Below are 133,757 nucleotides of genomic sequence, written 5' to 3'. Positions count from 1 at the left end.
ATGAGACGCAGTCTATAAATATTTTTCCACTGCTCAAAAAATAAATAAATAATAAATATTTTTCCATATTCAAAATAATTTGATATTCTCTTGGTCCAGAGAATATTCTTATACATGCTACAAATGTTCATTACTTCGTAACAATTTGTTAACAACTCCAGAATTAATAATATCTGTAACCTTAGTAATAACACTAGCGGGGTGACCCGCGTAGATTGCGCGGCTAGAATTGTATAATGAAATGATTTTTTTATGTTTTTGTTTTACCATAGATCCATTTTGTATGCAATTTCGATGTATTTTATTTGGAAATGTTCAATGATTTTTGAAATATTTGATTTGTTATATTATTTATATATCAAAATATATAGTTCGGAATACTTTGATGGTTTTTAATTCATAACACAATATATTGTAGATTAGTTAGTCACTACATATTTTAGTGAAAGAGTTTTGTTTTATTAACATCATGTGCAATACAAAGTGTTGATCTTCTACAGGTAATGTAGTTTTTTTCAATTATTTCAGATATTTGAATTTTTTTTATTTTAGACATCGACTATAGACGTTTAGCCTTTTCTTATCCTTAGTGATTTTTTGTCTGGATAATGCAGTAAGAACTGATATCTATTAGGCCCGTCATCCATTGGCCTATGTGACTTCTTCGATTCTTTTTTTACGTTTTCCATGAAATCTCCCTTATTTTGTTATGTTTGTTTCTCTCGCAACGAAACACCAGCCGGTAGCCAATCTACCATGGATGGTCCCAAATCCACGGCCGCACATCGGATACCTAAAGTCGAACATCTCTCGCTACTGGCCAACGGATGTTGACGCGGGCATGGATCCGGCAACAGTGCATCTGTGGATGTATGGAAGATGAATGTGCCTGCTAGACATGTTTTTCCATCTGATACACATATCATTTACGCCACAATCTTTTCATTTCTATTTCTTTTTTCAAAATCTATCCCTTTTCAGCATCACATCATTTGCTGAACATCTCATGTTGTGGTTGTGGCATGGCAGGATGCCACGATAGCAGGAGTAGTTAGTTCCGGTTTGACTTTTTTGCTGGAGTCTTAAGGTCTCGAACATATGATAAATTTGTAGTTTCCGATTTTCCTTTTTTCTTCGTGGTTGATTTATGGATCATCACACTTTGATTGGATTGCTTTTATTAAGTTATGGCAAATCTGGACTCTAAAACTTTTGCAAAATCATTTTGGACATTGTACATTCATATTATTCATGAATACTTTATTGGCAATGAGAGCGACCCTAAGAAACACATATTATTACTCTAATATATATTTTATTCAATGATGAGAATTGAGACTTTGTCGGTTTTAACACAACCACTTTGTGCAGTAATATTCTTTCTAAATTATATCTGCATCATGTGTTATGCACCCCGTCTACTTGTCTTGTAGTTCTTTTCCAATTAGGAGTTAGATCTATACAACATCGCAAAGGGCTTTATTATCTCCTAATTAATCTTAGCCGTACGACAACACTTTGGATCAATCTACGTCGTAAAATTTATGTTACTTTAATTAGATATTAGATAATTTGTTTAGTGTGCAAAAGTGAAATAAATCTATAATTATAGTTAAAATCATATATGGCATAATTGTTCCCGTACTGATTTGTTGACTCAAAGAACAAAGAATTATTTTCCATGATAAAAAAAATTGATGGGCATCTAAAAAAATACTCCGTTATGTCACGTACTCACGTCAGGCATTCAGGCCACGCCTGGTGCCCCGCTCCACAAGGAACGTCGCCACATGACACCTCGTTGCATCGTGCAACAACGCTCCGACGCCTGGCTCCGCATCTTCTTACCGCTCTTCACCGCTTCGTGGTCTCACGCTTCATCGTATTTGGGCAGTACGTACCATGTCGTTATTTCTCAGTGACAACATGTAATTGGACTGGGGGTAAAGCCGTCTTGAGCACTTCGTGAAGCCAAGCCAGAATGCCATAAGTTTGTATAAGTTTGTTGATCAGGTCTTACCGGTCCAGTATAATGTAAGTGTAACATTTTTTTCTATGTAAAAAGAGTTTGTGATGGCAATAAGAATCCACGACTATTAATTACTAAATACTTGTGATAACATATAAATCACATCTCAGCATAGAAATTCTTCTTTAAAAGTGGACATATATCACACATATAAATCTGAATAATTAAAGAACCATTATGATCTCTTCACATCATTGTACAAAATGTTACAATTAGTGTAAGTCAAACGAGAAACTAGTACAACACTAGAGAGGAGGTAATACAAATTGGAAAGAATCGAGAGAGAGAGAGATGTAAAAGAAAGGGTTAAGCAACAAATGGGAACTAATCCAAATTCCAAGCACAGGGAGAAAGCGCGAGCTTATTCACAAGTCGTCGAGAACTTGCAATGGATCGATCTGATCGCAAGCAGCCCATGATCTCTATCTTGTGTTAACGACGCGACAGCTCCTCCTGATCTCGCCGTTGGCTCTGCTCTTGACCTCGATGGCACCCATCTTCACCATGGCTGCCTTGAACTTCTCCTCCCACTGGCCCGTGTCCCCGGCGTTGGCGCGCACTGCCGCGCTTGTGTCCGTCGCCGTCAAGAGCGCGGCGTCTGACTCGAAGAGCACCTGGCGGCTGAGCACGTTCTTGTAGTACTGGTTGTCCAGCTGGTCGGGGGTCCTCAAGTCTTGTGAGACCGTGTTGTCGCTGCCGGTGTTGGAACTGCATTGACTCTGCAGGGAGCTTTTGAGCCCAGGTTCCATGTCGGAAGTGCTGGTGAGGCGGCTGGAGAAGGACGAGCAGTGGGAGACTCCGATGGTGTGTGCGCCGGAGAGGGTGACCATCTCGTCGGCGGTGAGCCCCTTGGAGGCAAAATTGGCCTTGAGGTCGTTCACGGTGGCGAATGGCGGCGGCAGGTTCGGGAGCGTCTCGCTGGCCAAGGACACGTTCCCGTCGAAGCGGCCGGCAGGCATGTCGAAGTCGACCTTCCTGCCGCTGAGGAAGAAGGTGGCGTCGCGGCTGGCGAAGGCCAGGATGTCGGCGCATGAGACGACATTGCCGCATGCCTCCAGGATCTTGGCGCTGGCCGCGTCGATCACCTCGAACCCTCGCAAGGTCAGGTTTGGGACGCCGAGCTTCTCCGGCGGGTTGTTGGGATCGGTCTGGTCAAGCAGCACGGAGGCATCGCAACCCTGCAGGTAACGTTCAACCGTCGATCAACGGTATATATGGTGATATTTGTTTGCATGCATATGCATGAAAATGCATTAGCAAGATAAATCTTACCCGGATGAAGCAGTCATGGAAGAAGAGACGGATGAGCCCGGCCATGGTGCCGGCGCTAGCCGCACTGACAGCATTTCTGACAATGGCTTCTGCTTGGAGACATATATTGTTGTAGTGGCCGACGGTGAGTCCCTGTGGAGGCAGTGGGCTCGGGGTCGGCAGCGGGGGGCTAGGCGTGGATGGTGGAGGAGGCGGAGGGCTAGGTGTTGGCGGCGGTGGGCTCGGTGTGCTTATCGGGGAGGGCGGCGGAGGGCTAGGTGTGGGTGGCGGTGGGCTCGGTGTGCTTATTGGGGCGGGAGGTGGAAGGCTGGGTGTGGGAGGCGGTGGGCTCGGTGTGCTTATCGGGGCGGGCGGCGGGGGGCTAGGTGTGGGTGGCGGTGGGCTGGGTGTGCTTACCGGGGCGGGCGGCGGAGGGCTCGGGGTCGGCGGAGGTGGGCCCGGTGTGCTTATCGGGGCGGGAGGCGGAGGGCTAGGTGTGGGCGGCGGTGGGCTGGTGGTGCTTATTGGGGCGGGAGGCGGAGGGCTGGGTGTGCTTATTGGGGCGGGTGGCGGAGGGCTGGGTGTGCTTATCGGGACGGGAGGCGGAGGGCTCGGTGTGGGCGGCAGTGAGCTCGGTGTGCTTATAGGGACGGGTGGGGGTGGGTTGGACGTGCTTACCGGGGCTGGTGGAGGTGGACTTGGTGTGCTTATCGGGGCGGGCGGCGGAGGGCTTGCTGTGGGCGAAGGAGGGCTGTGTGTGCTTATCGGGGCAGGCGGTGGAGGGCTGAGTGTGGGCGGAGGTGGGCTGGGTGTGCTTATCGGTGCGGGTGGCGGTGGACTCGATGGGCTTATCGGGGCAGGAGGCGGAGGGCTTGGTGTGGTTATTGGGACAGGGGGCGGAGGACTGGGTGTGCTTATGGGAGCAGGTGGCGGTGAGCTGGGTGTGCTTATCGGAGCGGGCGGTGGGGGAGAGCTTGGCGGCGGAGGTCTCATCGGCGCCCTTGGACCAGGTGGTGGATGGCAAGGTGCCTTGGGCCCCTGGGCAGGAGGCGGAAGATTGGGCCTCCCCGGGGCGGGCGGCATCGGGTTGGGATACCCGTACCCTGCTTGGCAAGGCCGCGCCACGCAGCCCATTAACGCGACCAGCAACACGGCCAGCGCGACCAACAGCTTGGCCATCGTCGCTAGCTCTCAGCTGTAATTCCTGGTCACTCGATCGAGCTAGGCAGTTAGCTAGCTTAATTTGGTGATGAGAAGACGCTGCTTATCTGCTCCCGTATTTATAGCTTAGCTTTAGCTCCAGTTAAGACAGGAGAGGTTGACGGAGTACAGGACAGCCGTGTCTGAGCTGAGACCCGGATTGAAGATTAAGAATGGTAGCTTAGCTGGCGAGGGATTAACGACGATGTTTCCGGGGGAATAATTCTCCGAGCAGAAGCAGAATGTCGTAGCGTCGAGGAGCCAACTTGGGAGCTCTAGCTCGAACATGCGTGGTGGTGATCAAGGTCAAACGCACATGCAGTACTACTTGGGAGCGCTACAGCTCAAGCAGTTGACATTCTTCTGAACTACCATTAGAGAAAAACCAGATAACATGCATTAATCCTTGTCTGTGTCTGTGTCTGTGTTGAACAGCTAACTAGATAGCTAGCTGCTGCTCCGTTAAACCGGGCCGGACAGAGGACGTACGATGAGATGAGACCACTGATAATTTGGCATGCATGCATGCGTGTGTAGCCAACTGGCTGCAAGGGTAATTATTGAACATGGATGATTGCTGTTGAGGGTCGTTGGATCGATCCGGTGGAGGAACCTATGACTCTGTTGTTTGTTAAGACAGTAGGATGCCAAGGTCTTGACTGGACTACACATCGCCGGCTGGAAGCTATAGGCGAGAAAAGAAAAGCATGGATCTGAGCCATGCATTTTTTTTAGGAAACACACAACCGAAGCAAGCACTCACACGCACGTACATCCCACCCTACGAGCATCTTCGAGAGACTAGGCCACCGGCATAAATTTAGAAAATGCGATCACCCGTTGTCGTCGCACGGTGCTCTGACACTGGGGGCGTGCGGCCACGGCCCCCTTTTAGGTGCAGTAGGGGCGTCTGGGCAGAGCCCCGGCAATCACCGGCACGGCCGATAGGGCCCTGTGGGACCGGCGAGATGGAGTACTAGTGGTGCGCGCTAATCCAAGAACAAACACACGCACGTTTTTTACACAGGTTCGGATCACCCGGAGGTGTAAAACCCTACGTCCTGTTTGTCTGAACTGGTATTAGTTTGGAATTGAGTGTTTACAAATTGTCCGGGCAAGTTCCCGGGCTTCCTCTCAGTGTCTAGGTACCCCTTACCACGCTCTGCCAATGCTGGAAGCTATGAGCCCGTCCCCAGGTGCCAACTAATCTTCCGCCTAGCCCTTGAAAAAACCGACCTGCCCTGACCGTTGGCATGGGTCCTCCTTTCATACTCAAGGGGATGCCACAGGTGCCACGGTGCATGGCTACAAGTGTCCAACAGGGAGGCACTCAACTCCCCCCGGTGAGCTGGTGGCGTGCATGGGTGCCACCTCCGCTGCTAGGGGCATAAAACCCTAGGGTAGGATTGGACAACCACTGTTCCTTTGATCGGACGGGTAACTACCCGTCGGTCGGCTTGTTTACTGAGCCGTGCGCCTTACTCCTTGCCTTGGTGGGACCGCGCGTCCCACGCCCGCCACGCGCCCGCGTGGCGCTGTCCTCTGGGCCCCATGCCCGAGGCGGGGGCACGCGCCCGGGAACCCCCAGTCCCAGCAAGTCGACCCCGGGAAGCACCCGGGCCCAACACACCCGGGAACCAGGCGGGAATATTCCCCGAAGCCCCGCTAGCCCCTTCCGGGCCGGTAGCTTGCCGGGGAGCTCATAGACGCTCCCCGGGATGAGACATTTCCGGGAACTCGGAAACGGGGCCCACGCATCGCGCAGCGGTGGTACCCCAGGTGTCACTGGTGCGACAGTAGCCCCCGGGCGTGGGCCGGCATCACCTGTTCCCGGAAGGGTCTCCCCTGGTCGGTTGCCGGGCTACGCCCTTAACCGATGCGTGGGCCCCGATCAGTCGCGGGCCCTCGTCCCTTCGCTGCCCCGTGTACGGCGCCGTTACAAGCGGAGGAGTGGACGCACGATCTCCGCCCTAACCCCGCCCCCCTAAATAGGATAGTTAAGGCCACTCCGCGCATTACTCCTAGTGATTAGGAGTTATACCCGCGCACCCGTAGGGTACGGAACCGGCCAGGCGTCATAAAGCCACCACTGCTGCCAAAAAGGGAACAACACTCTGCCTCTTGGTCTCCATCCTCTTCCGCATCTCGCATCCCTGCGCTCCTGCTAGCTTCCGCCCTCGCTTTCCATGGCGCCCCCCACCACCAGGAAGGGGAAGGAGGTCCAAACCTCGAAGAAGGCCGCGACGAGCAAGACCGAAGCGGCAATCAAAGCGGCCGCCGCCAAGGACCAGAAAAGGCGGGAGATGCGCGCCACAGTCGCCTTCTTCCGCCCCGGCTATAACGGCGAGGCGCTGGGGAAGCTCCGGCATGCCGTCGCCTCCAGCTTCAACGAGCACGGGGAGACACAGATCTTCTCGGCGGGCGCCGAGCACCAGGACAACGATTTCCGGGTGTTCGCGCGCTTCCTCCTCCGCGGCATGGTGCCGCCCTTCTCTCTGTTCCTTCACGCACTGATGGAGTCTTATCAGTTGCGGGTGGCGCAGCTCCACCCCACCTCGCTGTTCCTCCTCGCCACCTTCCAGTTCCTTTGCGAGGCGTTCGTGGGGGTGATGCCGTCGGTGGGGCTCTTCTGCCACTACTTCTACCCGCGCATTGACAACGCAAAGGCGATGTCGTCAGGGGTGGTCTTCCGCGCCCACGATCAGATGAAGTCCGAGTTCATCGTCCGGTCGGGGAAGAAGATTGAAAAAGAGTGGTGGGGCGACTGGTGCTGGGTCCGAGTGGAGGACCCCCCAGGAGTTCATCCAGTCGCCGACGGAGTTGTCGGTACCCCAAAACGGCTGGCAGGACAGGTACCACCGCGACGCCGACCTTTCCCCCATCGTGGAGAAGATCAAGGCGCTGCGGCTGGCGGGGCTCACCGATGTGGACGTGGCACGTACCTTCGTCCATCGGCGTATTGCCCCGCTGCAGCTACGTTCCCGGCCCGCGTCGATGTACACAGGTTCCGGGGACAGGACACGCCTCCAGGCGGACGGCATGGACTTGGAGACCCTCAGGACATGGGTGAGGGGGATCTCCGGCGATATCTTCCAATCGACGGAGTTCCCGTCGGGGGTTTCCTCTCTCCACGCCGACGTCAAGGCGCTCAGCGACATCGTTGGCGCCTTCCCACCCTGCAACGAGTGGGGGTTGATGGACGACACCCCCACCCGGGTCCCGCACGCTCCCCCGCAAGCACCCCGCGAGAAGCAGGCGCTCGAGGAGAGCGGGGGCGGATCCGATCCCAGCTAGCCCTCCTTCCAGTCGCTGGACGATGAGGTGGGCCAGGCGGCTGCGTCCCCGGAGGTCGTCGCCGTGGAGGACGACGACAAGGAAAGCAGCGACAGCGCGGCCTTGATCGTGAGAAGATCGAGGGCATTTGCAGCGGCCGCGGCTACCTCCTCGACGGCAACGTCCGCCCCAGCAGCGGCCACCAACCTCGCGGCGGCGGCGGCTTCAGGGGCGCCCGTCGGCACCTCGACGGCATACGCAGCAACAGGGGCCGCGGGTGCCTCGGCGGCGGCCTCTGTCTTGGTGGCAGCCGCCGGCACCGTGGCGGGAGCCGGTCCCGGGGTGCTCGCCGGTACCACGGCAGCGCTAGCGCCTGCAGGGGTCACCGGCAACCGCCTTCGCCCCGGAAGCAGGGGCCTCCGCGAGTTTGGCTCCCGGCGCCGCGGCGGTCTCGCCGACGACACCCGGAGCTCTCCTGGTCACGACGACTCCGCGGGCGCCCACGGCGTCACCTGCTCGGGGGATCTTCCGGGGTTTCGCGCTCCGGCGTAACCCCCCGAAGTCCTCCTCGCCGGTGGGTGCCAGCAAGAGGGCGAGGAGCGATTCCCCGCCCGGTACACCCAGCAAGAGGACGCGCGCCGACACCAGCGGTGCCGCCGACCCCACCGCCGCAGGGGCCGGCAGCGACACGGGCGTGTCCCTTGGCGACCCAGCCCCAATGGAGGCAGGGCCGGTAGCCGGTATGTCCTCGTTATTCCTCTACAATTGCAATTTTTGTTAGCCGAATTTATGAACATACCTTTTTTCTGTAGTGAGTGGCAGCTCGCCCGCGGCAAGCCTCTTGGACACTCCCGCCGGCGCAGGCGAGGCAGGGGAGGCTCCCCTGGCAAGCCCGACGGCTGCGCAAGGTAACTACCGTGGTCACCCTTGTCCGTCTTCAATAGCGCCATCACTCGCCGATCTTCATGCTTTTCGTTGTTGCAGGCACAAGTGCGCCCATGCCCGGAACGGGCGCGGCCGTGGTCGATCTTGACCCGGTCGTCGAGGCCATGGGGACGGAGGTGGAGCCGGAACCGGCTCGCACATCCAGTCCCGCTGTGGCGGACTCAGCGGCAGTAGTGGGCACCGCCGCCGCCGTGACGGCTGCGCCCGGCGACACGCCCGTAGGCGCGGGCGCGGCCGGCGCAAGCTCACCTGCCGCCCAGCAGGGGGCAACCCCCGCCAGGAGTAGGGAAGCTTCCCCAGCCCCGGAGTCCCTGGGCGTAGGCGCAGGGGAAGTTGTTGAGGAAGGACAGCAAAACCCCTGGGAGCAGGCTGGCGACCCCGAGCACAGCTCCGCTTTAGCAGCAGGGGCTTCACCGTCCTCGACGGCCCTCCCCGGTACTGACCTCAGCACCCTCGCCGGGGTCGCTTGGAACCCCCTTACCTGGGATCCAAGCATCTTCGAGCGGGGGCACCGGTTCCTGGACGCCGTCAGGGACCAGTAATTGGCTTTCGTCACCTCCTTCAATGAGGTGAGGGAGCACCACACCGCCGCCAAGAACTAGCTCGGCGAGGTGCGGGAGGCCGTGGAGAGAGAGCGGCGAGAACTCTCCCGGCTGTGCGAGGAGACGCGCCTCGCCGAAGAGGAGGCACGGTTGGCCCGACAAGCCCTGGAGGCCGCCTGGGAGCCGATGGTCTCGGAGGCCGAGATCCACCAGTAGCTGGAGGCTCAGCGCGTGCAGCTTCAGGGGAAGCTGGACACGATGGCGGCCACCCTCGAGGTGGCTCGGAAGGAGCACGCCGAGGTGCTCGCGACGACCCAGTCCCGTCTGGACGAGAAAAGCGTCCTGATCGCCAACTACCGCGGTGAAATCCAAGGCCTCCACGTCATGCTGGAGGTGCAAGTCGAGGCCACCGAGGACGCGGCGAGAGCGGCGGCTCACCACGAGGCCGAACTCAATTCTGCCAAGGACAGAGCGGCCAGGCTTGAGACCGAGCTAGCCGCCGTCCGGGAGGAGCTTGCCAAGGCCGGCAACGAGATCGCGGCGAAGACCGCGGAGCTCGCGGCGATGGAGGGCAACGTCCGCAAGGCTAAAAAGGCCGCGCATGACGCTCGACTCCATCACGGTACGCTGATCGGACAGCGGCAGATCGAGACGGAGAAGCTGTTGAAGATCGCCCAGTCGTTGCGCGACCTGCTGCCCAAGTTTGAGTTACAGGCAGCAGAAATGGACGGGACAGACGTCACGACGCTGATCCCCTTCTTCTCCGACCTGGTGGAGAAGCTTGGGGCGCTCGACGTCTGGATCGCCCGGTACGGCGCCAACGAAGTCGCCAACTGAGCCCAGGAGGTTGCCGGGACAATCCTCCCGCGGATTCATCTCCGGGACCCGGAGTTTCCCTTCGAGTCCCTGCTGGACGCTTGGTCCGACAGCGAGGACGAGCCCACGCACACCCAAGCAGTGCGCTAGTTCGTCGACAAGGTCGTCTAGCGGATGCAGATGAAGCCGGAGCCTGATGTCCCCGCCAACCCCCCGGCCGAAGACGGCGACAACTAGTTGCCGCAGCCTCCAGCCGAGCTCGTTGCTCCCAATGTAGCTCCTCTAATTCGCTTTCCTGCAAGTATGGCGCTTAGCGCCGTTTGAACAATCATCTTTTGATTAGTCCATGTAATCATTCAGCACTCGGTCAATCAAGTTTTTTAATTTGCTCAATTTTTGTTCCTTGTTTCCGGGCTGCCTCGCGAGGCAGTTCCCTTAGCCTTTGCGTGTCGTGCCTTGTGTTGCCGGGGACTCGCACGTCCCACCCTTGACCAGACCAGCGACCCGGGACGGACCCGCAGTGCCGACCTGGGGTCAAGCGGTAGTCGGCGAGCCACTCCACTTGCGGGGTAACTACTCCAAGTCATGCCCTCCCGGGACAGACCCGGAAGCCACACGGGGAGCGTACTCCCCCCGCAAGCGTCCTCCTCACACCCCGGCCACGCGCGGGTTCCGGGGCCACACTTGGCGAAGCAGCGTCCAATTCTTAACCAATTAAGTTTTTTCGACATGTTCATTGTTCCCGGTGCTGTCTAGCGGGGTGGCCCTTTTAGCCTTTGCGTGTTTCGCCTTGTGTTGCGGGGGACTCGCGCACGCCTCACCCTTGACCAGACCAGGGACCCGGGACAGGCCCGTGGTGCCGACCTGGGGCCAAGCGGTAGCGGGGAGCTACTCTACTTGCGGGGTAACTACTCCAAGCCGTGCCCCTCCGGGACGGACCCGCGAAGCCACACGGGGTCCCCCGCAAGCATCCCTTTAACACTCCGGCTACGCGCAGGATCAGGGGCTACACCCACCGAGACAGTGCTCAATTTCGTTCAGTTCTTAGTGAATTCAGCGTTCATGTTCAGACACTTAGCTTTTCTGTTCGGTCCAATGCCTCGTGATGCTTGGCGGTAAAGTACAGCTGGGGCACTGCCTTGGTAGGAGCCCACCTTGGGTACCTGTTCAAGGGAAAACGGTTTCTGAGGGGTGCGGCAGGAGCGCGAGGGCAGGATCGCCGCCAGTGGCAACCGCCGCCGCCGACGCTACCACCACGCTCACGCGGTAACCCTCGCCTTCAGGGACGAACCCTGGCTTAGGAGGACTCCACCCCGGGAGCAGCCGTAAGGCGGCTATAACGTCCTCGCCGCCAGCTGCGCCCCACCACGAACGGCGGGCACGGGTGGCGAGGAAGTTATAGCCTCCCGGCGACAGCCCCCGCAACTGGGGAGACCTGGTTTTTTCTGGGGAGCTCGTCCCAAGGGATGTGACAGCTCTTGTTGCCCGGGAGCAGAACTGCTCAAGGGCCGTGGCAGGGACGCGGTGATGGGCCAGAACGGGCGGCGAGCGCCGGCACCGGCGCCTTCACAGCGTCCTCGCAACGACCCGCGCCCGAAAAAGGCTCTCTAAAGGGAAATGCGGTCGGGTCTCTATGATAGTGCACCCGTCAGCACAAGGCATGGATGGCAAGCACTACCATAGAGTCTCCGCAGCAGCCCCTGCTCCTTGCAGAGGTGTCCTATGGAGGGGCGCGGCAGGGGCACTGCAGCAATGCACCCTGTCAGCGCCGAGCGTTGATGGGATGCACCACCATAGTGCCTCTGCGGCGACCCTCGCCCAGGAGCCACCCATTCGAGGGGCGGGCTCGATGGGGTGATGTGGCAGGGGCGCGATGGCCGCGCACCCGTCAACGCTAAGCGCTGATGGGATGCACCCCCATCGCGCCTCCATGGCACCACCCGTCTTAACAGCCCCGGACTCGGCTTCGCTCTGAGCCGTTCCATGGTTGGGGCGCGCCTTTATAGGCGCGGGAGGGGGGTTTGCCACCGCGCGCGACGAGCCTGCGCAGCACCCGTGGCACCCCTTCCTTGAAACGCGATACAATCTCCGCCGTCATGCACACCGGGCAACTGTGGCACATGTGGCGGCGCCCTTCCGAGTCAAAAGCCTCGGAGTGCGGTGAGCCTCTTGTGCTGCGGTCATCCCGAAACAAGGCACCGATGGACGGTGGGACCCTTGGGCAGCCCACGGGCACCACAGTGCACAAGATTCCATCCTTTCCCACAGGTTAGATTCTTACCAGGCTTGGGGTGCTGCAAAAAAATTTAGAATTTACGAAATTATACAAAGCAACACAAAGAAAACTCCTCCTGCCTCCCAGCCCCCGGGCACAAAGGGGTCGATACCAAACTTGGATGTGAGCATTTTCTTTTCCAGGCGCAATGACTGCGCGGTGCACGTTGCGGGGAGTCCGGCAACGGCACGTCCAGTGATGCGTGTTGCGGGGAGCCCGGCAACTGCATGTCCAGTGATGCGCGTTGCGGGAAGCCCGGCAACGGCATGCCCCGCAACGGCACGTCCAGTGATGCACGTTGCGGGGAGCCCGGCAACTGCATGTCTAATGATGCCCGTTGCGGGAAGCCCGGCAACTGCATGCCCCGTGCCGGAACGATCCGGCAACGGGTTTATCTTCTCGAGGCCTCCAACAGCCCCCTGCTCACAACCAAGTATGGAAAGACGCCTTTGTGCACTTAAAGCAGGAGACTGAAGAGGGAAAAACATGCGAATAAACAAGGCAAATTCAAAGCTCAGGGGCGAGACACTTATCTTTATTCACAATAACTAGTGGTTTACACACGGGGGCTGCCCGGCTACACTAGTTCGAGAGGTATGCATCGGCGGCATCACCTGAGGGCCGGGCTCCGCCGCTTCATGGGTAGAACTTGCGCAAGTGCTCTATATTCCAAGTATTGGGCACCGGCAAGCCGTCTTCGGTTTCGAGGCGGACAGCCCCCGGCCTGGTCACCTGCACTACCCAGAAGGGGCCCTCCCATTTCGGAGTCAACTTGTTCCCGGCCTTCGCTCCTTGTATCCGGCGCAGGACAAGGTCTCCGTTCTCGAGCCCCCGGGGACGGACTCGCCTGTCGTGATAACGACGGAGTCCCTGCTGGTAGCGCGCGGCTCGCACAGCAACCTGGCATCAAAGCTCTTCGATGAAGTTTAGATCGTCGACCCTTTGCTCGTGTTGGCTGGTGTCGCCGTACGCGCGTACTCGGGGAGATCCGTGCTTGAGCTCGAGGGGCAGCACCGCTTCTGCCCCGTAGACAAGTGCGAAACGAGTTTTGCCCGTTGCCCGACTAGGTGTGGTCCGGATGGACCACAGCACGGGCTGGAGTTCTTCGACCCAGTGTTTCCCGTGGCCTTTGAGCTTGTGAAAGGTTCTCGTCTTGAGCCCCAGCAGCACCTCTGCGTTGGCTCGCTCCGCCTGTCCGTTACTCCTCGGGCGAGCAACGGACGCGAAGCGCAGCTTAGTGCCCATGTCTTCGCAGTAGGCTTGGAACGCCGCGCTCGTGAATTGCGTGCCGTTGTCGGTGATAATGCTGTTAGGCACACCAAACCGGCACACAATGCTTCTGAAGAACTTGATGGCCGCCTGGGCGGTCACCTTCCGTACTGGCTCCACCCCCGCTGCTGTAGGGGTTCCTTCGGTCGCCGGAGGGGCGTCTCCGGCAGCCGGCTGGGGGGCGACTGAAGGAGCCACTTGCTTCTGGCAGAACACCCCCGCTGGAGGCTTCCGGCGCTCTGCTGCCATCTTGGCCAGCTCGTCAGCAGCGAAGTTATCCTTCCGCTTGACGTGTTCGAAGCGCAAACCTTTGAACTTTCGTTCTAGCTTGCGGACCTCCCCCACGTACGATGCCATTTGAGGGCAGTCGTAGTCCTTGTTCACCTGGTTGATCACGAGCTAGGAATCGCCGCGAACAACCAGGCGCTTAATGTCGAGGGCGACCGCTGCCCGCAACCCGGCAAGCAGGCCCTCGTACTCCACCGTGTTGTTGGTGGAGTTAGCAAAGTCGAGTTGAATAGCGAACCTCAACTGGTCCCTGTTGGTGACTCGATGTCGACCCCAGCGCCTGCCCCCTGAAGACTGAACGCACCGTCGAAGTAGAGGACCCAGTGGTCCTCGTCCAGCTTTCCGAGCAGCTGGTCTCCGGCTCACTTTCTTCCATGCCCATGGACGTCCAATCCACGACGAAGTCCGCCAGGGCCGTGCTCTTAATGCTTTTGGAGTTGACGAAGTGGAGGTCGAACTACGACAACTCCATCCTCCATTCGGCCACCCTCCCGGTGACTTCACGGTTGGTGAGGGCTCGCTCAAGGCAGAACCCGGACACCACCGTGACGCGGTGCGCCTGAAAGTAGTGGCGCAGCTTGCGGGATGCAAGGAGGATCCCCAGAAGGAGCTTCTGTACTTGCGGGTACCTTGTCCGCGCGTCACGCAGCACCGTACTAACGAAGTACACCGGGTGCTGCATCAACCGCTTCCACGGTGCCGAGGTTGCCAACTCGGGGGCGGTCCCTGGGTCTGAGGCGGTTGCCGGGGGCCGCTCAGCCCCCTACCCCGCAGCCCCAATCCCTGGGATGTCTTCCTCCCTCTCGGCAACCAGCACCGAGCTGACCATCTGGTCAGTCGCCGCTAGGTAGAGTAGCAGCGGCTCGCCCAGCTTGGGGGCGACGAGGATGGGAGGCGACCTTAGGTACTGCTTGAGTTCCTGGAACGCTACCTCAGCCTCGGGAGTCTAGTCGACTGGACCCTTCTTCTTCATTACCCTGAAGAAAGGCAGGGCACGCTCGCCCAGCCTGGAGATGAAACGCCCCAGCGCGTTGAGGCGCTGGACATCTTTCACCTTGCGAGGGGGCCTCCATCTTCTCGATGGCTTCGATCTTGGTCGGGTTGGCCTGTATCCCCCTGTGTGAAACCAAGAAGCCCAGAAGCTGCCCGGAGTTGACACCGAAGGTGCACTTATCGGGGTTCAGCTTGAACTTGATCCTGCGGAGGTTGTCGAACGTCTCCCGCAGGTCATCAACCAGCGAGTCCCCACGCTTCGATTTGATGACGATGTCGTCCATGTAGGCCTCCGCGTTGCGGCCTAGCTGGGGCCCCAAACATTCGCGCAAGGCGCGCTGGAATGTGGAGCCCGCATTCTTCAACCCGAAAGGCATGCATGTATAGCAATAACAGCCAACCGGGATGATAAACGTTGTCTTTTCCTCATCCTCGACCGCCATCTTGATTTGATGGTAGCTGGAGAAAGCATCCAGAAAACTCAGCAAGTCACAACCAGCGGTAGAATCAACTATCTGATTGATACGGGGTACAGGGAAGGGATCCTTGGGGCATGCGTGATTAAAATCGATAAAATCTACACACATGCGAAGCTTATTCCCTGCTTTAGGCACTACTACAGGGTTAGCCAACCAAGTGGGGTACAGAACTTCCCTGATTGCCCCGGCAGCCTTAAGCTTATCCACCTCTTGCTTGATGAAATCTTTACGCTCTTGTGCTTGCCGCCGGATCTTCTGCTTGACGAGGTGCGCATCCGGGCGCACCGCCAGCCGATGCTCAATCACCTCCCTGGGGACTCCGGGAAGATCCGACGGTTCCCAAGCGAACACGTCGGCATTGTCCCGGAGGAAGGTGACGAGGGCGCTTTCCTATTCGGCAGTAAGGTTCGCACCAACGGTAACGGTGCGCCCCTTGCTGCCGGCTTGAAGGGGCAGTTTCTTCACCTTGTCAGCCTCCTCCCGGACCCCTGCCCCTTGCCGGGGCGCGAGCTCGAGCCTGCGCCTCCCCCGGCGAGCTCTCGCAGGGTAGCGCGGACCTTCTTCGTTGCCGGGGCATCGCCCGACGAGCTGTCGTCCCCGACGGTATCCTCGTCGCCGGCGTCAGCTGCAGCAGCGGCCCGGACGACCTCGCCAATGCACCAAGCCGCGTCCTTGAGGTCACACCGGATGGAGAGGACCCATAGACGGACGGCATCTTCATCACGCCATAGGCGCAATGCGTGGCCGCCATAAACCTGATCAGCGCTAGCCGACCAAGGATCCCGTTGTAGGGCAACGAGGTATGCGCCACGTCGAACACTATGTGCTCGGTCCTAAACGCTTCCCGGGACCCGAAGGTGACCGGCAGCGTGATGCGTCCCAGCGAGCGCACGATCCCGGGGTTCACTCCCCGGAACGGGTCGGTAGACTTCAACTGCTCCACCGGCAGCTGGAGCTTTTCCACCAGCCTGGCGGACAAGAGGTTAAGCCCCGCTCCGTTGTCCACCAGCACCTTGGTCACCGTCATATTGCTAATGATCGGCGAGACGACGAAGGGTATTACCCCGAACCCAACTGTCGCGCTGGGTGATCATCGGCGCTGAAGGTGATCGGCACGTGCGACCACCTCAGTGGTTGTTGCGGCTCCGCATCCGGCAACAGCTTGCACACGTCGCGGGTGAGGCGCTTCACCGTGGCGTGGGATGGGAGAGCGTAAGCTCCCCCATGGATGCAGGCGACGCCACGCGGCTCCTAGAAGCCCGGCTCGTCGCCGGCGGTACAGTCGGACTCGTGCTGCTCCTCAGCGCGCGCCCTGTCGCGTCCCCGGGGTGGGCGTTCCCGCCCAGCGCGGGGCTGACCGCGCCCCCCTTGGGGTTCATCCCTGCCGGCACCACCGCCGGCCGGCCTCGGCCCCGCTCTAGGGTCGTTCGGGCAATCTCTTGAGAGATGCCCGATGTCGCCACGGTTGAAGCAGGCGCCAGCGGCGCGGTGCTGCTCCCACCGCTGCTTGATCCCCTGCAGAACACGGCAGTTCTGCGCGTCGTCGGTGGAGTTGCTGTGGATGAGGCAACGGGGCGCGTCGCCCTGCTTCCCGCTAGACTCTCCACCCGGCGAGGCCTTCTTCGCGGGCCTCGTGGCAGGGGGCCCCGAGTCCGCAGCGAGGACTTGCTTCGCGCTGCGTTTGCGAGAACCCTTCTTCTGCGAGCCCTCGCCAGGGCTCGCGGCAGCCTTAGCTGCCAGCTCGGGCGCTAGGCGCACTTCCTCGGCCATGGCGCATTTGTGCGCCAGGGAGTACAAGTCCTGCGTCGTTCGGATCCGATGCGTGCTCAGCTTCTCGCGCATCTTGGGATCGCGGACGTCGATGGCGAAGGTGTTGATGATGGCGGCCACCTCCGCCTCCGGAATGGAATAGGAGAGGTTGGAGAAGCGGTTGACGAAGGCCCGCAACGTCTCTCTCGGTTTTTGCACGATAGTGTGCAGCTCCGCCATGGTTCCCGGGCGCTTATAGCCGCCCTGGAACGCGCTCACAAACTGTTCGCGCAGGTCTACCCAAGTGGTGATAGACCCGGCGGGCAGGTTGAGCAACCAGGTCCACGCTGATCCTTTCAGGACCATCGAGAACCAGTTCGCCCTGACCTTGTCGTCGGCGCCGATGGCATGCATGCCCAACGTGTAGGTCAGGAGGAAATCCTTGGGGTTGGCGGTCCAGTCGTACGTACCAAGCGCGGGCGCTCGGAACTTACGGGGCCACGTCACCCGCCGCAGCTCGCGTCTGAACGCGGTGCAGCCGTCCTCGGGGCCTAGGGGAGCGTCTTCCAGCTCCTGTGGGCACTGGCGCTCTACCTCGCGCCTGTGCCGGCGCTCCAAGCGCTAGCGCAAATCCTCCTGCTGGCGGGCATTCAAGATGCCACGTGAATTGCCCCCCGGAACGGTGGGTGACGAGTTTGAGGACCCCTCCGGGCCCCCGTCTCCTTGGCCTCCCTGAGGAGGGGGAGGGTTCTCCCCCCGCCGTGAGGCGGGCGGCGCGTCTCCGTGCACTGGGTTCTGCCCGTGGCCGGAGCCTACCGGGGCACCCTCGCCTTGCGGCTGCTGGGCGGCTAGGGTGAGAAGCGCCTCCAGCTCCTCGCCCCACGTCTCGTGCGCCGGCGTGCCCTGCTGCGGCTCGTACCGCACCACGACGCGTGCGGCGATGATGGCTTCCACCGGGGTTCGTGCGGGGGGCGGTCGGTTTCCCGAGCGACTGCTTCCCGCTCTGGCCCCGGACGCCTCCGGGTGCGCGGGGTGCGAACTACCAGGGGTTGCCCGCGACACGGTGTGGCCCTGGTGCCGCTGCCGCGGAGCATCCTCGGCCCGCGACTCAACTCGCTGACCAGTGCGGGCAGCACCATGCCCGCTCGCGTGACTGGCCCCGACACTGGGGGCAGCCGGTCCCCTCGGCCGATTGTCAGCAGACGGCCGAGGAGGCGGTGGAGGCAGCTGCGTTTGCTGCACCCTTGAGGGCTCGAGGTTCTCCTGAGCCCCCGACTCGGGTCGCACGTCGTGCGACCGCGTGTGTGCCGCTGGGGCTTCATGCGAGTCTATCCGTGGATCGCCAGCCCGCTTGGGGGGCATGGCGGTTGGTTCCCTCGGTGAAGAAAGCGAGGCCGACGTCGATGCTAACACCATTGCCGGCGGTTACCGAGAAGCTCTACTCTCGCGCCCCCTACCTGGCGCGCCAGATGTCGTCGCACGGTGCTCCAACACCGGGGGCGTGCGGCCACGGCCCCCTTTTAGGTTCAGTAGGGGCGTCTGGGCAGAGCCCCGGCGATCACCGGCACGGCCGATAGGGCCCTTGGGGACCGGTGAGATGGAGTACTAGTGGTGCACGCTAATCCAAGAACAAACACATGCACGTTTTTTACCCAGGTTCGGGCCACCTGGAGGTGTAAAACCCTACGTCCTGCTTGTCTGAGCTGGTATTAGTTTGGAATTGAGTGTTTACAAATTGCCCGGGCAAGTTCCCAGGCTTCCTCTCATTGTCTAGGTACCCCTTACCACCCTCTGCCAATGCTGGAATCTATGAGCCCGTCCCCTGGTGCCAACTAATCTTCCGCCTAGCCCTTGAAAAAACCGACCTGCCCTGACCGTTGGCATGGGTCCTCCTTTCATACTCAAGGGGATGCCACAGGTGTCACGGTGCATGGGCTACAAGTGTCCAACGGTTAGGCACTCAACTCCCCTCAGTGAGCTGGTGGCGTGCATGGGTGCCACCTCCGCTGCTAGGGGCCTAAAACCCTAGGGTAGGATTGGACAACCACTATTCCTTTGATCGGACGGGTAACTACCCGTCGGTCGGCTCGTTTACTGAGCCGTGCGCCTTACTCCTTACCTTGGTGGGACCGCACGTCCCACGCCCGCCACGCGCCCGCGTGACGCTTTTCTCTGGGCCCCACGCCCGAGGCGGGGGCACACGTCCGGGAACCCCCAGTCCCAGCAAGTCGACCCCGGGAAGAACCCGGGCCCAACGCACCCGAGAACCCCCTTCTGGGAAGCAACTTCCCGGGAGGTGCCCAGGCGGGAATATTCCGCGAAGTCCCGCTAGCCCCTTCCGGGCTGGTAGCTTGCCGGGGAGCTCATAGACGCTCCCTGGGATGAGACCTTCCCGGGAACTCGGGAACGGGACCCACGCGTCGCGCAGCGGTGGTACCCCGGGTGCCACTAGTGCGACACCCGTGCGACTGGTTCCACCACAAGGAACCAACCACCTGAGCTGGACTCAATTCGCGAGCCATGCATATATTTTTGATCCAATGATCCTACGAATAGTTTGCAAGTTTGTACTCGACGGTGGTTTCATTTTCACTGGATAAGTCATCATATTTTAAATAAAAAGATTTAAAAAAGAGAATATTCAAACATCAATATTGTGGGGCACTTAATCTCGAAGTTATGACTTTACAAAAATTTACTAATGCAAACAATACATGTACAGAAGTACAAGGAGGAGGCACAGTTTTGCTTCCATGTTAGGCCCAAGCTGGTTGGCCAACGTTACGAAGAAGGAAGAAACAAAAAGGAGCCAAAGCGATTTTGGGCCGCAATTCGTGGGCTGTAGGTGCATGAGAATGGAGTCGACGGGGAGTTTGAGATTTCTCACACGCAACGCGGGAAAAATACTCTGAACGAACAATCGTGCCGCGAACGAGGAATTGATGTCTCTGGAGGAGTAATATTTTTTGGAGAAGCCAGCTGAGAACTGAACGTGGCCACGTGGGGGGAGCACAATCCAATAGTGTTGAACCGTGGAAATGGAAGACAGTATAGGATAAATAAGGGCATGCTAGGAACTACTAGCTGCTAGGACATGTACAGCCACATCTGAAGTGGCCATGTTAATCGCAATCAACAGTAGCTGTGTCATCTTATATATCCTGATATGTGGCATGCAAAGTCTAACTATTGTTGTGGAGGACGTCGACAGATTAATTAGGAGGCCAATTGCAAGATTAATTAGACCTTAATTTGACCATGTATAGAGGCCGCGTTTGGAAATCGAGGGTGTCTGATTGATGTCAAACATTGTGGGGGTGTATAATGCCAAGCTTGCAAGACCGCCCGTTTACCAAGTAATTGTAGTTTTGATGCTTAAGTGAGACAAAAAAAAATATGGATGTGGCTATATCAAGTTGCCTCATTTTTAAACAAAATGGTTAAATATAAGTTGAAGAATCAGAACCATTGGATTAATATATGGATCTCATTTTATTTTATTTTTCATCATCCGTTTAGAATATTAAAGCACAAATCATATCCATCAGCTAAGAAATCAATTTATCTCTACCTAAACATCAGGCAACTTAGATATAGCAAAACCGAAAAAATATTCATACCGCGTAGAATGGGAACGTGCTTAAACAAGAAGTAGCACAAGAAGTAGCACGGAACTCTCGTTAATAGATGGAAGTACAACCATAACTTCATTATACAAATGTAACCCGATAATAAAGCAAGATAGTTTAGTGAAATTAAATAATTAAACAACAATGAACGGAAATTCCAAAATAGCGTACACACAGCAAAATCTCGGTAAGGTCACAGGTGTTGATGTTGAGTGGATTAATAAGATGATGTATGCATGCATGATCATTGGATCAGTAGTTGACGGACCCGCACACCTTCCTGATCTCGGCATCATTGCCTTTGCTCTTCACCCCGATGTTTCCCATCTTCACCATGGCTTCCTGGAACTTTTCCTCCCACTTCCCAGAGGGCTCGGCGTATTCTTTCACTGCGCCCTCTGTGTCTGACGACGACAAGAGTGCGGCGTCTGATTCGAATAACACTTTCTTGTCGAGCACGTTCTGGTAGTACTGCCTGTCTAGATCATCCGGGGTCTTGAAGTCCTGATTTACCGTGTTCGTTGGCTGGTTGTTGCATTTAGCCCTCAGCTCAGATGCGTAATTGGGGTCCATATCCGAGGGGTTAGAGGCGTTGATGCGGCTGCCGAAGGATGAGCAGTGGGAGATCCCGATGGTGTGGGCACCAGAGAGGACAACCATCTCGTCGGTGTTGAGCCCCTTCTCTAGGAACATAGCCTTGAGGGTGGCGACATCGGCGAAGGGAGGGGGCAGGTTGGGGAGGGTGTCGCTGGCAAGGGACCGTTTCCCGTCGTAGCGGCCAGCGGGCATTTCGAAGTGCTTTACCTTCCCGAGGAGGACGGTGGCATCACGCGCAGCGAAGGCCAGGATATCGGCGCACGACACGACCTCCCTGCACTCCTCACCGAGAGCGTCTTTGGCCTTGTCGATCACTTCGAAGCCACGCAGGCTATTGATGTTGGGGATGCCGAGCATCTCCGGTTGTGGGTTGTCCTTGGTCGCCTTGAGGAGGACCGATGCGTCGCAGCCCTGGACTCCAAAGTAAATAAATCTGTCGTGTCAAATTGCAAGCTAGTACATTCTAGATCAACCCATCGAGATAGTAAGATTTATTTTTTTGACTGCAACAGAGACACATATGTATATGTAAATGTAAGTACCTCGACAAAACAGTCGTGGAAGAAGAGGCGGATGAGCCCTGCACCGATGCCGGGGTACCGGTCCACCTCCTCTTTCACGACGCGCCTCACGGTTTTCTCCACTCCGCGGCACTTGGTATCTTTGTAATAGTCGAAGGCGAGCCCTAAGCCTAAGGCAGGAATGGTCTTCTTCTCTCTAGGGGTCATCGGGTAGGGAAACCCATGGCTCGCTTCGCATATGGTTGCCACGCAACCAAGCAACGCTACCACCACAGCCAAGGCCACAAGCTTCTGCTTGTCACTACCCATGGTTGCTTGCTGTGAAGCTCAAGAGAAGAGAGGAGATAAGAAGGAAGGATGATGGGTGAAGGAAACTTGGTGTGGCGTGGCTCCATTTATATAGCTCCTCCAGGGATGACATTGAGAACGTTTCATGCATGCACGTTTGCATGCCCTGTCTCCCTTGGTTTCTAATTCAACCGACGGCACATGGCTTGGGCGAGCAAAATCTCACGGTTGACATTGGCGTGTGCTCATAATTTCCTCCGTTAATGTGGGCATTGGGTCGGGTGTCTGATTGGTTTTGATCAATTGGGGTTTTCATATTGGTATCGTGTGCCGCATGGAGGTGGAATGGGTGTGTGTGTTTTCCGGGAATATGCTTCTTTTTAGAGAGAGAGAGAGAGAGAGAGGATTCCGGGGATTTGCTGTTAGGCACAACATACAGAACGATGCGGTGCGGAGGTCTATCGCTAACCTGGGCCTTAGGATGTGTGGCTTTGGGCCAGGTCGTTGGCCCATCAGTTAATTTTAGAACTGGATCGTCTACAGGGCGGGCCATGTGAAAAGTGGAGTCTGGGCCAGAAGTGAAGCCTGGACTGCCCTAATGGTCACAAGATGAACGTGGTTTTTTCTGTCTAGCGGAGGTCTCTCAGGATTATTTTCCTGCATCAATTGATACACGGACAAAAATATTGTTAATTAATGCGTGTCATATAGAGAAAAAAACCATTTGAAACGGGTTTCTCTCTTTTCCGAAGAAAAAAAATCGTCCAACCAGGATGAGAAGATATTGTGAGCTACCTTTTCATACAAGTAGATGGTTCAGAATGCCTTTCCGGCCGGTGATGTTCAAGACATACCGTACTGGCCTACTGGGTATAGTATACAGATCAGCTCACTACAGATGATTCAAAACCACCGTACAGTATGTGATAATTAGGGGTATCACGTGCGGGGACTACTAACAGAAATACGTAACGCATTACGTACGTATATATCGATTTCCCTTTCCGGAAACACTATCTGTGATAATTCACTAGAAAAATCGTAGACGGGTCAAGTAGCTATATATCTTAGCTGTTCAAGCTGTTAAATACACATAGAATATATGTCAACTGCTTGAGCTGTTACAATCGCACGGGGATTGTGCTTCCCACGTCGAGTTCTCAGTTGTCACGGCGCTCTCTTTTTTAAACTCCATCGCCTAACATCAAATTAATTTCCTTATCGTCTAAGCTAGCTGGAACATCTCTGCAAAAGCTCCTTAATTAATTCATTCGTTCCTAGATAAATTAAAAATGAACCACGCATTCAAGTTGGAGGATATCAAATCCTATCTAGCTAGCATTTCTTTTCTGAGAATCAATATCAAAACCACCCGACGCCCACATGATGGGAGAAAAATGTCAAACCCCTTGTCGATCGAGCTGGGAGATTGTGTTCGCCATGTTCTCGCTCTAGCTCGCCGGTTGAATTACAAAAGGGAATAATGCATGTATGCATATATGTTTCTCAGAAGCTGGTTATCTTAACTAAGCTTAGCTAGATATAAATAGAGCTGCACAGGACCAAGTTTTCTTCACTCACTCACCATCAGCTGCTTCTCTCGAGCTTAGTACTAGCAACAACCAGCCATGGGAAGTGAGAAGCAGCAAATTGCTGGCCTTGCTGTGGTGGTAGCAATAGCATTGCTTGGTTGCGCTTGCGATGCGAGCCCCCTGTTTCACTACCCGATGGTGCCCAGGCAAAGCCCGGCTCCTGGCTATTCACCGCTCTCCGAGGACTACTACAAGGGCAAGTGCTACGACCACGACGTGGAACTTATCGTCAAAGACGTTGTGTACAAGGCGTTGAGCGAGCCTTACGGCCGCGGCATCGGCGCCGGCCTCATCCGCCTCTTCTTCCACGACTGCTTTGTCCAGGTATATATGATAATACTTCATCCATGCAAATGTATGTTGCTATCGTTACATAATGATCATTTTTTTTAGAGTAAAAGGGGTCAGGCCCCCGATTTCATTAACGAAATCAGATATGTTCCTAGGAGTTCAGTTACATGATGATCATTCATTTACTTTCCATTTAGGGTTGCGATGCGTCGGTGCTGTTGGACCCGACACCAACCAACCCGGAGCCCGAGAAGCATGGAATCCCCAACCGCAACAGCCTGCGCGGCTTCGAGGTGATCGATGCCATCAAGAAGGCGGTCAATGAAAAGTGTGGCAACATCGTCTCGTGCGCCGACATCCTGGCCTTCGCTGCGCGCGATGCCACCGTCTTTCTAAGCAAAGAAAGGGTGGGCTACTTCAAGATGCCCGCCGGCCGTTACGACGGAAAAGTATCCCTCGCTAGCGAGACCATCCCCAACCTGCCCCCGCCTTTCGCCAACCTCGAAACTCTCAAGGCCATGTTCAAGACCAAGGGGCTCGAGACCGATGAGATGGTAACCCTCTCCGGTGCCCACAGCATCGGGATCTCCCGCTGCTCGTCCTTCAGCGACCGAATCAACGCCTCTAGCCCCTCGGACATGGAGCCCGGGTTAGCCAATGAGCTGAGAGCTAAATGCAACAACCAGCCTAGTGTCACGGTGGATCAGGATTCTGTGACTCCTGTGGACCTGGACAGACAGTACTACAAGAACGTCCTCAACAAGAAAGTGTTGTTCCAGTCAGACGCCGTGCTCTCATCGGGGGAGACCGTGGGCCAGGTGTGGCTCAATGCCAATTGGCCGGGCCTGTGGGAATCTAGGTTCAAGGCAGCCATGGTGAAGATGGGCAAGATCGAGGTGAAGACCAAGGACAATGGGGAGATCAGAAAGCAGTGCAGGTCCATCAACTAGTAGTGCTGATCCAATGACCGCAACAATGCCAGAAAGATCTGAATAAGCTCGTGCTTTTTTGCCTTCTGCTATTTTGGAATTTCAATTAATCGTTGTTGAATTATTACTGTACGTACTATTTCTTTTCCACGTACTAAGGTTTTTGTTCAGTCTTGAATTACATTTGATTGATTGTACCAAAACAGTTATTGGTGTACGTACTTCATATCAATTAATTAATGAGATGATATTTTTTGTTTGTTTAATATACTACTCGACGAACATGTTTTGGTTACACTTGGTGTACATCCACAAAGATAATATAGAGTATTGAGTATTGACTCTCCATGGTACCTTTTTTTTTAAAACTAGACTCTCCATGGTACTTAGATATGTATAACTCATACGGCGAGTTGTGTTTTAAAACTAGGAAGAGTTCCCTCGATAGCTAGAGATGGACCATCCAACCGTTGCGTAAATGGGAAATACGGGCTAACTCAGAATACACATGCTAGGGCCCAACCGTGACGATCGGGAGGCCACTGAACCGTCGAGGATACCATGACAAGTATTTAAAAACGGAGTGAGTACTAATTAATTGAGCCTAGAACATTATTCTAAACTACTCTCTCTGTTTCTCAAATTAAGGCATTTTTTTACCAAGCGTTTGATCAAAGATTACTCCATCAACGTGTGACTTATACGATATAAATCATAATCATAAACAAATACCTTTGAATACGAATCTAATGATATCAATTTTATTTCACAAAATATATATATTAATAGACTAAATCTTGATCAAAAGTTCGGTCAAAAAAAAACAATATACGTTCTAATTTAAGGAACGGATGGAGTACCATGTACCCTCTCATGAAGTAGAAGGGTAGAGGCCGTCGGCAGATGTTGCATTGCAACCGTGCCGACCAGCACAAATGTATTACTCTCTCCGTTCCATAATTCTTGTCGAAATATTACATCTATTTTGAGCAAATTTGAGACAAAAATTATACAGCAGAGGGAGTAGAAAATTATCTGTTCAGGCTCAGCAATACATATACTCCCTCAGCCCAAAATATGTGACTTAGATTTGTATATATTCTTATTCCACATCACTTATTTTGAGACGGAAAGAGTACACGGATGCCAACCGGTGGTTGATCAGCCATTGCACTCACGCGCGCGGCCGGGATTGTGCTTCCTAATGTTTTAGTTTCCCATTTTATATTTGGTTCAATAAGTTATATTTTTTGATGAAATCTAAATAGAGCGCCAATTTTTCACCAAAGAAGCACCGGCAACATAGTTTTTTCTTTGAAACATTTTTTTTTGCAACATCTTCATGGCAAGGCCGAGGGACAAGCATCATGGACAAATCCGCCTCTCCCCAAGCTTTGATTCAACCCGAGCCAGTGTGAGTCGTTAGGGACTTTGTCCTCACGGGCCTTTCGTTATCCACGGGCTTGGCCCAGTCGAGGCGGAATTAAGCCACCCAAGTTGGATCACGGAAATTCCCTCTCTCAAAAACAAAAGTTGGATCACGGAACCGGCGGCAGATCTCTCTTCTCCGGGCGCCCCTGTTCTCCCTCCTCGGTTTTCCTCTCAATCCCCTTGTTTCTTGCCGCCCTCCTCTCTACCAAAACCATCAAATCCTATGTGTACGCCTCCTTCCTCAGTTCGTGGGCTAACCTGTTATGAACGCGACAAGCAAGAACGAAAAACGAAAAAGAAATTACAGCACAAGAACACACAGATTTAACGTGGAAAACCCTTTCAAACAACGAGAGGGAAAAACCACGGACGCCAGCCAGCGAAACTTCACTATATGAGAATGTTTACAACGCCAGGGAGATTTCACGAACTCAACTCGTGTGAACTCTACCCAAAACGACGGCATACAAGGGGTATTTATAACAGGAGCATTAGGGCAAGTCAGATCCGTAACGGTCACACCGGAAGTTTAGGTTGGAGGCCGGAAGTTCCGCATATTCTTGAATATCCAGAAGTTCCGCAATTTCCCGAAAAATAAAGAGAGCAACCGGAGCTTCGGCCGAAAGTTGGGCCGGAAGTTCCGGCGCCTGAAATGGCCAGAAGTTCGGCCGGAACTTCCGGCTACTGGGATTTGGATCACAAGCCAACAAACTCCACCTTGAGACAAATTCCTTCTTATAGCAAATTCCTCCGTGTAGCATAAACAACAACAACTCCTGAAACAACAAAGAAAACACTTTCGGCGCCAACAGCCACTAGGGGCTAAACAGTTATACCAATTAAGCTTGAGCATAGCTCAAACTTAGCAATAGGAACATGCTTTGTCATCATATCAGCATGATTATCATGAGTGTTGATCTTGCATACCTTTAATTTATTTTGTGCAACAACGTCGCGAACAAAATGATACTTGACATTAATGTGCTTGGTTCTCTCATGGAGCATCTGATCCTTAGTAAGGTAAATATCACTTTGACTGTCACAAAACAGGTTAATGCAAGAAACATCTTGACAAAGCTCAGCATATAAACCCTTCAACCAAACAGATTATTTACAAGCTTCAGCAATAGCCATATATTCTGTTTCGGTTATAGATTGAGCAACAACTAGTTGCGGTATTACCTTCCAACTCACAGCACATCCACCTACCGTGAACACATAACCTGTGAGGGATCTCCTCTTATCCAAGTCGGCAGCAAAATCTGAATCCACATAGCCAGCGAGTCCCTCATCAGTCTTGCCAAACTTCAAGCAAGCATTTGATGTGCCACGGAGGTACCTGAAAATCCACTGAACAGCTTTCCAATGTTCGTTACCGAGATTAGGCATGTAATGACTGACCAAACTCATAACATATGATAAATCAGGACGTGAACAAACTATGGTATACATCAAGGAACCAACAGCACTAGAATAGGAAACTCGTGACATATACTCAATATCTTCATCAGAAGTAGGACATTGCAACGCTGACAACTTGAAATGAAAAGCAATAGGAGTACTAACACACTTTGCATCATGCATATTAAAACGGTGAAGTACTTTCTCAATGTAACTTTGCTGACTAAGAAATAGCAATCTAGATTTTCTATCCCTTTTAATTTCCATACTTAGGATTTTCTTAGCAGCACCAAGATTCTTCATCTCAAATTCACTACTTAGTTGTGTCTTCAAAGTAGTGATTACTTTTATGCTCTTGGCAGCAATTAACATATCATCAACATATAACAGCAAGTATATAGGTGATCCATCAACAAATTTAATGTAGACACAACTGTCATATTGAGATCTACTAAAGCCACGTGAGATCATAAATGAATCAAACCTTTTATACCACTGTCTAGGAGATTGCTTCAAACCATAAAGGGACTTTTTCAACTTACACACAAACTCCTTTTTACCAGGAACTATGAACCCTTCATGTTGGTCCATGTATATTTCTTCCTCAACCTCTCCATGCAAAAATGCAGTCTTCACATCTAACTGCTCAAACTCAAGATTATGCATAGCAACAATACCAAAGAAAGTACGGATGGAACTATGCTTTACCACTGGAAAGAACACATCATTATAATCAATACCTGGTATTTGACTGAAACATTTTGCCACTAACCTTGCCTTAAACCTCATAGGCTCATTAGGAGACAGACCCTCCTTTCTTTTGAAAATCCATTTGCAGCGAACGACCTTCTTCTGTTTAGGCAAGGGCACAATATCCCATTGCCATTCTTCTCAAGAGATTGCATCTCCTCTTACATGGCAGACAACCACTTCACACGGTCGCCGGAAACAACAACTTCATTATATGTGGCCGGTTCACTATCATGCTCCACATGTTCTGCACAACTCAAAGCATAATAAACAAGATCACACTCTTCAATTAAATGTGGGCGAGGACCTTTATTTCTCTTCGGACGGTCAGCTACAATAGACCGTGTGGGTTGCTGCAAAACAGGTGGTGAGGGTGGAACAATATCATCATTATTATCATTATTGTTCCCATCATCATTACCATGATCAACCTGAGCATCATCGTTGTCAACAATTTCATCAACGTGCTCCACCTGCACTTTAAGTCTCTCCTCTTCAATGCGAGAGGCATCAGTGGACAAAGTATCATGATACATAACTTTTTCATTAAATACAACATTTCTGCTCAGCAAAATCTTTTTAGTTTCAGGATTCCACAACCTGAAAACTTTAAATCCAGAACCATAGCCAAGAAAAATGCACTTAACAACTCTAGGCTCTAGTTTTCCATTATCAACGTGAGCATAAGCGGTGCAACAAAAAATTCTCAACTGTGAATAATCAGCAGGTTTACCAGACCATACCTCAATGGGAGTTTCTTGTCAAGTGGAATAGAAGGTGACCTGTTTATGAGGTAGCATGCGGTGGAAGCTGCCTCAGCTCAAAAACACCTGCCCAAACCTGCATTGGACAGCATGCAACGGGCCCTCGAGATGATGGTTCTATCATGCGTTTAGCCACGCCATTTTGCTGTGGAGTACGGGCAACCGTGTAGTGCCTAACCACACCATCATTGCTGCAAAACTCCTCAAACTCATCAGAAATAAATTCACCGCCATTATTAGGACGCAAAATTTTCACCTTCCTTTCAATTTGTTTTTCTACCATAGCTTTCCACTTCTTGAATGCACCAAAAACATCAGATGTTTCAGAAAATAAGGCCAAACTTTTCTTGAATAATCATCAATAATGGTAAGCATGTAATTAGCATCACCAATAGAAGTCTTACGGGAGGGTCCCCAAACATCAACATGCACATAATCTAATATGCCTTTGGTGGTATGAACGGAAGAAATGAACTTAACCCTTTTGTGCTTACCATAAACGCAGTGCTCACAAAACTCAAGCTTACTCAAGTTGCAGCCATCGATGAGCTCTCTCTTGACCAACTCTGCCATCCCATGTTCACTCATATGCCCAAGATGCATATGCCACAGATTCGTTTTTGCACAATCATCAGAATAATTAGGTGTAACGGCAGCAGCAAAACCAGGCAAAGTGCTACCTCTAAGAACATATAATTTGGCAGAATTCATATCACCTATCATGTGAATGAGAGAACCTCTAGATACCTTCAGAAGTCTACATCCACCGGTACCCATCACAGTCCATGGTACTAAGTGAGATCAAATTTTTTGTCATACTTGGTATGTGCTTCACCTCTTTAAACGTGCGTGTCATGCCATCATGGGTCTTGATCTGAACGGACCCAATGCCAACAATATGACAAGGATTGTCATTGCCCACACGCACAAAATCTCCAGTCTGCACAGACTCATAAGAAATGAACCAATCCTTGTTACAACAAATATGAAAGGTACATGTTGTATCAAGAATCCATTCATCATCACGGGAAGCACAAGCAGCAAGAACAGCGAGGCAATCACCCTCAGAGCTGTCGGTAGAAACGACAGCGGCTTTACCAGTACCATCGGACTTATCTTTCGGTTTGTAGGTACCGTTCCTTTTCTCCTTGTTCTGCAGTTTATAACAATCTGCAATGACATGATTATTTTTCTTACAATACTTGCAGAACTTATCTTTTCCACGGCACTTTGAATGAGCTTTTCTGTCCCGGCTCTTATCTCGGTTGCCATAGTTGTTGTTCCTCTGCTCGGTCCTGCCACGAACTTGCAGAGCTTCTGCCTTTGACGACGACCCATCGGTTTGCACCATAGATTTCATCTTTTCTTTCTGTCTAAGTGCTTCTAAAACCTCATTAAGGGTTAGAGAGTCATGACTATAAAGAATTGAATCGCGGAAATTTGTATAGGAACTAGGCAACGAGCATAAGAGTAAGATGGTTAAATCCTCATCAGCATACTTAACCTCCAAAGCTTGCAAGTCAGAAACTATCTCTCAAAAAACAGTTATATGAGATATTACCGATCCACCCTCTTGCAGCTTATGGGTGAACAACTTCATCTTTACATGCATCTTATTGGTTAGATCTTTAGACATGCAGATCGATTCCAGTTTCAGCCACAGGGCTGTTGCGGATTTCTCCTCCAACACTTCCTGCAAAATATTATTGGATAGATGAAGTTGAATCAATGACAAAGCCTTATGATCTTTGCGTTTCTCTTCGGCAGTCCACTCCTTTTCATCCTTCTTGCCGAAAGAATCAAGCGCTTCATCCAGATTTGAAGTTTGGGTGAGAATCGCCCGCATCTTCACTTGCCACAACGAGAATCGTGTGGTGTAGTTCAGCTACGGCAGATCGAACTTCAAGGTAGACATGTCGTAAACCTTAGGCGGAACCTGGGGCTCTGATACCACTTGTTATGAACGCGACAAGTAAGAACGAAGAACAAACAAGAAATCATAGCACAAGGACACAAGAATTTAACGTGGAAAACCCTCTCAAACAACGAGAGGGAAAAACCATGGGCGCCAGCCAGCGAAACCTCACTATATGGCAGTGTTTACAACGCCAGGGAGATTTCACGAACTCAACTCGTGTGAACTCTACCCAAAACGGCGGCATACAAGGGGTATTTATAGCAGGAGCATTAGGGCAAGTCAGATCCGTAACGGTCACACCGGAAGTTCCGCATATTCTTGAATATCCGAAAGCTTCGCAGTAAGTTCCGCAATTTTCCGAAAAATAACAGAGAGCAACCGGAGGTTCAGCCGGAAGTTGGACCAGAAGTTCCGACGCCTGGAATGGCTGGAAGTTCGGCCGGAACTTCCGGCCACTGGGATTTGGATCACAAGCCAACAAAACCCAGTGTATAGCTCCATGACCGACGACGAGTTAAAGGCGTTGATTGATTCGGCACGGAAGTACTTACTCCCTCCAATCCATATTAATTCTCAAAATATTACATGTATCTAAACGTCTTTTTTTAGGCATATATACATCCATATTTGGAAAAACTTGAAACAAATAATATGTATCGGAGGGAATATTAGATTATGGGAACATATCAAAGACGGGTCAGCAGTTTGCCCAGCCCACATATGGGATGTCAAGTGGGTTCATCCGCTCTTGCAAGTTGCAAATGCAATCACGCGCGATCCTGCTTCCCAATGTTTAAGTTTCCCACTTGTCTCCCCAACGTCAACGCAGCGCACGCTGCACAATACAGTACGAGATCTGTTCCAACTTAAATTAACTCTAGATCTACGCCCATCGATCGGAAGCAAATATCAGAAACTATATCTCGGAAGCAACTAGACATACCTTAACTTTATTAATCAACCGGTACGATCGCCATGTTGATCTGTCGATTGAATTAAGATTTAATCAAGGGATCGATCGAGAGGGAAGATGCAGGCGTGCATGTTCTCAAGGCCATCTTGGAGGTGCTACTATATATGAACACCAAGCTCTAGCTAGTTCCCTTAATTCACCCATCGATATATATATCCTCCCATCCATTTCTCAGCCGCCATGGCTGTGGTGGTGGTTGTAGCGTTAATGCTTGGTTCCATGGCGGCACGCACATGCGAAGCCAGCATCAGGTTCCCCTACCCGTTCCTGCCGGAATGGCTCAACCCTCCTCCCTCTCCTCCTGCCCCGGTGCTCAGATACGACTATTACAAGGATACCGAGTGCTCCGGTGTGGAGGACACCGTGAGGCGCGTCGTGGCGGAGGCGGAGGAGAGGCAGCCCGGCATCGGCGCTGGGCTCATCCGCCTCTTCTTCCATGACTGCTTCGTCGAGGTACTCATTTACATACTCCATCCGTTTCATTTTAACAAACTTTACATATAGCGTAGGTAAGTTTTCGTCGAGGTACTCATTTACATATACCCCATCCATTTAATATGTATTTTACATGGCATGACAACTATACAATTTCGAAAAGAATTCTTAAAATGGATTCAATGGAATAATTTTTGTAGCACATAAATTATATTACCGGTCTAATTAATGGTCAAACTTGAACCTCAAAACATGTGCCATCCCCTTTCCTGAAAGTAGACGGAGGGAATATACTCTTTTTCTTTTTTGCGAATATGAAGGGAGTATAGTATTGATTACGATTTGACACGATGAATTTATTCATTTGTTGATTCAGGGCTGTGATGCATCGGTCCTCCTTAGACCGACGAAGGCCAACCCGCAGCCGGAGATGCTCGGCGTCCCCAACGTCAACAGCCTCCACGGCTTCAATGTGATCGACGATGCCAAGAAGGCACTCAGGGAGAAGTGCGAGGGGGTCGTCTCATGCGCCGACATCTTGGCATTCGCAGCCCGCGATGCCACGGTCCTCCTCGGGAAGGTGAAGCACTTCGAAATGCCATCCGGCCGCTACGATGGGAGGGTGTCCAATGCTAGCTACACTCTCTACAACCTGCCGCCGCCTTTCGCTGACCTCCGCCTGCTCAAGGACATGTTCAAACTCAAAGGGTTCAACACCGACGAGATGGTCACCCTCTCCGGGGCCCATAGCATCGGGGTCTCCCGCTGCTCATCCTTCTGTGACCGAAGCGATAACGCCTCCTCGAACATGAACCCCTGGTTAGCCAGCAAGCTGAGGAGCCAGTGCACCTGCAACACCAGCAGCCTTAACGCCATGGTTAACCAGGACAATGTGACCCCCAGAGTCTTGGACAACCAATACTATTGGAATGTGATCAACAAGAAAGTGTTGTTCAAATCAGACGCCGCGCTCCTGTCGTCCTGGGAGACTGCGGCGGAGGTGCTCGTCAACGCCCTATACCCTAATAAGTGGGAGGAGAAGTTTGCAGCGGCGATGGTTAAGATGGGCAGCATCGACGTGAAGAGCAAGGACGACGGAGAGATTAGGAAGGTGTGCGGGTTCGTCAACTATAGCACTCCTGATCGGGAAGGAGATGTTCGGGTCGCGGATCAGTAAGAGAGGGTGCAGGACACAGAAGGATGGGGCCGAAGGAGTAAAATTTTCCATGGGCGAGGAGACGAAGTTTGGAATGCGAGAGAAGAGGAGCTTAATTTCCATGGCGTGGTGGTTCTCGGCATCAATTCCATGGCGAGAGTGCCTGCCGGGTATACGAGACTCTGCATTTTTCCATTGGGAAATGTGTTTGCTCTCGCCACTTGAGCCATTAGAAATTGTTGCTCCTTCAAAAAAACAATCTTTGACACGGTTCACATACCTATCTTGACATCAAGTAAGCACAAGTGCACTGCACCTAAAAAGAAACGATATGGTGGAGTGCTAGAGAGATTTTTTTTGATACTGTACAATTTCTCCGTTCGGCCATACTTGACCGTTTTTGTAACTGGTCTCCAACAAACCATTTTTGGCCGTTGCGTTTGACATGAATGTATGAGAAAATCTGTAAATTACTACTGTACAAGATAGTATGTACTTTCGGTTACATTCACCTGTCCAACTTCAATATTTTGTAACTGTATATGTCTGTACCTATTTCAACGTCAACAAATACCCTGAATCCCGGGCATCAGAATTCAGAAAGCGAAATCACTATGCAAATGCAACGAATAGAATAGATAAATTAATGTGGTACACAATCACAAAAGACCATCACACCCACACGTACTAGCAGCGAGCAGCTAGTTGATGATCCAGCATTTCTTCCTGATCTCCCCATCCTCGACGCCGGTCTTGGCCCCGACGGCGCCCATCCTGACCATGGCCGCCGCGAACCGCCGCTCCCAGAGCCCGCTCACCCGCGCGTTCTCCACTACCATCCCCGTCGTGCCCTCCGACGCCATGAGCGCCGCGTCAGAGCCGAACAGCACCTCCCTTCGCACCACGTTCTCGTAGTACTTCGCGTCGAGCACGTCAGGGGTCCTGAAATCCTCCATCACCATGGACTCCCCGCTCGCGCCACACTGCATCCAGAGAGACCTCGCGAGCTCGGGATCCATGGCGGACGGCTCGGCGAGGCGGGCGGAGAAGGAGGAGCAGCGGGCGCGGCCGACGGAGTGCGCGCCGGAGAGCGCGACCATGTCGCCCACGCCGAGCCCCTTGGCGCCGAACCTGGCCACGAGCTGGGCCAGGGTCGAGGAAGGGGAAGGAAGGTTGGGGACGGTCTCGGATGCCAGGGACACGCGCCCGTCGCGGCGGCCGGCCGGCATGGCGAAGTCGAGGAGGGACGCGCCGCCGCCGCCGGTGCCGAGAAAGAAGGCGGCGTCGCGGGCGGCGAAGGCGAGCGTGTCGGCGCAGGAGACGACGCCCGGGCACGCGAGCTCGAGCGCCGATTTGGCCGCGTCGATGGCCTCGAAGCCCCTGAGCGTCAGGTTCGGCGCGCCCTGCCGCTCCGTCGGCTCGCCGGTGCCCGTCGTGTTGAGCAGAACCGAAGCGTCGCATCCCTGTGATTAATTAGTCAGAAACGCAATCTAAGATTTGGCTTGAGCTGCGCATTGAATTCGTTTAGTTTTGAATGATGATACTCTGTTAGTATGAGATTATTTACCCGGACGAAGCAGTCGTGGAAGAAGAGGCGGATCAGGCCGGCGCCGGTGCCCAGGTTCTTGTCCGTGGCGGCCTTCACGGCCTGCCTGACGATCTCTTCCGCGTTGGGGCAGGAATACTTGTAGTGGCCCACGGTAAGGCCTGGAGAAGGAGGGGTTGGGCTTGGGCTTGGGCTGGGAGGATTAATGGGTGGGGCTGAGAAAGGAGGGTACACGGCTGCTGGGGCAGGGCTAGGGCTAGGAGGATAAGACCGTTGTGGACTTGAGGCAGGGCTGGGTGACCTAGCAGCAGGGACCGGGCTCTGTGGGCTTGGACTGGGTGGGTAAGCGATTTTGCTTGGGCTTGGGCTGGGTTCATAAGCAGGTGTGCTTGAACTCGGTGGGTATACGGGTTGGGCTTGGATGGGTGATCTTGGGCTTGGCACGATCGAAATTGACGGAGGAGAAATGGGTGGGCTTGTGGTTGGTGGATAAGCGGGTGCGCTTGGGCTCGGCCTGCTTGGACCAGTGCTAGTAGGAGGATAAGCAAGCAGGCTCGGGCTTGGGCTCACGTTCGGAGGATTCATGGGCAGGCCTGGGTTCGCACTTGGAGGATGTGTCATCCTGTCTGAGCTCACCGGGCTTGGGCTTGGGCTTGGAGGGTAAGCAGGCGCACCTTGGCTGAACGCAGAACCGATCAGCATTAATGCAAGCAAGCTAGTAAGCACGGCGAGCTTAACCATCTTATAATCTGCTAGCTTTGGCTTTGTGAGTATTTGCTAATATTTACAGCTCCTTAAGTTCCTTCCTTCCTTGGACCAAATATGGAGCGTGTCGTGTTATATAGCCCCCGGAACGAGGGATGTACGCGGAATGTCCCCGTGATGCCAGGGCCTCAGCATGTTTGGACGCACCTGAAGTCAAAGACTGGAACATGCATTGGCAGAGGCATAAGCTATGAAGCTAGCTAGCTGATAATCTTGCTCCGCTAAACTGGCCGGCACGCAATGATCGGTGATTATGAGAGAAATAAAAGTAGAGGGGATTATAATTAAGGATCAATTGTTCTGTTTTGCATATTGATCGATGGAGGTCGGTGACGGTGAGTAAATTAACATGTGAAGTGCGGCTGAGTTTTCTAATTGTTGCTCTTCTTGTTGAGATGATGATGTGGAAGTCTCGCAGCAGCTCCAATTGTCCTAGTGCTGATGTTGGTTTTGTGTTATGGGAGCCAGTTATTGCTGCGTTTAGCTTAGTTTATTAAATTTACCCGCCAAAAAGAAGAAGCTTAGTTTATTAGATCAATTAGCTCGTGGTGATGCTTAACTTGGTTTATTAGCTTCTGTTCTCTGTTTCTTGCCCCTGTTTGTTTCTTCTTGTACTACCACTCGTCGTCGCTCGTCTACAGATCAGAGTCTTGATTGTGACATCAGAGACACGAAGGAAATTCGAAGGGCCAATGGCCGATCTTTATTAAGACAGGAAGAAAAGATACATCAACAGAGTACACGACAGCAGCAGTGCAATGATCAGGCAAGGACTGTCGATCAACACCAAAAGAACCAACTCCAGCCACAGATAGCTACAGCAGCAGCGTAAGCTATAGCAGCAGCACAGGCTTCAAACAGAAAAAGAAGAAAGCAGCCCCTCAGCTCAGCTAACTTAACAACAGAGGACATAAAAATAACCACTCAGCTAGCTTAACAACACGGAACATAGCTCAAAAGACACGAAGGAAATGAAGAAAAGTTTTTAGAAAATAAAAATGAAACGGAGGATCAGAGCCTTGATGCTGCAGTGCTGGTTTGATGCGGGAAACAAATGAGCTCCAAGAACAATAGCCCCAGGTTTGCTGATTCCTACGATCGACCAATGGCCGATTCAGCATCAAACATACATCACCTCTGCGGCACACAGCAAATGTCATGTGGGCCCCACCTGAGAGAGACCCCGCTGTAGTGATGCAATGCTACGGGTTTTTTTTAAGATGAAATGCAGTACGTTTTCACAGTGGTCACTGCTCATCTGCGTTCGGCCGCGTCAAATCGGCCCAAGACATTCTCCAACAAGGTCAGCCCAATACGGCTGTAACCTGGTCAGCGACCCACCCGAAGAGGGCCTCGTAATATGTGAGACTGTGACGTGATTGAGGAAGAGAGGATGAATGAGGGCCGCGGCAGATATTAAGCCTAATATCTTTCCCAACGAAAAAACAGTCTAAATAAATAAGGACGTCACTGGCGTGCGTACATTCGCGCGATTGTCAAGCTGCGCATACGGGTTTCTGGTAGGCTGGCAGCCAACTAGCTCAGATAGCCCAATGCATACATGTATGTTCATAAGAAACGGAAATTTAAAAATGTTTAACTCCCAAACCATTTACTCGATTTACGTTTCGTCTTCACGGTTAGCTTTGTCTCGACGAGATCTTCAAAATGAGATCTCATCTTAATATGTTTTGAAAACTTTTCTTTACAACTTTAAAGTTACCAACATGTAATATGTGAAGTTCCCACCTTGTTAAATAGCAAGTTACCACGTGGAAACTTCATTCAAATAGGACGGTAACGTTGTTAAAATTGCCACCCAATAACATATGAAGTTACCATCTTGTAATATATGACGTTGCCACCCCGGTAGTAACAAGTTACCACGTGGAATCTTCATTCAAAATAGGATGCTGATTTGTTATTAAAATTGCCACCCGGTAATATACGAAGTTGCCATCTTGTAATATATGAAGTTGCCACCTTGTTAGGTAACAAGTTACCACGTGGATCTTTGTTAAAAAATAAGATGGTGACTTGTTATTAAAATTGTCATCCAATAATATATGAAGTGACCGTCTTGTTAGTAACAAATTATCATGGTTGTTTCTTTCAATTAGGTTGATAACTTGTGCATTACCGTCTGGTAACTAAAGAGTCCGGACTTTTTTGTGGAAACATATTCGAGTAGGATCTAGTTTTAAAGCACCCGTTGATACAAACCTAACGGCGAAGACGGATTGTGAATCGAACACGCGGCTTGAATTATAAAACATTTTGAATCTTAAGAATCTACCAGTACAAAATGCTACAATCATTTTGTGCATGCATGTTTTAAAAAAAACTTGGTGGATGCATGCGAGTATGCTCTGCACGTCTTCATGAGTCTTGCATGCATGCATACTCGCTCATAATGCATGCATCCGGTGACAGAGCGTTCAACAAGCGTCGTGCGCAGGTTACAATTCCTGAATAAACAAACAGTCCCACGAGTGTAATCGCAAAGAAAAGAAAAAAGAAAGCAATACGTGGCGCTGATAAATGCCCGAATTAGATGGCAATTTTTATTGTGCTCCACACATATGGACCTCTCTCTTCTCCAATTTGATATCTAATTAATTTGTGGTGGCATTTCTCCGGCTCTCCTAAGGATATTCCTTCCGTGGAGTCTAGATACATACGAATATAAACAAATTCGACACACTTATTTCCGGAAAAATGTTTCCGTCTGGAATTCTATCACTAGCTGTTCAATGGACAGTACCCCCAGTCTCGGCACACGTTCTGACTGTGAACTATCAAGGAAAGTCTCTTCCACGGCCGCTGCCTCTCGTCGGATTGCTGCTGGAGGACGCGCTAATTTTTGTCGTCCGCTCAGTTTGAGCAACGAGTATAATAAACTCTAAACCAACAGTGAGTACAGTCGACCGAGATGCAGACAGCCGCTGAAACTGAAACGGAAGGAAACTCGAAACGAAGGAGGCGTTCCGGCCATTTGGAGCCATCTCCTTGGCGACAGGGAAAAGCCTTCACGATCAGTCGATCGAGCTCGACGTCAATGGCGCCCTCTACGTACATAACATACTCATATACGTGCATACAGCTCGCAAATATAGTCATACATTAGATGAGTATATCGAAATTCGAACTGGAGGTCTACCTATAAATTGGGTACGTTTTAATTCCCTCACCAAGAACAGTACTCCATCAATCTCACTCACTAAGATATAGTCATATAGGAGTAGTATATCTATCAGGATTCAGGAGCCATGGCTGCAGGCTTCAAGCTCGCGATTCTGGCCGTCGCATGCGCCCTGCTGTTAGCTACTCCCGCATGTCATTGCCGCCCCTCCGAGCTCCGTGTCGGGTACTACGAGGACACGTGCCCGGAGGCGGAGTCCCTCGTGCGGTCCGCCGTGACCGACGCCGTCACCGGGAACGACGACGGCATCGGCATCGGCGCGGGGCTCATCCGGCTCCTCTTCCACGACTGCTTCGTGCAAGGCTGCGACGCCTCCGTGCTCCTCGACCCGACGACATCCAACCCGGCTCCGGAGAAGCTCGGCGCCCCGAACGCCCACAGCCTCCGCGGCTTCGAGGCCATCGACACCGCCAAAGCCGCCCTCGAGCTCGCCTGCCCCGGCGTCGTCTCCTGCGCCGACGTTCTCGCCTTCGCCGCCCGCGACGCCTCCTACATCCTGAGCGTCGGGAACTACAACGAGCCCATCGAGTTCGCGATGCCGGGAGGAAGGCTCGACGGCCGCCGGTCCATGGCCGAAGACACGCTGCACGGATCCCTGCCGTCGGCGTCCGCTAACGTCACGGAACTCGTGGACGCGTTCCAGACAAAGGGGCTCGGCGTTGAGGACTTGGTGGTCCTCTCCGGCGCGCACTCGGTGGGCCAGGCCCGATGCTCCTTCTTCTCCGACGCCGGCGGCGGCGTTGGCATCGACCCGGCGTTCGCGAGGTCGGTGCGGCGGCGGTGCAGCACCCCGGAGCAAGCCCCGGCCCCGTCACCGGCGGCGGCGGCGGCGGGCGAGAACGACGAGGAGAGGATGATGAGCCTGGACGCGGTGACCCCGGGGGCGCTGGACGGGCAGTACTACCGGAACGTGGTGAGGCGGAGGGTGGTGCTGGGCTCCGACGCGGCGCTGATGGCGTCACCGGAGACGGCGCGGATTGTGCGCGCGAGCGTCGGGAGGAATGGGAGGTGGGAGAAGAAGTTCGGGGAGGCCATGGTGAGGATGGCGGCCATCGGCGTCAAGACTAAGCTGGGCGCCGCCGGGCGCCGTGGGCGCGGCGAGGTCAGGACTAACTGCAGGGTCGTCAACTAGCCTGCCCGGAGACCAGAATCATAAATGACACTGACTGGATGCGTCGTTCGTTCGTTCGTTAATTCGTTTCTTTCCTTGTTTCCTGGAGTACTTTTCTTTTTTTTGAGGGGGTTTCCTGGAAGTAGCCGGGCCTGTTGTTTCCACCGTATCTTGGGCCGGATATCGATGGTGGATTCGATCTGCTCCGCTAAGCTCAATGGGGCCACATATACTACAGTACCTCGTTTCTGTGTTAGCTTTCAGATCTCCGAATCCAAACTTTTGACAAGGAAAAAAAAAATTGAACTACGAGTATCAAATCAGGTATTCCGTTTGTATCTTTAAATCATGTTGGAACGCTAGATCGTTGGTGGAATCTAAAATCATAGTACTACAACGTTCTCTTTAAATCGGCATTTCTAAGTCCGCAACAATACACGGGTATCATGCTAACAACGGCACGCTATCATCGGTTAAAAAAAAAGCATTTGAGAGCGCTCGTTCGTTGGCGTGCGACAATTCCCGCGTGCAATCCGTGCTAAGCTTGTTAAATTACATTATGTTATCCCAGTTGCTTGCCTTCAAATTAATTCAACCATCCATATTTTTCTAATATTGTCGTGGTAATGTCACGGCAGATGCCGTAGGATGGTTTAACTTGGAGCCGATGGACGAAGTAGGAACCGGAGGAGGGAGGACGTGAAGGAAAACACGCACAAATCACACAAGCATTGGACGAAGTAGGAACCGGAAGAGAGAGAACGTGAAGGGAAACACGCACAAATCACACAAGCATAGATCCGTGTATGCTTGTGTGATTTGTGCGTGTTTCCCTTCACGTCCTCCCTCCTCCGGTTCCTATTTCGTCCATCGGCCCCAAGTTAAGTCATCATATGGCATCTGCCGTGATACCACCACGACAAATATCAACACATTTTTAAACAACTCACCAGCAAAACCGACACGACCAGAGTGATACGGTTGGCGTATTGCGCACATGTTTAACACACAACCTAACTACTCGAGGTCTCTAGCTAATTAATCCTTCCCATCACAAGGCAACGGCAACCGCAAAGCAAAGGAGAATATGAGAGAGAGACCAATCCAAAGCGTAGGGCTTTATTCGCCCTGTCAAGGGAACGCAGATACAACCATAGTTTACTTCGTGAGTTGCGAAAAGTGAGAGGAAAAATGGTTAATCTAAGCTTAAAGAGGTTAAAGGAGTCGATTTGAGTCCATGTATATACAGGCCCGCCAGATAGATACAGGCCAGCTAGCATGTGCATGCGAATGCGGCTCTAGTATTGAACTCCCCTGTTGCTCATTAGCCACCCTGTCATGGATAAAGCTGAGTATGACAGTGATTACTGGTATTGGTCTAATTTATGCGTAAAGAAATGATTTTGTAAGAGAATGCATGGCAAGCGTTGTCCATAATTATGCCAAAGGCATCAAATTAGTGTTTTTCTTTTGCGGAGATCGTAATTAGTGTTTGGTAATGCCACTGAGGGTATGTACACTCGATGACTGTATAGTAATGATCCTTAATACTACTCCTTCAAAATAAGATTCAAATTGTCATATAAAAATCTTAGAAAAAAGAAGTATGAGTCGAACTCAGATCTGGAATTATTCCTTTGTACGCACTCCGTCTCATATTAAGTGACTTTCTATTACATGTATTTAGACGCTTTTTAGGTATAGATACATCCATATTTAGGCAAATTTGAATCACTTCATGTGGGATGGAGGGAGTATTAAACATACTCTAGACTCTTTTTTTCTTTTTCTTTTTTTTTGTGAGGAACTCTAGACTCTACATTTGGAATTATCCATCTGTAATTCAGATATGCAAGAACGCAAAAACCATGCACGGGATGACGGGACCATAGCTCTATTGGTGGAAGAAAGAAGAAGAGGAAGAATAAAATAACCTCGTCAATTTATTTCAAGGAAAAATCGTGCCAAACATTAGTACATCTGCACATGCAGAGATATGATGGCACAAACGGCGTGCCGGTATAGCCGACAATGCCAGTTCCGACTTCAGACAAATCAGACTATGATCAGACACCCCCGTCTTACCCAACAACCACGGACTCGAAGTACACTGAAGCCTCCCCGTCACTCACTCACTATAAATACGATCCACACGCATGATCAGCAGTTCACAGCCCACAATCCACAAGCCACCTCGATCTCGAGCTTTATCTCTGAGAAGATCGCTCGACAGTTCTACAACCATGGCAGCCAATAAGCTCGCCATCCTCATCTCCTTGGCCCTGCTCTCATCCTTGGCCGCTTTCCATTGCCATGCCCTCCAGGTGGGCTACTACCGGGACACATGCCCGAACGCCGAGACCCTAGTCCGCGCCCACATCAAGAAAGCCCTCCGCTCCGACCCCGGCAACGGCGCGGGGCTCATCCGGATGCTCTTCCACGACTGCTTCGTCAACGGCTGCGACGCCTCGGTCCTCCTCGACCCGACCCAAACAAACCCGCGGCCGGAGAAGCTCGGCGCGCCCAACAACCCGAGCCTCCGGGGCTACGAGGCCATCGACGCGGCCAAATCCGCCCTCGAGCTCGCCTGCCCCGGCGTCGTCTCCTGCGCCGACGTCGTCGCATTCGCCGCCCGCGACGCCTCCTACCTCCTCAGCCACGGCCGGGTCTCCTTCCTCGTCCCCGCCGGCCGCCTCGACGGCCGCGTCTCCCGGGAGAACGACACGCAGTTCTTGCCGGGCCCTTCGTCCAACCTGACGACGCTCGTGGGGAGCTTCGCGGCCATGGGGATGTCGGTGGAGGACCTCGTGGTGCTGTCCGGGGCGCACTCCATCGGGCGGTCCCACTGCTCGTCCTTCGTCCAGGACCGCCTCAACGCTTCTTCTTCTTCTTCTCCGGCGCCGGCGGCAGACATGAGCGCGCCGCTCGCGAGCTTCCTCAGGCGGCGGTGCCCGGCGTCCGTCCCGGTGGCCGGGGTGAAGGACCCGACGGTGGCGCAGGACGTGGTGACGAGGGACGTGCTGGACAACCAGTTCTACCGGAACGTGCTGGCGAGGCGCGTGCTGTTCGCGTCGGACGCGGCGCTGCTGGAGGAAGTGGACGCGGGGAGGATGGTGCGCGCCAACGCCAGGTTCCCGGCGTCGTGGGAGAGGAAGTTCGCCAGGGCCATGGTCAAGATGGCCGCCATTGGCGTCAAGGGCCCCCAAGGGGATGGCCGAGGCGAGGTCAGGAGGAACTGCCGCCTCGTCAACTAGCTACTGCGGATGTGCGATCAATTTGATTGATTTCGTTTTTGATCGATCCCACCACTTCGGGCCGATTGATCTTTTTTTCGTTTCTTTCTCCCGTGCGTGCATTCCCTTGCTCCTGTGTTGCTTTCTTTCTTGCAGGGAATTGATGATCGATGCTTTGTTTGTTGATTGAGTTTTTTTTTTAATGTTGCTCTTTGTGATCTGGCTAGCTTTCCTCAAGGAATTGCTCTTTGCTAGTAGGATCTGATTTGCATGTCAGATAATTTTGGCATTACAATATAGAGTCATGTACTGAGCAGCATGCCTCGCGTGTAAATTTGATTGTTGCTGAATTGGAAAATAGCTAATTCGTACGTCCTCGTGAACCTGACTGGATAGCGAACTGAGCTTAATTCAAGTGGTTGGTTTTTTTGGTAGACCAGCCCACTTAGGTTCAAGTCTCCGACTTAACATGGGTGATGGCATTTTTCTGGATTTATTTCAGAATCTAACCAGCATTGTGCTTTCAGTGAGAGTGATGTACCTATCAACTACGAGGCGCTGTGGTGACTTCGTCAATCTCAAGATGATGTGCCGGATCAATTTCTCGAAGGTGCTCCTAGGGATAGGGTGTGCGTGCTTGCGTGTGTTCATAAGGGTGAGTGTGCGTGCGTAATTGTGAGCGTTTGCGTCTGTACTGTGTTTCCTAAAAAAAACCTGACTTAGTTCAATTTTTTTTTGATTTGAAGCTGAGGGTTAATATAGAAACGAAATATGTACGGGGTCTTGTTTCGTGAAAGGTAGTAGCAGATGTGGCCCAATTGAGCTTAACAGGCCAGAATCCAGTACCGATCTCGGGCCAAGGAGACGGCGAAATTAACAGGCCCAAAAACGAACGACGCATTCAGCCCTTACGATTTCTTTCATCCCTGATCTCTCGGCTTGTTCTCAAACAAAAAAAAAAGGTCTCTCGGCTAGCTGACGACCCTGCTACAGCTGGTCCTGACATCGCCGCGGCCATCGGCGTCGACGGCCTCGAATCCGTGGAGGCTGTGGACGTTGGGGATGCCGTTCTTCTCCGGGAACCTGTCTGCGTCTCGATCGACTGTCAGTGTTGTTTTATTTCTTACTGCTGACCGTAGTAAAACACCCGGACCATACGGCGTAGCAGTCTAAGGTTTTTCCATGTGCCAAACTCTTAACAAAAGGTTTGATGTTTTTGTGTGTGGCTTGAGACGGATTATACTTCTAGTTGCAGACGATGTACCCGCCGATAAGGAGACCCCAACTGTGATTTTGTCAATCTCAATAGAAGTCAAGGCCTTGAGGGATGCACACGTCCTCACACACTAAAAGTAGAAGGGATGTACTGCCCTGTTTCAGTAACCAAAGTAACAACAACGGGATCCCAAATACAGCATCAGGAGATTTAATGTGGAAAGGCTGGAGTTTGCATCAGAAATGCAAATAGCCATTGACCAATACATTGCCATAAGAAGACACAGACCCAAGAATGGAAAAGAAACTCCGAATCCATCAAATTTTATTGGAATCAAGTTTTCAGGCATGTTTAGGACATGTAAATGGCATACAAGCCTCATTTGACCACAGGAAGGTAGTACACTCTAAGCATCCTGTTTTTTCTCCCTTAAATACACCCTTTGGAGCAAGATCTGACCAATAAGCACCAATGATCACACAAATTTTATTCAGCCCGCTTCCAACTTTACATCTTCGAGGTCAAACCGCTGACCTGCAAGCAAGAGGCCGATGAAACAGGTATAGAGTTACAGTTCGCTCTTTGAAAATGAAACGGGGACGGAGGACTCAGTGAAACCCACCTTTGGAATATTGTTATTTTCCTAGTTCGAGCAAGCAAGAGCTTCGAGGAGGGAAGCAACGAAATGCATCTGGACCTCCTCATCGATCGTTGAGAAGAGAGGAACATGTACAAATAGAGATTTGACGCTGTGTTGCTCTGCAAACCTGAGAGAGTGGTAATAGACATAGTTGCATACGAATCGACCAGCGTCATCGGATGGGATCACATCGTAGCCTCCTTTCCGGAGTGACTTGCTTAATTCTTTCACTGGCAGTGTAGTCTGTGTTGACCATGAAAAGTTCATAAAATTGCTTGATTAATGTCATGATGAGCACACCACGGCTGGTGTTTCTAGCTATATCTCAACAAGCACCAATCATATATGACAACATTTTGAATATCTGACTTTTACCTCTCTTGTCCGTGAGATGCTTCCATCAGATGGCACTATCTGGACTCTCTGCATGGGAACAATTAAAGCTGATAAAATGAAATGCAACAAAATCATCTACTTATAGGTGGGGTCGTGGAGATAATGAAATGTATGCAATTGGACAACAAAGCAACCTGAGGTTTCCACCCTAGCTCATCTGGACAACGGAAAGTGGCTTCATTAACAGCTTGATTCTCAAGAGCAAACCTTGTTGCACCACTATTGACTCCGAAGTGGACCTGAAAAATACTCCACACGAAAAATTGTTTTCAGTGACAATAAGACATACCAGAACCATTCTTTTCTTTTCAGAGTGGAAACATCACAACCACAAGACTGTGGGTGTTCGTCAATTTGACAACAGTTCATAATTTGCAAACAGGAATATATGATAAAATGGATTCAGATACAGTTTCCTATTCTCCTTTTCAGGAGCTTATGTTTCATTCTCAAATCCTGAATGCTGTAAGTTTAGTTGACCATGTAACTACACTATCAAATAGGAGAGGGTACAAAATTGAACCTCCAGTTATATGCAATCCTGAATACTCAAGGAGGAGAGTTCAGTAATATTCCATTTTCTTCTAAAAAAAGGAAAGAAAGTACAAATACCTGCACCAACGAACTCCGACAGAATCTAGCTCTAACTGGCAATGCATGAACAAGCTTTTCATTTGAACTAATTAGCTTTAATGATAAAAATTGGGTGCGTGTGTCTTCCGGACAGGAGGATAAGAACACATCGAACAATACAAATGCCGACATATCTTAGCTGAACATTAAGAGGAATGAACGATGAATAATCTATCATGATCCAAGAAACAAATCCATAAGGCAAGAGTTTTTTACTTATTTACAAAATGTCAAGAGAATAAGTGAGCACTGACCAAAATTATTTGCCCCGGAGATGACGGCCCGTTCTCTCTATCTGCGATGGCAGATTCTAAAACTTTATATAGTGAGCCCAGTGCCCCCTGCCCCGCAGTTTCGAGAACTTTGCAGCTTCCAAGTACAAGATTCTTCGGCAACCCTTTCTCTTCCATGAATGATTTAAGATTGCTCACAATTTTCTCAGTTGGGTTCTCCGCAACTCCATGGAACTTCTTAAATCCAGTAACGTGGACAGTCACAATTGAAGGTCCTTCTGATCCCATTTACCCTTCTGAGAAACACCAAACAACAAAACATCTTATTAAATCCAAGGAACCAACAAATGTACAAATATTAGAAAGGTACACACTTTAGCAGACAGACACAAAGCAGTTGTGTCAATACCATCAGTGCCATCCAGCTTACAAAATCTCAAACATGGGGCGGAATCTATTGCAGGCAGTTCCAACTGCCCCCAGAAAATGTACTCACGCATAAAACATGCAAGGAAGTTAAGATGTTCCCAGGAGAGCAACAAAGTGCAGTAACAGTAAAAATACAGGTATCCTAGATAGAAAACAACAATGAGATGAGCAAATTTTACTAGCACGGTCCCCTAGATAGAAAACACTCAACGCCACAAGCTTGGCAAATGATAAAGCAATCATTGTTCTCAGTAGTAATACTATTTTATTGAGAAGCGAACATTCAACAAACAACAGCATCTCACAGAAATAAAAAAGTAAGTAGAACTAGGACCTAGCTCTTGATCGAAGTGATGAGATGGGAACCTTATCCAGATTCCAAAGCAACTCCAAACGAGCACAAGAACAAGCAAGCCTGACCACAGGAACAAGAGCACATATCTTCAAAACAGCGTAGGTCCCAGACAGAGGAAACCAACGAGGCAGCAGCCAGCCGCCCCTCTATCCAACTCCCCAACACTAAATACATACTCCGTATACATCGGAATTAAAGGCCACACGGAACAAATTAACATCGGCTAAGAAATACTCCTCCGCTGTCCTTCTGCAATCGCATGGAAGGGGAAAATTAATCGCGCAAGCGCAATCAAGAATATGCTGAGACCATATGCGGCCGGGGATAAACACACACGCATGGATGGACGGACGGAACAAGATCAAAAAAGGCAATTCTTTTCTGATGCAAACTATGTTCTTACTACTACTCCGTACTTATAATTTAGTCAACTCTAGGAGCAGCAAGCACAGAGATAAACGTCGAAATCAGCTGCGGGGCAGGAGCTCGGACAACCACACAAACGCACGGGATACAAGCCAGAAACCAACCCCCCGGAATTCCCCAGACGCCAATCGAACAGAAGCCAGACCACCAATTGCAAGTTTGCAACTAGCACCAGAACAAATCCACGAGCAACGGCGGAACCAATCAAGAAAATCCACCACCTTTGGACGCCCCCCAGCCCGATCACCCAAAGGCCAACCAAATCCTCCCCCCTCTCTCCGCAAACCTACCGACCCACAAAAGCAAAATCCACCCGAATTTCGCCCTGCCTAAGAGGAGTACAAGACAGAAAGAGAGAGAGATGAAATAAAAGGGAGCGGGGCTGGGGCGGGGGGACTTATGTATCGACCACACCGGCCGGACCGGGAAAATCACGAGCCGAGAGCAGGGCGGGGATTGATTCTCACCCTGCGAGTTGGAGAAAGAGAGAGACAGGCGCGACGCGAGAGGATCAATCAATCAACCAGTCAGTCGGCCTTGGATTCGAGGAGGAGCCCGATCTTTGGCTGGAGAGAGGGGGAGGGGGTGAGAAGGAAGGAAGGAGAGGGAGAGTCGTCTTCCGTGGTCCTTTTAAAGCGCATCGCGCACCCTGGCCCCTGAGATATGTAGAGGAGGAAGAACACTCGAAGTGCTGCTGCTGCTGCTGCGCTTCAGGGTGGGCGGGGTGGGGCCGGGGCAGGCGTGGTGGGTCCCTTATTGCAGTGACCGTTGGTGGGGCCAGGCTGGTTGGGAACGGGCCCACTTAGTCGGCCTGTCTCCCTCCTCCTCTTTCCCGTGGTCTCGGTGCAGTGGGTTTGCTTCCTGGAGATGCCGCTTGCTGTGACGTGGCCCAAACCGCTGGTTTTGGTTTCTTTTCCGTTGAACTTTCCAGACAAATTTTTCCCGCAAAAAGAAAAAAAGAACTTTCGAGACAAAAATTCCCTTAAAAAAAAAAACTTTCTGGCAGTGGTAGTAGCCCCGACGCTTACGCTGTGATTTGATGTTATTTGCAAGGTTTTTCCTACTAGTTGTGTTGGGAACGTGCCGTCTGTGTTCTGCTCCTCGCCTGCCGTGTGTCAAATATCCGTACCGAGTGATGACATGCCCGGGTTTCATTTTCCATGAGAGTGCAACAGGGCGTCTGCTCTTGAAAAAAAAGAAGCATATTTTCTTCTTTGATTCCAAAAAAAAAATCCCCTTTCTCCAGATGTGTATACAAAGTTCCGTGATCCCCATTTGAAAATCTCCCGGTACCCCAAGACAAATAGCAGAAAATTTATCGACTTTTGTGTTGGTCAATAGCTTTAGAACCCATAAGTTCAGCGCCCAACTTAACTTAGCCTTGCCATATTTGACGCCAAATCAAACCGTACTGGTAGTCCAGGACGCCCGAAACATACCACTATAGCAATCTGCTGCTCTGTTTTCATTAGGAATATTGTTTAGTACTCCCTTCGATTTTAAATTCTTGTCTCAAATTTGTTCAAATATAAATGTCTCTATTCTTAAAAAACGTTTAGATACATGTAATATTTCGACAACAATTTAAAATACAACGATCAGTTCATCGCCCCTGGAACGGAAAGATGGATACGGATCCAGATCAGGCACGGCAAGGTACGCCAGCCCAGCCAGGGGCTCGGACAGCCGACGTCATTGGGTGGTGACTCACGCCTCATGCATGAGGCTTTCCCTACTCAATGATTTGCTCCAGTCTTGTTGCAGTAACACGCTTGATCGAGAAGGAATTGACCGATGGGGGGATATTAATTAGGGGCTGAGATTGAACCAGGAGTCGGAAGCTGATCGAGCTAAACCAGCAGGCTTGGTCTAGACATTGGCTTGGTATATTTTCTAATCAGAACAGGATCAACCACGGAAAACGGACCTTACATAATGATTATAATAAGCTGGATCGAAGACATGTCAATTGACAACTCGTGGTAACACGCATCTAGAATGCTAATGGGACAAAGTAATGGACTACTCCTACTACTGTTTTAAAGTTGGAATTTTCGCTTAGTACTATACCCTGACCAGATAAGATCGAATAGCCGCGTGATAACACGATCGACGATCAAACGATCGATCAGAAAAGTCATGTCTAGGACCCTTAACTAGTTAAGAATCACTGTAGAGATCGATCACTGTTATGCTACAGTTTTAGCACGTCCTGCAATATCGAATGGAAATGGATGTGCTCACATGGCTAGAGATCCTTGTTGTGAACTTATGATTAACTAGTCGGCTGGGCTCAATATGGAGGGCCTCACGTTTTTTTGGCCACCTGCAGGTCGAATGAATCTCGACCGTTCGTCCATGCATGCATCCTCCAAAACTCCACATGCAGTGATGCAGAAAGAAAGCAAAACAAGTGACATCGTCCTTGTTTCAACCATCGTCTCCTGGTGGTTTTCAGGACCTCATGCAAGTCCCGCCGCTTTTATGGTCAAGGTGTCAACAGTACTCTCTGGTCCTAAATTTTTAACTTAAATTTGTCAAAATATGAATGTATCTATTTTAAAAATCGTTTAAATACATGTAATATTTTGACAACAATTTATGATGGGAGACAGTAATAAACTGCACTTCCGGCAAGCGGAGTGCCGGGCCCTAGAATTCACCCCACCTAACGGGGGATTAATTTAATACTACAAGTAACAAGTGGAGTAAAACACACCATATATAGGGCCGGACACGGCGCTAGAATAACTAACACTTCTCAATGTCCCCTTCTTCCCAATCCACATCACAGATGCCAAGTGACTACTAATTCATAATCGCAAAAAGGCAAAGCAGCTTGTAGGACGACGGACGCGCTGCTCGCTTGTTCTATTCTTTGCACCCGAATCAAGCAAAGCAAAGACAATAGGGAGATGATAATACTACAATATACATATATATTTCTTTCCGTTTTTAAATTCTTATTGTTGTTTTCGTTGTTAAACAACAACAAGAATTTAGAAACGGAGAAATTATTATATCGTAACTTTTATTGATGGGTCGATCTGGATTCCCATCTTTGAAGGATCCAACTCGATGGACCGGTCAGGGCTGAAGGCTGGATTTATAATCATCTGATGGAGCCATCAGACATATACTTGCAACAAATCTTGGTTGGAAGCGCCGCGCCGAAGGGAGATCGAAGAGAGAGACCACATCAGCAGCATCATATTCATATGAATGCTTTTGTTCCGGCGTCGCTGTCTTATCCGATCGAGTATCGGTGCAGACAGCGTCGTCGTCGTCGTCAGCACTGACTCATCATCAGAAGAACTAAATTCAGTTGGCATCTGGATCCTTCTGTTGGTCTTCTTGTCGAGCAGAAACAGGGAGCAACTAGCTTCTTCTAAAAATGTAAAACGAGCGACAAACAATGATGTGATGCTCATTTCGTATCAGCTGTCAGATAAAATTTGGGAGCGAATAAATCCGTAATTGAAGTAGAAATCAACGATGATCACCTATACTCCGCAGAAGAAATTTCTCTCTCTTTTTTTCGGATTTGCTAAACCTCAGTCGACTGAGAAAATAATTTCTCAGTCGACGTACGAGCCAGCGGTGCGATCGATGGATCAAAGCACAGCTACGTGCCTAGTTGGCTTCCAGCGGGCTGTGCAGCGTATAACTGGGCCTTGTGCATGGATGTGGTGGTGGGCTGGCTCTAGTAGTTTTTTTTTTCTGTTCAGGTTTGTGGACTTTTTTTCAGTTTTGTGTCTAAGCTTTATTTTAATAATTATTTAATCCTTCCGATCCTAAATTGTTGTCGAAATATTATATATATCTAGACGCTTTTTAAGAATAGATACATCCATATTTGGGCAAATTTGAGTCATGAATTTAGGATCCGTGTGAGTACATATTTATGCATTGGGTACCTACACAATATGAACCATAAACTCACATGCACGACAATTGCGCATTTGAAGGCTAAATTGCATATGAAATTATAATTTCTAAGTCGATGCCCGTTGGATCTACTTCGCAATTCGTGCAAATTGTGTGGTGTTTGTTTTGTTTTTTCGAGCCGGGGGATTGGGTCGTAGTTGGGTTTCATATAGGTCCATGGTGGGGGCTCGGGTTATGGGCTTTTTGTCATGAGAGGCCCATTTTAGGAGACGCCCACGAACGGCTCTGTTTTTTCTATTTTAGAAATGCGTAATGGATGGTTTCAGCCTAAAAATAAATTCCACTGCAATTTTTAAGATTGCACACAAAATTTCACGTGCAATTTTTTAATTTTTTAAATTTCACGTCCAAATTTTAAAATTCGACATGCAATTTTTAAATTTCACCGCAATTTTTAAATTGCACGTGAAGTTAGATGTCAACTTTTTAAAGTTGCACATTCAAATTAAGTATGTATAGCATGAAACTGATGTTAATTTGTGCTTTTTATAAGACCAAGGCCCAAATACTAGCTTATACTCTCATAAAGCCCATAAACAGGCCAACCCACACAGAAGCCCACTGCACACGCCCACTAGTCATGCACGTCGGTACAACCGTACAAGGATCGATCGATCGATGGGGAAGACGGGATTGCTTACGGACTCGTCGACTGAGAAATTTTCTCAGTCGACTGACCCGTAGCCGCTCCCTTTTTTTTGAGAGGAAGAAGAAATTTCTCTTTGAGAAAGTGTGGCAGCCGGGAGAGCCCAGCAAGGCAGTCCGTGGGAGAAGAAAGGCCGTGGGGAGTAGAGAGCCCGAGTCCATGGAAGCAAAATTTGGCCCAAATAACACATTCCGCCTGGTTCAGCCCATCCGGCCCACGAGTCCACGCCGCTGTCTCGTGAGCGGCGCGTGGCCCCATATCCCGCGATATTTGCCACGGCAGAGCCACCATCTCTTCTCCCCCCACCATTCCCTCGGAAGTCGGAAGTCGTGCGCCGAAACCCTAGCCCCCGTTCCACCGCCCCCGTCGTCGGCCGTCGCCAATCCCCTTCCCCGTTCGTCCCTCTCCTATAACAACGATCCTTCTCTTCGTTATCGTGTCCCTCGTTGAATCATCTCGGGCTTTTCGTTTAATCTGCAGGTTTGCGCGTGCTTGTTACTCGAGAGAAAGCCTCTGCGTCTGCGTCTGCGGCGGCGGCGAAGCGGAATCGACGACCATGGCCACCCGTATGCTTACCACGCCCCTTCATCCTCGTTTTATTAAAGCTCTGGAAATGGCGTTTGTAGTTATTGAATCCTATCGGGTTTTGTTTTTATTATTGTCTGGATTGATTGGTTGGTTGCGATGGCGGTTTGAGTGCGCGTTTGTAGCTCGACCCTTTTGCTGTAGTATCAGTCCTGTGGCTGGAATGGATGATGAGGATAGTTGTTGTTTAGGCAGCATATTGGTAGAGAAGGTATATTATTTAGGCTGGTTCTTCGAAAAACGATAGTTGAATGTTTGGTCCATTTTACTCCCTCCATTTCACAAAGGTTGGCGTATTTTGTTTCGTTAAGACAAGGCTTTGACCAATGATAACTCTATTAATATGTGTTTTTACATACATGAAATTTATATCAATAGATTCGTCTTTAAAAGTTCTTTCTAATAATCATGATTTTGTATCATATATGTTACATATTAATAGTGTAATTCTTGGTCAAAGCTTTGTCTTAACGAAACAAAATACGCCAACCTTTGTGAAATGGAGGGAGTAGTATTTATAAAATTTAAGGATGAATATTTGGTTAGCATTAGTTAGAGGTTTGAGAAGAGCAGCTGTTGGTTATACACACTCAAGTGCAAGATTGCTGCTGCTAACTGTGAAGTCTGTATCACAACCGATTCTTATAACCTGGAATTGTGATGTTTAAGAATCGTGTGGCACTCCTCTCACGATATCATCATACCTGAGATAAGGCATGCCTGTGTTTGTGTGTTATCATAGAAGTTAGTATTTAGTATGAACTGGTGTGCTGTTTGTGGAAACTCTTACTCCTTGTAAGCCTTTGGATTTTGATCTTGTTCTCCTGCTGCGTATGTTCTATAGGTATTCAGTTTGAGAACAACTGTGAAGTTGGTGTTTTCTCCAAGCTGACAAATGCCTACTGTCTGGTTGCTATTGGAGGATCAGAGAACTTCTACAGGTGATGCATGTTTCATCTAGTTTTAGCTGTTGGCTTGTCAAACTTTTGTTGAAGGAGATGAGTGCCTCTAAATGTTTCTTTTGAATATTTTGCAGTACATTTGAGTCTGAGCTTGCAGATGTCATTCCCGTGGTTAAGACCTCTATCGGCGGTACTAGAATAATTGGTCGGCTGTGTGTTGGTTAGTATTTGAACTTCTGTTCATTATTTTGAGCTATCGGTCCACTTGCCTGTAAATAACTTACCCGCCTTAATGATCCTAGGAAACAAGAATGGACTTCTCTTGCCACATACTACCACTGACCAAGGTAATTTATTTCAGTACCTCGCTCTGTGCTGTAATTGTTTGCACTATTCTGTTTTCATTACTTCATTCACATGTACTCTCATGGCACGCTTTGAGAGTAGTATTTAAATTCCGTAGCTGTCCAGATTTTGTTTTTGTGTATATATATATTTGTTTCCACTTCTTATATCCTTAGCTGCATTCATTTCCCTCAGTTTCACAATACAGCGCAAACCATTTTCATTTGGGACTGGGTATGTAGGACATTAGGACTAGTAAAGTTCACTTTTTCTACCAGCACTTTGCTTCAAGATCATTTTAACACCTCGAGATTTGTTGGAATAACTGGGATTAATCTGGAAGTTACTTAAAGATATGTTGTCTATGGATGCATGATTTCTTTTGGCAGTTATGCTGTCAATTCTTAGATATCTTGCATCTAGGGAGGCATGATTTGTTTGGGCCGGTGATACTACGATTTTCCCCATGCTTATGTGTTTCCTGGCGTCTGAATTGTTATAGAGCTTCAGCATCTGAGGAACTGCTTGCCTGATCAAGTGGTTGTTCAACGTATCGATGAAAGGCTGTCTGCCCTTGGCAATTGCATATCCTGCAATGACCATGTTGCGCTTACACACCCAGACCTTGACAAGGTATGCAGGCGTGATTCTAGTGATGTTTCCTGATCTCATTCTGTTCTCTGTTACCTCAGAACAAAGTATCTATGTTCAATCCTCTAGGCAACTGAGGAGCTTATTGCTGATGTCCTTGGGGTTGAGGTCTTCCGTCAGACGATTGCTGGAAATATCCTTGTTGGGAGCTACTGTACATTCTCCAACAGGGGTGGACTGGTATTGTGTTAACTGCATTACCATTCTATCTGTTATAATTTTTTGCAGCATCAGTCAACTTTTGACTGTATAATGCATTGGTGGAACAGGTTCATCCTCATACATCCATTGAAGATCTTGATGAGCTCTCCACACTCCTCCAAGTCCCTCTTGTTGCTGGAACCGTGAACCGAGGCAGCGAGGTCATTGCTGCAGGCATGACAGTGAATGACTGGACTGCCTTCTGTGGCTCAGACACTACGGCCACTGAACTCTCAGTCATTGAGAGTGTGTTCAAGCTAAGGGAAGGCCAGCCCACAGCGATTGTCGATGACATGAGGAAGTCGCTGATCGATAGTTACGTCTAAAGATCCAAGGTCATGCAGTGTGGTTCTTGAGTATCAACTCTAAACTGTACTTCTGACAGACAGTAGGAAAACCTGCTCTCCTGAGTTGTTACTTCTGGTGGTGTATCCTATAGTGTTCTGGATTAAAAACCTATGCTTTGTTCTGGTAAAAGCTCACGCTGTTGGAATTGATAGCTCGTGCTCTTTGTGATAATTTGAACCTGCAGCTTCAGTATGTGGATTTCAAGCTGCATATGGTCGCATAGATATTTAGTTCTGGATTCTGTTGAAGTAGGTTTCTAGTTTAAAAAATTATTTCAAAATACATGGCGTATTTTCCATCAAGACTATGTTTATTCCACTAATGGTTTGTGTGATAACAGTTTGTCACACTAAGTTTTTTATACTAATACAGTATATAATTGTTGGTCGACTGCCAAAACGTCAGGCTATATTTCTTCTTCAGTTCTGTACAATACCTCACGGTTCTGGATTCTGTTGAAGTAGGTTGCCTGTTAAAAAATTTATTTCAAAATATATGGCGTATTTTCATGAAGACTAGGTTTATTGCATTAATGATTTATGTGATGCAGCTTATGTCACATAAGTTTTCATACAGATATAGTAATTCCTTTTCAACTGCCAAAACGTCTTATAACATGGACAGAGGCAATATTTCCTTTTCAGTTCTGTACAATACCTTGCCATCATATTTTTACAGTGCAAAATGTGATCAATTCAGTCCCAGGAAAAACACTAGAATCACTTCAAAACAAGGTCACCAAAGACGTGCATCAAAAGGTCACCATCAAATTACATGCTCCCCAAATTATCAGATCATAGCTTTATTGCTCACAGTTGTCAACGTACATAAACGGGCAAAGAAAATGCTCTAATCCAGAGTAATAGTCAATCACACAATTAAAAAGAGATCTTGATGATGTATCAGTTCGGCATTTCGCTGTGGGATGGTCAAACTCTACCAGGTAAGGTTGGTAAGTTGCTTCCCCTGGCATTCCGAGATGCAGTTCATGGCTAGTTCTCTTAGCTGTTCTTGCACGGTCTCCATGGGAAGGGAACCGTCAACAACCTTCGCGAAAAAAAGAGTGTACCATAAGTCATCTGGGTTAACTTAACTACTTAAGAGCTGGTTGCAAAAGAACTATGTGATGCGGTTACTGTCAAATTCCTTTAAACTTAAATCTCGTTGAGTTTATATCATACCCAACATGGAACAGTGTTGCTAACAAATCAGGCAAAGCAATAAATCTCAGCAAATTTTCCCACAAATAAGTTACCTTCCATGTTGAATCACGGAGTGAATGGTAATGCTCAGCAACTCTTTTTTGGAACTCAACTCTTTCATATCTCTCACCCCCGTAGCCTCCTCTTTCGGCCGCTTTCTGAAATAGTAAATCCACATTTACAACTAAGGAATTCCAGTAACCAAAGTGGACCCTTTAACTGAATGGTAACCTAGTGATAAATTTAGACATTTGGTCACAGAACAACTTAGCATGTCGTAGTTGGGTGGGCAAAGAAATTAGCTGAAGAACAGTTTTTCATGTTTTGTGCTGGCAGAATGGCATAGAATTGAAGTAGACTAGTTTTTTGTGTTCTGCCGGAGCAATAGAGGAACACCTTACGAGCATCAGCATCATTGAGTTTATTTACATATGGTTATTTGATTGGATAGTGGCCCCATGGTGACCATCACCACTACAGTACATAGAAACTGAAACAACCAAAATGAAAGCTTGAGATATGCATTACAAACTATGAAATGATCCAGAAATTGATGTTTTGAATGCCATTAGCAGAATGAGCACCAGCAGAATACCTCTGGTTGTACATCCAGGTATATTACAAGATCTGGAGCTAGCAAGCCAACTTCTGGAGCCTGCAAAAGGACAGAGAGATGGTACTTGTTAAAATTTTACGCATTGGAAAGCACATGCCTTGTAATAATACATCGCCCGGGTGGTATCTGGCTCACCTTGCACCACTCAATCTCAAGTCCTTTAGCAGCTGAAAATGCAAGCCCTGAATAGGAATAGCGGTCCACGACAAGAGTAGTTCCACCAAGTAGTTTGCTTTCCATCAAATTTCTGCATATGACAACCCAACAAACAGCTACATATTCAGAACCCGGTGCACATATGAATCATTGCACATTTTGTACATACTGGAGGATCACATAGTGTATTACCCAATAATTCACCCCCACCTGAACCACTATCATATTCCATATGTACTTGCATTGACATTATGCAAAAAGATCAAGGGACCGATAGATTCTTATTTCTCAATCGACAATCACTGACCCTTGATTCTCCATCGAACGAAACTAGATACTTCCAAAATAAAAGCCGAAAACAAGTGCAAGTTCTAAGTCTGATGATGTGCAACTTGGTCAATTCAGAGAAAACAATTTTATCAGTCCACTTAAGAATAGCAAAGTCCGGAAGAACAAACCTTTTCTCCCAGCGATTCGCGCTGAAGAGCAAATGGATGGTCCGGTCATCGAGCTGCGACTCGTTTGCGAGGTAGGCGGAGATCATCTTCCCGACGCTGGTCTCTCTGTCGGGGAACCGCCAGGCTTCAGCCAGGCAACCTTTCCCTTGCAGGAAGGACAGCAGCCGAGCGCATTGCGACGTCTTGCCGCTCCTGTCCAGCCCTTCCAGGACTATGAGGGCGCCGCGGCCGCCGCCGTTCTCCATCCTCGCGCCCTGGAACGCGGTCCTACGCTGCGGGAACAAGCCGACGCCACGAGGAGCCGCCGCCGCCGCGGTGCTGGAACCCCTGCGAGGAAGATGGAACGCCCGGTTAGCTCAACGTTGTACGCGGATTTCTGGGTAAGGAGAGCGTCGGGGTTTGCGGCCTTGCCTGATCCAAGGAACTGCTCTTCCGGCGAGCCGAGCCAGCGCAGTCATGCACAGGTGAGTGTTCCTACGGCGCCGCCCTCTCTCAGTGCTCTTTCCTCCCCTCCACGCTCTGTTCTTACCTGGGCCGGCGAATGGCGGCAGTGGCGGCGGCGCCGACGGCGAGAGGAAGGGGGGGCGAGACGAAGGGCAGCTTCGGCGCAGAGACTCCAGTCTTCTCGATGTCTTATGGGCTGGGCCTGCCGACCAGATTCTCTTTGGCCTTGGGCCCGGTCCATCCGGCCCATTCGCTCGCCTCTTTCGTCCAGGGCTTAAGCTTAGGGGAGCCATCGCAGGCTAGGGTTTAACCGAGCTGCTGCTGCTGCGTGACCATCCACGAAGAAGCATATTTTTGGTTTGGCCATGGCGACCCAGGCGCGTGAGCTCCCTTCCAAGCAAGAGCTGCCCCGTGATGACTACGTGGACGACGAGGAGGAGGAAGAGGAGGAGGGGGAGGAGACGTGGGACGACTGGGAGTCGGATGGCGATGACGCGGCCGAGGGCGGCGGCGGCGTCCTCTGCCTGTTCTGCAGCTCGCGGTTCGACTCCGAGAGCTCCCTCTTCGCGCACTGTGGCGCCGAGCACCGGTTCGATTTCCACAAGGTCGTGAGGGAGCTCGGGCTTGATTTCTACGGGTGCATCAAGCTCATAAATTTTGTTCGGTCCAAGGTCCGTTCCTTTCCTTTTCTCCTTGCTTCCATTTCATGGCCGCTTTAAGCTTCTCAGGTCAATTGGTATGCAACAGAATGCTCACAGCATGGAGTCAATTGATGTACTCCCTCCGTCCAACAAAGGATGTCTCAATTTTGACTAAATTTGAATGCATCTATACACTAAGTCATGTCTAGATACATCCAAATTTTGACAAACTTGAGACATCTTTTGTTGGACGGAGGGAGTACTAATCTTTCTTTGGTCGTAAGAAGCTAAGTTTGTTGCTAACAGAATTCAATGCAATTGAAGTCACCGCTCGCTTAGGCACTAATTGTCGTTTACGGTCGATTTGGATTGCAATTTTATTGAATCATATGCTTGGTCTCATGAACCTTATGATTGATTTGTAGGTTGCGGAGAATAAGTGTTGGAGCTGTGGCCAAACTTTCGCTTGCAACAGCGAACTATGCGGCCACTTGCATGTAGCTGAGACTTCTCAACTTGAGGGGAACGTTCCATGGGCGGAGGATTCGTACCTGAAACCTTTCATGGAAGACGACTCGCTTTTGCATAGTTTGTCTATCTTTGATGATGACGATGAGGAGAAGGATTGTGGAATGCCAATGGGAAAAGGAGAGTTTTCAGCGGGCAATGGGAGGTTAGCTGAACCACAGGACAACTCCCTGAACACAATTATAGACGATTGTTCTGACATCAGTGCTAGATTTGAGAAATCAGTTAGTACCGAAAGTCTTGATGGAGATAGCAATGTGTCTCTTTCTGAGGAACAGAGTGATAGGCAGCTAAAGATTACACGCGCTAGTGTTACTGCCAAGGAAATTAAAAGTGTGGATGATAGCTACTTTGGGTCTTATAGTTCATTTGGCATTCATAGAGAGATGCTTGGCGACAAAGTATGCAACTCTTGACATATGTGGCCAATGATTCCCTGTATTAGTCTGATTTCATATGAGCTTATATGATCCACAATATCATCTAATTCTGTTATCTTGGCCAACCATTCAGGTAAGAACAGACGCTTACAGGGATGCCCTTTTGGGCAATCGTAGCCTCATGGATGGAGCAACAGTACTGGATGTTGGTTGCGGTACAGGAATTCTAAGGTATGCAATGTAGAATGTTAAATGCTTTTGCGCTGACGGATTACTCTGTCTTACCATGAGGCTCGATGCTAGTAGTCTCAGGTCCAGGACACATAAATAGATTGTATTAGCACTACCTAGAAAAATAAGACGTGTTCAGTAGCTTGATAGGGGGAGTACTGGCATGGTTCTCTGTTAGGTAGGTTGATCATTGATGCAAACCTGACCTTGTTAAAATGCCTCTCGTAATATGATATTTGATTGGAGCGTATTGATCGTATCATTGAAGTGCAAGGCTGGTCCATAGAATTGATATTCTTAACACATAGTGCCTGGGCAATCCCTCTTGGACTGTCGCTGATGGATGCTTCTCATAGTCTTTTTGCAGCGAAGGCTGGTGCATCCAAAGTTATTGCTGTTGATGGCAGTGCAAAGATGTGTTCCGTAGCTACCCAAGTATGCCTTTTTCTCAATCATAATGCCAAAGTACTTGCTTCTGTTTTACCATTTTTTCTTTCTCACAGTTCCAGCACAAATGCAGGTTGCAAAGAGTAATGGTCTATTATATGATGAAAATGCGTGTATGGAACAAAAGCGTAGTCCTCAAGTGATAAGTGTTGTGCATACCAAAGCTGAAGAGCTGAACAATAAAATAATAATTCCACCCAATGGCTTTGATGTGTTAGTGAGTGAGTGGATGGGATACTGCCTGTTGTTTGAATCCATGCTCAGTTCAGTTATATATGCACGTGATCATTTCCTCAAACCTGGTGGTGCTATTCTCCCAGATACGGCAACAATTGTAAGTTTGTAGATATGCTTGTATGTGTTGTTTATCTGTTGCTACATTTGCTAACTTGTTTCCTCTGATTCATAGCTTGGTGCTGGTTTTGGGAGAGGTGGAACTAGCTTGCCATTCTGGGAAAATGTTTATGGCTTTGACATGTCATGTATTGGCAAAGAAGTAACAGCAAGTTCAGCTCGATTCCCTGTAGTTGATATACTGGCTTCTCAGGATGTCGTGACAGATACTGCTGTACTCCATGTAAGTCCTAGGAACTCTGCACATGTGGGTTATTTCACGTAGGCAGTGGCATCCTCACCTTTTCTGAAGTTGTGTAATGTTTATACTACGGATATAGATTTGATAGTTCACTATCCAAGTGTAACCTCCGTAGAATATGGATATAAACTCTAAATTGATACTCCCTCCGTCCCATATTAAGTGTCGAAATATTACATGTATCTAGACGCATTTTAGGCATAGATACATCCATATTTGGATAAATTTGAGACGCTTAATATGGGACGGAGGGAGTAGTTCAATACACAAGGTAATCAGTGGCGGAGGACGAACTAAATTTTTGGTGTGGCGAAATTGGTAGCATGGGAGTGATAATGGGCACAATGGTAAAAGTAACAGATACATTGAAGCATAGACGCAATATTTTTTTTAAATAAAAGGCAGTCGATTCCCATTCGATTAGAAGAACATAGAGTATTTACGAGCGTACAAAAACAGAAATCAAGGCATAGGCGACAAAGACAGCCCCACTGGAAAATTTAATTGACACGGCAAGAACTATAATCTATGCGCGGACATATTTTGATAGAAACATATTTTGCTAAGTAAAGCCCAAACAAAAAATCCCCACCAATTTATCAAATAAGTTCATGCAAAGAACAATAACAACAACTTGTCACATATGGATGCACTATAGTGCCATCTAAATTATAAAATTTCTAAGACCAGCTTAATCTAGTGCTTGACTACGTCGTGGACTTGTAGTGCGGCGCCGCGCGAGGAATGGTCGCAGTTGTCCGTGGGCCGCGGGGAGAGTGGGGACACAAGGGGTGGCCATACGGGATATTTATTCGGCGATGCACTGATGCCGGTTGCTTTGCCGATCAGAGGGTTTGAGGAGGAAGACGAGAATTTACAGACGGCAACAATATTCGTTGAATCGATGGTATAATTACCAGGCCTTTTTTATGGCCACAAACTGAAAAAAGAAAAGGCCCACCGTCCACCTAAGGTCCAAACACCACCATCTTCTACAGTACCTCCTTTTCCAATTCTCATCCACAAAACAGAAATTAGAAGGGATCCTAATCTAATGACGCATGAAAGCAAGGTATGGCAGGTGCCACACCTTGCCATACTGGGCGCTACGCCCCTGAAGGTAATACATTGTATTCTCAGAAGAACAAATGCACCAAGGAATCCTGATAAAAAATGCACTGAAGATTTACAATGTTCCCATCCCTTGTGTTGAGATGTCCTCACCAACACAGGTATTTGTAATCTGACATCTTGGTTTAATACTCTGTGCAGTCCTTTGATCTGGCAACTATGAAGCAAAGCGACATGGATTTCACCGCAAGCTTGGAGCTGAAGCTGAGTTCAAGTGGTGCAGCTGTACCAGGAGTAACCTGGTGCCATGGCATCGTCTTATGGTTCGACACGGGCTTCACCAACAGATTCTGCAAGGACAAGCCCGTCGTCCTCTCGACCTCTCCTTTCTCCACTCCAACTCACTGGTCGCAAACAATCTTCACCTTTGAAGAGCCCATCGCGATGACAAGTGAGGGATCAGTCGTTGGCTCATCGGCATCTGTTGGCACAGCGGGGTGCCCAGCTGTGGCGATCAGATGCCGCGTCAGCATTGTGAGGGCCTCACAGCATCGCAGCATAGACATATCGATTGAGACCACAGGGATCAGCTCAGAAGGCCGTAAGCGCAGCTGGACGGTTCAGACCTTCAACCTTTGATGTGAGCGATGGCACGCCTTCAGGATGAAATTTCATCTTTCCCTTTTTTCTACCATCGAGCTATTTTGTTGGCCACAGCAAGTTTTGCCATGATCGAGTTCTGGAGTTGTATTTGCTGAAAGGCGAGCACCTGTAGTTCCGTTGAAGACAAAAGCGAACTGAGTGTAGATTTTGTAGTGGACATATTCCAGATACATCTTCGTATCAATTAATTGAACCAGATGAGGTTGGGTATGGGGTTTCACTGATGTAACATGAAGGCAATTCTTTCGCTGCAGCTGATTAGTGCTATCATTGTTGCTTCGTGAAATCGAAGATTGACATACAGATGTACTGTAACTTTTGTAATGAGGTTTGAGAATTTCATGATGAGATACAGATGTACTGTGACAAGTTCTTTTCATGACGAGTATACTCGAAGTCTGTAACACTAATGAAACAAACAGGGTAGGTGTGTACCATAAAAAAACAAACAGGGGAGGTGTGCTGGGCCCTTTCGTTGACGCCGCCAAGTGGGACCTTAATTTTTGTCTTGATCGCCTTTCACAAATAGCCCAGTACTGAACGCGGCCCATCTCGGTCCACCGAATCTCGATGTGGACGGACGGCCCGTCATCGGCAGGAGAGCGTTTGCCAAGCGGAGAGCAGCGAGCGAGCGAGCCTACCTCATCTCACCACCGTGCGGAGAGAGACCACCTGAGGGCGGACGGCGAGCCGGAGAGAGGCGGCGAAGCAGGGGGCCGGGGTCCGAATAGAGAGGAGAAGATGGCGTTCACCATGCGCGCGGTGAAGGTGCCGCCGAACTCGGCGTCGATGGAGGAGGCGCGGCACCGCGTGTTCGACTTCTTCAGGCAGGCGTGCCGCTCCATCCCCTCCGTCATGGAGATCTACAACCTCGACGACGTCGTCACCGCCTCCGAGCTACGCTCCGCCATCTCCAAGCAGATCCGCAAGAACCAGGGCGTCTCAGACCCCAAGGTGCCCTTCCCCCCTACCCAATCGATCCGCCTCTCGCGAATAGATTGGATGGCGCAAAATTTGCCTTCTTCTCCGATCCGGTTCCGCTGTCCGGTCCTCCCAAGGGGCAACTTGCTGTGAAATACGATACGCGTTTTTTCTTTTCGGGTTAGGAATGGGCGAATCGCTGATGCATCATCGGTAGGAAAATTGTTGGATTGGTAGCTTTTTTTAGTTTACCTCTAATCTGCAGGATTGCTCGTCTAGAAACCTAGAGGTACTAAAACTGGTGCTACGTTGTGTCTTGGGTTGTTTAGAAGGGTAGAGAACATTGCGTGGTCAATGATGTCCATCTATTTAGCAAGATACTGTTCTAAGAAGTAGCATTTTTAGAGATGCAGTTAGTTTCCACTTTGACTAAGTTTTAGTCTATCTTCTTTGTCAAACTCAGTTTGGACTTCCACAGTAATCCACCATTGAGATTCAAGCTTAACTTGCAACCCACAATATTTATGGTATGCTTTGAAGCAAAGTGTGGATATCTTAGTTCAAATAAGATTTACGCACATCAATCATGACTATGTCCTATGCTCGTTGATTCTGTGAGAGATAGATATGCAATCTTCAACATTCGTCTGTCTGTTGTATGTCTTCATGATTTATTCCTCCTGATGAATCAATCACTAATAACTTCGAGGCCAAAAAGAATTGGCTTAAAGTGGCATGCTTGAGAATATGGAGGCAACTGCAAACTGACCAGATAGTTTCCGCAACAAAAATATTTTTTATTTTTAAGGTCCTACACAAAGCATAACCAGTTTTACACAATCAAGTTATCTGTGGGCCAAGTGTTATAATTTCAAGATAAGAGTTAATCACTCAATTGGAGTGTTCTCTTTCTTCCTTTCAGTAGAAGCTGTCTATACTAGCCCATTTGCATGAATAATAATGCAACCTTCACCAAATCAGTTTTGTTTTGTGCCAAAGTGTTGCCAGCTGCATTATTTAATTATATCGTCAGATGTAACTAATGTTTCTCTATAAAATTTCCTAATATTTAGCTTAATATGAAACTAGATTTTGTTTGGGACTGCTGATCTTGACTAGTCTGATTGAGCAAGAATGCTCAAGTTTGCCCCCCTGCAGTTGTACGATCCAGAGCAATTCCTATTTTCCAATCTGTACACCCATTTTATTTTGTTTGTTTTGTGGATTTGCCTCTTGGTGCTATTAGTTATGCTAACTTTAAGGGGGATTACAGTCGACATGATTAGGTGGTTATTTACGTGAAGCTTACGCGGTACATTCTAAATTAAGTTCCTGTTAGTGAAAAAACATTTAGATTCAGTATTCTTTCATTTTTCTTCTTTTAATCCCGGATCAAATCAGCTTGAGAGATCTAGTGGGAAGGATCGCAAAAGGCTGTATTTAATGTATTCAATCCACCTATTTAAAACAATTTTCTGCTATAATGGTGATCACTGATTTTGTTTGTATCGTTGAATGCATTGAATTTGCAGACAAGGTTTAGCAGCTATATAATCAAAATCATTGCGTTCACTCTTTCTTTACTTGTCATCTTAACTTTTTTTTCGTTTTGTAAGAGTGCCTAAGATCATAATAAGACTCTTTGATACTTCTTCTGGTACCACTTGTCCTCTTTGCACTTGTTTCAGAAACCTCTAGCACAATCGTTCTGATATTGTGCCTCCCTTCATTTGAACTGACCTTGAGTGCGAACAAACAGGTTATCGATATGCTTCTCTTCAACGGGATGGAGGAGCTGAACAACATCACGGAACACGCGAAGCAGCGCCACCACATAATCGGCCAGTACGTGGTCGGGCAGAAGGGGCTGGTGCAGGACACGGACTCCAAGGACCAAGGGAGCTCCGAGTTCCTGAAGAAATTCTACACCAGCAACTACTAGCAGACCCGAGGCCGCTACAGAAATGTTTTTCTACCTTTGTGTGGTAGCCTTTGACTGAATAAGATGCTGAGAAACCTACCCCAGCCCGATTTCATTTGTCACCGGAGGTTTTGCTTTGTTCATGTTTGATGATTCGATCATCTCTACTAAATGAGATGCTGTTGCTAGTGAATTGCTTGTAACTCAAATAGACTGTTGTACTTCCCAAAGCTGTTGTTCAAGAACTGATGCAGCTTCTTATCTGTATATTCACTTGCTGCGCTTGTTCCCAAGAATGTGGATTCAGTTGAGCTCGGCAAGCTGATCAACATATCTGAAAAGGTTAAATCTGTGGATTTCATGTTCCAATATCACTGCTATGTGCTACTGAGCTTAAGGCTCACTGCTGTCGAGAGGTTAGCTGTGTTGTGTGGAACTTTTTTGTATTCTGTTACCCAAGAAAATGTCACAATGGCATGGCAAAATTGGTTAGCCAAATGGCGAGATGGACAAAAGCCAGTTGGGCAAAAAGGACTCTCTGTAATGTAAGCCTACATATGACAACATGATGGTTAGTTGGATACACCACTGAACTTATTATCTCCGGTGTCTCTGAGGCAAAATGAGGCACAGAGAAGATACTTCTCCCTTCTTTTTGGTCTACAAGACCCATCTCCAAGATACTGAAATTTCAATATACAAGCTATCTCATCTTAAACCAGTTGATGCCAAGTACTCCCTCTGATCCTAAATTCTTGATTCAAATTTGCCCAAATATGGATGTATTTATTTTTCTAAAACGTCATGTAATATTTTGACAACAATTTTAGGATCTGAGGGTGTATTGCAAGCTGGCGTTGTTTTTCAGTTAAGCAGCAGCAGCCGGGGCGTACCGGAAAAGCTGCCGTCACCACCGGGGCGACTTGCCATCTCCATCCCTCTCACCAAACCAAACCAATCCGAAGTTCCGAACGCGGCGGCGATGAGGAGATAAACGACGAGAGATAGGCAGATAGCATTGTTGCCGCTGAACCCGGAACGGAATCGCTCCTGCTGGCTGCTGCATTGGCCGCCGCGCTCGATCCGTTCCTAGATAAGCGCAAGCGGCCCCCCTTATCCAGAGCAACTCGCCTGGCTCTCATCATCATTCGCTCCAGAATCCAGATCAGTCCACAGCTCCCCAGCTGCGCCTTCTCCCCCCACCCGATTCCTCCTATTTCCGAGTTCGCCTGCGCGTGTGGGTGCGGGCGAAGCCATGGTCGGACGGAGCTCGCTCCCGGAGGGCGCTCTCTTCCTCGGATTCGACAGCTCCACCCAGTGAGTCTTCACTGCTGCTTCTTCTCCCTCTCTTGCTTCCCCCCCTTCTTTTCGCCTGTTTAGACACTTCGGCTTGTTCTTTTATTCACTTATTTATTTGGGGTTTTGATTGATTGATGTGAATTGGGCGCTGTTGTGGTCGATGGATCATGGAGTATTAGGATTTTTAGGACCTCGTTTCTACCAGGGATAGATAAACCAGAAGTTGTTCTTACCAACTGAGTAACTCGTTGCTATGTTATGAAATTAGTACAAAACCGCTGATCTGATGTGATCATCTGGTTTGCGTGGTGTCTGGGTGTGTCTTGCTTGTCGTGCGGCTGTATTCCGTTCGATCGTGGTTTCAAAGGAAGAGACTGATGCCGAAATTCCCTGCAGGGATCTACTTGGTATGCATATCATATATTGGTTCAGTCGAAGTTCATGCTATTGGGTAATGGGTGCTGAGATAGGTTCCTAGTTGAAAGGGTTTCTTTCCACGCAATTGTTCTATGGTAGAAATGGCAATGGTAGCCGTCAGACAAGAAAGAATGCATTTTGATTTTTGGCATCGCCTCCGCTCGCTTGATTTCCTCTTGTTTTGTACCCTGCATATTGAAGTCATATCCATGAGCCCATTACAGTATGGTCCATCCACCATTTGCTTCTTATGGGCTTATAGTTATACTTTGGATTTTGCTATTAGACCCGTAGATTAATACCACAGTGGAATCTTAAATCGACAATCTCTTCTCACAGGTCTGTGAAAGCTACTGTGCTCAACAATGAGTTGACAATAGTAGCTTCTGAAACTGTTAATTTTGACTCTGAGTTGCCGCACTACAAGACCGAAGGCGGAGTTTACAGAGACCCCACAGATGATGGCCGCATTTTTTCACCAACCATAATGTGGGTGGAGGCTTTGGAGCTGGTGCTTGAGAAATTGAAACCAAAAATCGACTTCAGTAAGGTTGTGGCCGTTTCGGGTAGTGGGCAGCAACATGGCAGCGTTTACTGGAAGAAGGGCAGTGAAGCTGTTCTCTCTTCCTTGGATCCGAGTAAGAGCTTGCTATCCCAGCTTAAGGATGCCTTCTCTACAATGGACTCACCGATATGGATGGACAGTAGCACTACTAAGCAATGCAGAGAGATAGAAAATGCAGTCGGAGGTGCATTGGAGTTATCAAAGCTAACTGGATCTCGTGCCCATGAGAGGTACACTGGGCCTCAGATAAGAAAGATATACCAAACAACACCTGATGTTTATGAAAGTACTGAGAGAATATCTTTGGTGAGTTCATTCATGGCATCCATCCTTGTTGGATGCTATGCAAGTATTGATGAAACTGATGGTGCTGGGATGAACTTGATGGATATAAACCACAGGATCTGGTCAAAAACTGCTTTAGAGGTTTGTCCCTTGTGTCTCTTTTAGCCACACACTTAAGATTATTGAATGACTTAAATGTAAGAAAAACTTTGTATTTCTCTATGAATAAAATATCAAATTGTGCACCTCCCCTTCCAGGCAACAGCTCCTGATCTTGAACAGAAGCTTGGAAATCTTGCACCGGCATATGCAGTTGCTGGTCGAATTTCTCCTTATTTTGTAGAAAGGTGAGTTACTATTATACTGGTTTGCTCGTGCCAAATGAAATTATTCCACTATCTACGTAGTTGAATGTCTCTTTGTCGAAGTATGTGTCAATATGTCTGGTGCATCTGTAAACATTTGGCTAGGTTCTTTTCTTTGTATGCCACTGCCAACTTGCAAATCTGTATCTCCAAATTTTTCTCTTAACCCTCTTTTTACTGTCAGGAGCATTTATTAGTAATTGGATTTTAGATATCCGAGATTATAGAAATAATATGTCAACTGGAAAGCTAGCTGTTCCTCTTACGATCTTACCAAATACCACCCTAGTGGCTAAAGAAATAAAGAATATTTGCACTATCATCTCGCAAGTTTCTTAATGCATTATGTATTTTCAGGCTTCAGTTTGATAAAAATTGTTTGGTTATTCAGTGGTCAGGAGACAATCCCAATAGCCTTGCAGGTATTTCTCTGTTGCTTCTTTCATGAGTTGTTGGTTCTTGATGGAGCTGTTACATTAGGGTTAATGATTCTTAAATTCCTCTATTCATAATCAACATTCCATCGGATGTGGCATCTGTTGTAGGTTTAACTCTAAATACACCGGGTGATCTTGCAATTAGCCTTGGTACTAGTGATACAGTGAGTTCCACAGATCTTCTTTCAGTTGTGTTTTCTTTTCTCTCTCAAGCTACTGTGATACTTATCTCCTAATTGTCTAATAGGTTTTTGGGATTACTGCCGAAGCTAAACCAGGCCTGGAAGGCCATGTTTTCCCCAACCCTGTTGAACCGGATGGTTACATGGTCATGCTTTGTTACAAAAATGGCTCGTTGACCCGGGAAGGTATAACCCTTTTCCTTCAATTTGTTTTACCATGCATGTCTAAGCTATTACTTTGCTGACAACACTTCCAATCTGATTTCAGATGTGCGGAATAGATGTGCAGAAAAATCATGGGATGTTTTCAACAACTATTTGGAGAAAACAGCCCCCATGAATGGTAAGTTCTTACAGAAGTTGCCCATTTCTATTCCAACATGTTATTGCTTAATTCAGCAGAAATAATTGAACAATTTTGATGGATTATTAGTGTCAGAACCATTATGTGTTCAGGCCTGACAACTTTCTATAGTTTTATCATTGGTAACAACTTCCTCAGGCAGATTGCCACCACCACAGTGAATTAACTGTGATTCCAACGTCATGAAGTTTATATCTATCATTGTCATATAGGTGGGAAATTAGGATTCTACTACAAAGACCATGAAATCCTGCCTCCTCTTCCAGGTAATCATATGTAGTATTTTCAGCGTTGTATCCACTTCTATCGTAAGTTTATAACCTTACACAAATTGGTTTGTCCATGCAGCTGGCTTCCACCGATACGTGGTGGAGAACTTCAATGAAAACTCACCCGACAATCTGACGGAGCGCGAGGTGCAAGAATTCGATCCACCATCTGAGGTCTGTTAAGACAGTTAGCCTGTTTTCTTTTTGACCGAAAACAATAGGAAGATTTCCTACTGCATCTTTTCGGTTAGCCTGTTTTTCCAATACTAGTGACAAACTATAACAGTGCGGATCATCATTCTTTGTGCGTAGGTGAGAGGCATCGTTGAGGGCCAGATGCTCTCGATGCGAGGCCACGCCGAGCGGTTCGGCATGCCCAACCCTCCCAAGCGGATCATAGCAACAGGCGGGGCTTCCTCCAACGAGAGCATCCTCAAGCTGATCGCGCAGGTCTTTGGCTGCCCCGTCTTCACAGTCCAGAGACCCGGTATGGCGAAACTTAACTAAACCCCCTCTTGTTCCTTGCGTAGAATTCACACAAAACCCATAAACGCCAATATTGAATGCAAAAATAATCTGATGCTGCTTGTGGGAGCAGATTCGGCTTCGCTTGGTGCGGCCCTCAGGGCGGCCCATGGGTGGCTGTGCAAGGAGGAAGGAGGCTTTGTTCCCATCTCCTGCATGTACATGAGCAACCTGGAGAAGACCTCCCTGGCCGCGAAGCTCGCCGTGCCGGCCCCCGGAGATGGGGAGCTGCTGAAGAAGTACACATCGCTGGTGAAGAAGAGGATGGAGATCGAGAGGCGTCTGGTGGAGAAGATCGGGCGCGCCTAGATGGGGAGCGATATAGATATAGGTACAGGAAATAAAATCGCCTCTGCTGAATCGATGGCGGTATAGCTGGTGCTCTTGTGCACGGATAACATGTTGAACTTGTGAACAGAACAACCGCTGAGTGTTATTTGGAACTCATCTCGACTCTTATCTGTAGATGACATTGGGGCAAAAAATGCAGTAAGATTCGTGCACTCGTCTTCAGTCTCTTAACTGTGAACTGCGTCGTGTGTTTTGATGATACAGCGTTTGATTAAATCCAACCCATTATCAGATATTCAGATGTGATTGAAAAGTTGCTCTGTCAACTGTCAACCAACATTTGATCTGGGATGTAAATTCAACCCATTATCAGATAAAGGATTTAGAACAAAGGACTGAAAAGGCAGCGCTCTTGCCGGTTCTGAGCTAGAAACTCAGTGACTAATAATGGATTTTATCTAGAGATTATTTAGTGATTAGAATATTTCCGTGATTAGAATATTTCAGGACAAACGGCCCAAGAGCTATAGTTCCTCCAACAGGCCAGAATCCCCCAAACGCCACAGCGTATCCGGCCCATCCGGGTCTGTTGCCAATGCCAAGAGAGAAACCGAGTCGGGTTCCTTTTCTCAAAAAAAAGAAAAGAACCGAGTCGGGTTCCTCCTTCCACCGAGGCCCGACAGTATATACTCGCATAAACCCAAACCCAGACCCGCACCTTGTTTAGAAAAAAAATAAACCGCGACCGGCGCTCTTCTTCCCGGCGATCGTCGGGCTCCGCTCCGCCTGCGCGGCGCTCCCGAATCTCCGGTCCCGTAGGTAAGCGAGCTTCCTCCTCCGCATTGCCCCCCCTCATTTCCGTTCCGTTCTAAGTTCGTTCCCGACCGCTGCGCCCTGATCGATTTTCAGTCGTCGGAAACCCTACCGGCGTTTGCCTGTTTAGCTTAGGCAGCCAGAGGGAGAGCGAGGTGGTTCTCTGTGTCGAGGCGTCCGATTTGGAGCCGGTGATTCGCCCCCTCTTCCCCGAACAGTCGAACTAAGTGGCAAGTGGTTTCAGACAGTAGGTTCTTGGCTGCTCGCGTCTGCTTGGCGCCTTGGCTTGTACTGGAAGTTTGTGGCTTGAGGATATTACTCTGCTCCTTTCGCTAGCTATCGTTTGGCTCATGGGTCAATGGGCTACTAGGTTTGTGGGTTAATCCAAATTGAGCTAGGTTAGTTTGTCCCATTCTTTTGGGTTTGGCAACAGATTCTAATTTAGTATACAATATTCTTTGATGGAAAACTGTAGGAAAAGCATTCTGACAGTATATATATTGATATAAAACCAAACTAGTACAGGCGAGATTTAGTATACAATATTAATCGAGTTAGTTTGTATCTGTAAGATATCTGCAGTCTGCTATCAAGCCATGTAGATCAAGTTATTAATTGCTGACTTATTCCATTACTCTGCTCCTGGTGTTGCATTTGATATAGAATTCGAATGCATTTCGATAGCTAGAGGTTCCTTTTGAATTTCCACTGTATTCTTGTAGCTTAACATGCCATTGTAGGTTTTATTGTCACCTAATGTGTGCTTTCTGGTAGACCACCCACTTAATTTCTGCTATAATTGTTCAACTCATGTAAGTTAACACATTCTGTGAAACACATCCTTTTGGTGTTGATTTTGTTTACATTTAAGCAGCACTCTGTTTGCAATTCTGTGACATGGTATAACATACAATTTCTTAGATACAAATGTGTGTTTTGGCCCTAGCAGCGACTAAGTAGTATCTCGGAAATACCTTATGTCACCGTTACAGTAGAACAAGAACTTTAGAAGTAATTTATTTATTTTCATTGCAGATGAAATAACCTCTTTACTTCATGATTAACCAATATCCTTTGTTTTCCTTACAGGGTAGTGAGGTTGCTGGTCTCATAACATTCTGTTTGGTCAATCAAGATGTCTGGAAGTGATGGCAAATCTCAAACTGCAGCTGGGCGAATAAAAGCACAGGCCATATCAGCTGCTAAGGGACTGAGCAGGGCACAAGCGGAACGTGCAGCTGCAGCAGCTGCTCGCAATGTCAATGCCTATGGGCAGAAGGAAGAGGGGCCAAGCCGCTGGCAGGAGAGGAAGGAAGCCAAGAGACAGATGTATTTGGAGAGTACGGAAAAGGCTGCAGTACTGGGTGTGAAACCAAAAGATGTAGCTACTTCTTCTGGTGGTGCATATTCCCAATGTCAGAACTGCTTCCAGCTTGGGCATTGGACATACGAGTGCAAGAATGACCGTGCTTACATATCACGACCCTCAAGGTCACAGCTGCTTAAGAACCCCAAGTTGAAGAAGACGATTGTGTTAGAATCCTACCGATTTGTTAATCCTGATCTTGAAAAGGAGAGGGAGGAGGAAAGGAAGCTGATGAAAGAAAAGATGGAGAAAGAAAAATCAGAAAGAGGGAAGGGAAAAAGTAAGAGAAAATACCACTCACGGAGAGCTTCAGATCGGAATAGTAGCGAGGCTTCGGTGTTTGACTCTGACACTGAATCATCAGGGACTGGCTCTGAATATTCTTCTGAAAGCGGCAGTTCAAGTTGTAGTTCCTCGGACTCAGAGGATGAGAAGCGGCGATATAAAAGGAAGCAGAAGAAGAGAAGGGAAAGCACATCATCAGCGTCATCTGAATCTGAATCTGAATCCGAGTCGGATTCTGATTCTGATGACATGGGCAGCCGGAAAAAGAGCAGAAGGCGAGGCAATAGACGCTGATTCTGACAGAATGAGCCTGAGAACAGTGAATGGCAATGAGGAAGTCAAATATGTCATCTCATTTCATTGCACATTCATCATCCGAGAAACGAATTTTACAGTTTTTACCCAAGCGCTAGTGCTGTTGTTTTCACTGCACTAAGTGCTTGAAGCTCTAGATCTTTCTTGTTTGATGTATCTGTGAGAGCAGCGAATGATGTAACCACATTCATCTGTAAATTTTTAAATTTAGTCCGTTTGCTTTCCTGAAAGTTCTCTGTGATCATTTGACCTTGACTTAAACTGTGTTGGGTTCCTGCTGTATCTTGGAAACCTGGCTTCTTATTTTCCATGAGAAAGGCATCACCGGGGAGTTATTTAATAGCAGTTGCATCTCCTGCAGGATGTTTTGGTCATGCTTTCTGACAAGCTGCTGGATGCAACTGACCAAGTAAAAACTTCAAATGAATGGAGCTGTGCCTGAGCTGTTTTGGATCCTACAGCCTGCATCTACGAGTAAGCCTTCTCATCTGAAACACTGAAATGAACCTCCTAAGAGTATCATTGTCTGCCCATCATGCAATAACATATTTGGATCACCAGATCAGTCTTCAAGATGAGGAAGAGCAGAGGACTCTAGACCCTCAATGATTGGGGAGCTTGAGGGTGAGGATATTCGAGCATTCTGCAGAATCAAAAGTTAACCACACTCCGAGGAGCTGCCTGCCCTGACCTGGACCTTGGGTGAGCAGCTGATCTTGCTTCCCATTTCATTGTTCTCTTGGTTAGTTACTGTTCCCTTTGAAAGCCTTCACCTTAGGATAATGGTTTCCTGCGCTGCGACTGGGAGCACATGATGGGTGGAGTGGACGACGAGATTGTTCCTGTATGTATGCATGCTCCCAGTCCCAGGCTACCTGTGTAGTTTGCCTTGTTGTTTACTGCTTCACGTTCCAGCTTCAGAGCCGGTCGTTTTACTTACTACCCTCTGCTGCTGCTTTTGGACCAAGAGGAATCTGTCAGCTCTGCTTGGATTTACCATTGGCTTCTGTCGACTACATGGCCCATGGGCTACACCTACTGTGGTAGGTATGCATCTATCTGAGCTTTCTACATTGCAATTATACAAATACGTCTCATACTGCCATACATGTAGACCGACTAACGTAGACTAGAGTACAACTGTACTGTACAACCCAGGCCATGTACACCTGAGATCTTTAAAAATCTGAGTCATACGTGCATGCAGACCACAAGGGAGGACGGCCAGGACATATACGTACAGATGGTGCAAACTGTGGGTATAAGATGTGGCATCCTAGCTTGAGAATTAAGGAATGCATGTTTTAAAAGAAGAAAATGAAGTTAATCAGTTGTTGCAACTTCATTGGATTCTTCTACTTAGGATTCCTGCCGGTAATTACCAGCTAATTAACTAAAGTGTACATCATATACTGCTACTCCTTTTCCCTATAAAGACAGCCACCATCTTTCTCTCCCATGTCCAAGACAGACATTCTTTTGGTAGATAAGTTACAGTATATGGAGTCTACAGGCTTTTAGAAATCTCCTCATCTTTGGAGGGCTTGGCATGCATGCATGATTCTCCTTGATCCAAGCTGGACCCACAGGGTTCTGAAAGCTGGCAACTTCTAATGATTCCCCATTAGCTTTTCCCCTCTGCTCCTCTCACTACTACTCCTGGTTGCTTTATCTGTGGAGATCTAAATCTTTGCATCAGAATCTAGTGAGACATATGTATGTGTCAAAGGGGCTTGCTAGGACAATCATTGCTTGCAACATTCCTCCATCACTTGGTTAATTCCCTGCATATGCACTTACCTAGGCTCTGGCCTGAGCCTATTCTCTTTTGTGCTACACAGAAGCATCCCATGTTAGTCTCGCTGCTGCTGCTCGTGCTGTATATTGGCATTTCCGGTGCACCCTCTATGTACCATTTACTTGCCTCTCAGATAAGTCAGGACTGTTTCCTACGGTTATTCATTACTGGAAACAGTTTTATGGTTGGGATAGGACTGCAAATCTCTCAAAGAACTAATGAAGGGTTAGAAACTGATTAGCAGTTGATCATTACAAAGGTCATGCTAAACATACTGGTTTATCCCTGGCCTCGATCCCTTGAGCTGGTTTGGTTTCTTCCCCCTCCCTGATGTATTCCCCTTAACCTGCTTGTATTGTATGTGTAAATGTGTTATCCCTTATATACATAAATATATATACTGTCGGAGCCTCTCCTACAGTTTTTTTTGTCAAAAAAGACATACTAGTTTATATCCACACATGTGCATATCGAGATCAAGTTGTGCATTACTTTTGGTAAAACTATTGGCATTATCTTTTTCCATACCTAGTTAACGCGTAACTTGTTTACCTCAAATACCTAATATGCGCTAAATCAGGCCAATGTATGTGAATGCTTAGGTTAGGGTACGTAGCCTAATTTCGTAAATGCCAATCATATATATGGAGTGCAATTAAACCAGGCCATTACATTTCTGCATTGCACAGAAATGCAAGACGATGATCTGGGAATGCGTGCTTAGACAGAAACATTCACATCGTAAGGACTAGGGACCACGCAGTAGGCTGATCGATCCTTTGGGACCAGCGCTAGCAGCAACTGTGGCGGTGAATGTTTGTAGCTTTTAATCCACTTAGTACTACATTCGTAAGCACAGGCAAGCCTGAAACATATCAGAGCAGTACTTCAGGGTTCATTATGTGATTGAACCACCAGCTAGCAGGGCACTGCTGCCACATATCACAGTTAGTTCAGCAATCTTCATTTACTTTCGTTTCCTGATATAGCTAGCACACATGAACATATGAACACATGCACAACATGAGCTTTGAATTTATAGATAGAAGTGTTCCGAAAATACTTAGCACAATATGGACTTTGAATTTACGGATAGAATTGCTCAATGCTTCTTTCGATCCACCTTGATTCATATATACATAATTGCTTCAAGAGAGACACTGCCTGGTTCAATAGAAGTTGTTGAAATATGATCCGAATCCGGTACCAACTCTGCTAGACGTAGCATGATAGATTTGGGCTTTGTGTTGGTATACGAGTTGAACTCGTTACCTTGTCCTACTAGGACTCATATTTATTGCCCGTTATATATACCCCATGTAGTCACACTTAAAGTCTCGTGCTTGTAATACTCCAACATAATGAAGTTGCGCCTTCGTGCGTCCGTCGTTTTTCCCGCGAGGGTTTCCACGTTAAATTCGTGTCTCTCGTTTCTAGTTTAATCTCTATTTTCGTAACAAGTGGCATCAGAGACACGTTATTGAGATTAATTTTTGAGACACTTTCGTTGAGTTGGTTTCGCCGAGTTCGCGTTTCGCGCGCCGCGCGAGTTTCCGAGACTGACGGGATTTCGTTTTCGTTCCGCCGAGTTCAAGGTCTCGCCGGACCGACGGTAATTATTTCCGTTCCGCTGCCATCGCCAACTCCCAGGCGGTCGCCGAGTTCGTTTGCTACTCGGATTCAGAGGGAGCAGACGCGTGCCTATATCCTTTGGCCGCACCGATTCGATCGTTAAACAAAGAGAATCAAGCGAAGCAGACCGAAGCTAGCAGCAGGCGAAGTAATCAATCGCGGGGCAATCGGTCAGAAGTATAACTGGGAAACCCCGGGCCGGGCTTCGTAAAAGCCCGATGGTCAAACCTAAAGCCCAAGCCCGGCCCGGCCCGGCCCGAAACACCTAAATAGGCTGTTCAAGCATTAAAATAATTATTTTCGAAATACATAAATGATTTTTTTATACCAATTTTTTCTAAAAATACCCTTTTTAGTCATTTTCGAGTTTTCAGGCCGGACTTGGGACTGAAAAGTGAGGCCCGAGCCCGACCCGGGACGTCGGGCTTCAGGCTGGGCCACCCATGCCCAGGTATAGTCAGAAGCAAGTTCTCAAGGCCAAGTACCAGACCACGTGAGCAGGCTCTGCTTTGCTTCTCACGTGGAGCTGGAGCCGCTGAGAATTCTTGTCTTGTTTGGCCAGGTGCTATCATTCAAGTCTTTTGTCCGCAATTAATTCAATCAAGGATTGTTTCCGGCTTGTACTACTTTGTGCATACAGTTTAATCTATTCTTGGCATCCATGAAGTATGATCTTCCGCTGCTGTATCGTGACATAAGGTTTTCCCTATGGCAAGTCAAGATGCAGGCGTTATTGGCGCAAGCCGATTATGATGATGTCCGAGCCACCGATGTTAGCAAACAAGATTTTGATGGTGATGTTCTCGTTGTCGTTACCGGTGATTTCAAAATGAGAGATGTTTGGGTTCTTGATATATCATGTACTTTCGACATGACTCCGCACCGAGAGTGGTTTGCAACATATGAAGTTATGCCAAATGGTTCTATGTTTATGGGCGATGATTCGCCGTGCGAGGTTGCAAGCATTGGCACCATTCAAATCAAGATGTTTGATGGCACCATCAGAAATTTATCGGATGTTCGCCACATTCCAAGTTTGAAGAAAAATCTTATCTCTTTGAGTACTCTTGATAATAAAGGGTACAAATATTCAGGTGGAGATGGGATCGTCAAGGTCACAAAAGGTTCTCTTGTTGTGATGAAAAGTGATATGAAGGCTGCAAATCTTTACCACTTTCGAGGTAAAACAATTACTGGTAATACTGATATGTTGACAAAGCTAGTTTCTGCCAATAAGTTTGAGCTTTGCTCAGGCTTAGTTGGTATTACTCACTAGTTCTATGGACTTCGACGCAGAAGGTGTTTATGCTCATTTGTTTCGAGGTGTTTACTTTCTTCGACTACTGGAGGGGATTCGGCTCAAGGTGGAGATTGTTGAAATATGATCCGAATCCGTTACCAACTCTGCTAGACGTAGCAGGATAGGTTTGGGCTTTATGTTGGTATACGAGTTGAACTCGTTTTCCTTGTCCTACTAGGACTCATGTTTATTGCCCGTTATATATACCCCATGTAGTCACACCTAAAGACGGCATGTCGTCTCGTGCTTGTAATACTCCAACATATTGAAGTTGCGTCTTTGTGCGTCCGTGGTTTTTCCCGCGAGGGTTTCCACGTTAAATTCCTGTCTCTCGTTTCTAGTTTAAACTCTATTTTCGTAACAGAAGTGTTCCGAAAATACTTAGCACAATATGGACTTTGAATTTACAGATAGAATTGCTTCAAGAATGCTTCTTACGATCCACCCCTGATTCATATATACATAATTGCTTCAACAGAGACACTGCCCGGTTTAATAGAAGTGTTCCAAAAATACTTAGCACAATATGGACTTTGAATTTACAGATAGAATTGCTTCAAGAATGCTTCTTTCTATCCACCCCTGATTCATATATACATAATTGCTTCAAGAGAGACACTGCCCGGTTTAAATGGCCGTAATTACATCTACAGTTGGGCCACTCTACAGTTGCATACTTCACTAGCCATTTTTGCAAAAGCCGAGACATGTAGATGGACATTTTTCTGTCATGATTCACAATTTGATAGATGTTTCCTTTTCTTAAACCATGGAGTTGAGATGAGTCCATGGATGCCCCTTTGACTGGTAGTGTTAGGTGTGAAAGCTGAGCTTGTATAGGAACTACGTACGTACCTATCAGTACACTTTGCCGGTACCCTGCTCCAGCTGCGACTACAACTAATACTTTATATACATTAGTTTACTCTTGTCTCCAGCTCCCTCTTTTTACCAGCACACTGTGATTATATTCCTCTATGGTAAAAAGAAAAGGGCCGGGAGGATAGCTAGCTAGCTAGAGAGTAACCAATGGCAAGTGAGAAACATGGTTAGATTCGGCAAGAACAGGCCGAAACGGCCAGCAAACTGTATGCATATGCATGACCGTAGTAACAGTGAAGAAAAACTTTTTTCCCTGGTACCAAGTGATGGATATGCATGCAGCTGGCCGGCCAGCCAGACAGCCAGATCGGCCAAACAGTAAATACACACAGAAGCATATATTAAGCAAACTTACGAAACTGTTGCCTTGTATGACCAAAGAAGAAGAGAGGAGATGATGCGTGGCAGGGAAAGGAAGGGAAGGTGGGAGCATCGGCGCATGTGACACCATGTGGGAGCAACAGGAGACCGGGCATACACTACTCGGACAGGCAGCAGCAGAGCAAGCTGGAGAGTAGAGAGTAGAGACCAGCCCTGTGGCTTGGCCATGCACTTGTGACCCTGGCTAGCTAGCTGAGATATACTATGCTGAGATCGAAAGAGAAAGCAGTACTATCTATCGATCGATCATTCTAAACTAGTCTCTCTCTCGTGGGTGTGCGTGTAAGAGGGAGAGAAGAGGAAATGAGGACGACGTATACACGTACGCTGCAGTGGGCTGGACCGCAATGCGCCCCACAGGCCATGCAGCGCTGCAGATTGGTAGCTAGGAATTCACAAGCTCTGAGTTTAAATGAGAGCTAGGAGAGAAAGAAAGAGAGATAGAGATTGGAAGCTTCACGGATATGTGAGCCCCTGGCTGGCCGGTGTCCACTCACGTGTACACGCAGTGGTGCACGATCGAGCTTGGACGCATGCCTGCCTCCCTCCCCTTGCGGCGCCCATGACGCATGGCCTCCTCCCCTTGCATGCATATGAGCTTGGATGCATATCTTTTTTTTCATTCATTAAAGAGATTTAGCAAACTAGAAGCTTCCCAATGCATGCTGCGATGCTTTATAGAGGAAGGCATTTTTGTTTGTTTCGAAGATCGGCCAGCCACAACAAGATCTTAAATTCTTGTCGTTGTTTTAGTTCAAATTTGCAAAAAACAAATTTACACAAAACAGGGACAAAAATTTAGGATCGGAGGAAATAGTTAAGTTTCTAGCGAGCTCTTTACCGTTTGGATGCTGTTTAGATGAGTGCATTAATTGTGTGTTTATTTGGGTGTTCTATCATGTGCATGGAGTGTGACTGGCTGGGTATGCATGCATACATGTAAGCTGCTGATCAGAACAAGCAGGCCTTGGTTTATGAAAGGCGGAAACAACTAAATCTAATGTCCAGAGGCACCACACGACCCATGGCAGAACATGACAGGGAGAGAGGAGAGATGTACATGCATGCACATGTGTAAGACATTGGGAAACGTTAGAGGAAGTGGAGGTAAATTCACATCTTTACAGCTCCTTTATGTGCATATGCACAGACGGATGGATCGACTTTAATCAGTTTCCACCTTAATGCTCTGACCACCTCTGTCTCTGACCCCCTCCCTCTCCTTCATCTTTCCCTGAGAATGAAAAAGAAGGGGAAATGTTCTCTGAAAAGCTTCCTTTGTCTAGCAACCTACCCATCTTTTAGTGTCTTTTTCTCCCTTTTCCATTTTCCTAGATAAAAGAGCCCTTGTGCATAGATGTGGTGAAAGAAGAATCAGACCTTTTGAATAATGCAGCAAAAGATTTGGTCTTTCGATTCCCATCCGTACATCTCTCCAGCTGCTACGTAGCTCTAGTTCTAGAGTTCCATTAGTGTAGTTGTGACTACCTAGTGAGTAGTACATACCAAGGGACAAGCATACAAACATGCCTAATAAGAAACCTGGAAAGATGTACTAGCTGTGGACCTATATGCACACATGCCTGCATGGCTGAGATCTATATATGCATCCATGTGTGTGCCAGTCCTGTGCTGTACATTAGCCCTTCAAGTCTAATCTACATGTATGTGCAGAGAGCTAGCTATAGGACAGCATAAACATCTAGATCTCTCTTTAATCAAGTGCATCTAATTGATTGTCTAATCCTCCGCAAGGTTATTGCAGGTTTGTGAGTGGCAATCATGCTAAAGTCCAAGATGCAGCTGTTCTCTATGCAGCCTAGGGAGCTGGGAAGGCAGGCACATATACACCTCTCCTCTTCGATCACATGAGCTCTATATATGCCTTTGCCCTTAGCTCTCTGATCTACTGCTATAAATTAGGTAACAAATAAACGGCTTCGTCGTGTATGCATGATCTTTTGCAACTTAATTAAATGCTGACGTGCACATCTTCAGTGAATATTAGTTTTATACATGTTCATTATTCTAGTAACATCATCTCTCAGTTCACTGCACGGATACATATGTATTCTTCAACATGCAGACAACAGTGCCGAAGCAAATCGCATGCACAGGCTTGTATAATTAAGCACCAATGCACAGTATCTTTTGCATGCAATGCATGATATGATAAAGAACTGAATGGTTTCAGAGGAATCTCGAAACGACAGACATTTGTGGAGCACGACATTGTCTAGAAAACTGGTTTTTAACGGCATCTAGCATGTATGCATGGTGTCATCAGGATGATGATGAGATAATGTGGGCCCGATCTAGAGAAGAACATGACATTCTTTTCTTGTTTCACATCTCACTTGTCTCTACATTGCACGTATATGTATCTTATAAAATTTGGAGATGATCCCCCTCTCTCTCCTGATTATTTTATGCATATTTTCCAGTCAAAGATAGATCTAGACCTGGCCACAAATGCAGTGGGCCACATGTGGGGATGGGGAAAGGTCATGTGATGTACTCATAAAATGTCTACTACAAACACATCACCAGAGCACAGCTTGTTATATATGGAACAGAATCTTCCACAATATTCAAACTCCATAGCCAATCTCCACAGCACTGCACTTGAAAGCAAAAAATATATTGTTAATTTTACCACACATGTATGCATGCCTTTGTGACTCTAGGCCTCATCATCTCTCCATCTGCCCCCCTCACTCCTATCTTGTAACTGGCTTCATGCTAGCTAGTTTTCTTTTATGAGTTCGATATATTTCCCCTTTCTTTTTGGTACTCAAAGCTAGGCTATATGCACCCATAGCTGCTGCACATATATGCATGCATACTCAATGACTCGTACATAGCTTGGGCTAGTTTCAGTAGTGTACTGCATTAGGCTACATGTGTGTGTAGCTGCAACCTGTTTTGATGCATATGTATATGTTGCTTGCAGCTGGTGGCATCTTGATGAATACTTGCATGCCAAAACTCTAAGCTAAGCCCTGAGCTAGCATCTGCAAATATATGTAGCTAGCTAGCACCTGCAGGGAAGCCCTGGGCTGGATCTTGGGGCTAGTTTGACTGAGCCAAACTGGTGCTCGATCCATCTATCTATCTATTCACTGCTTTGCTTGCTTGGACGAACTTTGCAAGGCATCAGAGATCTCAGAGAGGAAAGGGAATGGGGAAAGAGATGATTATCAGAGAGATCTACATACACGGACAAAAGCATACACAAATCCAGCATATATTTGACCCTGCATACATATACATGCAGGAGAGTGATCTGATGTCACAATGCACCTTTGAGCTTTCAAGTTTCACTCAGCATATAGCTCCTCAGCTGCTACTGGCCAGCAGTCACTGTGCAGCTGATGGGTACATGCATGATCTGTGTTATTACTGCACACATTGGGTACGTTTGGGCGAGTGAAGAGGAAGGGAAGTTTTGGTTCTGTTCCTTTGAATGCTGCATGTGGTTATTGTCTATTGAAGAAGAGTTTGGGGGGTAGAGGAATGTTTGTTTGCTTGCACATCGATATGTGATATTAATGGAAGCACAGCATGCCGCTAGGAGCAGCCAGCCAGCTTGCACATCATGCATCACCACGCCCATGTAATGTAATGCAGCAGCTAGCAGGCAGCAGGCCACAGGCCAGTGGCAGCAGGCAGGCTGATCTAAGAAGCGGCGATAGAAAATGAAGTTGCATCAGAAGTGGTGGATCCCCAGCTAGCAAAGCAAGGCAAGGCAGGCAGGCAGGCAGTGAGATGCATCCATCCATGGCATTGTTACCGCAACTCACCAAGTCACCTGCCACAGCTGGTATGCACATTTATTTACCCCTCTCTCTCTCTCTCCCCCCCCCCCCCCCCCCCCTCCCTCTCTCTATGAAGAAATCTTTTTTTTTTTCATCTTCTGGGTTTTGCTGTGGCATGGAAGTCACGGGCCTGCCTTGAGAGATGCAAGTCGCCAGGCACAGGGGGGCAGGCAGAGGCAGGGAAAGTATCTTTGGCTGTTTCACAACTAGACATGTGTACATGTCTGCAGCGTGCAGTGCTTGCATGCATGGGGGCGATGTAGCCAAGGGAAAAGAGAAGAACAATTTGCTTCACTAAATACCACGAGGATACTACCGGCCGGCACTGCAGTACAATCTCGTCTTCTCACCTTCTCTTCTTTTTTTCCTCAATCCTCTTGCAGCTGCCTGCAGAGCTCACCTTTTTTTTTTCTTTTCTTTTTTCTTCTCTCACTTTCTTCTGCATTAGTTTATTCTTATTTCTGCCTGCCGCTCGATGAATAATACCATCTTCTTTTATTAATTGCGAAATGTTCTTCTGCTCCTGTTCCATCGTGGGATCACATCGGTCGCCGCCGTACATGCATCCACGGCGACTCTGTCTTTGGAGGTACCCGTTGAACGAACGTCCGGTGATTAATTGCGCCCCAGCTACTCTCGTCTCAGCTGCTCGCAGCGTGCAGGGCTTTATCCGCTGCTTCTTGCTCGTATCTGTTCTCTTGGAACGCAGAATAAAAATGATTTTTTAATAAAGCAAGAAACCTTTTCTCGGCCTCTCCTCTGCATCCGACCGATACCCAGCTTAAAAAATAAAGGGTGAAATGGTACCTCTTTTATCTTAGAGATATAAAGACACATAAATATGTAAGGAAATTGATTTCGCTGATTCAGATTTGAAATACTAGAAGACCATGGACAACAAAAGGAACCTCGTGTTATAGTTTTTCCAAATTTCTTATGAATCGTGCAACTTTATAGGAACTCCCTAGAACTTCTATACCCTTTGTTCCAAAAGACCCTTTAACTCCAAGATGGTACTTAAAGGCTAGAGTCTTTCAAAGTTTATGTGAAACTCCTAAGGTCAGAAAAGACATGACCATCCATATTATGAAAGAAAATTACCTGTTTCATCATGCTATGAACTCTAGCTGGATTTTATTTGTCAGGGTTGCGACTCAGTGTCGCATGGGCGGAGGGAAGGGGGTCTTGGCACAACGAAGATCTCTCGTGTGGTGCTAGGTTCGTTTGCTCCCTATGATGTTCCTTTGCTCTTATTATCGCTAATCTAGCTTGGTGCTCACTCTTCTTATCAACCGGGTATGTATCTGGCCATGTCCTCAATGAACGAGGGCATGTGGGCATGGCAAGGGTAGAAACAGATCAAGGATCTTCATCTCTTCATTTCGCTCCTTTGGAGCTTATCGTTGATATTGTTTCTCGTTTCGCGGGGCATCGCGGATTTGCCATGCTCGGTAGGGGGAAGCTATGAGGGGTTCTTGGCACGACGGGAGGTTAGCTGTATGGTGATATGTCCTTGTGCTCTTTCTTTTGGTCCTTTGTTCTAATTGTCATAGTCTAGCTTGACGCTCGCCTCTTCTTGTCAGTTGGGTCTGGCTCTGGCTCCTATGATGTAGGATTGAGGGCGTGGGGGCATTCTAGGAGCCACATTGGTTTAAGGATCTCCATTTATTTGTTCTAGGATACGTCTCACTCCTTTGGAGCATGCTAGGAATATTGTTATTCTCGTTTTGTGGGTCATTCCGAACTTCGCAAGCTCAATCGAGCGAGCAGAGGGAGGGGGTCTTGGCATGATGGAAGGTACATTGTGTGGTGTTATGTCCTTGTGCTCTTTCTTCTCGTTTTTGGTCTAATTGTCACCAATCTAGCTTGATGCTCCCCTCTTCTCGTCGGCTGGGGGCTGGATCTGGCTCCTGTGATGTACGACCAAAAGGGTTGCGGGGCATGCTAGGACTGGCGGCGGATTAGTGATCCTCATTTTGTTATTCCGATGGTACATCTCACTCCTTTGGAGCATGTCAAGGATATTTTCATTTCCCACTCCTTGGGTCACTCCGAATTCGGCATGCTCAGTAAGGCAGGCGGGGGAGGTGGGGGTTGTTGGCACGACGGAGTAAGTCGTTTTGTGTTAGGTCATTGTGCTCTTTTCTCTCTCGTTGTTTGCTCTACCTGCCGCTAGTCTAGCTTGATGGTCCCCTCTTCCCATAACCGATGTCTGGATTTGGCTCCTACGGCCGAGGAGGGGACGCATGAAATGCTATCTACAAGCTATGAGTTGGCTTCTCAATTGAGGCTGTTCCAATTGAGTGCGGATCTTGTGCACAATGGTTTCGTTAGGTTTTTCGGCGACGTGTCCATTTGTTGTGTTTTGTCATTTTGTCATCGGGGTGGATGAAGGAGGAATATTTCTCCGTCGTTTTTTTTTCTTAAATATTCTTGAATAACCACCTAGGGAATTCTATTTTTTTTTTACAGGTCATATACTCCCTCCGTCCCATATTAAGTGACGAAATATTACATATATCCAGACGATTTTTAGATATAGATACATCCATATTTGGACAAATTTTAGTCACTTGATATGGACGGAGGGAGTAGTCGCCAATCACAGCATTCTTATATACTAGCTAAAAACTTAACCAAAAGGTGGATGCATTGTTCAACCTTCCTTCTTCTCCCCAATTCAAACACCACCTTGAAGTGTCTACCTTGATTACTCTCTGATCGATTCGAATCACACAGCCAACAACAAGTGCACAGATATCCATGCATACGCATATAACTAATGATGAGAGAGAGAGAGGGCCTGTGCTGATCTAATAGTACTACTAGCTCTAGCCTAGAGAGAGGAAGAGGCCGGCCGGTCCAGGCATGAGCAGCAGCAGGCTGCAGGCAGACTGACCCACACGAGAATATTTGGAGGCGTTCGTGTGGGGGCGTGTAGCCGCTTGCTAGCTAGTGCATGTGTGTGTGTTTATGCGTGTGAGTGCGAGACAGTCAAGACTGGAGATCCATATAGACCTACCCCAAAGAGACGCAGCCTTAAGCTTCTTGCCCCCCTTCCTCACTCCTCAGTCCTCACTCACTAGAGCTCACTCCCTCTTCTTCTTCAGGCCCTCCTCCTTGCTTCCCTAGCTTACGCATTGCTACCTTCTCGATCTCCAGAATAGAGAGAGCAAGTTCTAGGTGGCCATGGCTTTCCTTGTGGAGAGGTGCGGGGAGATGGTGGTGTCGATGGAGTCGTCGGCGCACGGCGGAGGGGGAGGAGTTGGGGGAGGGAAGGCGGTGCCGGCGCCGTTCCTGAGCAAGACGTACGAGCTGGTGGACGACCCCTGCACGGACCACATCGTGTCCTGGGGCGAGGACGAGGCCACCTTCGTGGTGTGGCGCCCGCCGGAGTTCGCCAGGGACCTCCTCCCAAACTACTTCAAGCACAACAACTTCTCCAGCTTCGTCCGCCAGCTCAACACCTATGTACGTATATACTATATTCTCTAGCTTGTTCATATCACGTTCATGTATATGCATTTAGTAGAGCTTTTCCTCTTCTTTGTTATATGTTCGGTTTGAGGGACAAGTAGTAGTTATTCTTTTGTTTAATTTCTGTAAGGGTCTATATACTCTATACTAATGTGGCCATGATGTATGTGTATGTGTCTGTTTGCAATTTGTGTTTCTTACTCCCTCCGTCTCATGTTGAGTGACTTTCTATTACATGTATCTAGACGTTTTTTTATAGATACATTCATATTTGGGTAAATTTGTGTCACTTAATATGGGACGGAGGGAATAGTACGGAGTACATGATTTGCTTCTTCTTCTCTAATTTTTTGGGGTGCTATATAATGGTACTGTGTGCTGTGCTTGCATGGCTTTCAAATGTTTGTTCTTGGGCTGGTGTTTCCTAGAATGTGACAGGTTCATGCAAAAGTTAATGCTCCGATCCTCTCTTTTAAAAGATCTTTTGTTTTGCTATGTGCATGGAAAAGGGCAATATATATGCATGGTGTGAGTGTGACCTTCTGACGACCAGTAGAACTCTTTGCGGATTGGTGGCACGCGACACCGCTCCTTCTTCGGCTCGGAGGACACTGTTTCAATCATCATGCTCACGGCCTGGTGGATTTGGAAGCATCGCAACGCGGCGGTCTTCGACAACGTGACTCCTAGCATCGCCTCATGGCGGACGTCAGGCTGTGGGCTCGGGCTGGGGCGACTGGGCTTGGAGCGCTACTCCCGTCGGTCACTAGTTCCTAGAGGTCTTGCGTTGTATTTTTTGTGGGTGTTGCCCTCTTAGGCTTGTAAATTACTCTTTCTCTCTTAATATATGCATCGATACGCAAAGATTTTGCGTTTTCTTGAAAAAACGACCAGTAGAAGATTAGTTCTTGCTTGCTTCCTAGTTTGTGACAAGCTGTAGAGCTAGCTAGCAGCCGAGCACCAATTGATCCCTGATCTTCTTTTCTTGGATGAGATTTATTTTTTTGTTTCGATCCCTCACTTTTTGTATATATTTTGGGCTTAATTTGGTTCAAGCATAGCCTGGCTACAAGATTATATATCCAGGCACATTTAGTCAGTTTTCTGATTCTGACAAGAGATGATAAGTGACTAGCCGGTTTCTCTTTGCATAATGTTCTTCTTAAGCTTTTTCTTTGTGTTGCTTAATGAATTTGGAATGCCATTCAATTTTACTGCAGGGTTTCAGGAAGATAGTAGCCGACAGGTGGGAGTTCGCCAACGAGTTCTTCAGGAAGGGCGCCAAGCACCTCCTGGCCGAGATCCACCGCCGGAAATCTTCCCAGCCTCCTCCGCCTCTGCCGCACCACCACCACGCCTACCACCACCTCCACCATCACCACCACCACCTCGGCACCGCCTTTTCGCCGCCACCTCCGCTAGCCGCTCATCACCACCATCCCATGTCCTCGTACCACTTCCAAGAAGATCCACCGGCGCCGGCAATCGGTAGCAACAACAATGGCGGGCAAGGATCAGGAGGAGAGTTCCTGGCGGCGCTGTCGGAGGACAACCGGGAGCTGCGGCGGCGCAACTCGGTGCTGCTGTCGGAGCTGGCCCACATGAAGAAGCTCTACAACGACATCATCTACTTCCTCCAGAACCACGTCGCGCCCGTCTCGCTCCCTACTCCGCAGACTCCGTCAAACCTCATCTCCGGCATCGTCCATGGCGGGGCCGGCGCGGCGGCGAACACTAACTCATCCTGTAGGCTGATGGAGCTGGACGAAGAAGGCGAAGACGAGACGGCGTCCGTGAAGCTGTTCGGGGTGGCGCTGAAGAGGACGAAGCGGGCGCGGCGGCCCGAAGAGCGGTTCTGTGACCTCGGAAGCGAGGCCTAGCTAGCTAGTTACGGCGGCGAGCTTGAGCTTGGCCATGATCCATCGATCGATCGGCCGTGTACATATAGAGAAGAGGATGAGTACGTTAGCTCGGTAGCTTAGCTAAGCTAGGGAATGCATGGTTTCTTTTTTGCAAGGTTGGTTAATTATTAGCTTTTAGTAGTATGAGAGATGATGAGTCCGGATCTGCCTCTGTCTGTAGTGTTCATCAAGTCCTAATTGCACACCATTCTTGATCTGTGTGTTCGATCTTTGCTGCTGCCATTGCCAATATGAAATGCATGATCAGGCCGGCATTGGTATCCCTCTGGCGATGCAAGAAAATTAGACTGGTTGCTCTTCATAAGTGCAAAGCGTACGTCTATACGTTTTCGTCAACCCAATCAGCAAGCAAAATGTTTCATTTGCTATTTTATTATTATACTACTACTATACGTATTATTTTCCATTTTAAATTCACATATGTTGCTGTGACTTTTGTTTTTCCAAAATTTCCAAGTTTTTTTCTAAATTTCTTGGATATTTTACTGAATTTTCTGAAGATTCTTCAAGTTTTCTGTGTTTCTTGTCCCATTTCATATTCCCCCTCACCCCCACTCTTTTTACATGCTAACTTGGTGTCACCGTGATCGTCAAACTACTTTCAGTAGAACAAGCTAGGGATAAGAGGTTTCTTACCCTTGGAGAAATTACTTAGACTTGGCAATAGTTAGAGATCAAAAATAAGCTTTTCTTTTTCATTTAATGTGCGGAGGTTAATGTTTTTCACATATTTTGCTAGAGATATTAATAAATGGTCGACAGTACGTAGGCCTGTTGAATTGTCAATGTCCAAAACAACAAACAAAGAAGAAACAATCTTAAACATGGTATTCACATTGAATGTTTTTTTACCACCATGAATGACCTATCGAGGGTCGATCGCAAAGTTTGCAAAAATATTTTTCCTAATATAAACTAACTTCAAGTAAACATATATACGTTCTTTTTATCCAGTGCAAGATGCTCCAGATTCAATAACTTATCTTCCAAATAATGACAAAGTGCAGATACTATGATAAACACAACAAGTGTATGTACATGTAGTAGAGTATCAGACAGATCTAACGGCTGTTACATCACCAGAAACAACTCAAAATCTCTCTGATCCCAAGCATAAAGAGAAAAGATGAAGGACCACAGAATGGAACATGTATCGTATGTTTTGTCTGAACAAAATACATAGATGTGTACATTAGCAGCTGGATCGGCAGCTCAGTACAAACTAGAGTGTGCACAGCTGCATTCAGTGTGCTCGAGATCAACAGAATTCAGATGGAACTACAGGTCAACATTGGACCAAACAACAAATATTCCCTTATGCTGTATCATACTAAACCTTCTGTCATATCTACCTATGTGAGACCGTTATGTCTCATGGTAAGTTGTGTAGGTCATCGTTTTCTAACTTTTAATATCAGTGACAGATTCATGCAGGTTAGCTATATGTAATGTCAACCACCAGTGTAAACTGGTTCTTCCCAGACTTTGGTGTTCTTTTTGGGATCGTCACAAAGGGCAAGATCATTATCAAATTCTTTCATTGTCTTCACAAATGTCTTTGCTCCTTGCATGATTAACCTTTCCACCATGAATAGCTGGTAGTTGTTCTCGATTATGGGCTCCAATATGCTAGTGAAGTTAGATGAGTACGCTAGCTTATACCTGCACCCACATAAGGAGGAACACAGATGATATTCTTAGACATCTTGTTACATGAAACCATATGCAAATTTTCTAACTAAACAATGCATCGCTAGTGGTCAAATACACAATTAAACTTGACAGAGCAAAACTTACAAATCAAATCACGAGAATTCCAAAACAGGTAGATTACTTGAGTACTACAGTTTCTAGTTGAATTACTTAAGCATAAGGTGCCACCCTTACCTGTCTGATAGAGGTGAGAAGAAGCCCAGTGTCCTTTCATTTGAAGCAATGAAAAGAGTGCGACCTTTTGGAATCCACCTCGCGATTCTTTTTTTGATGAATTCAGGGCGGGTATCTCTGTCCAGATGGGGATGAAGGCTCCTCTCAACACCAAATCTATCTTTCCTATTCTTCAGTAGATCACCCCGTCTTACATGAATAGCATCATAATCACCAAGTATCTCTTTCATCTGAAGAGAGCACACCAGTAAAGTGGCAGGAGAAGATTATGCCGTATCACTGAGCATGAACAGACAAATTTTTTTATACATGACATATTATGCTGTTTTGTCTGACTAACTATACACAACCTACAAAGACCAAACGCTTATAAACTTTGTTCAACCTACATCACACCATATTCCAGGAATCAATGTATCAAGTATGAAGCTCAGGTGGACTGAGAAATTATATATCTAAACAAAATCTCATGATGGTATGAGCTGACAGTGTACTACATGAAATAATTATTTACCACTCGCTAGTGAGTTAACATTCAAGATTCAACAGGCCGACACACACTGCTGTTGCTGCCCTGCCTGTGAGATGTATTCGACATAGCCACAACAGTAACTCAAGAATGCTACTTTGTTTATTCTGGTAACTAGAGTATCAAGTTTCAAGTATTTGGGGTTTGAGATTATACTGCTTTCCTGGTAAAAAAAATTATTTACTATTTTCTATCAGGCATCAGTTACAGAAGAGATGAATTTCCACATTCCACAGCTCATGACTGATAAACAGAACCTACATGATTTGACAAATCACCGCATACTGAGAATTGGGAATAAAATTAATCCGGACCAAACGACTTAGTGCGATAGAGGGATGTTTTCTATGCAGGATGGAGTAATTAGTTTCAATAAAAACATTGATAGACAGCAGAATACCAATCTTATGAAAAGATACCTTATTTACTGCATCCCTCAGTTTTCTTGCTGGCATAGTTGGCAGAAAAGTGTATGGTAACATCACAGAGCTACGCTTGTTCCGATCCTTGCACTCCATAAACCTGAACTGTAATGATGATTAAGGTCTATTCTCGAAGTTTAGGCATAGCATGTAGCTTCAGTTGGGTGTGATCATCAGAACTTAAGGTCATCTGAAAATGGCAATGACAGGGTAATAATGACTCTGGTGAAGTTGCATCCTTACCAAGCAAGAGGACTCGCGGTACGGTTTATAAGGAGAGCAGCTGAGTAAAGTGGATTTTCTTTGAGTTCAGCTCTGCTAACTCCTTGCACATGCGCAACATCTCCCTCTCCTAGCTTCGTACTTCTTGATACTATCCCATACCATGACCGTGGATTGTCCAAAACAACAGGTACAGTTTTCGATATGAGGTCTATATCATATAAGGATTCAATTGCACAAGAACTCCTTTCCCATCTGCCAAAACATTGAGTTCATGCATTCACAATTCTAATTCAATGAAGAAGAAAAAAATGCAATAGGCAGGCACACATGCTTAAGAAGCAAAACCTTGAGTCCGAAGTTGCATTGCTTGAATCAAGTATCCCCTTTGTATTGTGCACTGAGCTAAGGCACATCTTTGAAGGCATAACAAATATCCTGCAGAGCAACAATAATGCAAGTGCCATTGCACATTAAGGTTGGAAATACAATGCACCGCCTCTCCCAATAAGCTTAGGCTTTTGGGTGAGTTGGTTGGTGCATATAATTCAAGATAGTGTAAGAGCAAAAGGTCTTGGGGTTCAAGTCCCTGGCTAATGCCACATTCTTTGTAAAATTTGCGGCTCAGTCACTCTAACTCCTGTGATTCTACCTCCCAAATCCTACATATGCAAGAATTAGCATATTCTACATTCCTACCTACTACATTACATGCAGCATTAGTAATAATTTCATTGGCATCCTCAAACAGGATCATCATGTGCAAATTTGGAGCCATAAACTGCAAAACTTACACAGCAATATATACACATTCACATTCCTTGCATCCAAGAAGCGCCAAGCGATTCCAAGCAACGAGACGACACAGACGGGAGACTGATTAGCTACCTGTCGAGGAAGAGGGCCTCCTCGAGGGCGCAGCGGAGGCTGGACTCCTGGTGGCCGAGCCCGGCGCAGGAGGAGGCGCAGTGCTTGCCGGGGCAGTCGACGCGCGGGCCCCAGTATAGGTACTTGCGGCTGCTCTCCCGCTTGTCGCCGACGGCCCCGGGCTGGAACCCGAGGTAGGAGAGCGAGTCGGTGAAGGAGAGGACGCAGAGGATGGAGAGCACCGCGCCGGTCGTGACGGCGGCCAGGAGCGCCCTCGCCGTCGGCAGTGGCAGCGGGCTGTGCCCGCCGCGGCTGCCGCCGGTGATCCGGTACGGGATCGCCATCGGAGCGGAGCGGAGACAAGGTCGAGGTGGTGGTGCGGAAATGTCTAATTTTAAATTACGCAAAATCACCTTTGTGGCACTCTTCTAAAAAACCACATTTTTTATTTTTTTTTAAATTACCAACTTTTTTTGGCTGGAAGTAGGGCTGGTCATTCGGTTTAGAAAATTTCGGTTTTCAGGAAATAAGCATCGATCGGTTACTGGAACACACGCTAACTGAGGCTTTCGGTCACCCGCTAATTCGGTTCGGTGTCCCGATCTCACCGAACAGGATCGAACATCTGTACTGCTCATGACATCGATTCAGTACTAATGCACCACAATCAACAGTAGTTTGTACTTTTTTCTGTTCCTGTACTTGAAAAAGGTTGTCAGGCTGTCAGGACACAGCACTCGGCAGGCTCGAACGACATATTCAATCAAAACTTTCATCGGTCAGCAAGGAAGATGACAAATTGAAATTGAACACTACATATCATAGACATTAAACAAAGAATTAGAAATAAGGACTTGCGTTGGCAGGCTAGGAGCAGCTTTCGGTCCTATGATAGACACTAAAGAAAGATATCTCGGTGTCTCGGTTAATTCGGTCACCCGAGGCATATACCCGAATTGACCGAACTTAGTTCGGTTTTCCACAGTTGGCAACCGAATGTGTAACCGAGCATTTCAGTTTCGGTGAATTCGGCTTCGGTTCCGGTTTATTCGGTTTGGTGAATCGGTTTTCGGTTAATATGCCCACACCTGCCTGTTCGTGCCAGCTTGGCGCCACGCTGGACATTGGCCTGCAGGACTAGGACGGCGTTCGGGTACGTCTCAGGCCACCGCTCGAAGTTCTGCCTCGCCCCTCCATCTTCGATCTGCCCCGCTGCACCGTGACCCATGAGGTCGTCGCTCGCCTCGCCTCGCCGCACGAGGTCACCGTCCTCGTCGCCCGCGCATCGGCGGCGACTTGACGCATCGCCAGTGCCGGGGAAGATGACGGGCGCGACAGCACGAGGAGGCCCTCGGTGGCGAGGTAGGGGCGGCCGAGGTCGGGCTCAGACGCGGGGCGATCGGGGCTCGCGGGATCGAATCCGTAGGCGGAGGGCGGCAGAGGATCCAGAGATGGGGGAGACGGTGGCGACGGCGGCGGGATCTCGAGGAGGCTGGGCCGCGGCGGCGGGATCTCGATGTGGCTTGGGAGGAGGCGGCGCCCGGGTTGGGTTGGGCTTCTGCGCGAAACGCCCGTGTTGCGGCTGCGGATGCCCGTGTTGCAGGAGCGTGGCGGGCGCGCGGGTTGACCGGCGGTAGGCCGGCAGCGTCTGTCTCACAGGGACGTCGGCGCTGCGCTTACGACGAGTCCTCCGCGGCCCCGCGCCTACGTCGTGGTCGCGCTCCGCTTCCGCGGCCGCGACGCCGTCACCAATTACCACAAAAGCTCGAGCTCCCTTCTTCTTCTTCGTGTCCGGCCACGACTAGCGAGCTCGCGTTCCCGGACGAGCTGCGGCAGGGCCTGCTCCGCGACAATGGCGCCGGTGCACGCGTGCGCACCCCCAGCGACTTCGGCAAGCTCAACCGGCTTGTGGTGCCCAAGCAGCACGCCGAGAGGCACTTCCCGGAGCCGGAGAAGACGACCGGCAGTAGCGGCAATATGGGCGTGCTGCTCAACTTCGAGGACGGGGAAGGAAAGATGTGTCGTTCAGGTACTCCCATGACGTCATGGACCTGCTCGCGCGCGTGGTGTTCGCTCAATAAGCTGCGTCGCGAGCAGATAAGAAGGTGGTCGTTCTCGCTGCGGATGAAGACAGCGGCCTCAAGGCGGAGGCTCAGCTGCATGTCCCGGAAGTACTGATCCCAGCCGCTGCACATCACGCAAGTGCAGAGTCTGCTTCTCAAGTACGTGCTCACCAAATTCGGGGATCGGTCGGGCGTCGGCCAAAGTGCCGAGGAGGTCCTCCGTGACGTCGCCGTTGAATCTCCACGTCATCAAGCAGCTCGGCCACGACTTGTCCAGCATGGCGCCAAGCTGGCACCGACAGGTGGGTCTCTTTGTCAGATTTTGTATCAAACGCACTTAACTGCCGAATCAGTGCGCAAGAATACCTTCGGCCTCAAAAGCGGTGGTAATTTGAAAAAAATTAAAAAAAAATGTAGTTTTTTTGAAAGAATGTTCAAAATGTGATGGTTTTGCGTAATTTTCTCAAAAAAAATTCTCCCTCCTCTTCTTCCAAGGTGCGAGCAAGGAATCTGACATGTGGGCCGTGTTGACCTTTTACGGCCCAATGGGCTAAATGTTCAGCGAGGTCGGGATTCGCAAACGAGTTGTGTTTCGGCCCAACTTATGATCTGCCGAACCACTAAGATAATTAAATTATACTTAACTTCTTAATCGTGTAGGGGATGTAGCTCAGATGGTAGAGCGCTCGCTTAGCATGCGAGAGGCACGGGGATCGATACCCCGCATCTCCATAAATTACGCTCGCAGCTTTTTTACTTCCCAATCCAACCTTTTTAAGTGCCAGTGACGTGTCAAAGCTGTTGATACTTTCCTGGTTGTTCAAATTTTCACACTGAATACAACACAAATCGGCAAGAAAAAAGGATGAAAGTCTCCATCATTGGCCATGATTTGAACTTTTGCACTACACTTCTCAAGTCTTTCAAGAAAACTTTCGGTCTGCACTTACAAAAGCACATGAGGACTCCTGGCATTCTGAGCCCTTCTCTTCTGTCTCGTTGCAACCTTTGATGCCTCTTAATCTTTGCTTGTCTTTTGAGGCAACCCCTTTCTCTATATTTCCTTTACCTTCTTTATTATAACCTTTATGTTCATATCTCTGTAGTCTAGAACGATTAGCCAATAATATAATTTACTACTAGGTGTTCTTCGAGGAGCCTTGTGAGCTGTGACAGTTACTGAATGAAAAAAGAAAGCAGGTAGAAGTGCAGACTTCATTTGAACACTGGACCTGTACTTGTTAATCAGATACACAAATTTCATACATTTTACATTTAATCAGATGTGCAAAAGAACCATAAAAAATTGCATAAGAAACACATCCTGATTTTATAGTTGATGCTTCGTCCTTTTTCCAAATACTTTATGTAATCTTAAATCATAAGCACCAGTGCTGCGTAACTTTCGAGGTGCCTCGCCATGCAATTGTGCAGGTCACTTGGCTAGTCACATAGTATAATTATTTCTATGTATGCCGCAGAGAGTTTAATGAAAACAGAAAATGAATAAAGAGTTGAAGAAACAACGAAACACCTTATTTGAGACAACGAAGGACATTGACAAACAGCAGTCTCAAGCCTTTCACAGCCCTTTTTCAATTCATATTCTTCTTTCCTATCCTGATCTGTACATTCATTCGACTACACAGCTTCTTCAGTACAACATCGTCAATCCACGTGGCAAGGGGAGGGGTGGTACAAGTAGCAGTAGTAGTAGCTAGCAGGCATAAGCAACAACTTTTTTTTTTTACCTCTTACACAACATTGTTGACTACTCTTCGATTTTTCGGCATCCTCCAGCCATCTCAAACAGTCAAACACACAAACCCCAGAAAGAGATTTGTGGTGGCTTAGCCACCAATTATCTCCTTGGTTGATGCAAGAATGATTTTCATCTTAGGCTTTCGGGATCGATCGGGAAGAAACTCCATGCAAAAGTTTGATGAATCCGAGAAAACTGAGCTTCCCGTCAGCGTGCCTGATCCAGTCTTGGAGAACAACATGGAGGGGGACTGATGGACCAAGGCCGAGTTCCTGACAAATGAAAGACACGCGATTAGCAAATGTTTAAGTGATCATGGGTAAACCATTCAAAGCACAGCAGCTATTCGTACCGATGCAAGCTCTTCAATTACGATAGGCCGGTTGCCCTCCTTATCGAATAATTCATATGCACGGCGCGCATGCTGTTCCCATGTTTCTAGAGCTTCCATCTGATAAACGCTGATGGCGGAGGCAGCAAACTCTTCAAAATCCAGTTTTCTGTATTGAAGAGTGCATACCTGGTACATCGTGATTTTGATAGGTAAGTGGTTGTCTCAGTGACTCAGTCCAATACATCATACAATCAAAGATTATGCGGGAGAGGCTTACCGTGTTAACAAAGTCGATAACCCTAGAATCCTTCATTGCATCCGTAGAGTTCTTTACCAAGGCCTGCAAGTTCCATTTACCTTTTCAGCAACTGCATGCTATAAATTAGATTAAATGACCAAGATAGGATTACTAACCGATTTCAGATTCTGCAAGGAGATATAGCCGTTCTTGTTTGGCCCCAACAATTCAAACTGCTCCTTTAGATAGAAGAGTTGGTTTGCTGTCAGTGTCTTAGCTAGGGCCTGCGAAATATATGAACATTCCTTCAAAATGGCTCAATGGCAATACAATTAAAATCACGGCATAATGGATTAATGGTATAAACCTGCTTAATTGTACGAAATATATGAGCTTATAAGTCTAGTGCATAATGCATACCCTCAAAGCAGACTTCCGCAATGAAGATGAACTGATATAAGCTCTCATAAGCTTGTAGATTATCATATCTAAAGGAATCTTCACTTGTTGAGCATTACGGATCCATGGATGACCTGCAGATATCATTGTGCAAGCAAACAGTTAAGCATCACTCTGCAGAAGGATAGTCTTCCTTAGGAGGATAGTACTGTACAACACTGCCAAACAAATCTAGTTCTTACTGAGAGCTTGTGCAGCAGTCATCCTCTTGCGGTAATCCTTATTAAGCAGCCTTTTCACAAAGTCTTTGGCTTCAGCAGACATGGTAGGCCATGGGGGCTCGTCGAAACTTGGATCTGCCTTCAGGACAGCTCGGAATATTCCTGATTCAGTCCGTGCCCAGAAAGGTCGGCTCCCACAAAGTAAAATGTAGGCAATTACTCCAATGCTCCACATATCTCCTTCCGTGCCATAAGATCGATGAAGAACCTCAGGAGCAACATAATATGCGCTTCCAACGATGTCATTAAGTCTCTCGTCTGCAGATGTAACAATGGTGTAGCATCTCAATACAGTTGCATTTAATATAGCATGAACAAGATATTAAACTTAGACCTGAATGGAACTCTGTAAGACTAACCTGGCTTTACAAAGTCAGACAAGCCAAAGTCTATGACCTTCAAGGCAGAGTTTTCATCCTTTGATGAGAATAGGAAATTCTGGAAAAAGGAAATACAAGTATAGGTATGTCAAAAAAGAGTACATATAGTTACTGCAAAAGATATGTATTGCATGCTGACTGAACAATAGTGTATTGGACAAAAATCCACAAAATATACAGAAACAACAAACGAAGAGAAATGTGGTAGGTTGTGAATGCATTGTTTCAGAGTGAGGCTTTGATGTACTAATAAAATCACATTGATATACAATAGTAACCATATACTGGTATTAGCTGCTAATTGTGTGACACCCGACCTACCTCTGGTTTCAGATCCCGATGAACAACACCTTGAAGATGGCAAAATGATACAACACTCAAAATTTGCAGCATAACAACCTTTGCATCTTCTTCAGAATACTTTCCACCTCTGCAAACCAAGAAATCAGTTATGGTTAGAACCCAAGCAGATTTAACCATAAGAATTTTCCAATTTCCAAACAATGAGGGTGGCTCTACAAATAAGTACCTCGCCAATATCTTATCAAGTAGCTCACCTCCTTTACACAACCTGAAAAGAAACAATTACGATAAGCTAAACATATGTGATGAAAGTTGCAGTAAGCAATACATTTATGTGTACGGTAAATTCTTAAATAGTAAACAATTGATTATAGTTTAGAAAAATTATGGTTTCTAAACCTTCAAATGTATACAAGAGCAAGAATCTCAATCTCATGGATTGCAACAAGCAACAACTATGAAGACAGAGCTTAGAAAATGTACTGTATGAAATAAGTGCACACTTACTCCATAACTATATACACATTATCTTCATCTTCAAAAGCATCATAGAACTGTACTAGGTTGCTGTGGCCTGTCAGAGAACTCAATATCCTCACTTCTCTTCTGACATCTTCAATGGCTATAGCAGTTGTCATCTGCCCACATATGTCATTTGGTGAGACTAGAAAACAGCTTGAACTTAAATATGGATTTGTAGGTTTTGCGGTAAACAGCAAATAAGTAACTGACAGTCAGAATAAGCAGAACATGTATGGCATACATGGGAATAGAGACATAACAAACAAGGTCTATACAATTAACTGAGCATATTACTGCTCAGTGCTCAAAGCATGCAATTAAAACAATGACAGCACAAAGTCAGACAAAAATAGCTGCCCCGTCCAACATTCACTTATCATGTAATGGGCAACATATGTAGATCTCGATAACAAATTATGATACCTATGTGGCCTATCCAACAACCAGCTACTGTTCAGCTTAATGTTTAGAGCAGTGCACTAGACAAGCAATAAGTGATCAATTATAGGCACCAAGAAATAAAATGCCTGTTGCTGGCATCAAAGCCTGCAGGACACTAAGTAACAGCACAAGACGAAATAAAACATATCGGAAACTAGAGTTAGAATCCAAAAGAAAAACGCGTTCTTATCGGTGACCAATCAACCGACCTACACTTGCCTTCCATATCAATGCAATTGATCTCATCTTTTTTCTAGCAAGAAGGGATCAAGAAAACCAACATTGCTGACATGCCACTAGTGGCAGAAGAGGACGAGCACAAGCACATGGAATGTGAGCAGCTGTGGCCTTGCATGTAGTACAACAGGAGGATTGCCAGCTTTGCTCATAAAAGCACTGGGCTGGCTGAGCTCTACAGGGTCTAAATTAAATGTCCCCTCATACAATTGCAGGGTGGCGCATAATGAGCAACCTCTTCAACAGAATTCAAGTATCAAGCTGTGGCTTCAGCGAATCAGCTCACTTTTGACCTGCAGATCTAGCCGAGATAAAGAGGAAACATGTGCTGCCATGAGCATGCCATGGAGCATGAGGAAAGAAGAAGAAGAAGAAGACAGTGACTTTGAGAGCTTGGCGACCGTCGCCACCGCCATGAGCATGACATGAAACAAATCAACGCAGAGGGAATGTCCACGTCACGATGGGTGAGCTCTTCTCCTCCAGGCTCCATCGCCATGAATGCCCGCGGGGCGTGGCGGCGAGCTTTGCCGTACCGGCGAGGCTGAGGTCACCGTCCCTCCCACCAGCAAGCACGAGCAACCCGGGAGCTGAAAGGAAAACGGAGTCGCTTTTCGCCAAATTGTAGCTTGCCTGACCTGAATCAAGCGACGTTCCACCGAACAGTGGATAGGACTAGCACATACGCAGCACGAGCCAACAAAATAAATTGCAGAACAGAAATGCAAGTCTTAATCAACATGTAGAGAGAGAACTCCGAGATGAATCTGACATGGCAAAAACTGGATCTTACGACAAAAATGAGCAGACAGAGCCTCATTTGGTGATGCTGCTATCCAATCACACATGAACAATGAACTGGTAAAAATGAGCAGATCGAAAATCGTTCTGAATGCAACCGAACATAGAGGAGAAGAAGCTGAACAGCAAGCAAGTTGAGAACCGGGCATGGCAATGGAGATTGGAGAGTGAGTGTCGGACCTTGGCCTTGGGGATGACCTTGACGGCGACGTCCTGGCCCTTGTGCTCGCCCTTCTTGGCCTTGGCGGCGCAGGTGTAGCCGAAGTGGCCGCGGCCGACCTCCTCGCCGAGCTCGTACTTGACGAAGAAGTGCTTCGAGAAGCCGAAGCTCTTGTCCAGGCCCAGCTCCGGCTCGCCGCCCTCGGGGATGGACGCCTCGTTGGGCTTCACGGAGCCGTGCCGCCGCGCCAGGAGCGCGCGGATGTGCTTCGCCGGCGACGGCGGCGGGAACGGCCGCTTGAACCCGCCGCGCGCAGGCGTCGACGCCACGCTCGAGTTCGCGGGCGAGCTCTTGTAGCTCGACGCCGGGAGCGGGCTCGGCAGGTAGAACGGGAACTTGGGCTGCTTCGGCGTGCCGGGCTTCGCCGCCGCGGCCGCCGGCGCCGGCGAAGCAGCGCCGTTCCCGGCACCGTCGACGGCGTCGGCGCCGCCGGAGGCTACGTGGGGCTCCTCCTCCGCCTCGGACTCCGGGATTTGCTTGGGTTTTCCATGGCAGAGACCCATGGAGCGGAGGGGATCAAGAACAGGGGCGCTCGAGCTCAACGACCCCGAATCGAAGCAAATTTGGCAAAATTGGGACAGAATTATCCCCCAAAACGACACGAAAGGCGGGTCAAAGAGGCCGAGAAATCATCCCGAATTCACGGGACCGCCACGGCTTCCAAATTCAAGTCTCGGATAGGAAAGGAAAAAACAAGCGCCGACGACGAACTTGCCCAAAATTTGGATCCCAAAGAAGAGAGAAAATCAGGCCGAAATCCTTTTCTTGGTGAGAACCCAGCCGCAGCAAAATGCCAGAGAAAGAAAGAGAGAGGGCCCTGGCTGGCTCCTTGGATGGATTGCTGGATCAGAGCGCGCCCAAGAGCAGCAGCAAGAACATATTCCCGATTCTTGAAGTGACCAAACAATTGGGAAAGCTGGAAGCTTTGAGTGAAAGGCTTGGATCAGAGCAAAGGAAATGGGGGCACTGAAAAAAGGAAAGAAACAAACACAGCTGGTGTGAGTGAATCTTGTGTTGAATTGGGAGGGGAGAAAAGGGGAGAGGAGAGGGGAGCCCTGCCTGTGCCTTGTTGCTTTCTTTTGGAGAAGCTCTTTTCCTTTTTCTTCTTCAACTTCTTCTTTTGTTTTCCCTCTTTCTGGTCCTATGCCTTTTTTTTCTTTTCTTTTTCTAGCCCTGCGTCTATGTGCTCTGTGTGTGTGCATTGGTGAGGGCAATGGGGACCTTGGAGTTGGAGAAGGTGGCACAGCATTGGTGCCATTTTTCTTTTCCTCCTGTTTCTGTTGCCATCTACTTGTTTGTTGGTCACCAGGGCAAAAGAACAAATGTACTTAGACCAAACTGCCATACATGCATGCTACATATTGTACAACTTAACTTACTGCATTGTCTATCTGGTTGGAACTTCTTTGGACCTGGAGGGATGTATCCTGGTAGAATGCAACCATCCTGATTCTTGAAATACAAGGATTCAAACTTCAAACTCACAATAGGAGCCGTGATTCAACCATCTGTACCACTACTGCTTATTTAATTTTATAACTTATACTAAAAAGAAATCTCATGTCTGTCTCACTCTGAAGTCATCCTTCTCTCCAATCAGAAGGACCAAGTAAGCTAGGGAGTAATGGAGGGATTAATGCTGCTTGCTTGGTACTCTCCATCCCCTTCCTGTTCCTCTGCTCCGATTCATCGCCTTACCTAAGCATATTGACTTTCGATTCTTAGCTCTTGATTGGCTCTGCCTTTGCTCTTTAGATCTGAACCTGCTTGCTGGTTTCCTTGTCACCGGCTCCCTGTAATTTATCAGACCATAATTTCCAACCGAGAATGTATATTATTTTCATGATTTACATGGAAAATTTATCGATTTTTTACATTTTTTTGTAGATATAAATAAATTGTATACGTGGCAGGAATTAGGCTGAAGCATGAGTGGTTCAGCTATAAGTTTATAGGCATGTCACTTTCAGTGATGCATCTTTACCAAGACCTAGACTTTAGCTTACTGTGTGGCATCATGTGTGTGTCAAATTCGTGAATCCTTCGTCTCGAGCGGTTTTAAAACATTACAGCTACTGTTTGGAACGCTGGGATTTTTTTTCTCGGTTCTTATGGAGAAAGAACCGATTACTGCAAAATTCAATTCAAATTGTTGTGTTCCAAACATGATCTCAGGAATACCAGAGGAGAAAAGCGTGTCCGATTCGAATAGAAAGTTTGATATGACTTGTTGGTCAAGGTCTTACAACCTTACGGTGGAACCGGAAATGTCAAGTTTCTATGGATTAGAGGAATCTTCTTTAGAACTTTCTGATTAGGAACTGAGATTAAGATGGGTAAGAAATTATTCGTATCTGATGAGACACCCCGTAGGAAGCAACCCCTACAGCAGTTTTCTGTAAGAAAGGGTAGGTTCCAATGGTCAGATGTCTTTAATCAACCATTTCTTCTGGAGGGAAAGGCAGGCAAATTTTCCATGAGCTTAAAAATACAGTGAGCTGAATTCTCACCATGCATTCTCTAGATCAAAATAAGTCTCGCGCCTCACCTAATATTAGCTAGTACTGCCTCCGATCCTAAATTGTTGTCGAAATATTACATGTATCTAGACGCATTTTAAGAATAGATACATCCATATTTGGACAAATTTGAGTCAAGAATTTAAAATCAGAGGAAGTACATTTTTTTAAAGATTCCTACTGTTTTCTAGAAGAGGGGCAGAAAATCCACAGAATAATTCTTTTGTTTGTACAGACTACAGATTTGCAGATACAAACCGCCCTACAAGTGTGCTGCCATTGCATTGGGATGATTGATGCTGCTGCTTCACCTTCACATCACCTCCAAACAAAAAGAAGGAACAGGCAACTTCAATGAAACTGTCTAATTCTGTTGTCCTCTCTGCTGCACTCACATAAAATAAGAAGGAAAGAAAAGGTTGGAATCAGTATTATAAGCATGTTGGGACTAGGGCTGTCACCTGCTTAGCTTCTGGCTGGGGCCACCACCCAACATCATTAGTCCTGATTAATTATTGAAACACTCATACTAGTACATAGTACTCCTGAACTTTCTTCTGCTTAGCAAGCAGAAGCAGTATAATTATGGTTTACAGTACTAATGTGCACTCTGATCAAGCCCAAGGAATCCAGGAAGTTTTCATGGGTAACTGAACTGAGTGAAAAGCTTCTTCATGTTGCCTAGTCATGGCATGGGGCACTGTGGCCTCCATATTCACCAAATCCTAAATAAGCCAAACAAATAGGGCCATCTCCTTGTCTTTAACAGACAGTGGGGAGGGGGGAATAATTAAGGGAGATAATGACATTGCTTTCACCACCCACTATCTGCTTAAGCAAATTGATTCCTCATTTTGTCTGCCCTTTCTGGAGGTCCACTTGGGAGCCCATTTGGAAAAGGCACATATAATGGGAACAAATTCAGCTGAGGAATAACGAGATCAAAGTAATGAAATAACAGACCTACTTAAATCAAATATAGCAGCTAATTATGTTCACAAAATTATGGGGAAAATTATGCTGGTTGTTCTACTGCACTCTTGGTCCAAGTAAGCCTAATTTAAGCTGTGGATTAAAATAATCTCACTGTTAGGTTCTCCAGGTGTGAGCTCTGATTCCAAGTCCTATGCTGGTCTAGAACTCGTCATTTGAGAACTCTAATGCATCAATCATCTTGCCCCCAAAAGATGAGCATTTCCACTCACGCTCCCAGGTTTTTGTTATCCCAGAAAACATATTGCTAACTCCTGAAGCCTTTTGGAGACCTTATCATGATGCCTCTCTCATCTCCATCTTTTCCTGTCATATATTTCCTGCATATCCCAGTGATTGCCACACCACCCTGCTAGCTGCATGCACCAAATTTGATTTCCTCTGCAGATCAGTGGAAGAACTTGCAAGAGAAGCAAGCCACTTAAGAAGGAAAAAACAGAGTGGTTGGGGGGGAGAGGATATGATAAAGATGGAGGAACATGGGGGTAACATGGACCCAAGAAGGTACTTTCATGCCATTGCAAGAAATCCTCTCTTTGCAGTTGAGCTTTGAGCATGCATGCATGCAAATCCTTCTGGATTACATAACCTTCTGATTGCAACCATCTCTGTATGTGTCATCACCTGTATGGATGATAACTTACTTTTACAAAAATTGGTAGCAGGACAAAAAGGATTAGTGGTTGGGTAGTCCAGCCGGAAGCGAATTACATGTTGCACTTGCACATCTCAGCATGTTAATTAATAATTACACCGGGTAATTAAACTAACCACATCTGTGCCATCATGCACACCAGGTAAAACAGGCCACTGGAAAAAACAAAGCATGTGACATCATGGAAGGAGAAAAATAATTAACCACGTCCCTGTCAGTAAAACCGTTTTCTAAGACCTATGGAAGGAGAGGAGTAACCACAGTGTTTGCTCCTCTATTGCTTGTCCAACTCATTGTTCTTTGGTGTTTTGTTATATCTTGTGATGGTTTGTGTCCCGTCGTTGGGTGCTTTCTCTGTTTTTAATTTTCGAGGGAACTACGGAAGGCTCAAAGCCGACCTCGACAAATTTTATCGCAAATGGTGCATATGAACACTAAATACAAGAGGGCCACCTCTTGTTGGGGCAATGAAACAGTGATGACACGATTTCACTTATCTTTCTTTTTTCAGGAAAGCACGATTTCACTTATCTAAACAAATCTGTGACAATTAATTTGGATCGGATGGTATTCAAGAAACACGCAATTCAAAAGGTGTTCACGGCCTCCGTCAGTTGTAGGCTTGTGTTAACTGTTAAGGTGTCGCACTCGTTGGTGTGGCTGTGGGCATGTGTGATGGTGTATGTCCGTGTATCAACTTCGTAAGTGCAAAAGATAAACATCAAATACAAAAGTTGATAGTCTTTATGTGTTCTTGAAGGGGATAAAAGAACGGCTTAAAAGAGAAAGTAGGATATTGTCCCCTCTTTTAAGGAAAGACTGAATAAACATATTGCCTTTTTGTCATATTTTCTGCCCTTTTGGTATTTTTCACCTAGTGGTTGTGGTGTATCGAGCTAGCACTCTAGCATCACTACTGATAAGCATTTAACAGAGCCATTTGATGGAAAATACTATTTACAAAAATGAAGCAACATTTATCTCCAAAGTCCCAACTAAAGCCAGCTTGCTATAATGGTGGATCGCAGGCAGTATTTGAAAAAAAAATACTACATTTTTAACAGATCATATCCCTTTCTCAGAGCTACACTTTCAACAAGATTACATGGACCAATTATGTATGGGTTCAATGTTGATGAGTCGAGTCCAACAAAACAGAGAAGTTTGACTAATCATATAATTTGGACCTAACCAATGTCATTAATTACACTGCCGTATATTCAAAAGCGCGTTGAACAGCTACTGGATTCTATGGCTACACAGGGCATTGCTTTGTCTAAACATGGAGGCTGATCATTGCATGGCTAGGTATTGAATCCCAGTCCAAACCTAACCAATTAACAACCTACTTGTAGTATTAATTAGCTTGCCAAGTTCATGCAGCTGTAACTACTTAGTAGTTTGGAGATACCAGCTCACATGAACTTGCATTGGGGACTTGATCAAGCTATCTGATGATCATATATATGTATATATCCTCCAACTTAATTAGACTTATCCTTCTAGCTAGCTATCCTGATACTCTCCGGTGAAGAGCAGCACTAGTTGCCACAAATTCGCTGACCCTGCTTGGTGTTTGCACTTTACAGGCTGCCATGCTTGCATGAAAACCACCAAGAATTTGACCACCTGAATATATGATGATAGTGGTCATATGAGTAGATGTGGCTTAAGATTCTTCAGCAAAAGCTTGAGGTCAATTTGCTTTTCAAGCTATCAAGTAGGAGTAGTACTTGCCAATGAGCCCCCACAGGTTGGCAGTGTGAGGTCACAGTTTTATCATCAATGCTGCTGCTTCATCCATGACATGTCATGCAACCAACAACTCCATCAGCCTATGTGTTAAGCATATATGCTCTCCAGATTCTCATGTCACCTTATTCCTCACATTTATCACATATAATTTTATATCTACATATCCATGCATAAGCAGAAGAAAGAAAAACAAGCTTCTGAAATCTGAATTAACCTTTACTCATGACTGATGTAAGGCTAACTCAGACTGTGTCATACACCGGCCGGCCGGCCGGCGGCGCCCGGCCAATCGCCGGCCAACGGCCATGCCTGGGCCAGATGTGGCCAAGTTGGCAACCTGCAGAAATATTTGGGTGTCCTTGTGGCTGGACCATGCTGGTGGTAACTGACAGGGATGTTGTTGCCACCAGCATCAGTTATCAACACTTCTAACAGATTGCCAAAGAAGCAAGCAGACAGGCAGGCAGGCAGAAGAAAATCTTGTATTTATCATCAGTTGGTGCCTCTGGTCTGGTCATCCTGAATTAGGTACTCAAACTGCTATTCCTACTGCTCCTTATGCCACATGTAGTCCAAACAAATGTGTATGTGCACTATGCTAAAAAAAAACTGTGTGCATTGCCAGCCAAGGATTCTATGTGCCTGTCTGTGTGGCCAAAAAAAATTGGAGAGGTTTCCTTGTGCAGCTGGTCAGGCAAGAGCTGTTTGTGCACTGCAGGCAAATAGTAGATACAGAATTGTTGTTCCAATATGGCAATACACAAACATTTGTTGCTACTATATAAGCAGCTAGTTAGGCACGCATGTGCATGCAGTTGCCTATAATGTAATGGGAATATATGGATGGAAACAATTCTCCTGTCATGTGGAAAACTGGATTATGTATATATATTATATATGCACCCAATCATTGGGCAGGCAATCAACCTCTCTTTTTATGTGTTCATGCATGAAGAAGGAATCTCTCACACACACATGACACATGTAGACAATGCCTGCCAAAAAGCAAGTAAAGAAGTGAAGCTGCTGCAATGCTGCCAATGGTGAAGAAGAGTTATCACTGCCTCTTTTTCACTTTTACTTTATCCTCAATGGCCAGTAAATTGCTCTTCTTTTTGTACATCGATCCTTTCCTTTCAGGTGTTTGGATCATTGGATGGATGGATGGATTCATGCCACACTAGCTTTTATTGGGCTGAAGCATCGGATGCGCTGCAGGAAAGAAAGAAAAAAAGAAAGTAAGAAAGATAGAAAGGAACCAATCAATGCTGAATTCCTGATGCCTTTCTCATCTGGAGCAAGATACCCTGCAATCTATAATCGTGTTCAGTGAAGCTGGTGGTGCATTGGTCTAGATCACATTACCATGAAGCTGGAGTAGCGTACACGCACTTATACATGACTAGGTTCCACTGATATTCGCCGGACCAAAAACGGGTGATTCAATACATCTTACGCCGCCGAAACTGTGGCGCCAATTTTGATAACCTAACGTGAGATGAGCTTGCAACACCGAGATTGTGAATTAGCAACTCTTGGTATATGCGTGAATTCGATTACCGACATGTGGATCCTGTAGATTGTCGAGACCCCGATGGTTTGTTAATTACTAACCCCGATATCGCTTTGGCACGTGTAGCATTTCAAAGTTATAGCACTAAACAACATATCCAAGTGGATCTCTCAATCGTGTTGGTTGCAACTGATTCGTGGTTGGAGGGGTTCCTGAGCTTCAGAGCACCAATAAAATCTGCTTTTCATTTGCTGCATGGGATTGGAATGGGACCAGTTCCATCCAACCTCCCATCGCCAACCTGTGCTCACGAGCAAATCAGTGGAAACAATGCCAGACTGCTTATGCGCATTGACAGATTATTGTACTCTACCAGCAAACTGCCTCAAGATTTGAGAGATTTCAGAATAAGCAAATTCAAAGCAAGATTTTCGCCCCATGTGAACAGAGAAGTGTTCTTGTGTCCCCCCATCAACATAGATAAGGATCCGCTGGACTAGAAAACATTTGTCGCTAAATTGTATTATTGCATACGGTCAAAGAATATTCACTCCAGAATATCAATATACTGTATCCACATGTATTCATCTCCTTGTAACCGGCGAAAAAGAAGAACAAACAATTTTCTGGAATTTAGCCCAGTTTCGGAGTCTAGCTGAAGGCAGGTCCAGTGCATCAGTGTTAGCACTGTGCCCAACAGGCGCAGCAAACAAGATGTGGTACAGTTCATGGCTGCTACTGCAGCAACTCCAAATCTGGGCTGCTTCTAAGCCAGGAGAAAAAAGAGAGCCAAAAACAACGTGCTCTGTGCCAAAGTTGTATCAGGCAGGAGACCTTGACGAGTTGTCGCAACAAGACGGCAAGAGCAACGACAGGCTAAAGAACAATGTAGAGTTGGATTCATACAGCATGCATTGCAGGACATGTAGGATGACAAAGATCCAGTGATGGTTTTACAGGGCGCAGCAAGCACGAGCTCATGGTGATTCAGAGCTTTTCAGAACCTCTCAAGCTTACATGATGCCACACTGCTTCCAGCAGTTCTTTAATTGATTCCTCGCAGGGGCTTCCAGTGCCTGGTCGTTTCATTGATACTTTGATGGTTTGCGAAAACCATAGCACCGATACAAATGACGCGACACTTCTTGGTTAGCGAGACGGTCGAGAGTCCCAAGACCATCAAAGTACATGGAGGCAGGAACATTAGCTTTCCTGGTAGGAGGAAGTTAGTCATATTGTTTGAGGTGGTCAATGGTCGCCCAAGCATTCCATCAAAGGATGGAGAAGGGAAGGCATCATTTGATGGTGATGTTGAATATGACACCTTCGAGATTTGAGATGGTTGTTCTTGTCCCGTCCACTTCTTCAACAAGCATTCCACGTTTTTCAGCTTCCTTGGGTAGTAGTGCATCCATGCTGGTCAATCAAGAAGAGAAGTCTCTTGGTTAAGAGAATATGCAATTTCATTTTTAAATGGTATATTCATACTGGAACCACAGTTAAAAATAGAACACAAAGAGAATATTAGAACACAAACAGCAGATAAAAATCAGAAAAACATAAGCGTGCTTCTCAAGAGCTGGGGTTGCTCGCGGATCTCACTGGCGTGAGTTATGACAAGCTCACAAAAATCTCAATAAAGTACGAAGGAGGATAATCTAAACGACTGCAAGCCAGCATGTATATTCCATTTGCACAACAGCACAAGGAATATGAACTAGCAGGTGCAGTGTATATTCAACAAGCGATAGATTCTCTGAAACAAGTTCTGTAGCTCTACATGACACTTTGCTTGTCTGTAAATTGGTAGAAGTTCTGTAGCTCTACATGATCATATGGCATCCCAAATAAGTTTTTCAGCAACTCTCTTGTCTTCAAGTACACACTATATTAGTACAGTAACATAATGTGTGGAATTTGGATATATGAACAATGGATTATTTAGGGGTGTTAGAAAACAGTTTGGATCCAAACGATGCTAACCAGCTATTCATTTTTTTGTACTGCAACACCTGTGGGTTTTCAATTTGTGAAGGAGATTGAAATGGCCTGCTCCCAGCTGGTTTCCACGGTTCCAGCTGGAACCACATATGAACAGACCTAGGTTTATTACCTATGTAATGTTTGGTTATTTGGAGCTATTGAACTACTTCTACTTAGTTTGGTTGATGATGTATTCATGAGCAGCTCTACTCATGAGTACCTCAGCTACCTTTTATGCAAAGATGTTCAAAATGACATGTCGCTGACATTGGCACATAGGCACATAGTGAACCCAAGCTCATACAAATTGGCCAATAGGTATCTTGATGAACTGAGTAGAGCGAGTCTGTATTCTTGATGAATTAATCAAGGAGAACAAGAACTAAAATGCAAATGTAACATAATAATCAACTGTAAGGTCAGTTATTTCTGATTGCAATTGGCACAAACGCATTAAATTGGCCTGACTAACATGGAAAAGATGACGAACATCATTCATCTGCACCTTTTATCAGAAAGCATTTTCAAAACAGTAGTAAAATATGTCTTGCATTATGTTGGCTTGCCTAACATGGAACACGTGATGAACATCATTTATATGCACTTTTTATCGGAAAACATTCAAAAACTCAAATATGTCTTGGGCGGGAAGATAATGAGTTGAGAAAATACATACACTTTAGCTCGTGATACATAAGCCAATATGAATCTACATTTACCGGCCTGCATACGAAGAAGCTTCTCTACAGTATCAAAGAGATAGGGAATGCTAGATTGCTGGAAGCTTTCTGCGAGTCAAGGTCCACGAAACGCAATGTATATTGATATATAGCATAAGGAATAGAAAGATAAAGGATCGGAATCGGAAATAACCACAGGGGAGTAGAAAAGGTTAGAAGGATATAGATATCAGCTCCAAGAATGAGATCAAATCCACTAGGATGTTTTTCAATGATATTGTTTATATGATCATAATTTCCCCACTCGAGCTTCTCAGCTGTCAGCACTGCAAGAAAAGTATCAGTTTAGAACTTTAGATGCAATTGCTGGATAGATATATTTCAATGAATGTCAGAGAAATGGGACAGAATAGTAATCTGAAAGTTACAAAGTGGTAACCTGCATCCGCATTCTCAGAACATGACTGCACCTCTACATTTTTCTTTATGATCTGTGAAAACATTCAAGAGATGTAATAGTTATATCCAAGGAAAGAGGCAAGTATAACATGTGCAATGCCTATATCATTTATGATTAACGGCATCAATTTCTAGTTCTAGCATTAGAAGATATAGCGTACACTGGATGATTGTAACCATATAGATTCAAATTGTTCATCTTTATGTCATAAAGCCAATGCAATATCTACATAAAGAAATTGCCAAAAGTAGTAGCTCGATATCTTAAAATGACTTGGAAGTCTCAAAACTCTCCTATAAGATGCTAAACTGCGTGAAAGATATTCTGAAGGTTTGAACCTTGCCTCTAGAACTTCATCATTGTGATCAGTCAAGACCACCTCTTTGCAGAAACGGCTGCACAATATGCCGGTAATGCCTAGCAAGGCACAGAGTTGTCAGCTTTTGTAAGATTGCAAACTGAAGTGAACATGATGGAGAATTCTCACCAATCCCAGATCCTAACTCAATTATTGAACATCCCTTCACAGTCTCAGGGTGTTCAGATAGGTAAGTGTTCATCAGAACAGCACCAGGCCATACCAACTGTCCAGTAAGATCATAATCAGCTGCACCAATCATTAGAATGTTTGTTAGTGCTGTCGTGATGGCATGATAAAGAAATAGCAAATGTTTGGCATTCTAGACAATGAGGTGGTGCCATTCATGCATATACCTAAATCCACCCAGACAAGCTACTGAGCTAGTGTACTAACCAGGAGGCTTAAATAAGACAATCCATATCGCTCATTAAGCAGATGCGATGGAACTTAATTACATCATGGTCAGGTCTAACTTGAGTAAAAAAAGGTCAGGTCTAACTTTTTGGATTGGTGAACAGAACTGTGACCTTTTAAACGAGGTTTGTTTGTTAAGCAAAGCTGTATATACGTCTGGCTGCGAAAGTACACACAAAACGCATGACGAAGACATAAAAATGGCCTCGCTTAGTGACAATAATATGAATGTGACCCTTCATTAGTTTTATCACGTGCAACGTGGGCCTTTTGAAATTCACATGCACTAGAATGGCATTGTCTGAGTGGAAGGATCCCCAAACAAGACAAGGTAATGTGGTCCTAAGTCCTAAAGCCACATGACTGTTGTGATGAAAACCCAACTCCACTATGTATACAGACAAGAAGAAAATGCACAAACAAAATGTCACATGCATATTTGATACTTCCATGTTTGGCACATTTAACATTTGAACTCAGTTGGACGAGTAACTGCACAACCAGACAAGCCATTTATCTTTTAATACATATGTTATTACGTTAATAATTTGTGATCAACGCCACATTAATTAAACAAGCAGACAAGCTGCCAACACAAGAGGCATACAATTCATTCAGCAAATGAAACAACACACAGAAGAACTCAATATGAGCACTATAGCAGTACAGCTACTACTCAAGTGCTGCTGGATCGAATATAAGTACAGCCTTGCTATTATTGACACGAAAGCGGTAACCGTCTCGAGCAGCATCATGTTGAACCAACCATTCCCACTTCTGCTCCAGCTCCAAGTATTATGTTCAACTAAGAAAACCTCAACACTAGTTCCAGCTCCAATTAGATGTTACACAGAGCTAACTGGGGCTGTTTGGTTTGTAGGCTGCGTGCCACAACACCTTAGGCATGTGTTCGATTTTATTGACTGACTTGTGTTTGCCAAACTTGCTTGGCCATATGGTGTGCATGTCATAGGGCTGCTTCTTTTTTTGACCAAATCTTGCCACATTGTGGTGGTGTTTTGTTCATCAGTTCATCACACTTTTTGGGCATCCACAATTTGCCTAAATTTATTTTGTGTCAATATTAGTCATAAACCACTCAAATCGATACTGCATTACCACTCATCCATCATTGCAAAAAAAAGCTTAACTAATCCATCTCCACAGAAACACAATAACTAGACAGCTCTGCTTAGAGAGAAAGAAAAACCAAGGAGCAAACGTAGTGTAGGGCACTAACTGGAGGCGGCGCGGAGGCAGAGGAGTTGGAGCACTTGGGAGCCGTAGGTGAAGGTCGTCATCTCGTAGCTGCCCAAATCGACGCAAAATTTCAGGTCAGCTCAGCTCACCAGCAAGTCTGACGCAGCACGGAAATCAGAGAGTAACCGGGGACTAGGGCGAAGAGCAAACCCATCAACATCAACCTGCGGTCGACGAAGAAGGACGGATCCAGACAGACGACGTCGTCTTCCTCCTCCTCCTCCTTCCCCCTCTCTCTAGGGCCGCCGCCGCCGCCGTCCGCCATCTCCCAAAACCTCCCCTCGCCGCCGGCAACCGCAACTGCAGCTTGGAAAAATTGAAATGGAGCTCGCGGCGGCGGCGCGACCTCATGGGCTTAGCTTAAGCCTGCAGAAATGGGCCTATACCAGGCCGAAGTTTTCATAACACTTGGGCCATTAGTCCAGGCCGAAATGTAGAAATGGACCTATACCAGGCCGAAATGTAAGCATCTGGGAACCCGGCCCAGGCTCATTAGTCGGAAGTTTCTAGGGCTGGCAGGGGCAATACGGTCATTTCCTCGCCTCCGCGGTTCGGGTCTCCCCTTAAAACCCTAAACCCCACCCCCAGCGGAGGGCGAAAGCGAAGAGTGTAGAAGTTCTCGCTTTGCTTGTTTGCCAAGAAGAAGAAGAGGAGGCGAGAGAGTGGGTGTGAGGCGATGGCGGCGATGAAGCGTCTGATCCCGTCGTTCAACCGGGTGCTGGTGGAGAAGGTGCTGCAGCCCAAGAAGAGCGCCGGCGGCATCCTCCTCCCTGAGACCTCCAAGCAGGTACCACTCCGCCGCTTCCCCCCTTCCCCGTCTTGGTGCTGCTGCATCTGGCCTTCTAGTATTTTCGTTGCTCCTGTGTGTGTGGATGGACCATGTGTGAGGAGTGATTGGATCTTTGTCTTCTGATGGTGGGATCAAAGTGGTTAGGTCAGAATGATTTCGATTGCCCATTTATGTTCTAGATTGCCAACTGTTCTTACTGGTGGAATTACTTCAGATTGGGGTGTGTACTGGTAGCTAGAATGGTCAAACTTCAGCAATTAGAATTTGATTGGGCAAAGTTCTTCTACAAAGAATTGATTTTTACTAGTATTATCTGTACTGATTGCTAGGTGTAGTTGTACTGTGAAGTCTGTAATTGTCTCTCTTAGTCCTATTGGCGCTGCCGAATGATGCCACATTATATTTGAGAATAGGAATCATCAGTAGATCAGGGTTGTCTTCATATTTTGAAATTTGAATCAGCCCATGACTTGAGAATGTTCCTGTGGATCTAGCTGAACTCTGGCAAAGTCGTGGCTGTTGGGCCTGGTGACCGCGATAAGGATGGCAAGCTGATCCCTGTTGGTTTCAAGGAAGGTGACCATGTTCTCCTGCCTGAGTATGGAGGACTTGAAGTCAAGCTTGGTGCTGAGAAAGAGTACGTCGATGCATTTCACCATTACATTGCTTTGTTGCTGTAAATGTTGTGCATTCTATCCTTGGCGCTTTGATGATACAGAACTGTTCACCTTAATTCAGAATCCTAGTCAATGTTTCTGTTACTCATAGAAGCCAGTGTTTTCATATCTGTTCAACATTTCATTGTTTCAGTCATAGGAAATAGGTGGGACACCACATCTGGTACTTGTGTTAAATGGTAGTATCATTAACTGTATCACCTGATATGCTTCATTTCTGATGCTGCTTTCACCTGCTCTATTTTACTAGACCAGACAGTCTTATCCCCATTTTGTACTAGTAATTGTATCACTAACAAGTATGTGTGATATGTATGTTCCTATGTTTCGTAGCAGTCTTTAACATGCACTCTGTTACTAGATATAACATTTTGTTCCAACTTTTTGTGTGAGAACATGGTATGTTGTGTTTCTTTAATTCATCCATGATTTTGATCACACTAGGTTTGACGGGCTGATATGATTTGGTTACTCTCTTCTTTACTAATTCGAGTGCTCTAGCGATCTCACTTTGCCTATTCCTAAAAACAAGTATGTGTGATAGATGTTACTATGTTAACTGCCTTCCACTATCTCACTTCGTTGTTACTAGATATAACATTTCGTTCTAACTATTTGGGTGACAACATAGCATTTTTTTTATTCACCCATGATTTTGATGACACGGGTTTGGTAGGTTGATATGGTTGCTCTTACATTTTTGTTTACTAACTCAGGTGCTCTAACTGTCTCCTTCGATGAATTTCAGGTACCTCCTCTTCAGAGAGAATGACATACTGGGTACCCTCCATGAGTGATTTGGGTCACCGGGAAGTCATCACTGCAAGACAAGATGTCAAGAGTTTCGATGCTATCGGATAAGCTTTGAAATAGGACTCCGTTTTATGGTGTCGTTAGATTTTTGCTCAGAGGAACATCATGAACTTGATATAATTGTTGCAACTCTTTGTCGTGATGCTATTTGGTGAACTTGTCTCGGCTAAATTGCTGCCCATATTTTTCCTTTTTGCTGGCTGCGCGCATGTATGTTTCTTACTTCGTTAGATATCTGGATCCGATGTATACTCCATCTTTAGGGTTTATTTTGGTTCGCACTCTCAAGAGATTTGGGTCAGTAGACAACATGGAATTGAACATATCCCAACCCCAAAGAAGGTAGAATCCCTTCCGCAGATATGGGGTATGGTTCTTCTGCTCCTTAGTGAAGCCAGCAATTCCCAGAAAATCAAGCAGCTCAGATAAGATAAAGAGAATATACTGCCTCATCTCCGCTTGATTTGAATTGCACACACTCCAGGAGAAACCCGCGAACTGTAATTAATTACCAGAAAAATGCATCTGATTTCTCATGTATGTATGTCTGGAAGGACGGCACGGTACAGGCGTACAGCGTACATCTGAGTGTAGCTAATCCTCACTCGCCTTCACAGAAAATGGAGCCACAAAATGCAACATAAAAAATATTGACATCGTTAGCAGTTTACATTTAAAAAAACAGCACTTGCAGATTTCTGAGCAGCATCTGGCGATGGTTCATCATCAGCTCTTGTAGGCATCCAGGAACCTTTGAGCAGCATCAAGATTCAGTTCTTTGTAGACCTGCAGCAAGCGGAATGATCCTGTAAGATCTTCTGAAAAAAGTAGGATGCTGTTACCAAGTAGATTCGTGGAAAGGACAGAGTCAATACAAGTTTCTCATGAGCTTCTTCAAATGTCTTGCAGAACAATTCCGCCTTTGTTGCTCCAACCTGGCATGGAGAACAATGACGCAGTTTAGTTTAAGCAAACAGAAAATATGAGCCAGGGTAATCAAGTGCACCGTTTGGTACATCCACTTATCCACAACCCCACAAACAACTTTATAGTAAATATAGGTGCAGTAATGCTATTATCAACTTCAAAAGGTAATCCAAATTCCCAACAGTGGCCAAACATTCTAGCCAGCTCACAATTATTTGGCTAAATTTGCACATCTATGAATTCCCAAACCAGACAATGGCATGTTTTGACATCTTTGTTGCATCCATGAAAGTACTTTAATTCATCCCCAACAATCTATTAACAGATATAAATGACTGCATAAATCCCCAACGCTATGCACTGCTTTTCAAAATATTTCAGCTTTCTACTGAGTTGCTAGCTTCCTGGTATAAAAAGAAAAGAAAAGAGTACCTTTTTCTCAGCAGCCAGCTTCAATTTCCGCAGGAATAGATCTGTCGAACATTCAATAGAATTCATCATTAATATCTTGGTATGTTATGGCATCTTAGCAGATAACTGAGTCTATTCTCCAAAAATAACCGAGTCTATTCCCTGCTGCCCCATAGAGAGCAGCATAAGAAGTAAACACATCGAAAACATCCTCTACTGTTAGTACTACAATACCAAGGTTGCCGTTTCCCTCTATCCACCATCTGTGTCAACCCGATGCGAAGTACCTCATAACCAATGGGCTAGTCATATTGGAAGAAAACAAATCATCGAGCCACCGCACAAGAGCAGTACTTATCTCTTGTCACGGCACGGGGAAAACACATTTCAATTCAATGTCATCTCCCGTTTTTCATCTCTTGTTACGACCGCACAGATGACTAGCTATTAAAACTGCACATTGCCCACCATGTCAAATACATTGGAGGAGGAAATCCATTTGTTGACTGTTGCCATGGCTTTCCCAAGTTTCCTTTAATCTCTATGACCGTGAGCGCAAGTAAGCATAAGCTTCAAAGCCAGAAAAAACTTCAACTGCACAATAGTTTGTTTTGAGCAGTTTGAATTTGTGTTCTAGTGCGGTACTTAAAGGACTGTGTGGTCACAACATAGTTTGGCTGGCAATTTTGAAAACACAGATTTTTTATATCGCCTTAACTGATTATACTACTGGTTTTATTGAAAACGAAATTGAATTCTTAAAGTCTAGGGAAAGAAAACCAGATATAAAGTTGAATTGCTCTAGGACGTGGTTCATAACAAGTATGAGTCGGACTGTTCCAGCAGGTGGCAACCTACCCGGGTTCAAATCCTGCTAGAAACCACCCAATGCCAGGTATCATATCTGGGTGAAAATGTGATCCAAAGCGTCCCAGGTGAAAAGCACTGTTCTAACATATTAAAAATAAAATAAGAGACATTGTACAGGTTGTGAGTAAATTGATCATTAATAGCAAGAAATTCCAATGAAGGTAGACTCGTGTGAGGAAGAACAAAGACCAAAACAATAAGCCAACAGCAACTGGGGCGCAGGCTAAAGACTTGGGGCCAATTAGGCATTAGAGACCTGGAGTCATGAATACTGCCAAGGGGCTAGGGGCGCAAGCTACAAACCTAGAGCTAATTAGGGATAGTTATCTGAGGTGACGAATAACGGTCCATGTGGTTCACAGCTTCATATGACAGGGATGTACGGCTGTTAAAATAATTATGTCAAATGATGTTGTTCCAGAACAGTTATATGTTGTAACATCAGTAATAATAATAACAAGGAGACAAAATATTGCTTATACCTTCCGCAGCAGATGGCTCCTTTTTGGGCCCTTCTATCTGCTGCAAGCAATAGCTCCATTAGCAATAATTTGAAGCATGATCAGGCAGCACAGAGATGACCAGTCAGTGACATCAAACATACCAGAGATCGTGCTTGCTGTGTTGTGCCTTTGCTTGATGATTCCGATTCAGGCTTCTACATTTGGCAAGAAATGTTTGCATCAGTTCATGATCACAAGAAGGTCTTCAAACAGGAAAGCTATCACTGACCATATTTACTTTGGTTAATTTTGCAGTTAAGCATTGACCATGAATGTTTAGGATTGTATGTCAAATTAATTACGACTGCAATCATTGTTACCGTTCACCCACTTCTCTATTTATATACGATTTTCTATTTATATACATGGGTAGACCCCATTTAATTGTCTCTCAACCACAGCCCTATAACTCGGCTAACATGAAAAACATGCATGGCAAACATGCCATTTAAGAGAGACACGACACCTTGCTAATTGTGTACTAAAACTCATCGTTGAGGTGCTAATATTAGCCTGTTTACTTAAGTGGCACTGGAGACACGATCACATGGCTCAGAAACAAAATTGGTCTACTTGCTTTGAGGTGTTAGGACTTAGGAGACCAGCTGGCCTAACCTGGAAAATTTAGAAGCGAAGAAAGTGGTGAATAGACTGGTCGATGAGTTGCCCTTTTGGTCTAAGACACCTCTATTTCATTCCAAATGCTCTCGCTATTAACGCGGGCTCTGTTAATACTCTCACTGCAACCACGGATACATTTCTTCTTTCTGATCTAGGCTCTTTGCGGGGATATGGATAGATTTTTCATCTTCTCTTATTTGCTTTAGTGCAGCAACAGCAATATCATTCTGACAATTTGCTCATGGATCTGATGATGTTTGTTCGAATTAAGCTATCGTATTCGACATCTTTACCTTTACACAGCTACTTACACACGCAACCAGCATGGAAGAATTCAGAAGTTTATCCTGATGTAGTCATGTTTCTGTAGAACCTACAGTAAGATTACCCAAATGCCAAATCCAGAGCCATACTCCACCAACCAACCTACGGCGGAAGTCCAATCAACAGCCCACCCACTTGACCCACAGCAAATCGCGCAGCAGCGAAACCCGCGATTTCTCTGCCCTCCAATTCAGGGGAACCTAATGCCAATAGATGGAAGGAGATGGATTTTGGCCCGCGTGCTCTCAGGTAGAAGGAGAGAGACAGAGATAGGGGTGGAGGAGATGGGTTACGCACGCAGTAGTCGCGGGACCGGACGACGGGGAAGAGGTCTAGCATGCGCCGGAACTCCTGCTCGTCCATGGCAGACTACGAGTAGTCAGCCGTCGCTCGCCGCCGGCGTTGGTAGGGCTTCGGTGCCGCCGCTCCGGCCGGTTCGATTTGGTGTGGAACTCGCAGGAGAGACGACGAGGAGTCCACCCGAGACGACCACGCGGCGGCCGGGCCCTCGTGCACTTTAACCATCGGACCCGAAGCAGCTCTGGGCTTTATGCAGAATTTGGCCCGGTGAACATGCTACGGCCCAGCCCGAAAGAAATAAAGTACTACTTGTTACTACTCCCTCCATTTCATAAAAGATTGACGCGGTTTTGAAGTAGATCTAACTCAAAACCGTGCCAATCTTTATGAAACGGAGGTACTAAACAGAATTTGGGGAATAATCAACATGCTATGTTTGCTACAATTAATATGAATCAGCGGGATTAAAAGAAATCAACATGCTATGATCTCACTCAAAAAGAAAAACATCTATTCCTCACCACGTCCGTCCACTTAGACTGGTCATAGTGGGAGTAACATAGAGTTAGTATAAATTACCACCTCCATAGTGGATAGTAACGTATATGTGGTGTCATTCATTATATCATTTATTAGGTTGTAGACTATTGAGATATAGTAATAGGCTCACAGAGGGGAGCCGGCGGCTTGTGCCGGCGCCCAGGGTGGCCGATGTTGCAGTATTATGGGGGGAGGAGCGCCCGTAGTCATGCCTCGGGGATGCAGGCTTTGTCCGAAACTCGTTAACAAATATCGTGCCTCGGTGTCATCCTTGATCGTGCATTCGCCGGATTTCGTAACATAGACTCATCTTACTTTGGTTCGTGTGATGTTATGGTAACATATCTAGTTACTACCTCCCTCTCTTTTTTCATTAATACCATGCCATGTCACTAAAATGCCTAATTGGCATCTTATGTTACCAAAAGTTACTCTCACTATGAGCAGCCTTAGAAAAAAACAATATTGTAGTTTCTTAAGAAACCAACAAATCCGAAACAATAAAGATCCATTAAATATTGTTTTCAATGCGACACGTACAAAAGATATATACGCACAAGATAAAAACACTCCAAGCCTTGCACAGTTATGTACTCTCTTTGCGAACTGAGCCTATTTCAGGTGATTGGTTCCTTGTGGTGAAACCAGCCCACGGAGGGTCAAGTCACAGAGTTGGCACGTGTGCTCGCATTCGCCTGTGGTGATTTCGTTAATTTCAAGATGATCGGCCGGTGCGGTCATAGGGAGCGTACGTGAGTGTGTGTGAGTGATTGCATATGTACTGTGTTTCTAAAAAAAGTCTTGTACTCCGTCGATCCATATTAATTATCTCAAATTTGCCAAATAAAAATGTATTTATGTTTAAAAGCTTTAAATGCATTTCGATAATAATTAATATGTACTACCGATGCGTGTTTCGACCAAACGAAGGTGCCCAGTTGCTGCCGCATCTAGTCTAGACATAATCGGCCAGCGAGCGTCCCGCCTCCGTCATGTGCAGGCCATCCCACGACACATACTTCGATGGGTCCCGACACTTCACCGCGTCTGGATCCGTCTGTGCACTGGATGGTGAAGTTGGCATTGTACGGCCCGCCACCGCCACAGCACGCATGTAGCACTGTATGTATCCTTACTGAATAGTAATGGTTCTTAAAAAAAAAAGCTGAATAGTAATACTACGCGCACCACGCAAAAATCTCATACTGTATCATTTTTGAACTAGGGAACGTGTGTGGATGTAAAGACAGTTAGGACGCAACGATACTAGTTGTATCTTAAACATGTCAATTAGTTAACAAATGTGAAACCTAGTTAATGAGAGAAGAGTGATGACATATCATATTCTGGTTTGGTTTGGTGTTTGGTTTGGTGAAGAACGGCGGCTTATTCGGTGAAAACTTCTTTTCGATGCAAACTGTGACTCCATAAAAATTATGTATAAAAGTTTTAAAAAATCCTATAAAAATGTCATATGTCGAAGGTGTGATGCTCTACAAACGTGCAAAATTTCAAGTTTGAAATCAAGCGCATTTGAAAGAAATTAAAAAGAAAAATATGCAAATGAATAGTAACAAAACTGAAGGCCCACTATTCATGCTGATTTTGTTTTTTTCGCTGCTACCAAACGCAATTGAGTCTGAACTTGAAATTTTACACATATATAAGACATCACTTCTCTAACACGTGTAATTTTTTTTAGAATTTTTTGAACTTTTTTTATGCAGTTTTCACAGTTTGCACCGTAGAGCTGGTTTTCACCGGATATTTTTCCGTGAATAATATACAGAAATGTCTACGGGTACGAATTGTAGTGTCAAACACTGCGAATTTTGTATACTTGGTCAATGCGTGTAACCGCAAAACACAGGTACAGGACTAAATTATTCGGCCATGGCGTCAGATTAATGGCGAACCCTGTCTTGCTCTTGAACTAAAACTAACGACCGAGAGGCGGACGGACCAACAGATCAAATAAAACCGAGATTCACATTTAACTGAAATTCGAGACAAAAGCTATACTTACGCATAGACAATTATTCACGGTTTCTCGTTCCAACAATTACCAGAGAGACGCAAAACAAAGACGCGCCAGTCAATTAAGCCTCCGTAGTAGGTCGTAAACAGTATTATGCGCTACATCTGGACATGATCGGCGGCATGGCAAAGGGGCCGTCGAGTAACCCACGGGCCATGATCCTGTACACGGCCTCCGTCATGTGGAGGCCGTCCCACGACACGTACTTGGACGGGTCCGGGCACTGCACGGCCCCTGGCTCCGTGCAGTGGATCGTGAAGTTGGCGTTGTACGGCCCGCCTCCGCCGCAGCACGCGTGTAGCACCGTCTCCTTGTTGAATCCTGCACATTAGTAAGTAAGTAATGGTATATTTAAACGTGCACATTAGTCAATGCTGACGGTGGAAGCTGCCTAATTAGAAAAGATCAAAAGAGGGATATCAGATATTGTTGATCCTGTCGCGTAACCGAAGAAAACTATTCTTGTCTCTCACCAAATGTGTACTAAATGATACTTCTGAATAACACTAAGTATTAGCTAGATAAAACGCACCTAAGAGTTGTACGTACAAAACAAAGTCCTGGTATATACTTCCTCCGTTTCATAATTCTTGTCCCGAAATTTGATAAAAAATAAATATATTTATTTTTAAAAAATGTTTAGATATATGTAATATTGTGACCAGAATTATGGAACGGAGTGGGCAGAACATACCGTTTTGGGCCGGGGCGGTGAGAACCTCGTCATAGTAGTCCGCATAGGTAATGGACACGTCGGGGTGCTCATGATGGAGCTCCTCGCGTTTGGCCTTGAGCAAGCGATTATGGAGGCGCGTGAGGTCGTTAAGCCACCGGAGGCAACCAGCAGAATCATAGTCACCCGGTTCACCGCCACGGAAGAAGAAGAGGTACCGCGGGACACACCCCAAAGGAAAAATCCCCGGCACATAAACATTCTTAGCCCCTAACCCGATCAAAGCCTCGATGGAGAGCGTTATGGACCGGATGACCTTTGGCACGAGCGGCTTCACCCAATCGAGCGTCCTGTTCTGGAAGAACGGGTGGTTGTAGTCGTTGGCGCCGATCTCCCCCACCAGGAACAACGAGCTCGCCATCAGCTCCCGCCGCTCGTCGGCGGTGGCGGCGAGCTTTGGGAGCAAGTTTTTGAACCATTTGATCTGGATGCCGAGGGAGTATGGGGTGATCTGGTTGACGTTGAGGTGCTTCTTTCGGAATAGCAGCTGGTTTAAGGCCGTGCCGCTCGCTACGGCGAAGTTTGCGCCGTACTGGAACTCCTCCTTCGTCTTGTTGGACGCTTGTAGGTACGCCGGCCAGTAGGGAAACCCCAGCCTCTCCACTGCATGTAGAGAGAAACAGCCATACAGATAACCAGTATCTTGCTAAATTCCAATTGTAGTACGTTTGTATACAGATAACCAATCTATTTTGCGAAAACAACGACAAGTATTTAGAAACGGAGGGAGCGTACCGATGAAGTCAACGATGAGGCGGCCGTCGGACCAGCGGCCGGTGGGGCGGCCGAAGAAGGTCTCGCCGTAGGGCGACCTCGTGACGGGGCCCGGCGCCGTGGAGTACTGGATGAAGTTGCCCGTGTCGATCAGCGAGTCGCCGAAGCTGAAGAGACGCTTGTAGCAAGAGTTCTTCTTCCCCGGCGCCGGCGCCGCGGCAGCTTGCTGGGAAAACACGAGAAGAAGCACCGTCATGGCCACTGCGACGACGAGCTTCAGAGGCGGAGACGTCGACAGAGACGCTTCTGCCATGGTGATTTGCTTAAATAATTAAAGTGTATTGACGGTTTCTCGAGCTAGCTTATAGCAAGCTCCATATATGTACTCCATTATATATATAGCCTCATCCAAGTCTCCAATTCAGGCTCAGGCAGGGCAGAACTGAGCAAGGCTCTTTCGATGAACAGATCTGGCTTCTATCAATAAATCTCGATGAAACATGCAGATTGGTGGCTTGCGGATCGGGAGTTTTTTAGTCCCAGAAATGGAACTCGTGGCCAAGGAGTCCTTGTCCTGACGAGATCGGCCAGTGACGCATCCAGTTGACTGCTGCTCACTCGCTAGTATAGATGTATCCTAAAAAACGTCTAGATGCATTGTCGTGATGGTGTCACGACAGATGCCATAGGATGGTTTAATTTGGGGCCGATGGACGAAGGAGAAACCGGAGGAGGGAGGACGCGAAGGGAAACACGCACAAATCACACAAGCACACACGGATCTACCCAGGTTCGGAGCCCTCTTGCCGAGGTAAGACTCATACTACTGCTTTGTTGTATTAGCCGAGATAGGCAAGCTCAACAATGATGCTCCTTGAACTGTATTCTTGAGGAAGAAAAAGAAGAAGGGGAAATCCTAGTTGTCTAAGTGCACCGTCCTCTCTTCTTATAGAGGGGTAAGGTTCTATTTATAAGCCGCCCATGTCACACTGACACGTGGGCCAAGTCTAACGCCATCTTCTTTGGGCCCTGCCGGGCACGCGGCTTGGTTCCCTCCCGGTAGCACCGCAGGGGACAAGACAACTTTACTTTTCACTATCACCCTGCAGAAAGTACCGCTATCCTCTGCCGGCTTCCGTCAGAGATTCTCTTTCGGTGCTTCCTCTCTGCAGTCGCCTGACGCCGGTACGCAAGCGCTGACTGCTTTTCTGAGATGATGATGGCTCTGTTTTACTTTGCACCGCGTGGTCAGGATAAGACCGTTGAGAGATTTCGGCTATCGCCGAGATCAAGGTGCTCGTCCTTATCCTGCAAACTCATAAGACAAAATAGTCATGCCGACGTACGCCCGAGATGCCGACTCAGTGTCAGTTTGACTTTACGATGCCGGCATATATAACTATGACGGCTTTGCCTCCGTCATCTCAGCTAGAGTTGTGTCACCATGACCCTACCCGCCGTCGACCCTGCTGCCTAGCTGGCTAAGGAGAGGACTGGCTCCGAGCGAGTTGGCTGGGAAGGCTCGGACGTGACTCCGGCGGACATCCAGTGGCTCCGCCGCTCCCGGCAGATCTCGGAGGACGTTGAGTGTCGGATTCCCGGCGACGAACTCGTGCCAACTCCGGAGGCTGGTGAGCGCGTTGTTTTTCTTTCGCATTTGGAACGCGGTTTTGCCCTTCCTGCTAGCGATTTTCTTAGGAATTTCCTAAATTTCTTCGGCCTCCTGCCGCACCACCTTCCGGCGAATGCCATTCTTACTCTCTCGGCATTCGTCACTTGTTCCGAAGGCTATCTCGGTCTTTGGCCCTCTATCGACCTGTGGTCCCGGTACTTCATGTTCCGGCCACAGGTTCTTCCCGATAAGGACAATCCCGGCGCCGCGAAGCCGATGACGCAATGCGGCACGGCCATTGTCCTTCCTCGCAGGGGTTCCATCTTCCCCCAGATTCAGGGTCTCGAGTCATGTAAAAAATGGCTCAAGACCTTTTTCGATGTAAAAAACTCTTCCGAAGCCGATAAGAGCAATCTGCCGGTCTGCCGGGATTTGAAGTCGGCCCCCCAGAGGAGAAGAGAAACTGGTCATATGACCCGAAGGAGACCCTCCCGGAAGTCAACGAGATCTACGCCGCCATCCTCGAGCTCAAGGACAACGGGATGACGCTAATTTTTTTAAATAATATGATTTTTTTAATCATTTTCAAAAATAATACGCGTTTTTCAAAAATAATACGGCCTCGGCCTGGGCGAGGCCGAATGGGCCCAGTCGGCCTGGCCCAAGCCGATTAGGCCCAGTCGGCCTCGGCCAGGCCGACTGCGGGCCGCCTGCTCAGCGCGCGGGGCCCCACGAGGGTCGGCCTGGCCCAGGCCGACTGAAGCCCAGTTGGCTTCGCCCAGGCCGACTGGCCAGTCGGCCTTGCCGTGGCCGAAAGCCGCCTGGTGGGTTCCGGGCCGGAATCTTCTCCTTTTTCCTCTTTCCCTTTCCCTTCCCATCTCTCCCGTGCCCGAGCGAGCCCAGCCACGCCCCTTGCTTCTTCCTCCTCTACTCGTTCTTCTCTTCTGTTTCTTCTTGTTCTTCATTTCCTCCTCAAATGCCCCCATTTTCTAGCCCAAATTAGTGCATTTTGATCCCATTTAACCCACAAAATCACATCCCCTACCTAGTTGGCACCCAAAGACACCTCGATCTACTATTTTCATTGGCCATGTGGAGCTAATTTTGTGGTGCAAAGTTGGAGCAATGGTGGTGGTTTGGAGGAGTTTGGAGGTGGTGGTGCTCATCCGGTGACCGTGAGGCTGCTCGAGGTTGGGTTCACACGCTTCAAGGGTAAATCATAATCTCTCACGTATTTATCCTATAATGTATATGTTTATGAGGATACGTGTGTACTGCTTAGACACATGATGTTTATGAGGATACATGTGTACTGCTTCAATGTATATGTTTTGATTGGAGCAATGGTGGTGATGCCAGAAGTATGTTTTAGCGTTTGGTAGTGCTCATTATTTTGGACAATGGTTAATGTCGTACTGTTTAGTATTTGACGCGTATTAATATTTTTAATATGCCGTACTAGTTAATATTTGACGCGTATTAATGTTTTTAATATGCCATACTGGTTAGTATTTGATGCGTATTAATATTTTTAATATGCCATACTGCTTAATATTTGACGCGTATTAATATTTTTAATATGCCGTACTGCTTAGTATTTGACGCGTCATAATATTTTTAATATGTCGTACTGCTTAGTATTTGACGCGTATTAATATTTTTTATATGCCGTACTGCTTAGTATTTGACGCGTCATAATATTTTTAATATGCCGTACTGCTTAGTATTTGGCGCGTATTAATATTTTTTATATGCCGTACTACTTAGTATTTGACGCGTCTAAATATTTTTTTAGGCATCAGAGATATCCGGTGTAGTGAAGTTTGTTTTTTACTACGGTTCCGGTACTGTCTTAACAACTGAGCACGGAGCTGATCTGAGTCAGTTGAAGTATGTGGAGTTGGATCTAACGGCCCCTCAAACATGGACGTTTAGTCAGTTGCAGGAATGGTTGGTAGGATGTTTAGCGGTCAATCCTGAAACATACACCGTCCGTGTGCAAGCATTGTGGACCAAGTCAAGTTCAAATATTTTCTGGGTTTTGAGGCCGATAGACCGGACATCAAAGTGGGTGCGCTGGTTAGAAAGTTGCGAGAAAAGGGGAACTACACCTGTCACCTTAATCCAGGTTGTCGCTCATGAGACCAATCCAGCTGAAGGCGAGGGTGAATCAAGTTATGACTTGTCCAATGCAAACTCTGTGTCGAATGCTGGAGGTGGTGGTTATGAATCAGGCCAGAGCTCCGGGGCAGTAGGAGAGGATGTGTACACTGGCGAGGCAGATGCGGACGAAGAAGATGGTCACTTGCAGAACGAGATGGAGGATGAAGATACAGATGGTCGTAGTTCTTATGACGATGAGTCTCATGAGTCGGACGAAGAGGAGGTGCCGATTCCTGCATCATGGAATCAGCACTTCTCTTCAGTTATGACCGTGAACGATGGGCACGACTCTACATGGCAATATCATCAGAACAACATTGCGAAGGGTGCCATATTTCCTGACGAGAAACATCTGCAGGATGCCATAGTTGCTTGGGCAATGTCCACGCAAAGGGTTTTCAAAACAACAGTCTCTTCACAAAAATATCTGACAATGGAGTGCGAACAAATAGATTGTCCCGGGAGGGTGCATGGCTATGTTCCTAAGTATGACACAGATTGGGTTGTGAGTGACTTGGTGTTGCCCACATGTGTCATTCCCAATATCCCTCAAGACCATCGTAACCTCTCGTCGACGCTTCTTGCTCGGTTGCTTTACACGGTGATAGTGGAGAGCAAAGCAATGGAAGTGAAGACCATCATGCATAAGGTCAGGGTAAGGTTTAAGTACAACATTTTGTATGGCAAGGCTTGGAGGGCTAAGCAGCGGGCTCTTGAGAAAAGATTTGGTTTAATTTTTCGACTCGTACGACTCTGTTGTCCGCCTCCACCATACACTGCAAGCCCGTAATCCAGGCACCTATGTTGACATCCAACACTTCCTGCACCCAGAGTATCCAACTGTGAGGGTGCTGCAACGACTGTTCTTCACTTTCGGTGTATGCGTCCAAGCTTTCCATCATTGTCGACCGGTGTTATGCGTAGATTGGCACTTTTCTCACTGGCAAATACAGGAGGCAGATCTTGACCGCCATTGGTCAAGACGGCAACAATCAAATCGTTCCGCTCGCATTTGCTTTCGTGGAGGGTGAGAACACTGAAAGTTGGTTATGGTTTTTCAGGCAGCTCAAGAGAGCAGTTGTGCATGATAAGACGAATGTGTGCATCCTTCATGACAGACATGCAGGCATACTCAGTGCGATAAGGACACTGACAAACCCTGGGCCTGATGAACAGACTCCATGGCAGGACATGCAGAGTCGTTGGTGCATGCGACATTTGGGGCCAACTTCTTCTCGCAGTTCAGGAACAAGTCACTTATGAATCAAGAAACTCTGCAAATAGAACCAACAATGGAAGTACACTAGGATACGTGGTTATCTTGACGAGTTCACGAAGAAACATGTTAGGGAGAGGACATCGGCATGAAACGCGGCGGTAGCAGCACATGTAGCAGCAGTGGCTGCACAGACAGCAGTTGGAACAGGACCATCTAAGGAAGAACCTGTTGGGCTTTGTGACTTGCCAGGGTTTGACCCACCCGGCACTAGGAGAAGGGTTGGGAGGCAGATTAAAAACTTTCAGCAGTGGATATAGGACGAGCCTCTGGAGCGGTGGTCTTTGCTGCACGACACACATGGCGCTAGGTACGGCGTCATGACTACTAACCTGGCAGAAACATACAACTTTGTCCTGAGGGGAAATAGGGCTTTACCACTTACAGCCATTGTCGAGGGTATTTTCCATGGCACGGTGAAGTATTTCACAGAAAGACGCCAGAGAGCTGAAATGCATATCGTGAACAACCCAAATACATCGTACTGTGAAAACATTATGAAGTACATGGATGAGAAGATGGAAAAAGTTAGGTCTCATACTGTCGTCGCCATCGGTAATCAAGAACACAGGTTTGAGGTGCGCTTGCCAACTGACAAGTTCGGCGTTGGAAATGAATTGAGGACACAGGAGGTGAAGATTGGAAATGAAGCGTGGCCAACGTGTGAGTGCACCTGCAACAAACCAAAGTTGCTTCACCTTCCTTGCTCACATGTATTTGCTGCTTGCGGGCAGCTAGGGATGGACGCAATCTCATTTGTGTCTCACTGTTACCTGAAAGAGTCTGTGCTTAGCACATGGACGGGTGAGATGCTAGGGTTTCGTGCAATGGGCAATTTCAACAAGGTAACCCCTGGTGAAAAGCGGTACATCCCTGACCCCGGCTACTGCGGACAGGCACAGGCAGACGCCCATCCAGGCGCATCCGAAATGATATGGATGAATCTGAAACCGGAGTAACGTCACGACAATGTTTTCTATGCAACCATTTTGGCCACAGGGACACTTATTGTCCAACTTTCGGTACTGGTGGAGCTACTGCCCGTGGAAGAGGGAGACGTGGACAACGAGGGAGAGGAAGAAACTAGGCTTATCATGCATATGTGAAACTATGTGTTAATTTGTACCCTATGTTTTAATTTGTACTCTGTGAAACTAAGTTTTAATTTGTACTCTATGTGAAACTAAGTTTTATTTCGTACTCTGTGAAACTAAGTGTTAATTTGTGCCCTATGTTTTAATTTGTACTTTGTGTGGAACTGTGTGTTAATTTTTACGCTTTGTTCAACTATATTTTAATATGTACTCTTGGTTTAACTATGCTTAAATTTAATTTGTATGTCTAACTATGTTTATAAATGTTGCAGGTACAAAATGGAGAGAGTATCATTCCTATCTCCAGAGATTGAGAGTAAGCATTGGGCTGCTCGATTGGTGGCGCATTCTGGGAGTGTCGAGCCCCTTGTCACGCGCATTCCTAAGGAAAATTGGATGATACACCATGCCTGGATTCAGCGGTATTTATTCAATCATCCCTTGCATGTCCATTTTATTTATTCATCCCTCGAATGTACATTTTATTCAATCATCCCTTGCATTTCATTTATGCAGTTTGAAGTGGGCTGGCCTTTTACCTTTCGCACGACTTGTTGAGGCAACTCGTGCGGAAATGTTAGAGGGCGAGCGACGAGGCTTCAACTCTACACGGCTACAAATTGACCACTCGCTGCTGAGCTGCTTAGTGGACAGATGGAGGCCCGAGACACACATGTTTCACTTTCGCTGGGGAGAGATGGCTCCTACTCTCCAGGATGTGTGGATGCTGCTGGGACTACCATTGGTGGGTGATCCCATAGGACCGTTGCAGGCACTAGCTGATTGGCAAGAGGGTATGGCACTACGCTTTCAAGGTATGTGTTAATTTGTGCCATGTGTTTTAATTTGTACTCTATGTGGAACTATGTGTTAATTTGTGCCCAACGTTTTCAAGGTATTCTTGCCGGAGCTGGGCCACTCACCTCAGAGGCTCACGGACCTAAGCTAGATTGGTTGCTCAATTACCAGGTTAGATCGATGTGTTTTAAGTTAATATATCTAAGAGCATACCTCGTATACTTGCATGGGTTTACTAACACTTGATTTTTGTTGCATGCAGATTCAGAAGTTTGGGTACACAGAGACCCAAATGACTGAGCCTCAGATCACTCGGAGCCTTGAGGCATATATAATGTGGCTTCTCGGGAAGGTGATGTTCACCGAGAACCACGTCACCACCATTAGCGCACGCTACATCCCTATTACAGTGGAGATCGCGAATGCAACTTGTGGTGACGACATCACACAGAGAAGTTGGGGTTCGGCCGTCTTAGCGGCTATGTACTGAGGTATGTGCAACGCTTGCCAGCTTGCGTCGCTCAAGTCAGCCCTGCTTGGATGTCCTTTATTGTTGCAGCTCTGGTTGTGGGAGAGGTTTTCTATCGGCCGACCAGACATTACGGGTGATCACCCTAACCCTAAGCAGGAGTTGTTTGACTTAGAACACATCGACCTGCCTACTTTCGCGACAATTTGGACACGTAGCAAGGTATGTCGAATGTGAAATTCATACATTAGTTTACATAAACCATGAATGAAGTTAACTTTTTTTTTACAGGGACGCTTTACACACGATCAGGTCAGGAATTGCTACCCATCATTCAACGAGCAGTTCGACGTGTTGCACTCTGAGGCGGTTGTCTGGGAGCCGTACACATAGGACGCCATCGAGGATAGATACCCTGGCGGGATGTCCACGGTCTGCACGAGAGATTACGCTTACTGGATGACAAAATCAAAGATCATCTTCGACGTCTGCGTGGAGGAGATGGCCCAGCAGAGGGTCATGAGGCAGTTTGGGGCACGCCAGTTGGTCGTTCCTCCACCGACGGAGGATCCACTTCCACAGATCGTCCACAGGTATGTGCAGTTCTCCAATTTATGATTGTCCTCCAGAATTGTCCATAATTTAATTGTTCAACTTTCTATTGCGATCTCAGGTTTACCAGGAAGGGAAGTACCGGGACCCAGACTCCGTGGCTGCAGAGGGTTCAGTCGTACGTCACAGAGTGGGAGACTGCGACGACACGGGTTTGGCCATTGGGGGCCTTTGATCTCGATCTATTCAACGGATATTTGTAGAGGTACATGACAGCTACCCGATTGAGCATCATTCAGCACTCTCACCCCTAGGAGATAGCCGAGCCGAGTTTGCAAGATATGTACCCTAGCCAGTCTACTTCAGGCTCTAGACAGCACGCGGTAAGTATCTTCTCTTAACATAATGCATGTGTTTGTTACGTCCTTTGCCATATATATGTAATACTCTTCGTGCCAATTGCAGGCTCAGTTGATACAGGATTTACAGGCCGAGTTCACTGCATATGGACGTTCGCTTTCGACCAGTCCACTTCTACTACCACGGGAGCCGCACCAGTCCTAGCTTAGACAAATGGAGAAGCTACGCTCTGTTTACGCGGCTATCACGTGCACCCGCACTTCAGACGTCGTTCACCACCAGGTGTCCGTACGGCCCCCTCGTCACTCCACGCACCAGCAGCGGCCACGTCAGCAGGAAGCACCGCACCCCCGACCCACCCGCGTCCACGTCTACCAGAGCAGTCGACGCCCAGGCCACTTCCTCCTGAGCAGGCCGGAGGTTCGTCGTGGCACCAGCCGCAGTCTTCTTTCGACTATTGGCACCAGCAACAGCCCTCTTTTGAGGCTGGAGGTTCGGCGTGGCAGCAGCAGCCCCCCTCTTTTCTGGCTGGAGGTTCAGCGTGGCAGCACCAGCAGAGTACCGGGATGAACTTCGAGTTTCGTCCACAGACCAAGCCACAGGGTATGTATATTTTTATCTATTGTGTTCATTACCATGATTGCTACACAATTGTAATGCTAAATACTTTCCCACATGCAGGAGCCTACGGGCATCAGTCGCCGTTGTCCGAATCCTCGTGGGGTAGTGAGCAGGATCACGCTTAAGGAGAGAACTATTCTGTCCAACACAGCTGGATGTTCAGTACTCCGCCACCAGAGCCCACACAGGAGGATACACAGTATCGTGAGGATGGGTCCGTGATTCCTCCGCACAACGTAGTGCCACCTCATAGGTATGGCTGGACCATGCCACAGGCACCCCGGGAACGCCGTCCCAGATGCCGTGCCTGATATTTGCATGTAGGTCCTATGTATGAGACATATTTCTACCTATGTATGAGACATATTTCTATCTATATATGAGACATATTTCTACCTATGTATGAGAGAGACATGTTACTACTTTTCGCATTCTTATTCAAGTTACATTTGCATATAAATAACGGCAGGACTGAAATACATATGCAATAGAAAGACTGAAATTAAAACCGACAACTTAAAGTTAGATAACCTAACTCTAGCCCTACGAATATGAAGTGCTCTTGCCCTTGGACGATGATGTGCTCTTCCCCTTCGACGGTGCAGTACTCCTCCCCTTGGATGATGAAGAACTCTTACCCGTTTTGCTTGGCATGAAGATATCTTCATCGGACGATGATGTACTCTTCCCCTTGGACGATGAAGAACTCTTACCCGTTTTGCTTGGCATGAAGATATCGTCATCGGATTCCTCCTCTTCAACCCATAACAAGTCCTCAATGGGAGCCCATTGTAGGTATGACTCACTCTTACATTCACTGTGCTTCTTTCACCTTTCGTGCAACCTTAGCATTTCTTGCCGTATCTCTGCACAAGTCCTCAATGGGAAATTGCACCTATATAATTGGTGGCCCAGCTCAGTTAGTAGGGTGTCACTACTAATGAGTTCGTCCCATCGAACTATCCTATTGTCTACCTTGAAATCACCGGCTAACCACAATAGCTCACGGGACATACCTGACCAAAATCTACGATCATCTGGGAAGCCGGACGACATCTTCCCAGACGAAATGGTGAGACTACACTTCAATACCATGGACGGTCTTTTATAGTTACAGAAGATACAAATAGACGGGAAACGCTGGCGCGAAAACGTGGCGGGAAACGGTGGCGGGAAAACCAGGCGGGAAACGG

General features: G+C 47.3%; 21 protein-coding genes and 1 non-coding gene across 29 annotated transcripts; 12 read left to right on the top strand and 10 right to left on the bottom strand.

Moving 5' to 3' along the window:
- Window positions 1–2,180: 2,180 nt before the first annotated feature.
- Window positions 2,181–4,518, bottom strand: LOC100827649 (vegetative cell wall protein gp1). Its single transcript, XM_024460896.1, has 2 exons — window positions 3,302–4,518; window positions 2,181–3,207 (listed from the first exon to the last, which is right to left on the bottom strand). Exons 1-2 carry the CDS (start codon window positions 4,457–4,459, stop codon window positions 2,452–2,454), a joined length of 1,914 nt encoding a protein of 637 aa, XP_024316664.1. The 5' UTR covers window positions 4,460–4,518; the 3' UTR covers window positions 2,181–2,451.
- Window positions 4,519–20,761: 16,243 nt separating this feature from the next.
- LOC100845034 (peroxidase 2) lies at window positions 20,762–22,216 on the bottom strand. The gene is made up of 2 exons (XM_003559855.4): window positions 21,878–22,216; window positions 20,762–21,746 (listed from the first exon to the last, which is right to left on the bottom strand). Exons 1-2 carry the CDS (start codon window positions 22,163–22,165, stop codon window positions 20,991–20,993), a joined length of 1,044 nt encoding a protein of 347 aa, XP_003559903.1. The 5' UTR covers window positions 22,166–22,216; the 3' UTR covers window positions 20,762–20,990.
- Window positions 22,217–23,583: 1,367 nt separating this feature from the next.
- Window positions 23,584–25,222, top strand: LOC100821577 (peroxidase 2). The gene is made up of 2 exons (XM_003562544.4): window positions 23,584–24,060; window positions 24,225–25,222. The coding sequence occupies exons 1-2, from the start codon at window positions 23,773–23,775 to the stop codon at window positions 24,975–24,977; spliced, it is 1,041 nt and encodes a 346-aa protein (XP_003562592.4). The 5' UTR covers window positions 23,584–23,772; the 3' UTR covers window positions 24,978–25,222.
- A 6,970-nt stretch (window positions 25,223–32,192) lies between these two features.
- LOC100844727 (peroxidase 2) lies at window positions 32,193–34,289 on the top strand. The gene is made up of 2 exons (XM_003559854.2): window positions 32,193–32,646; window positions 33,005–34,289. Exons 1-2 carry the CDS (start codon window positions 32,374–32,376, stop codon window positions 33,803–33,805), a joined length of 1,074 nt encoding a protein of 357 aa, XP_003559902.1. The 5' UTR covers window positions 32,193–32,373; the 3' UTR covers window positions 33,806–34,289.
- Window positions 34,237–36,129, bottom strand: LOC100844420 (peroxidase 2). The gene is made up of 2 exons (XM_024460685.1): window positions 35,352–36,129; window positions 34,237–35,247 (listed from the first exon to the last, which is right to left on the bottom strand). Exons 1-2 carry the CDS (start codon window positions 36,069–36,071, stop codon window positions 34,486–34,488), a joined length of 1,482 nt encoding a protein of 493 aa, XP_024316453.1. The 5' UTR covers window positions 36,072–36,129; the 3' UTR covers window positions 34,237–34,485.
- Window positions 36,130–39,108: 2,979 nt separating this feature from the next.
- LOC100844127 (peroxidase 2) lies at window positions 39,109–40,687 on the top strand. The gene has a single exon (XM_010231293.2). The coding sequence runs from the start codon at window positions 39,365–39,367 to the stop codon at window positions 40,427–40,429; it is 1,065 nt and encodes a 354-aa protein (XP_010229595.1). The 5' UTR covers window positions 39,109–39,364; the 3' UTR covers window positions 40,430–40,687.
- Window positions 40,688–42,538: 1,851 nt separating this feature from the next.
- LOC100821278 (peroxidase 2) lies at window positions 42,539–44,018 on the top strand. Its single transcript, XM_003562543.3, has one exon. The coding sequence runs from the start codon at window positions 42,565–42,567 to the stop codon at window positions 43,660–43,662; it is 1,098 nt and encodes a 365-aa protein (XP_003562591.2). The 5' UTR covers window positions 42,539–42,564; the 3' UTR covers window positions 43,663–44,018.
- A 1,134-nt stretch (window positions 44,019–45,152) lies between these two features.
- On the bottom strand, window positions 45,153–48,635 carry LOC100846889 (pyrrolidone-carboxylate peptidase). 2 transcript variants are annotated; one of them, XM_003562541.4, is made up of 6 exons: window positions 48,437–48,635; window positions 46,781–47,055; window positions 46,028–46,132; window positions 45,873–45,920; window positions 45,480–45,740; window positions 45,153–45,391 (listed from the first exon to the last, which is right to left on the bottom strand). In XM_003562541.4, the coding sequence occupies exons 2-5, from the start codon at window positions 47,045–47,047 to the stop codon at window positions 45,501–45,503; spliced, it is 660 nt and encodes a 219-aa protein (XP_003562589.1). In that variant the 5' UTR covers window positions 47,048–47,055; window positions 48,437–48,635; the 3' UTR covers window positions 45,153–45,391; window positions 45,480–45,500. The 2 variants fall into 2 exon arrangements, with proteins under 2 accessions (XP_003562589.1, XP_003562590.1); XM_003562542.4 differs by lacking the exon at window positions 48,437–48,635 and adding an exon at window positions 47,523–48,031.
- A 4,170-nt stretch (window positions 48,636–52,805) lies between these two features.
- LOC100846580 (eukaryotic translation initiation factor 6-2) lies at window positions 52,806–55,815 on the top strand. Its single transcript, XM_003562540.4, has 8 exons — window positions 52,806–52,957; window positions 53,044–53,129; window positions 53,993–54,089; window positions 54,185–54,270; window positions 54,353–54,397; window positions 54,898–55,028; window positions 55,116–55,226; window positions 55,316–55,815. The coding sequence occupies exons 2-8, from the start codon at window positions 53,120–53,122 to the stop codon at window positions 55,571–55,573; spliced, it is 738 nt and encodes a 245-aa protein (XP_003562588.1). The 5' UTR covers window positions 52,806–52,957; window positions 53,044–53,119; the 3' UTR covers window positions 55,574–55,815.
- A 503-nt stretch (window positions 55,816–56,318) lies between these two features.
- LOC100846276 (thymidylate kinase) lies at window positions 56,319–58,631 on the bottom strand. Its single transcript, XM_014897697.2, has 6 exons — window positions 58,439–58,631; window positions 58,028–58,354; window positions 57,549–57,660; window positions 57,393–57,452; window positions 56,851–56,955; window positions 56,319–56,642 (listed from the first exon to the last, which is right to left on the bottom strand). The coding sequence occupies exons 1-6, from the start codon at window positions 58,483–58,485 to the stop codon at window positions 56,532–56,534; spliced, it is 762 nt and encodes a 253-aa protein (XP_014753183.1). The 5' UTR covers window positions 58,486–58,631; the 3' UTR covers window positions 56,319–56,531.
- Window positions 58,632–58,757: 126 nt separating this feature from the next.
- On the top strand, window positions 58,758–63,406 carry LOC100845972 (probable protein arginine N-methyltransferase 3). Its single transcript, XM_003562538.4, has 7 exons — window positions 58,758–59,142; window positions 59,538–60,041; window positions 60,154–60,251; window positions 60,608–60,686; window positions 60,772–61,032; window positions 61,108–61,275; window positions 62,566–63,406. The coding sequence occupies exons 1-7, from the start codon at window positions 58,837–58,839 to the stop codon at window positions 63,001–63,003; spliced, it is 1,854 nt and encodes a 617-aa protein (XP_003562586.1). The 5' UTR covers window positions 58,758–58,836; the 3' UTR covers window positions 63,004–63,406.
- A 180-nt stretch (window positions 63,407–63,586) lies between these two features.
- On the top strand, window positions 63,587–66,240 carry LOC100845666 (NADH dehydrogenase [ubiquinone] 1 alpha subcomplex subunit 6). The gene is made up of 2 exons (XM_003562537.4): window positions 63,587–63,981; window positions 65,708–66,240. Exons 1-2 carry the CDS (start codon window positions 63,598–63,600, stop codon window positions 65,888–65,890), a joined length of 567 nt encoding a protein of 188 aa, XP_003562585.1. The 5' UTR covers window positions 63,587–63,597; the 3' UTR covers window positions 65,891–66,240.
- A 512-nt stretch (window positions 66,241–66,752) lies between these two features.
- On the top strand, window positions 66,753–71,093 carry LOC100845058 (xylulose kinase 2). Its single transcript, XM_003562535.4, has 11 exons — window positions 66,753–67,186; window positions 67,925–68,576; window positions 68,694–68,782; window positions 69,158–69,222; window positions 69,346–69,401; window positions 69,485–69,605; window positions 69,688–69,762; window positions 69,996–70,049; window positions 70,132–70,226; window positions 70,365–70,539; window positions 70,651–71,093. The coding sequence occupies exons 1-11, from the start codon at window positions 67,125–67,127 to the stop codon at window positions 70,884–70,886; spliced, it is 1,680 nt and encodes a 559-aa protein (XP_003562583.1). The 5' UTR covers window positions 66,753–67,124; the 3' UTR covers window positions 70,887–71,093.
- Window positions 71,094–71,550: 457 nt separating this feature from the next.
- Window positions 71,551–73,877, top strand: LOC100845365 (zinc finger CCHC domain-containing protein 10). 2 transcript variants are annotated; one of them, XM_024457368.1, is made up of 3 exons: window positions 71,589–71,687; window positions 71,778–72,079; window positions 72,771–73,877. In XM_024457368.1, exon 3 carries the CDS (start codon window positions 72,817–72,819, stop codon window positions 73,624–73,626), a length of 810 nt encoding a protein of 269 aa, XP_024313136.1. In that variant the 5' UTR covers window positions 71,589–71,687; window positions 71,778–72,079; window positions 72,771–72,816; the 3' UTR covers window positions 73,627–73,877. The 2 variants fall into 2 exon arrangements, with proteins under 2 accessions (XP_003562584.1, XP_024313136.1); XM_003562536.4 differs by lacking the exon at window positions 71,778–72,079 and having other exon boundaries at window positions 71,551–71,687.
- Window positions 73,878–86,390: 12,513 nt separating this feature from the next.
- LOC100843513 (heat stress transcription factor B-4b) lies at window positions 86,391–89,119 on the top strand. Its single transcript, XM_003559850.4, has 2 exons — window positions 86,391–86,929; window positions 88,156–89,119. The coding sequence occupies exons 1-2, from the start codon at window positions 86,648–86,650 to the stop codon at window positions 88,813–88,815; spliced, it is 942 nt and encodes a 313-aa protein (XP_003559898.1). The 5' UTR covers window positions 86,391–86,647; the 3' UTR covers window positions 88,816–89,119.
- An 825-nt stretch (window positions 89,120–89,944) lies between these two features.
- LOC100843213 lies at window positions 89,945–94,262 on the bottom strand. 2 transcript variants are annotated; one of them, XM_003559849.4, is made up of 6 exons: window positions 92,806–94,262; window positions 92,266–92,355; window positions 91,939–92,172; window positions 91,693–91,795; window positions 90,745–90,974; window positions 89,945–90,519 (listed from the first exon to the last, which is right to left on the bottom strand). In XM_003559849.4, the coding sequence occupies exons 1-6, from the start codon at window positions 93,126–93,128 to the stop codon at window positions 90,309–90,311; spliced, it is 1,191 nt and encodes a 396-aa protein (XP_003559897.1). In that variant the 5' UTR covers window positions 93,129–94,262; the 3' UTR covers window positions 89,945–90,308. The 2 variants fall into 2 exon arrangements, with proteins under 2 accessions (XP_003559897.1, XP_024313736.1); XM_024457968.1 differs by lacking the exons at window positions 92,266–92,355; window positions 92,806–94,262 and having other exon boundaries at window positions 91,693–91,800; window positions 91,939–92,080.
- A 1,244-nt stretch (window positions 94,263–95,506) lies between these two features.
- TRNAA-AGC lies at window positions 95,507–95,579 on the top strand. Its single transcript has one exon. It is a non-coding gene; the product is annotated as a tRNA-Ala (tRNA).
- Window positions 95,580–96,361: 782 nt separating this feature from the next.
- Window positions 96,362–101,921, bottom strand: LOC100844542 (calcium/calmodulin-dependent serine/threonine-protein kinase 1). The gene is made up of 11 exons (XM_003562533.4): window positions 100,726–101,921; window positions 99,052–99,182; window positions 98,771–98,812; window positions 98,563–98,671; window positions 98,221–98,299; window positions 97,823–98,119; window positions 97,602–97,714; window positions 97,358–97,465; window positions 97,221–97,283; window positions 96,962–97,129; window positions 96,362–96,881 (listed from the first exon to the last, which is right to left on the bottom strand). Exons 1-11 carry the CDS (start codon window positions 101,266–101,268, stop codon window positions 96,744–96,746), a joined length of 1,791 nt encoding a protein of 596 aa, XP_003562581.1. The 5' UTR covers window positions 101,269–101,921; the 3' UTR covers window positions 96,362–96,743.
- A 6,825-nt stretch (window positions 101,922–108,746) lies between these two features.
- Window positions 108,747–113,707, bottom strand: LOC100844243 (protein N-lysine methyltransferase METTL21A). Of its 4 annotated transcripts, none has more exons than XM_024457966.1 (9): window positions 113,523–113,707; window positions 113,339–113,406; window positions 111,811–111,930; window positions 111,667–111,740; window positions 111,308–111,354; window positions 111,088–111,194; window positions 110,860–110,968; window positions 109,525–109,616; window positions 108,747–109,412 (listed from the first exon to the last, which is right to left on the bottom strand). In XM_024457966.1, exons 1-9 carry the CDS (start codon window positions 113,621–113,623, stop codon window positions 109,246–109,248), a joined length of 885 nt encoding a protein of 294 aa, XP_024313734.1. In that variant the 5' UTR covers window positions 113,624–113,707; the 3' UTR covers window positions 108,747–109,245. The 4 variants fall into 4 exon arrangements, with proteins under 4 accessions (XP_024313734.1, XP_014754900.1, XP_024313735.1 ...); XM_014899414.2 differs by having other exon boundaries at window positions 111,088–111,189; window positions 111,303–111,354; window positions 113,523–113,706; XM_024457967.1 differs by having other exon boundaries at window positions 111,088–111,189; window positions 111,303–111,354; window positions 113,509–113,625.
- Window positions 113,708–113,938: 231 nt separating this feature from the next.
- LOC100843942 (10 kDa chaperonin, mitochondrial) lies at window positions 113,939–115,833 on the top strand. Its single transcript, XM_003562531.4, has 3 exons — window positions 113,939–114,145; window positions 114,643–114,785; window positions 115,574–115,833. Exons 1-3 carry the CDS (start codon window positions 114,035–114,037, stop codon window positions 115,620–115,622), a joined length of 303 nt encoding a protein of 100 aa, XP_003562579.1. The 5' UTR covers window positions 113,939–114,034; the 3' UTR covers window positions 115,623–115,833.
- Window positions 115,834–116,121: 288 nt separating this feature from the next.
- LOC100843634 lies at window positions 116,122–119,806 on the bottom strand. 2 transcript variants are annotated; one of them, XM_003562530.3, is made up of 6 exons: window positions 119,592–119,806; window positions 118,451–118,504; window positions 118,329–118,368; window positions 116,998–117,038; window positions 116,514–116,573; window positions 116,122–116,424 (listed from the first exon to the last, which is right to left on the bottom strand). In XM_003562530.3, the coding sequence occupies exons 1-6, from the start codon at window positions 119,655–119,657 to the stop codon at window positions 116,365–116,367; spliced, it is 321 nt and encodes a 106-aa protein (XP_003562578.1). In that variant the 5' UTR covers window positions 119,658–119,806; the 3' UTR covers window positions 116,122–116,364. The 2 variants fall into 2 exon arrangements, with proteins under 2 accessions (XP_003562578.1, XP_010234844.1); XM_010236542.2 differs by having other exon boundaries at window positions 118,329–118,365; window positions 119,592–119,802.
- A 2,298-nt stretch (window positions 119,807–122,104) lies between these two features.
- LOC100842909 (GDSL esterase/lipase At1g28600) lies at window positions 122,105–124,066 on the bottom strand. Its single transcript, XM_003559848.4, has 3 exons — window positions 123,641–124,066; window positions 122,867–123,508; window positions 122,105–122,493 (listed from the first exon to the last, which is right to left on the bottom strand). The coding sequence occupies exons 1-3, from the start codon at window positions 123,930–123,932 to the stop codon at window positions 122,264–122,266; spliced, it is 1,164 nt and encodes a 387-aa protein (XP_003559896.2). The 5' UTR covers window positions 123,933–124,066; the 3' UTR covers window positions 122,105–122,263.
- Between the last annotated feature and the right edge of the window lie 9,691 nt (window positions 124,067–133,757).

This window comes from Brachypodium distachyon, chromosome 1 (genome assembly GCF_000005505.3).
Source record: "Brachypodium distachyon strain Bd21 chromosome 1, Brachypodium_distachyon_v3.0, whole genome shotgun sequence".
NCBI classification, from domain to species: Eukaryota; Viridiplantae; Streptophyta; class Magnoliopsida; order Poales; family Poaceae; genus Brachypodium; species Brachypodium distachyon.
This window is presented reverse-complemented; position numbering and strand designations above follow the sequence as displayed.

Excerpts from the sequence above, each read along its gene's own strand:
- LOC100827649 (XM_024460896.1), bottom strand. The coding sequence starts at position 4,459 with ATGGCCAAGCTGTTGGTCGCGCTGGCCGTGTTGCTGGTCGCGTTAATG. Across the intron at positions 3,208-3,301 it reads TCCATGACTGCTTCATCCGG|GGTTGCGATGCCTCCGTGCT; the intron begins GTAAGATTTATC and ends CGTTACCTGCAG.
- LOC100845034 (XM_003559855.4), bottom strand. The coding sequence starts at position 22,165 with ATGGGTAGTGACAAGCAGAAGCTTGTGGCCTTGGCTGTGGTGGTAGCG. Across the intron at positions 21,747-21,877 it reads TCCACGACTGTTTTGTCGAG|GGCTGCGACGCATCGGTCCT; the intron begins GTACTTACATTT and ends TTTGGAGTCCAG.
- LOC100821577 (XM_003562544.4), top strand. The coding sequence starts at position 23,773 with ATGGGAAGTGAGAAGCAGCAAATTGCTGGCCTTGCTGTGGTGGTAGCA. Across the intron at positions 24,061-24,224 it reads TCCACGACTGCTTTGTCCAG|GGTTGCGATGCGTCGGTGCT; the intron begins GTATATATGATA and ends CTTTCCATTTAG.
- LOC100844727 (XM_003559854.2), top strand. The coding sequence starts at position 32,374 with ATGGCTGTGGTGGTGGTTGTAGCGTTAATGCTTGGTTCCATGGCGGCA. Across the intron at positions 32,647-33,004 it reads TCCATGACTGCTTCGTCGAG|GGCTGTGATGCATCGGTCCT; the intron begins GTACTCATTTAC and ends TTGTTGATTCAG.
- LOC100844420 (XM_024460685.1), bottom strand. The coding sequence starts at position 36,071 with ATGGTTAAGCTCGCCGTGCTTACTAGCTTGCTTGCATTAATGCTGATC. Across the intron at positions 35,248-35,351 it reads TCCACGACTGCTTCGTCCGG|GGATGCGACGCTTCGGTTCT; the intron begins GTAAATAATCTC and ends AATTAATCACAG.
- LOC100844127 (XM_010231293.2), top strand. The coding sequence starts at position 39,365 with ATGGCTGCAGGCTTCAAGCTCGCGATTCTGGCCGTCGCATGCGCCCTG.
- LOC100821278 (XM_003562543.3), top strand. The coding sequence starts at position 42,565 with ATGATCAGCAGTTCACAGCCCACAATCCACAAGCCACCTCGATCTCGA.
- LOC100846889 (XM_003562541.4), bottom strand. The coding sequence starts at position 47,047 with ATGGGATCAGAAGGACCTTCAATTGTGACTGTCCACGTTACTGGATTT. Across the intron at positions 45,921-46,027 it reads AGCTAGGGTGGAAACCTCAG|AGAGTCCAGATAGTGCCATC; the intron begins GTTGCTTTGTTG and ends GTTCCCATGCAG. Across the intron at positions 45,741-45,872 it reads GCATCTCACGGACAAGAGAG|ACTACACTGCCAGTGAAAGA; the intron begins GTAAAAGTCAGA and ends TGGTCAACACAG.
- LOC100846580 (XM_003562540.4), top strand. Across the intron at positions 54,090-54,184 it reads GGATCAGAGAACTTCTACAG|TACATTTGAGTCTGAGCTTG; the intron begins GTGATGCATGTT and ends AATATTTTGCAG. Across the intron at positions 55,029-55,115 it reads CACACCCAGACCTTGACAAG|GCAACTGAGGAGCTTATTGC; the intron begins GTATGCAGGCGT and ends TCAATCCTCTAG.
- LOC100846276 (XM_014897697.2), bottom strand. The coding sequence starts at position 58,485 with ATGACTGCGCTGGCTCGGCTCGCCGGAAGAGCAGTTCCTTGGATCAG. Across the intron at positions 57,453-57,548 it reads TTGAGATTGAGTGGTGCAAG|GCTCCAGAAGTTGGCTTGCT; the intron begins GTGAGCCAGATA and ends GTCCTTTTGCAG. Across the intron at positions 56,956-57,392 it reads ACCTGGATGTACAACCAGAG|AAAGCGGCCGAAAGAGGAGG; the intron begins GTATTCTGCTGG and ends TTACTATTTCAG.
- LOC100845972 (XM_003562538.4), top strand. The coding sequence starts at position 58,837 with ATGGCGACCCAGGCGCGTGAGCTCCCTTCCAAGCAAGAGCTGCCCCGT. Across the intron at positions 60,252-60,607 it reads TGCGGTACAGGAATTCTAAG|TCTTTTTGCAGCGAAGGCTG; the intron begins GTATGCAATGTA and ends TGCTTCTCATAG. Across the intron at positions 61,033-61,107 it reads TCCCAGATACGGCAACAATT|CTTGGTGCTGGTTTTGGGAG; the intron begins GTAAGTTTGTAG and ends TCTGATTCATAG.
- LOC100845666 (XM_003562537.4), top strand. The coding sequence starts at position 63,598 with ATGTGGACGGACGGCCCGTCATCGGCAGGAGAGCGTTTGCCAAGCGGA. Across the intron at positions 63,982-65,707 it reads AGGGCGTCTCAGACCCCAAG|GTTATCGATATGCTTCTCTT; the intron begins GTGCCCTTCCCC and ends GCGAACAAACAG.
- LOC100845058 (XM_003562535.4), top strand. The coding sequence starts at position 67,125 with ATGGTCGGACGGAGCTCGCTCCCGGAGGGCGCTCTCTTCCTCGGATTC. Across the intron at positions 68,783-69,157 it reads TCTCCTTATTTTGTAGAAAG|GCTTCAGTTTGATAAAAATT; the intron begins GTGAGTTACTAT and ends ATGTATTTTCAG. Across the intron at positions 69,606-69,687 it reads TGGCTCGTTGACCCGGGAAG|ATGTGCGGAATAGATGTGCA; the intron begins GTATAACCCTTT and ends ATCTGATTTCAG.
- LOC100845365 (XM_003562536.4), top strand. The coding sequence starts at position 72,817 with ATGTCTGGAAGTGATGGCAAATCTCAAACTGCAGCTGGGCGAATAAAA.
- LOC100843513 (XM_003559850.4), top strand. The coding sequence starts at position 86,648 with ATGGCTTTCCTTGTGGAGAGGTGCGGGGAGATGGTGGTGTCGATGGAG. Across the intron at positions 86,930-88,155 it reads TCCGCCAGCTCAACACCTAT|GGTTTCAGGAAGATAGTAGC; the intron begins GTACGTATATAC and ends ATTTTACTGCAG.
- LOC100843213 (XM_003559849.4), bottom strand. The coding sequence starts at position 93,128 with ATGGCGATCCCGTACCGGATCACCGGCGGCAGCCGCGGCGGGCACAGC. Across the intron at positions 92,356-92,805 it reads GAGGCCCTCTTCCTCGACAG|GATATTTGTTATGCCTTCAA; the intron begins GTAGCTAATCAG and ends GTTGCTCTGCAG. Across the intron at positions 92,173-92,265 it reads AATGCAACTTCGGACTCAAG|ATGGGAAAGGAGTTCTTGTG; the intron begins GTTTTGCTTCTT and ends ATGTTTTGGCAG.
- LOC100844542 (XM_003562533.4), bottom strand. The coding sequence starts at position 101,268 with ATGGGTCTCTGCCATGGAAAACCCAAGCAAATCCCGGAGTCCGAGGCG. Across the intron at positions 98,672-98,770 it reads CTTGATAAGATATTGGCGAG|AGGTGGAAAGTATTCTGAAG; the intron begins GTACTTATTTGT and ends CTTGGTTTGCAG. Across the intron at positions 97,284-97,357 it reads CCTTGCAGAATCTGAAATCG|GCCTTGGTAAAGAACTCTAC; the intron begins GTTAGTAATCCT and ends TGGAACTTGCAG.
- LOC100844243 (XM_024457966.1), bottom strand. The coding sequence starts at position 113,623 with ATGGCGGACGGCGGCGGCGGCGGCCCTAGAGAGAGGGGGAAGGAGGAG. Across the intron at positions 111,931-113,338 it reads CTGCCTCCGCGCCGCCTCCA|CTGATTATGATCTTACTGGA; the intron begins GTTAGTGCCCTA and ends TGATTGGTGCAG. Across the intron at positions 111,195-111,307 it reads TCATGTTCTGAGAATGCGGA|TGCAGTGCTGACAGCTGAGA; the intron begins TGCAGGTTACCA and ends TGATACTTTTCT.
- LOC100843942 (XM_003562531.4), top strand. The coding sequence starts at position 114,035 with ATGGCGGCGATGAAGCGTCTGATCCCGTCGTTCAACCGGGTGCTGGTG. Across the intron at positions 114,146-114,642 it reads TCCCTGAGACCTCCAAGCAG|CTGAACTCTGGCAAAGTCGT; the intron begins GTACCACTCCGC and ends CTGTGGATCTAG. Across the intron at positions 114,786-115,573 it reads AAGCTTGGTGCTGAGAAAGA|GTACCTCCTCTTCAGAGAGA; the intron begins GTACGTCGATGC and ends GATGAATTTCAG.
- LOC100843634 (XM_003562530.3), bottom strand. The coding sequence starts at position 119,657 with ATGGACGAGCAGGAGTTCCGGCGCATGCTAGACCTCTTCCCCGTCGTC. Across the intron at positions 118,369-118,450 it reads CACAGCAAGCACGATCTCTG|CAGATAGAAGGGCCCAAAAA; the intron begins GTATGTTTGATG and ends TATTGCTTGCAG. Across the intron at positions 117,039-118,328 it reads GGAGCCATCTGCTGCGGAAG|ATCTATTCCTGCGGAAATTG; the intron begins GTATAAGCAATA and ends AATGTTCGACAG.
- LOC100842909 (XM_003559848.4), bottom strand. The coding sequence starts at position 123,932 with ATGGCAGAAGCGTCTCTGTCGACGTCTCCGCCTCTGAAGCTCGTCGTC. Across the intron at positions 123,509-123,640 it reads CCTCATCGTTGACTTCATCG|TGGAGAGGCTGGGGTTTCCC; the intron begins GTACGCTCCCTC and ends CTCTACATGCAG. Across the intron at positions 122,494-122,866 it reads CACCGCCCCGGCCCAAAACG|GATTCAACAAGGAGACGGTG; the intron begins GTATGTTCTGCC and ends ACTAATGTGCAG.